This window comes from Lutra lutra, chromosome 10, assembly GCF_902655055.1.
Source record: "Lutra lutra chromosome 10, mLutLut1.2, whole genome shotgun sequence".
Taxonomy (NCBI): domain Eukaryota; kingdom Metazoa; phylum Chordata; class Mammalia; order Carnivora; family Mustelidae; genus Lutra; species Lutra lutra.
Window position 1 is genome coordinate 88,770,957 of NC_062287.1, and position 144,179 is coordinate 88,915,135.

At 41.6% G+C, this 144,179-nt stretch overlaps 3 protein-coding genes across 7 annotated transcripts; 2 read left to right on the top strand and 1 right to left on the bottom strand.

Moving 5' to 3' along the window:
* The first annotated feature begins 1,045 nt into the window (after positions 1-1,045).
* On the top strand, positions 1,046-4,177 carry RAG1 (recombination activating 1). The gene has a single exon (XM_047693236.1). It carries the CDS (start codon positions 1,046-1,048, stop codon positions 4,175-4,177), a length of 3,132 nt encoding a protein of 1,043 aa, XP_047549192.1.
* Positions 4,178-15,268: 11,091 nt separating this feature from the next.
* RAG2 (recombination activating 2) lies at positions 15,269-21,456 on the bottom strand. Its single transcript, XM_047693199.1, has 2 exons — positions 21,288-21,456; positions 15,269-16,923 (listed from the first exon to the last, which is right to left on the bottom strand). Exon 2 carries the CDS (start codon positions 16,892-16,894, stop codon positions 15,311-15,313), a length of 1,584 nt encoding a protein of 527 aa, XP_047549155.1. The 5' UTR covers positions 16,895-16,923; positions 21,288-21,456; the 3' UTR covers positions 15,269-15,310.
* Positions 17,221-85,871, top strand: IFTAP (intraflagellar transport associated protein). 5 transcript variants are annotated; one of them, XM_047693201.1, is made up of 8 exons: positions 17,225-17,371; positions 20,807-20,883; positions 37,222-37,377; positions 60,353-60,513; positions 62,391-62,462; positions 63,844-63,910; positions 76,448-76,587; positions 85,637-85,871. In XM_047693201.1, the coding sequence occupies exons 3-8, from the start codon at positions 37,245-37,247 to the stop codon at positions 85,778-85,780; spliced, it is 717 nt and encodes a 238-aa protein (XP_047549157.1). In that variant the 5' UTR covers positions 17,225-17,371; positions 20,807-20,883; positions 37,222-37,244; the 3' UTR covers positions 85,781-85,871. The 5 variants fall into 5 exon arrangements, with proteins under 5 accessions (XP_047549159.1, XP_047549158.1, XP_047549160.1 ...); XM_047693203.1 differs by lacking the exon at positions 20,807-20,883 and having other exon boundaries at positions 17,221-17,371; positions 85,611-85,871; XM_047693202.1 differs by lacking the exon at positions 20,807-20,883 and having other exon boundaries at positions 17,221-17,371; positions 63,844-63,904.
* The last annotated feature ends 58,308 nt before the right edge of the window (positions 85,872-144,179 follow it).

Sequence of the window (144,179 nt, forward strand, 5' to 3'; positions counted from 1 at the left end):
GTCTAGTAATGACTTCCAGGTTGGCCTGTGTGATTTTTTTCCTGACACTACTTGAATTTTTCATTTTAAAAGTCCTTGGGAATCTTTGTAGGTTCATACTATGGCAGCTATAGAGAGTTCTGTGGTATTTTGTTTCTAATGTAGACACAGCCTTATAATTTACAGCAGTATGGGGCGCCTGGGTGGCTCAGTGGGTTAAGCCTCTGCCTTCGGCTCAGGTCATGATCTCAGGGTCCTGGGATCGAGCCCCGCATCGGGCTCTCTGCTCAGCAGGGAGCCTGCTTCCTCCTCTCTCTCTGCCTGCCTCTCTGCCTGCTTGTGATCTCTCTCTGTCAAATAAATAAATAAAATCTTTAAAAAAAATTTACAGCAGTGTTCACTAATTAAAATTGTAAGCATAATTACTATCCATGATACTTATTATTAGTTAGCATTCATAATGCCTCAAAATTCACTTCATCCTTTCAAGTAGTGAGTAATTAGTTTCTTTGCGTTTGTAGCTTTATCATCCCTTTATGACCCGCTTGGAAGAAATAAACAAACAACCTCCTGGGAGACTGCTTTAAAAAGCTGGAAATATATTGTCCAGCTAGTGCAATGAGGCTAATACAATGCAGGAAATATGACTTTTCCATGGTTTTACTAGCCAGTTTTTCCTTGTATTTATTCCGCAAATAACTATTCAGCCCTAGTATGTACTAGGAATGTTGGAGAGATAGAGATGAATCACTCAGAGATTCTGTCCTCAAAGACCTTAAGGTTTTGGTGACAAGAAAATAAGATTGTACAAATATACATAAAATGAACCACAGTGGTGCATGTTGGTAAAGATAACCATGGATACGGTCAAAGCAGAGAATGAATGTTCTCTGCTGTATACTCAGCACCTAACAGAGTATATTAAAATAAGAGGTTTAATAAGTAACTTTTTGGATCAATGAATGAATGAATGTATTAATTTGTATTCCTTCTAAGATGCATCAGTGGGATATCGAATTTTTTCTTCATCTGACTTTTTTCATTGTTCTCAGGATTTTCAGCCAGCATGGCTGTCTCTTTGCCACCCACCCTGGGACTCGCTTCTGCCCCAGATGAAATTCAGCACCCGCATATTAAATTTTCAGAATGGAAATTTAAACTATTCAGGGTGCGATCTTTTGAAAAGGCACCTGAAGAGGCTCAAAAAGAAAAGAAAGTTTCCTCTGAGGGGAAACCCTCTCTGGAGCAATCTCCAGGAGTCCTGGACAAGGCTGATGGTCAGAAGCCAGCTCTGAGTCAACCAGCAGTAAACGTTCACCCTAAGTTTCTGAAGAAATCCCATGATGATGGGAAAGAAAGAGACAAAGCCATCCACCAAGCCAACCTTCGACATCTCTGCCGTATCTGTGGGAAATCTTTTAAAACCGATGAGCACAATAGAAGATATCCAGTCCATGGGCCCGTGGATGGTAAAACCCAAGTCCTTTTACGAAAGAAGGAAAGGAGAGCTACATCCTGGCCAGACCTCATTGCCAAGGTCTTCCGGATGGACGTGAAAGCAGATGTTGACTCCATCCACCCCACTGAGTTCTGCCATAACTGCTGGCGCATCATGTACAAGAAGTTTAGCAGCGTCCCATGTGAGGTTTCCTTCCCAAGGAATGCAACCATGGAGTGGCACCCCCACACGCCATCCTGTGACATCTGCCGTGCTGCCCGCCAGGGACTCAAGAGGAAGAGCCATCAGCCAAACATGCAGCTCAGCAAAAAACTCAAAACCGCGGTTCACCGAGCTAGAAGAGCCCGTCGGCACAAGAGAAGAGCCCAGGCAAGGATTAACAGCAAAGAAGTGATGCAGAAGATTTCCAACTGCAATCATATACATCTTAGTACCAAGCTTCTTGCTGTGGACTTCCCGGCACACTTTGTGAAATCCATCTCCTGCCAGATTTGTGAACACATCCTGGCTGATCCCGTGGAGACTACCTGTAAGCACGTGTTTTGCAGGATCTGCATTCTCAGATGCCTGAAAGTCATGGGCAGCTACTGTCCCTGTTGCCAATATCCCTGCTTCCCTACCGACCTGGAGAGCCCAGTGAAGTCCTTTTTGAGCATCTTGAATTCCCTGATGGTGAAATGTCCAGCCAAAGAGTGCAACAAGGAGATCAGCTTGGAAAAATACAATCACCACGTGTCAAGCCACAAGGAATCCAAAGAGACTTTTGTGCATATTAACAAGGGGGGTCGGCCCCGCCAGCATCTCCTGTCCTTGACCCGAAGGGCTCAGAAGCACCGCCTGAGGGAGCTCAAGCTCCAAGTCAAGGCTTTCGCGGACAAAGAAGAAGGTGGAGATGTGAAATCGGTGTGTCTGACCTTGTTCCTGCTGGCGCTGAGGGCCAGGAATGAGCACAGGCAGGCGGATGAGCTGGAGGCCATCATGCAGGGACGGGGCTCTGGCCTGCAGCCAGCTGTCTGCCTGGCCATCCGTGTCAACACCTTCCTCAGCTGCAGTCAGTACCACAAGATGTACAGGACTGTGAAAGCCATCACCGGGAGGCAGATTTTTCAGCCTTTGCATGCCCTTCGGAATGCTGAGAAGGTCCTCCTGCCGGGCTACCACCCCTTTGAGTGGCAGCCGCCTCTGAAGAACGTGTCCTCCAGCACAGACGTGGGCATTATTGACGGCCTGTCGGGTCTGTCCTCCTCTGTGGACGATTACCCCATGGACACCATTGCGAAGCGGTTCCGCTACGATTCGGCTTTGGTGTCTGCTCTGATGGACATGGAGGAAGACATCCTGGAAGGCATGAGAGCCCAAGACCTTGATGACTACCTCAACGGCCCCTTCACCGTTGTGGTAAAGGAGTCTTGCGATGGAATGGGAGACGTGAGCGAGAAGCATGGGAGTGGGCCCGTGGTTCCAGAAAAGGCCGTTCGGTTTTCGTTCACGGTCATGAAAATTACAATAGCATGTGGCTCCGAACATGTGAAGGTGTTTGAAGAAGTCAAACCCAACTCCGAACTGTGCTGTAAGCCCCTGTGTCTCATGCTGGCAGATGAGTCTGACCACGAGACCCTGACGGCCATCCTGAGCCCTCTCATTGCTGAAAGGGAGGCCATGAAGAGCAGCCAATTAATGCTCGAGATGGGAGGCATCCTTCGGAGTTTCAAGTTCATCTTCAGGGGCACCGGCTACGATGAGAAACTCGTCCGGGAAGTCGAAGGCCTCGAGGCTTCTGGCTCAGTCTACATTTGTACCCTTTGTGACGCCACCCGCCTAGAAGCGTCTCAAAATCTCATCTTCCACTCCATCACCAGAAGCCACTCCGAGAACCTGGAGCGCTATGAGGTCTGGCGTTCTAACCCGTACCACGAGTCGGTGGAAGAGCTGCGGGACCGGGTGAAAGGGGTCTCATCGAAACCTTTCATTGAGACGGTCCCTTCCATAGATGCGCTCCACTGTGACATTGGCAATGCAGCCGAGTTCTACAAGATTTTCCAGCTAGAGATAGGGGAGGTGTACAAGAATCCCAATGCCTCCAAAGAGGAAAGGAAGAGATGGCAGGCTACGTTGGACAAGCATCTCCGGAAGAAGATGAACCTGAAACCGATCATGAGGATGAACGGCAACTTTGCCAGGAAGCTCATGACCCAAGAGACCATTGAAGCAGTCTGTGAGTTAATTCCCTCTGAGGAGAGGCATGAAGCTCTGAGGGAGCTGATGGACCTTTACCTTAAGATGAAGCCGGTGTGGCGATCATCGTGTCCTGCCAAAGAGTGCCCAGAATCTCTCTGCCAGTATAGCTTCAATTCACAGCGTTTTGCTGAGCTCCTCTCTACCAAGTTCAAGTATAGATATGAGGGCAAAATCACCAATTATTTTCACAAAACCCTGGCACATGTCCCTGAAATTATTGAGAGAGATGGCTCCATTGGGGCATGGGCGAGTGAGGGAAATGAGTCTGGCAACAAACTGTTCAGGCGCTTCCGAAAAATGAATGCCAGACAGTCCAAGTGCTATGAGATGGAAGACGTCTTGAAACACCACTGGCTGTATACCTCCAAATACTTGCAGAAGTTTATGAATGCTCATAATGCATATAAAAACTCCGGGTTTACCTTAAGCTCGCAGGCAGGCGTAGGGGACCCCTTAGGCTTAGAGGACTCTCTGGAAACTCAAGATTCAATGGAATTTTAAGGAGGGTAGCTGCTTTTGAGTTGGTTTTGCAAATCAGTTTTCCTCTGGGTTGCACTGAGACCCCCTCCTCGCACGCTTCAGTCCTGTGTGTAGGGTTTCACCACCCAGGCAGTGGTAGACGGGAGAGGCCCGTGGTGCTACATGCATGTCAGAAATGGATAACTGATGAGCTGATTGCTGGAGCCGTTTAGGGAGTTCAGAAAAGCGACAGGAGAAATCAGTTATTTGAAAGCTCAGTAACTCAGAACAGGAGTAACTGCAGGGGACCAGAGATGAACAAAGATGTGCATGGTGTGTGACTGAGTGACATGGAAAATCATAGCCATGGTTGTCAAAGAACAGCCCAGGAAGCCAGGAAAGGAATTTGTTTTGTGGTTTTCATTCTCTACCCCTTCAATTTATTATACTTTGTATTGAGATATACATGGTTTTTTTTTATGCCATTTCTGGAGAATTCTTTATTTTGTAAATTTTGCAGATCTGGGCTTATGCCACAAGATTAAAAAATCTTTAAAAGCTTTTCAGATTTCTCTAGTAAGAACATCTTACAACACTTGTATGACCTGATGGCCTTTGCAGAGTGCCTCAGTGTGTTTTCTCACTTGGTACGTTTATGCAGAAATACCCTACATCCAGGAAAATTTTGGAAAGTCAGCCCTCTTTTGGGTTTCAATGATATCACCATGGAGTGACCTTAAGAGTTTAGGAGGTCATCTGTGACTATGAATTTTTTCAGTAATAAAGTTAGAAGAATAAAACTGTTATCTACAGTTATTTATTAAGTCTTCTGATAATTCATTTTTACTTAGCTGTCGGTAGCCAAGTTTGATTTTTATTTTTGCTTTTTAATTTCAATTAATTTAGCATCTCTGATGCTCGTATAGAATCTTAAAGCCACAGAGGCTTTTAAGATCTGGGTTGACTCACTGTGTAAAAACAGGTTTAATGTCTTACCGAAAATTTCTGCCAGATTTTTTTCCATGTGAAACCTGGGTCAGTTTTACTAAATCCAAATTTCATGGAGTCTTTCCCTCTGAAGTGTGTTACTCTTTCTATTAAGATCAGTTTACTTTCAGTGCATTCAGATTTTTGGAGCAGGATACTTTTGTACTTTTCTCACCTGCTAAATTTAGACGAAGCCTGTTCATAGCACAGAGGAAGAGTTAACATTTGTAGAGTGTTTTTTTTCCTCATTTTTAAATATTTCCACATTCATTTTGCTTTGTTTCTCCTCACAACAACTCTGTGAGGGTAGACATTGTTACTATTCCCACTTGAGGGAGGGTTAAATAATCTGTCCAAAGTTACAGTGATAATAAATGTCTAATCTGGAATTTGAACTCAGGCCCTTTGTCTCCAAATTCCATACTCTTTCTACTAAAAAAATTAACCACCATCTTTTTTTTTTTTTTTTTTAATAAGGCAGTGTCATAATTCGCTTAGGATTCCAAACTAATCACTGCAGTTTACAATTCTTGGGAGTGGGGATGGTGGGTTTGATAAGTCATTATTGTGCTTTGGGCCTTTTGATAGGAGAAAGTGATGGGAAAGCTCCTGAGAGCCCCCCAAAATCTAGGGTGTCTCCAGTTATTTGGAAACTATTGTCTTCATCCTTAGAAATTTGGGAATTGCCAATTGCTGGCAATTTAGAGCAAGCATAGGATTTTATATGCTAGTGAGTCATAATGACATGTTAGTGTTAATTAGTTTTTTTTTCTTTCTTTGATTTTATTGGCCATAATTGCCACTATTCATACACAGTATATCAAAGAGCTGTGTAATTTAGTTGTCAAACGTGTGTCAGAGGCGTTATCCTAAATGATATGCATTTGGTGCTTTTGCAGGGATTGAACCCCCCATTTTCCATTAAAAAATACAGCAGTTTTCCTTGCTTTTTATATACAACATATATAGAAATTACAAAGACATTTGTAATTTAGTTGTCAAAAATATATACACATTTTAATTGTATTTTTCTCAAAAATGTCAAGTTTTGTATTTGGCAAACTTATGGGCTTCTGGGCCACCCCTTCCTTTCCTCTCATTTAATCCTTACAGCATGTCTCTGCACTAATAAACAGCTAAATTCATGTGATCACTCATTTCCCAAAGCATGCTGGTGCTGGTTATTTGTAGACCACCACCGCACCCCCCCTGCCCCGTTTCCACTCTGTTGCTTGATTGGTAGCACTGTAAATACTTTCCGGTATTAAATTCTCCTTTTCTAGCATTGTAGGAACTATTTTGAATGCATATGGCCCACCGTATGATTTATAAAACAACCTTTGCAATAATCTCTTAAATGCCGTTTTGATAAGCCCCAGGAACATCTGGCCGCAGACATTTCAGGATGTCGAAATGCTGCCTAGGGTTGTGTTAGCCCTCCTTGTTGAGATTGCGATATCCAAAGCCTGGTTTTATTCTCAGGTTTTATTTTTGACAATGCCCATTGTAAATGTGGTCACATACTCCAGGGAAATTAACCACACAAGATAGAGCTTTTTTTTTTTTTTTTTTTTTTTTTTTGGAGCATAGACTGGGGCTTCAGAAAGACAATGCATTTTCCTCCCGTGAAACCTGATTCTACAAGTTTTCCTGCCAACCCATGGAGGCACACTGCAGGGACCAGTATAATGGTGGATGAAAACTGAGGAATGGTCCAGGGGAGGTCAGAAAGGGCTCTGGGATTCATAAACAAGCACTGAGATGCCAGAGCAGGAGAAAAGATACCTTTTTCCAGGTGAGCTGGAATTCAGTTTTGCCTCAATTTGTTTTCACACAATATACATGAAGATAAAGATTTTGTTGGTTGAGTATGCAGGTCTTGCATTATATCAAACAGAATTCAAATTCTGCAGGAGACGGCACCAGTGGTGTCTGGGAGGAGCAAATCACCAAGTGATGCAAGGGATTTCTGAGTGTGGACAATGTATGTCTCTTCAGTTTTTGTATGAGCGATGCTCCATTCTTGTACTGTTAAGACATTTTAAGTAAGGGTGGATATTTTGTTCTCTTTTATTATTATTATTTTTTTCTTTAACTATAGTAATCTACATAAATACACCTTGGAAATCATTTTTGGTAAGATTTTTGTACAGAACCGCCCTACGGTTTGTTTTCTTAACAAATAATCATAAAGTTTGTTTAATGGCTCCTGAGAGCCTTCTTTTTTGTGTTTTAGGGAAAGTTCAGGTGCCAGGATGCAATGGAATTTATTTGATGTTGGTGACCTGTGTTTCCATGTCAAATGTTTTGAAATTAAATAAAGTATGTGTTTCAGTACTTAAACTTTCATATTTTAATATTTTTTCTTCTTATTAATATTATGGTTATTGTTAACAATTTTATGCTTAAGTATTCGAAATAAAGGTTTAAAATTTGGAAATAAGTGTGTCTTGTGATTTATATTCAAATAATACTCTTGAGTGCAACGTTTGAAAAAATGAAGTAACGCATATTTCCTGAGGGAAATACAAAATAAATTTGGTGGCCTTTAGAATAAAGGGCAACAGAATAGTGATTAATAGATATCATTTACCCTAATATCAGCTGAGACCATTTGTTTCTGGATATTTGAAGTGAGTAGTAAGCTTTTCGAAAATGTAGAATTTAGGGGCTCCCGAGTGGCTCAGTCGTTAAGCATCTGCCTTTGGCTCAGGTCATGATCCCAGGGTCCTGGGATCGAGCCCCACATTGGGCTCCCTGCTTGGCAGGAAACCTGCTTCTCCCTCTCCACTTCCACTGTTTGTGTTCCTTCTCTCACTGTGTCTCTCTCTGTCAAATAAATAAAATCTTAAAAAAGAAAAAAAAGAAAAGAAAATGTAGAATTTGAAAATCAATAGTTGTTTTTTTTTTTTTTTAAAGATTTTATTTATTGGGGCACCTGGGTGGCTCAGATGGTTAAGTGTCTGCCTTTGGCTCAGACCCACATGGGGCTCCTTACTCAGCAGGGAGCCTACATCTCTCTCTGCCTGCCACTCCTCCTGCTTGTGCTCTCTCTCTCTCTCTCTGACAAATAAATAAAATCTTAAAAAAAGAAAAAAACATCCTAGGATCATGACTGAAGACAGACGCTTAACCTAATGAGCCACCCAGGTACCCTGAAAATCAGTAGTTTCTGACTCTTTTTGAGAATCTGATAAAAATATGGGCCTGTTGCCCAGAAAATTCACATTTTTCATATACTCAAAATTTTGATCAGAGTGGTTGACTTGTCCATGGTCACAGAGATAGTGGCAGTACAGAGTTGGATCCCAGGTTCTTTTGTCCAGTGGTGTTCCCGATGGCAATGATGACGGTGATACTACTACTACTAAAACAACAACATCTGCCCCTTAGCAAACAGGGTCAAAGGAATTGCCATTGGTTTTCTCATGGATCCTCCCTGTTGTGTGCGTGGTCACTGAAGCTCAGCTAAGCCTGCGTGGGGGCAGAGCCACTGCTCCAGTTTCCCCATCCAGTCCTGCCTGCCTTACCGTCACATGACTGGGTGGCCTCCTTGTCAACCATGAGTTTTCAAGCATCTCAGCACCACCTTTGCTGGAGAGCTCTCAGCTCTCTCCTGCTCAGAACAGCGATTCAACCTGGTGCTTCTGTGCCACCGTGCCAGTTTTTAAAATACTGAAATATGTTTGTACTTGTAGGCAAATAGCTTGTGTTCCGAAGGCCCCAGGACCTTTCCCATTCTGGCAGCCTGCCCCATCCTCTAGGAACTCAAGATCCAGCAAGTAACAGGTTAATCCCAGCACCTCAGGGAGCCTTCAGGACTGCTCCCGCACTGTTTTCTTGGCTTGGTTTCTCTTTTAACTGTTATCCTTGCCTTGTTTTATCTTTTTTTCCATTTCCATTGAGACATAATTGACAAACAGAATTGTATATCACATGTATGACATAATGATTTGATATGCATTGTAAAATATTTACCATAATCTAACTGATACATCCTCTCCCATCATTACCTTTTATTTGGGTGCGGCGAGGGTGTTTAAGATCTACTCTATTGAATGTCAAGTGCATAATACAGTATTATCAGCTGTAGTCATGACGCTGTTCTTTAGATCCTGAGAACTTTCTCATCTTATCATTGAAAGTTTGTGTCCTTTCACCAAGTATTTGAATGTTACCACCGCATTTGAGAAGGAGGCATCTCTTTGACCTTTAAGGCCCAGCTAAGTTCTATATTGTTCCTGGTACCCTTTCTAACTACTTCAGCCTTTATTTTATTTTTATTTTTTTAGAGAGAGAGAGTGTGTGTGTGAGTGGGGGGTAGGTCAGAGGGAGAGAGAATCTCAAGCAGACTCCACACCCAGTGCAGAGCCGACAAGGAGCTCCGTCTCACGACCCTGAGATCATGATCTGAGCTTAAATCAAGAGTCAGACACTTAACCAACAGAGCCACCCAGGCACCCTGGAGCCCCTCAGTCCATATTTTAAAGAAATATGTATAGGATGTCTTCTGTGACAGGCAGTGTGTGCTTGGCACTGGACATACAGTGGTGAACAACATAGTTTCTGCTCACAAAGAACTAGGTGGAAGTAGAAATTAAAACCACAGTAAGCCTAATAAATGCATCACAACACACTCTAGTAGGTGTTAGGAAGAAAAAGTACTGAGTACAATCTGAGTACAGTAGGACAATGGAATTTAAACTGGGGGATCAGAGAAAGTGTCTAGGAAGAAGGAACCTTGAAGGAGAGATGGGTAGAGGGAGTGAGGTGGGGGCAGATGAGGAGGGATCGACCTGGAGCCGACTTAGCCTGTGGGAAGGCTCTGAGCTGAAGAGCAATCAGTGGGGTCTAGGAACAGAAGAAAGTTCCCTCTGGCAGGGGCAGAAGGCGTGAAGGCAGGAAAGCAGTTGCGTGTCTGGAGAATCAGGCAGAGACCTCGTTATGCAGGACGGGACGGCTGGGAGAAGACTTTGAACCCTACCCAGTGCAAATGGAAATCTTTGAAGAGTTTTAAGCAGACAATGGATGTCATCCATGCCAAGTCAGGGATGGGACACGAGTGAAATGCTTTCAGAAGGTCTAACTGTGAGGGGATTTATCCAAGATTGAGGAGGGTCATGCATATATATTTAAATGACAAAGTAGTAATTTCAAACTTTTTTTTTTAATGTCAATTATACATGGCCTGCTAATTCACATATCTCACTCCCTCAGACAACTGTGGCCAGCCCTAGGCAGGAGAACAGGAAGGAAGGTTTGGCTGTACCATCATCTTTTCATGAATTTAGCATTTTTTCCCATGACAGTTTTTCTTCTTCTTTGTGGGAAGTTCCTTTTCTCCTTGGCTTCTATACAATCCTTTTCCCCCTCCTGATAGTGACAATGTATCTCTGCCCTTACAAAATACACACTGAGTTACTTGCAGGCCAAGTATGTGTATTTTTATCCTAAGGTCTGATCAAGGTCTAAATAAATACCTTGAGGTCTGTTACATATCTTTCCATTTTTGTCTTTGAGAAGTTCATTGATATGTTTTTACCCACAGTGATCAATTCTCCAATTCTCTAATACCAACTGGATGTCCCATAAGTCCATTCAATTACGACATTAACTATCCAAAGTTAGCCTAGACTCCCAGGTGAACGGCTCAGTCCCATAAGACTGCCCCCCACCTTGATACCAGCCATAAATGAGGTGCCCAGTCTACCATACTTCTGCCAGTCAGCTACAAATCTGGAGGACCCCATAACCCTTTTAAAAGGCCGATGAGGGAGACCCGAATGGCTCAGTTGGTTAAACGTCTGCCTTGGGCTTAGGTCATGATCCTGGAGGAAACAGGGGATCCACAGAGCCTGCATTTTCCTTTTTATTCTAAAAATTATATGTAAACCAATACATGTTTACGGGTTAATATCTAGAGACAGAATGAGCTGTTAGCTCTCTTAGTAATAAATGTGCTTTATTAGATGTTTCCTGACAGAAGTAGGTTTGGGGAAATGTGATATCATTTATGGTACATTCCAAGTCAAAAGGCAATGTTCTATACTAGAGTGGAATTTGGTGGCATATACATAATGTGGAATTCTTTTTTTTTTTTTAAGATTTTATTTATTTATTTGACAGAGAGAGATCACAAGTAGACGGAGAGGCAGACAGAGAGAGAGAGAGAGAGGGAAGCAGGCACCCTGCTAGGCAGGGAGCCCGATGCGGGACTCGATCCCAGGACACTGAGATCACGACCCGAGCCAAAGGCAGCGGCTTAATCCACTGAGCCACCCAGGTGCCCCCATAATGTGGAATTCTTGTCACTGTAGATTAGAATGGCTGCTTATTCAATCTAAATTTATCACGAAATGCTCAAGAGTGGTACAAAAACAGCTGAGTCCTAGGTGGCCTCACAGAGAGAACTGTGACCACGCTTGGAGAGGAAGGGGCAGAATGATCTCCTTATCATGTGAGCCCACTAGGGAGGGACCCAAAAGCAGCTAAGGGAGAACTAGATCTAATGATTTCCTGTGGTTAAGGCTGATATACAACTCAGGAGTCATCATTAAGCTGATATCCTCAGGCCCCGTGGGAGCATGGAGGTTGTAGTGGAAGCTAGTGAGAAGGATGATGACCTTAAGAACGAGATGCTTCACCCCCACTCACTCCTACTCCTGGCAACCAGGCATTATGTTTCTCCCTGGAACTCAGAAAAAAAGTTGGGTGAAGAGGGAGGACCCTAAATTTATCGAAATTTAATTTCCAACCCACAATAAAAAGGATGCATAATACAATGTAAGTTGCAGAAAAATACAGTTTTGTTTCTTGTACTTCTGAGTATATAAGCAGAGATTTGCTAGAGCCCTCAAGGAGGTGATGGGGTTCAAAGCAGTCTTCCCGGGGAGCAGGCATCTGAACTGAGATGTGGAGTGGGCAGGAATGGGCCAGCTGGACTAAATATTAGCCGGAGTGATTAAGCACAAGAGGAAAGGTATGCCTAGCAGAGAGGATGGGTTTGTCAAAAACCCCCGAGTACTGAGACAATAGGGGTTCTCACTAGAAATGTTATCAGTTTAGCATTTCTAGAGATTGAGCACAATGAAAGAAAGAAAGTAGTGAAAGAAGTAGTGAAACAGGAGGTACAGGGCACAGGGCAAATACTGTGAATGAAGTTGCATGTGACTTTGTTTTACTAAGGAAAACCACAGGGGGCTGGCCCTTGCTTCTCTCTTTAGGCTCAGGACATTCCATACTCCCCTTGTTTACTATGTTTTAGCCAGACTGACATTTCTGTTGCTCAAAGGTGATGACCTTCACCTCACCCCAGGGCCTTTAGCCTATTTCTTTTCCTTACACTTCCCTTCCTCCTGACACATTAAATTCACTTGTACTTGTAGACTAAAATGATCACCTTGGAAAGCCCTATACTTATTTATTGATACTATTCTGCGTAAACCATTTCCAGACTTATCTTTAGAACTTATTTATGTGCCCTATCAGAAAGCCCATCTTGTAGCTTGTACTCAGAATTTCTTTTTTTTTTTTTTATCTTAAGTGGTAATATAATACTGAGCATTAGACCCTACTAGGCTTTGGATGATGTTTGTCTGTTTCCAGAAACCAATTCCATCTCTAATGGTGGGAGAGGGGCAGTTGTTAAATTTCTTCAAAGAAATGAACCAAAGAAATTTCTTCAAAGAAAAGCATCTGGGTGGCTCAGTTGGCTAAGCATCTGCCTTCCGCTCAGGTCATGATCCCAGGGTCCTGGGATTGAGCCTCACCTTGAGCTCCCTGCTTAGTGGAGAGCCCGCTTCTCCGTCTCCCTCTGACTGCCACTCTGCCTACATGTGCTCTCTCTCTATCTCTCTGTCAAATAAAAAAATAAAACCTTAAAAAAAAGAGAGAGAGAGAGAAATGAACCATAGCCCTGAAGGTGAATGAAATGTGAGTCCTAGAAATGTTTTAACTATGGGGCGCCTGGATGGCTTAGTTGATTAAGCTCAACTTGCTTGACCTTGGTTGAACTCTTGGTTTCAGCTTAGGTCATGATCTCATGGCAGTCGTGGGACTGAACCCCACATTGGGCTCTGTGCTCCATGTGGAATCTCCTTCAGATTCTTTCTCTCTCCTCTTCTACTCCTCCCACTCACTCTCACATGCTCTCTCTCTCAAAGAAATAAATAAAATCTAAAAAAAATAGAGAAATGTTTTAAGCAAAAGCAGTACATCACTGAAGTGAGTACTCTTCTAATGTGATTCAGTTGAATGTTTGCATATGATTATTAGAACAGAAGTCTCATTATCTTTAATGTCACATCTGATGGACTCACTGGTGAGGTGACTTAAAAAGACCTATTTTTACTCAAATAGATGGTAAGCAAAACCAAAGTACTTGCTTTTGTAACATACATTTGTATACCACACACACACACACACACACACACACACACACACACACCACAGAAGAATCTATGCTGGTGGGATCTGAGTTTAACTACAGAACCCAGTGAGTTCAGAATTAAATCACTTGGTTATCATATCTTCATCTCACTGACTACAAAACAAATGTGGTAATAATTCTTTAAGCTCTTAGTCACTATAGACAAGTCAAGATAATAGAATGTATCTACCTCTTGAGGAAGTAACTCTTTTGTACTCTATGAAGGTTATTTCAGTTTTAACATCTACCACTTCCTATTAACAGAAAAAAAGAAATGAAATAGAGTGATCCTGAGAAAATGAAATAGTAAAATTTTGTCTCTAATTGGGAGAATTAATAACAGGAGGAAATCAATACCAATGGAAGACATTTTAATGTTCTATTAGTTTTACATAGGTGACAAAAACAACAAAAAATGAAACAGTGGTATAATAAATGGTTCAAAAGGAATATTCATTAAGCAACATTACTAAAATGAACTGAACGTGATTTAATTTATCCAAATTACTTTTAGTATCTAACACATGGAACTGGTGCAGATGAACTTGTGTTCCGGGGGTTTATCTCCTATATGGTCACGATTCCCCTAAATCTGGCCATAGTAATTCACACATACACTGTGGACTTTCAGTGAAGACTGATGAATAAGAAGCCACGGCTTCAGCTCTTAGGATAAGGTGAGAGGCTCTGCCAGAAAAATACTCCAAAAGGAACGACATTTCTCTAAGGTCATCTGATTATCAGTTGATGTCTTGGACCCTCAAAATGAAGTCTTTTTAATTTTCTTTCTAGAAAGTATCTAAATGAACCATTATAAGCTCATTGATTTTATAATTTTCATTGGCAGCAAACTCCACATATCAACTAGACGCATACACACACAATTTTGTTTTTCCCCATTTAAAATCATCTTTAGAAAATCCTTTGAACTTTTTTTATTTGGGGGAAATAATACTGTTGTTCTTTATGAGATTTAATTAGTGGTCCTTTCTTAGTGTGCTCTCACTTTTATTCTCTTTTCCCAGAATTCTAAGTAGCAGTGGACTTCAGTTTTCATTAAATCTCTCAAAAAGAATTTGTTCAAGTGACTGGCCTTGGTTCATCTTCCATGCACCAGATGGTGAGGGGATCCTCTGAAGAAAGTTCATGCAGGTAACTTGATAAAATGTAACAAACTTGCTGTAGATGCCTTTCTCTTCCTTCATGTCAATGGAGACTGTCTGTCTTATAGTTTACATAAGCTATAGGGACCTTCTTCTGTTCACAGGCATAACTAAGAGGTCAGTTTACAGTTAGAGGTGTACAAAGAGCACTAGCGTGGGATATAAGTGATTTTGGTTTTAATTTTTGGCCAACCACCAAATTGTTATATTGTGCAAAATAATTCATTCAATTCCTTTGGGTGTTAGTTTCTTGAACCGTTTAACTTCATCTTAAGTACCCTATAGCTTACTTGTAACCAAAAATCCTGTGTGGGATATAAGTATATCTTGATTATTATTACTGCTTCTGATTTAAGATTCCCTGGATGAAAAAATTCAGGTTAGAAATTCTCATTTAAGATATCTTTGAGTAAGTGAGTTTCAAGTATTTGGCATTGTATTATGAGCACTTTTCCTTGGCACTTAATTCATAAAACTGAAAAAAAAAAACAGACATTTTCAATTAAAAAAATAGAAATATAATTTTCATCATTGTTATGATTCTTTAAAATAGGTTTAAAATTTTGATGCATGTGAATTTGAAAGGCTTTTGTGAAACTAATCAAACAGCCTTCTAAGAAAAGATTTCTTGGCAGGAGTAATAATTTTCCCAGAACCTTTTTTGTGGAGAGATTTCAGTGGAGGCTTTTTTAAGGGTAGGACTCTTTTGGGGGTTTGCAGTGCTCTTGCTATCTTCACGTGCTCATTGCAGTAATATTTGTTGCTTCCTTCTGACAGTTGAATGAGCGTGCGTTCTGCCAGATCCATGCACTGGGCATGGACCCAGTGCCCATCTCCATGAGAGCAGTAGATCATGGCAGGTTTGTTGAGCTCAGTTGAATAAAATGGTACCCAAGTGTTGATATCCACATCGCAAGTAGGGCAGCATGTAATCCAGTAGCCTGTCTCAGACTCATCTTCCTCATCGTCTTCATTGTAGGTGTCAAACTCATCGTCACCATCAAAACTACATGCTTCTGCACTGAAACAAAATTCTTCTGAGTCTTCAAAGGGAGTGGAGTCCCCTGGGTCTTCTGTTGATGTCTGACTATTCGTGAGTGTTTTCTGATCTTCATTCACATCGTCTTCAGCACATTTCAACATATAGAAATAGAAAGCTTCTGAAGTAGCCTGTTTATTGTCTCCTGGTATGCAGAGGAATACAGTTCCATTTCCCATATTGCTCCCAAACCAGATCTTGCTGTGCTTAATATCTGGGGTCCAATCTGGGGTCTCCATCTCGCGAATGTCTATCTTATTGTCCTCCAAAGAGACGATGTTGCATATCATTCTCTTTTGATTTTCAAGCTGATAGCCACCAACAATAACAAATTCATCACTGTTTGTTTGAGTCAGGATTGCACTGGAGACAGAGATTCCTCCTGGCAAGACTGTGCAATTCACAGCTGGGCTACCCAGTGGGAGATCAACCTTTATTCTGTATAGGTTGGCAGGGCGGATGTTATTGGCAAGTGAATGTCCTCCTAAAATATAAATGGTATCATTTCTGGCAATGGAAACATGAAAAGACAGCCCATCCTGAAGTTCTGGAAGTAGGTATGATGTAGAGCACCCAAATTCAAAATCCACCAAGAAAACATGGGGCAGACAGTCAGCTACACTATTCCATTTTTCCGTGGTTCTTTGGGCAGACGGAATGTACGACCGTCCTCCAAAGAGAACACCCATACTTTTCCCTCGACTATACACCACATCAATCGAATGACCGTATCTGGCTTCAGGAACATCTCCCACCAAGTCTTTCTCTGTGCAGCGAAAAGTAACCTTTTTGTTGTTCTTGCCAACAATGGACATGACATAAATCTTATCTGAAAGCTCATTGTTTGGTGTTTTCCCTCCATGGATGATGTACTGCTGCTTTTCAGACTCTACGCCGCTTCTGAATATGCAAGTGGCCGGGTAACGAAGAGGAGGAAGGTAGCAGGAATCCTTAGAGAAAACGACAGGCTTCAGTTTGAGATGGTTATGCTTTACATCAAAGTGGAAAACTCCAGTGGGGCAGGACCTCTTTGGCCAGCCTTTTTGGCCAAAGAAGAAAACTTGCCCATCAAAATTGATTAGTGAGAAGCCTGGTTGAATTAAGGCCATGTTATTACTGACTGTTACCATCTGTAATGACATATTTTTCTGATCCTGTGGAGATCTTTTATCTGAAAGAATTAAAAAAAAAAGACATATATCTCGTCAAACAAATCACTATGTTTGGATCACCTCACATGTTAAGCTTGTTAAAAAAAAAATTTTTTTTTTCTTCCACAAGCTTATAGTGGGACTAGCAAAACCCAGGCAGCTAGAAGCACAGAGCCACAGAACCTCCCTTCCTAATAGGATCCAAGCAACTGGGACATGTTTTAGACATGGACTATTCTCCCTTAGAGTTCTGGGAATTGTAGTCCTTTCCCGCCCCCCCATCACAGATTCACCGCTTGTTGGCAGAAAGAACTACATTTCCCAGGAATCCGTTCTCCTTGGGCTACGTAGCTACGATTGTTTTTGTTGCTACAGGAGAGGAGGCTCCTAGGATGCCTCTCTGAATAAAGACGCTCAAAGTGCGAAGTGACTAGATGGGAGCCAAAGCGGAAAACTAGGGAATGGGAGGTGAGAGTGGCCGACGCACACCCAACATCCGGGTTCCCGGAAGGCCGCAACCCCAGGAGGGGCGTCAGGCAGCCCGCTGCCGGGTGTTGCCGGTTCCTCTCCGGGGCCTCTTAAGCTTCTGGCTCCAGTGGGGTTGCCTGGAAACCGCAACCTGAAGGGACGCCCCGGCCGAGGCGTCTTTCAGACTCCTCCCGCCGGGACGCTTTGGGGGACTGGACTCAGTTGCGCCTCTGAGTGTCCCTAGGTTGCTGGGACGGGGGGTGGGGGAGGACGAGGGGGACACGGAGGTCACAAAAGTTGTGACTGACTATTTTACGGAAGCCAGGTATCAGCCTGTGAATACCTGGAGTGCAGGGTAGAAATGACCAGATAATGGTTTAGTAATGGAAACACTGTAATTCAATTTTAGCAAGCGTCACGCCTTGCTAAGGCTCCTTGTTTTCCTCAGTCGCTCTTGCTCCGGTGTTTAGGATTCTTTTAGCGAAGCAGAGAAGATTCCTAAACACCTCCCTCCCTCCTCCATTCTCTCTCCTCTTCCCTCTCCACTCTCTCTCTTGGAAAAAAATAGTGGCTGTTATTTCAGATTTCTCTCTCCAGCCCAAGACATTTGAAATAATTCTTTTTTTTTTTTTTTTTTTTTTAATTTGACAGACAGAGATCACAAGTAAGCAGAGAGGTAGGCAGAGAGAGAGAGGAAGGGAAGCAGACTCCCTGCTGAGCAGAGAGCCCAATGCGGGATCATGACCTGAGCCAAAGGCAGAGGCTTTAACCCACTGAGCCACTCAGGTGCCCCTGAAATAATTCTTAAGTAACTCAGTACTAAGCAGGCGCCAAGCAGAGAGGTGCCAGAATTATTCAGGATTAATACTAGTATTATAGTACTTTTCAAAAGATATTTAGTAGATGAAGTAAACCTGATAAATTTTTATTTTATTACTGTTACTTACCTTTAGAGATTCCAGGAGCTTTAGTAATATGCTCCCTGTTTGCAAAAGTGAAGTCCTAGACACCACAGGTTAGAGGAAACAAAATAGTACAGATTCCTGACTGTTAAGAGTAAATTGTTAATATGCTTCAAAAACAGTTTGAAACAGTGTCTCTGAATATGGCTCTCAGTACTGCAGAGTCTGGACTCTGCAAGCTGATGGACTGGATTCAAATCCTGTCTCTCACGACTGACTAACGCTATGAACTTGTAATTTTATGTCCCACTGTCTCAATTTCCTCATCTGTAACATGAGGTAATTACCTATGTCCTTGGTCGGGGTTAGTTATGGTTAGTAAATTAATACATGTAAAGCACTTAGAACAGGGCTTTGCACACTGTCATAGTTTTTATAATTATGCTTTAACTTATCAAAAGTAAGGTTGTTAGTACACAATTACCTGCAGTCACGGCAGATGATATAACGTTGGAGATGGTTAGAATGGAGTTAGGATCTGGGATCTGGTCCGTGGGTTTGGACTGATTAATTTTTTTGACTAATGAGAATTGGATAAGCATATCAGTGGAGGAGCTAGTGGTGAGTTCAATTTAAATAACATGAGAATTGGATAAGCATATCAGTGGAGGAGCTAGTGGTGAGTTCAATTTAAATAACAGGAAATAATTCATTTATTCTTCTGTTACCCTTTCTCTAACCACTCATTAAATAGGCAGACTATGAAGTCGGAGTCCAAATCTGGGCTCTGAAACTTAGTTGCTGTGTAACCATCTTGGGTAAGTTATTTTTCCTCTGTTCTTTCTTTCCTGTAAAATGGGAATCGTATTAGTACATATTCATTGGATTGTTTTGAAGGATAAATGGGATAACACATGTAAGTCACAAAGTACAGTGCCTGGCATATAATGAGCATTTAATAAATGTTAGTTGACACTGTATTTTTATTCTCCCTGCAAAGATTCCTTGGACCATTTAGAATCTATGGTCAGTCTTAATGACATCTTGGGGGGGGGTGCTTTTGCCTTGAAGCACTTCTGTAGATCAGATGTAATTAATTGCTAAATGTTCTCTTCTACTTAGTTTACTTAGGAGATTCCTCAAGATGTGATATTTTAATAATCATCTTGTGGGGTTTGTTTTTTTTCATCTTGTGGGTTATTAAACCAAGTGAGGACATGGTGAGTGAGAAGCATTATTACTAAAGTAGCAAAAGCAAGCCTGTCTCTTCTTTAGACCACAGTGGTTTATAGGTTCAGCAACTTGGCCTACTTACAAAATAACATGGGTGTTTTCTTTATTTGGGGCCTATCCAAATATACATAAGAGAAGATTTCTGGGAACTAAGAAAATGCTCTCCATAGGAATTAAAAGGAAATATTGTTAACCCTCAATTCAAATTTCAAATGAAAACCATAAGTGATTACACTTAGCATGATATGTGATGATTGTCAGAGAGTTGTCCATTTGTCAGTGGAGTGAGCATTGAAGCCAAAGCCTGTTTATTTTAAACATCTCTGAAGGCTGTTACTGGGATGTAGAGCAAGCCATACAGGAGTAATGCATTCCAGATCCCAAGGGATGAACATACACCGAGAGCACTTGCTTTTAAACAGCGAGGGTTTTTTTTTTTTTTTTTTTTTTAAAGTGTTCATTGTGGCCTATTGGCTTCATTTTAAGGTTGTCATAGGGAATTTGGCTTCTCATAAGTGAAAACATGATTACTGTAGATTAACAGACACATTTTCTTAGGCAAGGCATAAAAAATACTACCCATTTTTTTTGTAGCTTAGTTTGGGTCCCTAAAGATTTCTGACCGTCCTTCTTTTGTTGCCCCACTCTTGGTACACCTCATGATTTAAGGGTCCTAAAAACAGTGGTGAGGCTTATTACTATTAGGATGAATTATTTCCTCTGGTGACACACTTTAAGTATTTGTGCATTTAATTTTTAGAATATCCATTTTAAACCATGACCAGATGACTTAGGTATTTAAAGAGTAAACAGAAATATTGAAACACTGAAAGTGTTTTCATATTATTTTGCCATATTTATTTAGTTTTTCAAATTTGCTTTATTAACTTAAATATGTTTTCACTGGAGTAGACTATTGTATATTTCCCATGGTCTTAATATGACTATATTAATCACATCTTGGTTTTTAAGAGTTTTTGAAAGGTTATACTAGAGCTAAAATAATCTACTTTCTTTAAATAGGCTAGATAAAAAAGGTAGATTTTGAAAAAGAAGATACTGTTCTTCAACTGAAGGAAGTTTCAAAGTCGACACATGAAAGATTCTTTTTAAAAGACAGAAATAGAGGACCAATAAATTTATACAATTTTCCCAACCCCATGCTAACATTCCTCAGCAGGGAGGTTTTCATTTATTCACTGTGAAGCTAGGGCATAGTTGAGAATCAAAAGAGAACTAATGGTGTGAGGTCTGGGTTTGTAGTTTCCTGTGTCTGAACTAACTCTTTTTCCTTCCAAAGAAAGGTACTGTACTCAGAGGCATTAAATCTTACTGATCAGTATTGCCCATGTTTTCCTGATCACTCCAAAATAGCAGGTAACCTCATGTAACTGTAGTCATTCCATCCATGAATTAACACTATCTTGCACAGCTAATCAGGTTCCAGGCATATATTATTTGACTTTTTTTTTTTTTTTTTTTTTTTTTTTTTGCTGGCACTGAAACCAGGATTAGGTCTTTTTTCTGACACTTATGCCAGAGAAACATTTATGTATTAAGATGAGCACATGGGCTCTGATGCCACAGGAATTAAATCCTTGCAGTAGCTTGACACCAGAAAGCCCCATAGTTTCCGAATTTTACAGCATCCCCTCCCGATCTGGACACCCAGTCCATCTGTGACTAACAGACTGCACAGGGAAGCATCACCTTTCCCTGAAAGTAGACAAACGTGGGTGCCCATCTTTTAGCTTTGGTAGAAATGAAGGTTTTGGACCTACCTGAAGGCCAGAGGGGCTGCTCACCCCTCTCTGAATCTTTGCCGCTAGACCAGGTATTAAATGTCAGCACTTGGAGAAGAGTCACTGACTGCCCACTCTGACTGTGGCAAGCAGGAGGCTCACAGTAAAGAGAGTGTGTAAATGCGCCTACAGATGTTCCAGTGAACACTGATCTAACGGGAGTAACTGACTGTGACCTTTTTTTTCTTGTCTTTAGATGGTTGAGGGAGATATCCACCAGGGTATACTCTAAAGATTTAACTATTTCCTTACTGAGCAACAATAGAAACACAATCCTCTATTTGTAAAGACCAAAAAAAAAAAAAAATCTGCCTGCAACCTGATTTATATTTTTAATTAAAAACATTTTAGAAAAAGATATAAAGGAATAAATATAATTGCTGTGACTTAAATAATACTATTAGGAATACAGTGGTAAATTATTTTTCCTAAAGTAGAGACCACTAATACCAATGCCAATCATTTTGTTTTGAACTGCTCTTCAGTAGTCTCGTTTTTTTTAAATTTTTTTTTTAAATTTATTTGACAGACAGAGATCACAAGTAGGCAGAGAGGCAGGCAGAGAGAGAAGGAAGGAAAGCAGGCTCCCTGCTGAGCAGAGGGCCCGATGCAGGGCTCCATCCCAGGACCCTGGGATCATGACCCCAGCCGAAAGCAGAGGCTTTAACCCACTGAGCCACCCAGGCGCTCCAGTCTCATTTTGTTTAATGCAAAGCTCAGAAGTCATTCCAATTATTGGAGGCCTCCTTTGTAAAATTTTATATAGGAGCTGCGGTGTAATATTGTACAGCAGAATGATTAAGAGAATGGGCTTTGGAATCAAAGTGATGTGGTTTTCTTTGCCAGCCTGCCATTTGCCTGTGGAGTCATCTTAATCTCAAAGCCTCTGTTTCTCTGTCTCTGAAATGGGATAATAGAAGTAGTCACCTCAAAAGATTGTTACAAAAAGATTAAGTCAGCTAATGTCTTTAAAGTGCTCAGTGCCCAGTAGCAATGAATGTGAGTTCCTGTTGCTGTACATCCTTGTCAGCATTTGGTGTTGCCAGTGTTCTAGATTCTGGTCATCCTAACAGCTGTGTAGTGGTATCTCGTTGTTTTAGTTTGTATTTCCCTGATGATGTACGATGTGGAACATCTGTTCATGTCCCTTTTTTGTCATCTGTATATCTTCTTTGGTCAGCTGTCTGTTAAACGTTAGCTCGTTTTTGTTTTGTTTTGTTTTGTTTTTTAAGATTTTTATTTATTTATTTGACAGAGGGGGAAAGAGAGATCACCAGCAGGCAGAGAGGCCCGTAGAGAGAGAGAGGCGGGGAAGCAGGCTCCCTGCTGAGCAGAGACCTGATGCCAGGCTGGATCTCAGGACCCTGAGATCATGACCTGAGCCAAAGGCAGAGGCTTAACCCAGGCTCCCCTTCAGCTCATTTTTAAATCAGATTGTTTGTTTTCTTGTTTTTGAATTTTAAGAGTTCTTTGCATATTTTAGATAATCAGAGGGGTTTCTGGCAAATATTTCTGACAAATATTTTCTCCCAGTCTATGGCTTTTCTTTTTATTCTCTTGTCAGTGTCTTTGGCAGAGCAGAAGTTTTTAATTTTAGTAAGGCCATCTTACCAATTATTTCTTTTATGAATTATACCTTTGGTGTTGTATCTAAAAAGTTGTTGCCATTCCCATGAACTATGAACTTTATGGTTTTGCATCTTTTGGTTTATGTCTGTGGTCCATTGCAGCTAATTCATTCTTGTGAAGGGTGTAGGTCTGTGGCTAGATTCATTTCTTACCTATGGAGATACAGTTGTTCCAGAATCTTTGTTGAAAAGACTGTCTATGTTGTACTGTATTGCCTTTGCTCTTTTTTTTTAAAGATCAGTTGATTGTATTTATGTGGGTCTATTTCAGTGTTCGCTATTCTGTTGTATTTATCAGTTTGTCAATTCTTTCACTAATACCACACTGTTTTGATTACTGTAGCTCCTTTAATCTTAAAACAATTCATTAAAAACAGTTACTTCAGGAAAAACCTATACCACTCATTAGCCCATCAACTAATCATAAAATTTCTTATTGATTTGTTCTTTATAATGTTTATCTAAATATATACACATTTTACCTGGTTATAATGAGAGTACATTTAATTTTATTTTATCTTTTTAATATAACATTTCATATACACTATAAAACATATATTTTATTTTCACCTTTATAATTTTCAATAACTTCCTAGAATTCCATTAAGTAAATGGAATTGATGGTCATTTAATCAGTTTCCATGTGGCTCAGATGACAGAATGCGTGATCAAAGGAAGACAGGTCTCACTTTGCGTCTCAGTTCTGCAACTTACTAGCTAAATCATCTTTTGGAGCTTCAGTTTCCTTATTTCTAAAACAGAGATGATACCTCCCTTATTGTAAGGATTAATGGATATAAAGTGTTTGGAGAGTGTACTCAGTAAATCTTGTCTGATGATGATACTATAAATACATTTGAACAAGTGACTATTTTAATTCTTTGCAAAATATTAGGATATAGTGTCAGGGTTGACTTTTTAAAAACTGATGAGTAGCTCAGTTGTTTGGCTGGTTTTCATCATTTGAAGTGTTGGTCCGTCCTTTAAAAAAGCCTCGTCATCTCTCCTAGTTAGTTCCATGATGATTTTTTTCTTTGTCTGCAAAAGAGTATTGGATTATTTCCCTAACCTGTTTATTGTGTTATATAATGATTGTAGTACTTGAAATTCCAGCATCAATGACAGCTCTCATAAAATTGACATATTGGATATCTCCATAGTAAATGCAAAATAAGAAATGTAACACAGAAACCATGGGTATGTTTACGCAAGTATTTTTCCTTTGTATTTTACTACTAACAGAAACAAAACAGGCAGTTTGTTGCTGAATGGGTTATTTGTTTCCTGAAACATCTGGAAATTAGCAACATGTTTGGAAATGGGTTTTAAAGCCCTCAGCCTTTGCCACACCATTAGGAGGGCATTGAACTTGCAGTGATCTTAGTCAAGATTCTAGTTTGCTTAAAGTGCTCAGCATAGAAACTAAATGTGAAATAATCAACAGTATTTACTGATCATCCACTATGTACAGAGGCATTGGAGAATTAGAAAAATTATCACAGATGCAGGGCTTGCCTTTAAGGAACATACATGGTAGTAGGATGAAGCAACTTTACATCCTTCTTACACTCACCCTTAACATTCTTAAAAGTTCACCAAGACATCATAATTATAGGTTGCTCGGCTCATTCTTAAACCTCAAGGCAGAATCAAATTTAAACTTCTACTGAAATATGTTGATTTGCCTACCTTACATCCAAAACCAGTGGGTAATTAAAGAATGCAAGTCAGTGCAATTACAGAATAAAATACTGTTTATTTAGCAGCAGGGAGATGAAAGTAACAGGCTGTACTGACACAGTAACTGAACAGTTAGGAAGCATAGTTGGAGGAAAACAGAATGCCAGTGATGGAAGACAGCTTCAAGTCCAGTCCCTCTAGTTTTGCATTCAAACAGTTTAAGGCCAGAGAAGTTAAACCATGCGACAAGAATAACACAGCTGCAGGGGTGTTAAACATAGTGGGTTGAGGGGAGGCAGGGGAGAAGCACTCTTGTGTGAACTCATGGCTGTTTTTGTGCAGAGTGCCTCTCAAGCATTTCCATCCCCGTTTTATAAATGGGGAAACAAATTACATGGTTGCTTAATGAATTAGTGTTAGTGACAACTTTTCATAGCATTCCGATGGGAATAGATAATTTTTACTTTTTAAACAAGTGGCTGATTTTTAAGGAAATAATATAAATAGCATAGGAAAAGAGATACTTGTAGCTCCCATTATGGGAGCTACAACTGAAACTGGCAAAGAGGAGAAAAGAGGAAGGAAGAGGAAATATATAGAAGGAAGCAATCTACAGTTAGTATGATGGATTGTCAAGAGAAGAACGTGACAAGTGACTTGTCACTTTTTACTTAGGGCAATTAATTAAATATGGCCACCTGATGAGAATGACTGGTATTTTCCTATGTTTCATTGTTCTGTGATTTAAGGTGCACTCTTTGCCATAAAATAAAATGGAGAAAAATTTCAGAGGTGATTTACAATGTTCTACTAGAAAAAAAATTCACTTCAAAAATTTTTATTTTTAGAGAAGGAGGGATTTTATGTTTCTTAGTTACTGTCTTTGAGTATAGAAGCCATGTTGGTGTATGTATGTTATGTTGTATATATTGAGGTAAAATTACAAATAAAATGGTGAGATTAATTGGAATCTGGGAAAGCACTGTACTACCTCTTAAAGCTCATTTATTATTCCAGTCATAGGAATTTAGAATAAAAAATAGTTGGGAAATGCATCTTTAAAATCCTGTTTCTTTTAAGAGAATGTCAAATGAAAAGGTCGATTTTATTAGCAAGATCTGGCATTTTGAAACACTTAGAACTTAATTTCTGCAAGCAGACTTGATTTAGTTGGGTTTGTCTACACCTGCTCCTGAGTAGCTGTGTGGATTTTGCTTTAAAGCAAGCTTTCTGGTGTTATAAAAGTGTTGTGCAGTGTGCAGGTGGTTGACAAGCTCAGGAAGCTGGCTAGAAGGGGATAACTTTAATTAAGAGCGTATGCCTTTGTGTTACAGTTGTTCTGCAGTAGAGAAGACATAAGCATTAATGGGATATTAATGCCCCACATTAATGGGGCATCCCATGTGAAGATGGGATTACAACTGAGCTAAAAAATCTCTTATGATTGAAATACTAATGAGTGTTTATAGAGCTCTGAAGTTGACCCAGAAACTCTACTGCATCTGGATTCACAGCTTTGTTAGGATCCTTGGGAAAAAAATGTTCAGTGAAAGACTTAACTGTTATCATTCGTAACTCACTGATGTAGTTGATTACATTTCTGAAGATAGGAGATCAGTTTTGAATGTGGTTGAAAGACGTGTATCGAACATTTTTCTTGATAAATGTGCTAGTCTAGAGTTAATGTACTTGTAGGAGGTTTATTAGGGGGTGAAGATAGGGTATTTACTTGTGATCATCCATAACTTGAACTTTTTCAACAAATGGAATAAACAGACGTGATAGTGAAAAAGAAGTCTGATTTCCAAAATAGTAGATTTTCTGAAATTTGTCTTATGGGTATATCCTTCAGATAGCATATCCACTGGCAATCTGCTTTTTATAAAACAATAGGGATTGAGTGGGAAGAGGAAGTTTGAATGCTTAATGGTTTGCATTTTTCTTTGTTTAATGGAATTAATAACTGTGTAATTGAAAACAGTCTAATACTCAGTTGACCTGCCTCAGTGAGTCAATGCAGACATTTGTGAATTGGCTTAAACAGCTTGAAGGAAGAGTATATTTTGGGGAAATAAAATTGATTTTATACAATCTGCTGATGAACAGCAAGGCTTAATGAATGATAGCCTCAAGAAATCTCATTACGGTAGCTTGGATGGATGAGCTGGAAAGGCAAGCAAATTTTTCAAGAGGAAAGCTCCTGCTTAAACATGTAATTTTATAGATTAGTGTTACTCCCATCCCCCCAGAGCTTTCTGCAGGGGGGAAGACAATCAACATGCATGAGTTCCAAAATTCTTGGTAAACTTTTAGTGATGATTTTCTTAAGTCTTTTTTGCCTTAATTGACTTAGCCTTCTTCTGCTGCTCCTCTTTACCCCCCGCCTCTGAACTTTTAACTTCAAAATAATTACAGATCACAGGATAGACTCACATTAAGTTGCAAAAAAAAAAAAAAAAAAAAAAAAAAAAAGAAAAAGAAAAAGAAAAGAAAAATGCATAGGGTCGTTTTATGCACCCTTGTTCCAGCCTTCTGCAGTGTTAACATCTTGTATATCTGTAGTACAGGATAAAAATCAGAAAACTGAGGGACACCTGGGTGGCTCAGTTGGTTGGACGACTGCATTCGGCTCAGGTCATGATCCTGGAGTCCCGGGATCGAGTCCCGCATCGGGCTCCCGGCTCCGTGGGGAGTCTGCTTCTCTCTCTGACCTTCTCCTCGCTCATGCTCTCTCTCACTGTCTCTCTCTCAAATAAATAAAATCTTTTTTTTTTTTTTAATTTTTTTTTTCAGTATAACAGTATTCATTATTTTTGCACCACACCCAGTGCTCCATGCAATCCGTGCCCTCTACAATACCCACCACCTGGTGCCCCCAACCTCCCACCCCCCACCCCTTCAAAATTCTCAGATCGTTTTTCAGAGTCCATAGTCTCTCATGGTTCACCTCCCCTTCCAATTTCCCTCAACTCCCTTCTCCTCTCCATCTCCCCTTGTCCTCCATGCTATTTGTTATGCTCCACAAATAAGTGAAACCATATGATAATTGACTCTCTCTGCTTGACTTATTTCACTCAGCATCATCTCTTCCAGTCCCGTCCATGTTGCTACAAAACTTGGGTATTCATCCTTTCTTTTTTCTTTTTTTTTTTTTTTTTTTTACAGCTTTATAAACATATATTTTTATCCCCAGGGGTACAGGTCTGCGATTCGCCAGGTTTACACACTTCACAGCACTCACCATAGCACATACCCTCCCCAATATCCATAACCCCACCCCCCTCTCCCAACCCCCTCCCCCCATCAACCCTCAGTTTGTTTTGTGAGATTAAGAGTCACTTATGGTTTGTCTCCCTCCCAATCCCATCTTGTTTCATTTACTCTTCTCCTACCCCCTCAACCCCCCATGTTGCATCTCCTCTCCCTCATATCAGGGAGATCATATGATAGTTGTCTTTCTCTGATTGACTTATTTCGCTAAGCATGATACCCTCTAGTTCCATCCACGTCGTCGCAAATGGCAAGATTTCATTTCTTTTGATGGCTGCGTAGTATTCCATTGTGTATATATACCACATCTTCTTTATCCTTCGTCTTTAGATGGACATCTAGGTTCTTTCCATAGTTTGGCTATTGTAGACATTGCTGCTATAAACATTCGGGTGCACGTGCCCCTTCGGATCACTACGTTTGTATCTTTAGGGTAAATACCCAGCAGTGCAATTGCTGGGTCATAGGGTAGTTCTATTTTCAACATTTTGAGGAACCTCCATGCTGTTTTCCAGAGTGGTTGCACCAGCTTGCATTCCCACCAACAGTGTAGGAGGGTTCCCCTTTCTCCGCATCCTCGCCAGCATCTGTCATTTCCTGACTTGTTAATTTTAGCCATTCTGACTGGTGTGAGGTGATATCTCATGGTGGTTTTGATTTGTATTTCCCTGATGCCGAGTGATATGGAGCACTTTTTCATGTGTCTGTTGGCCATCTGGATGTCTTCTTTGCAGAAATGTCTGTTCATGTCCTCTGCCCATTTCTTGATTGGATTATTTGTTCTTTGGGTGTTGAGTTTGCTAAGTTCTTTATAGATTTTGGACACTAGCCCTTTATCTGATATGTCATTTGCAAATATCTTCTCCCATTCTGTCAGTTGTCTTTTGGTTTTGTTCACTGTTTCCTTTGCTGTGCAAAAGCTTTTGATCTTGATAAAATCCCAAAAGTTCATTTTTGCCCTTGCTTCCCTTGCCTTTGGTGAGGTTCCTAGGAAGATGTTGCTGCGGCTGAGGTCGAAGAGGTTGTTGCCTGTGTTCTCCTCGAGGATTTTGATGGATTCCTTTCTCACATTGAGATCCTTCATCCATTTTGAGTCTATTTTCGTGTGTGGTGTAAGGAAATGATCCAATTTCATTTTTCTGCATGTGGCTGTCCAATTTTCCCAACACCATTTATTGAAGAGGCTGTCTTTTTTCCATTGGACATTCTTTCCTGCTTTGTCGAAGATGAGTTGACCATAGAGTTGAGGGTCCATTTCTGGGCTCTCTATTCTGTTCCATTGATCTATGTGTCTGTTTTTGTGCCAGTACCATGCTGTCTTGATGATGACAGCTTTGTAATAGAGCTTGAAGTCCGGAATTGTGATGCCACCAACTTTGGCTTTCTTTTTCAATATTCCTTTGGCTATTCGAGGTCTTTTCTGGTTCCATATAAATTTTAGGATTATTTGTTCCATTTCTTTGAAAAAAATGGATGGTACTTTGATAGGAATTGCATTAAATGTGTAGATTGCTTTAGGTAGCATAGACATTTTCACAATATTTATTCTTCCAATCCAGGAGCATGGAACATTTTTCCATTTCTTTGTGTCTTCCTCAATTTCTTTCATGAGTCCTTTATAGTTTTCTGAGTATAGATTCTTAGTCTCTTTGGTTAGGTTTATTCCTAGGTATCTTATAGTTTTGGGTGCAATTGTAAATGGGAGGGACTCCTTAATTTCTCTTTCTTCTGTCTTGTTGTTGGTGTAGAGAAATGCAACTGATTTCTGTGCATTGATTTTATATCCTGACACTTTACTGAATTCCTGTACAAGTTCTAGCAGTTTTGGAGTGGAGTCTTTTGGGTTTTCCACATATAGTATCATATCATCTGCGAAGAGTGAGAGTTTGACTTCTTCTTTGCCGATTTGGATGCCTTTAATTTCCTTTTGTTGTCTGATTGCTGAGGCTAGGACTTCTAGTACTATGTTGAATAGCAGTGGTGATAACGGACATCCCTGCCGTGTTCCTGACCTTAGCGGAAAAGCTTTCAGTTTTTCTCCATTGAGAATGATATTTGCGGTGGGTTTTTCATAGATGGCTTTGATAATATTGAGGTATGTGCCCTCTATACCTACACTTTGAAGAGTTTTGATCAGGAAGGGATGCTGTACTTTGTCCAATGCTTTTTCAGCATCTACTGAGAGTATCATATGGTTCTTGTTCTTTCTTTTATTAATGTGTTGTATCACATTGATTGATTTGCAGATGTTGAACCAACCTTGCAGCCCTGGAATAAATCCCACTTGGTCTCTCTCTCAAATAAATAAAATCTTAAAAAAAAAAAAAATAAAACTGATATTGGTACAAAGCACAAACATATTTAGACTTCACCAGTTATATATACACTAATGTGTGTGTGTGTGTCGTTAAACTATATCATTTGTGTAGCCTTGTATAACCACCACCACAGTCAAGATACTCAGCTGTATCACCACTACCCCCCTCATGTTACCCTATTTATATCTGTATCCATCCCCTCCCCCATCCCTAATCCAGCAACCATTAGTCTCTCTCCGTCTTGATAATTATGTTGTTTCATGAATGTAACATAAATGGAATCATACTGTATGTATGTAGCCTTTCAAGATTGACTTTTTTCACTAAGCACAATTTCTTTGAGGTTCATCCAAGTTGTTGTGAAAGTAATAGTTTGTTCTTTTTTATTGGTGAGTAGTATTCTTTGGTACGGATGCACCATGTTTGCTTGACTATTCACTGATTAAAGAACTTTCGGGTAGTTTTCTGGTTTTGCCTGTTATGAATAAAGCTGCTATGAACATTCATATACAAGTTCTTGCATGGGAATAAGTCTTTATTTCTGTGGGATAAATACCGAGGAGTGAAATTGTTAGTTTGTATGGTACGTCCATTTTTAGTTTTGAAAGGAACTGCCAAATTATTGTCCAGAGTGGCTGAATCCTCACAATTTTTCTGATGATTTTTCTCATCCATTTTTGAGGAGTGTGTAGTGGTAGCTCATTGTGGTTTTAACTTGTATTTCTTTAATGGCTAATGATATTATCTTTTCATGAGATTATTTGTCATTTATATATCTTCTTTGGTAAAATGTGGATGTCTCTAGTTTTTTTTAATTTGGATTTTTCTTGAATATTGGGTTTTGAGAGTTCTTTAAATGTTTTATGTGCTAGTCCTGTATTGTATTTGTAATTTATAAACATTTTCTTCTAGTCTGTGATTTTTTTTTCCTCTTCTTCACAAGATCTTAAAAAGATCTTAAAGAGGTCTTCTTAACAAGATCCTTCATAGAACAAAGTTTTGAATTTTGATGGAGCATAATCTATCACTTTTTTTCTTATAGAGCATGCTTTGAGTGTCAAGTCCAAGAACTCTTAGCCTAGTCCAATGTCCTAAAGATTGTCTATATTTTTTGGTGCTTCTTTTATAAAATCCACTATTTTACCTTGAGATGTTTTTATTATTCTTACTCCTATTACAGCCTTCATTGAAAAATACTTTCACTCCATTCCATATTGCTCTAATGTAAAAATAATCACGACACTGGTCATCAGAGTCATTCCTGTTCCAAAAATGGAGTCCTGTATAGGATGCATAGGTTATAATCCTCTTTAGGATAAGGAACAAAATCTGTTTCTATCAAGGCAGCTTTTGTGGGATCTGTGTTCATGGTAAGCATGTATTTAGTCCACATTTTTTTTTTAATTGGATGAAGTTTTTAGAATGGGTGTCTCCTTTTTCTCTTTTCCCCACGGTGAGATTTTGTCAAGGAAAAAAGTGTACCTGAAAATGCCTACTACTAAGACCTTTGCATGGATGGCAGTACTGCTTCTGCCTTCATAAGCTCTGTAGTCAATAGTAATCTCCAAGCTTTTCCCAACTCCAAGTGTTTCCTTTAAAATTCACTGCAGAATTGTACTTAGAGGAAGCATTTTTTATTTTTATTTTTTTTATTTTTTTTTTTTTCCAGAGAGGGAGGGAGGGAGAGAGAGGAGAGAGAGAGGAAGTGGCTAGGGACAGAGGGAGGAAAGGGAGAATCTTAAGCAGGGCTCAATCTTACAACCTTGGGATCATGACCTGAGCCAAAATCAAGAGTCGGACACTTAATGGACTGAGCCACCCAGGTGCCCTGGGGAAGTCTTTTTATAGAGGTCAAGGGGCGCCTGGGTGGCTAAGTTGCTTAAGTGTCTGCCTTTGGCTCAGGTAATGATTGCAGGGTCCTGGGATGATTCCCACATTGGGCTCTCTGCTCAGCGGGGAGCCTGCTTCTCCTCCTCCCTCTGCCTATCACTTCTCCTGGTGCTCTCTGTCTCTCTCTGTCAAATTAAAAAAAATAAAATAAAATCTATATAGAGGTCTAGATGCTTATGGCATCAACATTTTGGTGATAATGAAGAATTCTGTGCCTTTAGGTGTTAGGAAAGGGTCATTGGGAAAAGTTTATAACTTGAAGTGCAGCATATTCTTTGATGCTAGAATGGTACGTTTTTATCTCATGCTGATAAAACGCAGTAGAAGAGTTACTGTGTCCGTGCGTGCACGTGCGCGCGTGCGCGCACACACACACACACACACACACACTCTTTGCCTTTCTTTTCCTCAAGGTGTTTTGCATGTTATTGGGTACAGAGTGTTGTTGGAGGCCTGGGTATACCCATCTGGGTGAGATTGCTGCCTTTTCCTTAATTTCCTGCCAACTTTATGTATGCCTTGAAATTCATCATCAGAAGCATGCTATTACTACTTTTGATATGAGAACCACATTACTGTTTCTCATCAATAGTCATTACTTGACAAAAACCCTACCCAAAGTGTCTTTCTCAGATTTATTCTCTATCACTGGATTAGATGACCTTCAGGTTTCTCTCAGCCCTGAGAATCTGTGACAATTTCAGTCATTGGATTTCTTTCTCTCTTTTTAATACGATCTAAAAGACATGAAAAATATTAAAGGATGCAAAATCGGTGTTGTTCAGTCAAGGAAGAGGAAATCAGTTCATACTGGGTCTTTTCTGTCCCATAAATAAATCTGTACACTTGCCATGTAATTTGGTCTTTTTGAGATTTGCCCATTTTCCGAAATATAAAAGGAGACCCATCCTGTGAAGTACCAAGGTTGTTGGTTTCATTTCCGTAGGCAAGGTGAATTCTTTTGATAATATTTCATCTTACCGTTCAGCACACCAGGAGATTCTTATTGAGCAGAACTATGAAAATTTGAGAAAGTGGATTTTGACAGCCTCTGCACAACTCTTTAAAAATGTGTTATTTATTATTTTAGAATATCAGTAGTAAACCTTGCATTTAAAAAAGACAAGCCTATTTTTACCAACACACAGCTCTCTGTGCTGTTAAAAAACAGGTTAAAAAACACTTTGAGAGGAGACTAGTTCGTGGCGACTTGTTTCCAAAGATTTAACCACTCTTGCCTCTGAAAGTTGCATTTTCTTTAGGTAAGTTGCATTAAGCAGAGATCTGAAGATAAACATCAAAGATGCGTTAAATCAATGGTGAGAATTCCACATGCCATATTTTCATAATGATGTCCTTTCGGAGAGCACAGAACACAAACTAATTTGGGTGGTTAGTTTCTTTATTCAGTGGTAGGAACAGGACTCCAGGAAGATTAATGTGATTTTTCTCTCCATTTCTCAGTGACTGGAGAGGAAGAGAACCAAACCTGTGGTCTTCCTGTGAAATTTACTAGTCCAAGTGGAGCAAAACATCCTCCCTGTGTCTCCTCCTAATGGTTGTGATTGTGAAAGTGTTATGTGTGATTTGCTGGTCATTATTTCTACACATTTACTTATCTTCACAATATGTTCTGGGTCTTTCATGAAGAGCTCTAAGCCTTAAAATATAAAAATCAAACCAAAACAAAGAACCCTACTATGGGCAAGTGTCTCTCCTTTTTTTTTTCTTTAAGAAAGAATACTTCACAATAAAAACACAAACATGCACGAATGGCAACTGAAAAAGCATTGCTTCCTTCTACAAAACCACTGGGATTTGCATAAACCACTTGGCTGTCTGGTAAATGATTATCTGCTCTGTCAGTCCTTGGGGACTTTCAACATTAGGTTATATGTATTTTTATAGATAAGGAAAGCTATGAATTTGCAGGTGGGTATTTGTTAAACTCTTCAAATAATGACAGTTTAGGAAACTGGATTTTCCAAAAGTCTTTAAAAAGTCAACAAAAACATTTCTTCTCCTGTATTGCGATAACCACATGAATAAAATTAAAGGTCTTGAAGGAGTTTGAATGGGTGCTGTGCATAGCTTGTTAATTATTTCCCTTTTGGTAAAACTGAGATGTGTTAAGGCTAAAACCTCAAAATATACCACTTTGAGAATTGGAAAGGAAGTTTGAAAGAATTTCTATTATCGCTTTTAAAGCATCCACAAGGAGACATTTACAGCAATATAAAACACAACCTGGCTGCTTCTGTTTGGTATTTGCTCGCTGAAGTAGATTACCCAAGATGGTTTGAGGGAGAGATTGATGTCATTCAGAGTTGGAATTTTGCTGGGGTCCAGTTCTGGAAAAGCAGATTGACATTAACATTCCTGTAATTAAGTACATATCCTACTGACAGTGAAATAACAGTCACCTTCAAATTTATTTATTATTTTTTATCTAGCAACTGCAGCATAATTTATTAAACTTTGGCTTGCCAAAGCCTGGCAGTGTTACAGGTAAATTTGCATAAACCTCAAGTGATGCTTTTTCCTATATTTAATTTTCAGGTACAAATAGTTTGAGATAGTTTCTTTGGTTTTGAGTTCATCTACAGCTCTGTAGAAACTTTTTATTTTATTTTATTTTATTTTATTTTATTTATTTTTTAAAGATTTATGTATTTGGCAGACAGAGATCACAAGTAGGCAGAAAGGCAGGCAGAGAGAGAGGGGGAAGTAGACTCTCCGCTGAACAGAGAGCCCAATGCCGGCTCAATCCCAGGACTCTGGGGTCATGACCTGAGCGGAAGGCAGAGGCTTTAACCCACTGAGCCACCCAGGTGCCCCTATTATTTCCATCTTATTTTTGGGGTTCTGCAACACCACGTTTTTATCTAGAGGTGTAAACCATGAGTGCTTATCTTATTTATCTTTAGGTGACATCGGTGCCCTCAGAGGCAGAGGGTTCACAGTCAAAGCAGGTCAAGGACTGAGTATAATACTAAGTCTGATCTGTTACCATCATGATCATGGTGGCTGGCAGTTCTGAAGGGCCGTGTGTGCCCATTTGATCCTCAGAGTGATCCTGTGAGGAGGAGTGTGTGGAGTCATAGTTGCTTATTAAAAACCCTTATGGTCAGATGTGTTTCAGAATTCAGAATTTTTTGGAGTTTAGAAAGGTAATCAGGGATAATACCACATATGACACAAAATCTACAGTGGGGTCTGGGAAAGCACCTCAGAAACAAACCCGTTAATATTTCTTCAGGGAAATGTATGAGTAGTCACCCAGAGTCGAAGAAATAAAAGCCGTAAATACTTTCATGTTAATTCGAATCAGGTCTTGCCCCCAGATGAGGTTGGACATCATCTTATGAGAACACTTTTGTGTCTTTCTGAACTTTGGTAAATATCAAATAAAATGAGTAACAAATAACAAAGTTTTGCTCTTGTTTTAGAGAAACAGAAGAATCCCAGCCCTTTCTCCTCCTGCTGTACACTGTTGGAGAACCCCCTCCTTTTTATTATCCCCCACAAATTATACTGACTTTGTAGGCAGTAATGACTCTTCTGCTTTCTGTAGATAGTAAATTTCTCAAAGCTATGCAAGAATGATATTTCATACAGAATGAATGGAATTTAACAAGATGAAATATCACAAGGAAAAACTAAGTTCAAACTGCAAGGATGGAAGCATTGTGTCTCAGCTGACAGGCATTTAGTAGTGTGTTAAATGAACTGACAGTGCGAGGAGGCTATGGGCAATGTGGGTGCGCGTCGGCGACACAGTGCAGTGTTTGGAATGTGAGAGTTAGTCCGGTTTCACTGGATCCAGACCATGTCTGGGATCTTGGCTTCATTTTTGGATGGCATATTTTTTTTAAAAATATTTTATTTATTTATTTGAGAGAGAGTGAGAGAGAGCATGAGAAGGCGAGAAGGTCAGAGGGAGAGGCAGACTCCCTGTGGAGCTGGGAGTGCCATGCAGATCCTGGGACTCTGGGATCATGACCTGAGCCAAAGGCAGTTGCTTAACCAACTGAGTCACCCAGGTGCCCCAAGAATGGTATATTTTAAAGGGAGATGCAGACAGTATGAAATCTTTTCCAGGTAGATTGAGCAGGAGGGTGGAAACACTTGAAACTATGTCATGTTAGGCACAGGTGAAATAATTGGGTGACTTTAGTTGAAAGTTTTGCCAGCTTCTAGCAGTATTTGACTACTGTACCTCCTTAAATGAGTAATTTTAGCTTCATATTGATTGACTGCCAGCTGTATGCCCCATCCTAAGCTGTTAACATTTGGGGTACAAAAATGAAAAGACGGGGGCCCTGCCTTTCATGGGCTTTGTGTCTAATTGGACACAGAAATGTACACAGCTATTTCTAATACAATGTAAGTCGCAGTCCAGAAGCAGCACAGAGAAATTATGATCAGCTCTCTGTGGTGGTGGGAGATGGAAGGCTAAAGCCTTCAGAGAGAAACTGAATTCTGAGCTGGGTTTTGAAAAAGAAATTTAAGTGAGTGAAATAAAATTGAGGGACAGCATAGGCTTGTTCAAATATTTGGAAAGCTGTCCTGTAGAAGAAGGATTGAAATTATTCAGTATGATCTCAGGGGCTCAGGGACCAGTTGGGGAAATGTACAGGGAGAGAGATTTAAAAGAGGTCTTTAATAGAGCTGTCCAAAGGTTTCTTTGGAATGTTCAGAGTTCCTAGTCGCTGGGTGTGTTAAAGTACAGACAAGTCAATTGTTTGGCAGCAACAGTACAATAGTACATGGTGGGGGCAGAGTGTCATGTGACAGATAGAATGAAAAACATCGTGAAGTGCTAAGGCCATGCGTTCTAAGGATCCAGCTCTAGAACCCATTACTTCTACCTACTGGCTCTGTGACCTGAGCTCAGATTGTTACGAAGTTAACATTATCATGCTCAGAACAGCCCTTCATACATAGTAAGTGCTAAATAAGTAGCTTATGAATATAAGCTATTATTGTTGTCATTGGATGCGTGGTTGACATACCCTTTGAAATCCATGTCACCTTGAAAGACTGAATTTCTGCAGGTTTCTACAGCATTTTCAAGGAGACTGGTCCTGCACAATTCTCTAGCTCATGTTTTTCTTTGTCTTCTAGGTAAAGTGGCCTTGTGAGAAGGAATGCCTGCCCAAATATCAGATTTGGAGATCATGGATGAAGATCAATTAATTGAAGAAGTCTTGGATAAGTTTGTAAATTGCCATGAACAAACATACGAAGAATTCCTGAGCACTTTTACTCATCTTTCAAAAGGTAAAATGGGGAAGTAAACTTTCTACAGCAGTAGAGATAGATTTTATTATAATCTTAAGTCTTTGTTGCCTTTTCAAAAAGACTGTGCAGTAAGCATCCATTCCTTTCTTTCTTTTAATCAGGTGGTTGAGACAGATGGATATAAATACCAACGTTTTTATACAACCAAGAGTTGTATTATGGAGTCAGAGCCATTGCATTTGAAAATCAAAAGGGACCTGAGAAATAATTTTGTATAATTCCTTTATTTTTGAAGAAATGTAACTGCAAAGAGTGGAGATTTTTTAAAGTATATTTAAAACTTTTAAGACATATAGCATAGTATAGGCTATGGAGTTACACTATATCCATTTGGATCCTGGTGTTGCCACTTTCTGGGCATGTGACCTTGGGGGAGGGGTTTGAGTTGGGGTACGGGTAAAAGCAGTACCTTAAAGGATGAAGTTTGGGGCGCCTGGGTGGCTCAGTGGGTTAAAGCCTCTGCCTTCAGCTCAGGTCATGATCCCAGGGTCCTGGGATAGAGCCCCACATCGGGCTCTCTGCTCTGCAGGGAGCCTGCTTCCCTTCCTCTCTCTCTCTGCCTGCCTCTCTGCCTACTTGTGATCTCTGTCTGTCAAATAAATAAATAAAATCTTTAAAAAAAAAAAAAAGGATGAAGGTTAATTGAGGTAATTTCAAGTCAAACTCTGAGCCTAGTGGCAAGCAGGTAAATCCTTAATGAATGCTAGGTATTGTGTTGTTGTCATCGTTATGATGATGATGCTAGGGTTTCTAGAGAATGGAAACAATCTTTAAATCGGAAGTGATAAATTAAAGCCTAAACGCCATGCCCATGTTGCCTGTTTCATTATGCCTTGTGTTTCTTCTATTGAGCTAACATTTAAAAGTTGGGAAATTTTTTTTTTTTAAAGATTTTATTTATTTATTTGACAGAGAGAGAGATCACAAGTAGGCAGAGAGGCAGGCAGAGAGAGGGAAACAGGCTCCCCGTGGAGCAGAGAGCCCGATGCGGGACTCGATCCCAGGACCCTGAGATCATGACCTGAGCCGAAGGCAGCGGCTTAACCCCCTGAGCCACCCAGGCACCCTAAAAGTTGGGAAATTTTACATCAAAATACTGACTTGTTTTGTTTATTTCCAGTTAAGAGAGGAGACCTGTTACCTCTTATTTCCGTGATGGCAATAGCAGCTAGAGTTGGGGAGCCCTTGCTGTATGAGCTCCCTGTTGGTCACACCCTCTGGCTCTCACACGTGGTAAAAACGTGTGTGTGTGCCTTGCCTGCTTCATTCACCCAAGTGGTGCCTGTAGGCGTTGAGTTTGTCATCTTCGTTCTGGGTTTCGCTTCAGCCCGCCTGCTACTGACTTGCTATCAGTCTGGTCCTTTGAGGGTCATTGATTTACATCTGTGAGGCAGTAGGTTTCCCCCCCTTGCTGCGCTATGGACTCAGCGGAGGGTATTTTTTTTTTTTTTAAAGATTTTATTTATTTATTTGACAGAGATCACAAGTAGGCAGAGAGGCAGGCAGAGAGAGAGAGGAAGGGAAGCAGGTTCCCTGCAGAGCACAGAGCCCGATGTGGGGCTTGATCCCAGGACACTGGGAACATGACCTGAGCCGAAGGCAGAGGCTTTAACCCACTGAGCCACCCAGGTGCCCCTCAGCGGAGGGTATTGTAGAGCGCGGTGATTCTGGGGCCTCCTCTGATTCTTAACTGGGGCCCAGAAATCCCCACTTTGTAAAAATTCCCCCTGGGGATTCTAATGTGTACCTGACTGAGAACGGGGAGTTTCAGAATCTCCCGAGGTGGTGACATTTGTCAGGATACTTGACTTCATGATTTTAAACCATGACTCATGTGTCCTTGACAAATGTGTAAGAAAGGTATTTACAGTGAAGAAAAGGAAAAGTGGTTTTACCTTGCTTCCTTTTTTTTAAGATTTTATTTATTTATTTGTCAGAGAGAGAGAGCCCAAGCAGGGGGAGTGGCAGGCAGAGGCAGAGGGAGAAGCAGGCTCCCCACGGAGCAAGGAGCCTGATGCGGGACTCTATCCCAGGACCCTGGGGTCATCACCCGAGCGGAAGGCAGATGCTCAACCAACTGAGTCACCCAGGCGTACCTCTACCTTGCTTCTTTTGCAAGATAGTTGTGATGAAGTTTTAGAATGTAGGTGAGGTTCAGTGGGGTGAAGTCTGGAGCCGATAACCAAGAAAGAATTCTTCAGACATCTTTGGTGCAAAATGATGGTTTATTAAAGCCACAGGCAGAAAGAGCTGCTGCCCCGGGGTTGTGAGGCGTGACAGGTTATATATGATGGCGTTGGTGGCGGGGTAAGGAAAAAAAGGAGGTTTCAAAAGAACTTTCATATGCTAAAGAGGACCTACAGGATACTGGAGGCCTTGAGGCCTTGTCATTGTCAAGGTCCTTTTCCCCTTCTTAACAAGGTATTAACATTAACATAGTTGGGAGATTCCTAAAGAATGTCACACTTGTCCCACCCAGGAGTTGGGGGAGGAGTAGGGTGTCAGCTTTTGCTTTGCCCTCTGCCAGCCTTCTGTTCCCTCATCCACTGAAATATCTATATTTGTTTTGTTTACAGTTTTAAACTGCGGACTGTGTTTTTGTTTACACTTAATGGAAAAATTAGGTAATATCTAGTTTACTTTGGGGTTGTGAATGATCTCCTTTGACAGGATATGTGGATCCAACTACTCTTGATTAATGGCCAAATCATCTTTTGGTCTGTGACCTTGGGTTTGGGAAGATGTTTGCCTTCTCTGAGCCTAATGATTTTGTTCCATGCTCTCTGTACCTAACAGAGCAGCATGAATGGTTGGGGTAGGGTCCTGGAAACAAGTAACACTAGCAGGATTAATACATTCTGAATGCCAGTGGCATTTTGATAACCCAAATTATTTTTGGAAATTAGTTGTAAAGCTGATTTTATTTTCATACTCTGGAAAAGTAAGAACTTCTTGCAAGCACGTGGATATTTTAAAGAAGTTATAATGTTTTTGTTTTGCGGCTAAGGGGTATATTCTGTTCTCAGATTTCTGTTAGGTCATTGCATGCTGAGAAAGAAACTGTTGCAGATGTGGTGACTTCATTGCAAGTTCAGTTTTGGGCCCCAAACGGAGCTGAAATAAATGATGACGCAAGTCACATAAACTGCATCTCCAAGCGCACTTTTTTTTTTTTTCTCCTTTCAAAATATCCCTAGGCGCCAGTTCACATTATAAACTAATGACCTGAAAAAAATTCTTCTTAAAGCACAAAGAATTGTGAGTGCAAAAATGTGTCTTCAATCAGTAAGCATCCTTGTCCCCCCTGAAACATTTAAGTACCTTCTGAAAAACCAAGCAGCCCTTAGGGACAGCCAGGGCATCGAGTGACAGCCCGAAGAATTGATCGAAGTGATTGTGGTTCTGTTTTAAGGAAGACAGGAAAGCTGTTCCTTCAGACTTTGCCCCTTCTTTCTAGCCCTTCGTCTGTCTTCGTGTGCTCGGTTTTGCTAATGTGTAGAATCTTCTCCCTGTGAAAGTGGTTATCAATACACTCTCATGTACATTTCTTTAGAGTTTGGTTTCTCAAGTCTATTACGATTTCCCCTGACTGACTGTTCTACTTATTTTTATAATAGTTATATGCCAGAATGTTTATAGGATTCATTTTCTTTCCAAGAGTGTTAAAAGGGTCAGTAATCCTATTAAAAATATTTCCCTGGAAAAAATTTAACCATAGCCTGGTTGTAAGAAACTCACATCACTGCTTCAGACTGTTGGAAAATCACTGGAAACTGTAAATATTGTAGCAAAATCCTTGCTCCAGTATGTTGATGTTGATCACGTTTGGAAGGTTTTTTTTTTTTTTTTTTTTTTTCTTAAAGCAACTCTGTTATTTTTAGATCATGGTACATACTTGATAATAAATACAATGTTCTATCAAAATGTTTAAAGAGACATATTAATTATTTGTTTTAAACAAACAGTTATAATTGAATTCTCAGTAGTGTTATCAATTCAAGAGAGTAAGACCAAGTCGTAAGATTTGTATTAGAAAATCAGTGTGCAGAATTTGGTTTTATTCATTATTGGTGAAGATGTTGTTATGTTGTTGATATTATTGTGGGTAAAGATAAGAGACTAAGTTTCAATCTTTGGCATCTCAGTTTCTTTGTGAATGTGATTAATTTACAGGTTAAAAATTTTTTTTTTTAAATTTATTTATTTGTCAGAAAGAGAGAGAGAGCACAAGCGGGGAGAAGGGATAAAGGTAGAGGGAGAAGCAGGCTCCCCACTGAGCAGGGAGCCCGATGTGGGACTTGATCCCAGGACCTTGAGATCATGACCTGAGCTGAAGGCAGAGGCTTAACCAACTGAGCCACCCAGGCATCCCTAATTTACAGGTCTTTCTAAACTATCCATCTAAACGAAAAACACTCTTTTCCCTCCTTTGTCTGACATATTCCTGTCATTTGCCTAAGTTATAAAAACACAGATGTGAAAATGTATTTGATTTTCTGTTAATGCCTTTATTCACTTATTCATTAATCTGTGTCTTCTAATGGTCTATGTATTGTTTTAGGTGATGAGGATCCAAAAATAAGATATAGGTTATGTTTTCAAGCTCATAATCTAGGAGGGAAGATGAATAAGTAGACAAAAAGTTACATGAGTGTATGATAAATACCAGAATGGAGGAAAATACAGAGTTCTGTGAGAGCTCATAAGAGGGACATACAGCTCTGACTTGGGTGGGGAAGACAGTATAATCTACCCATTGAAGAGGATGCCCATAGTGAGTCTGCAGTAACTGCTGAACCAAAAATTGCCTTGGGTCCTAAGACATAAGTAAAATAGAATGCAGGAAGTTTTGGCATATAAGAGCAAAATTGAAAGATGTTAAAAATGCCTCCGTTGTTGATTGTCCTTTAGATCATGTTTCCATTTGTTTTAGTACTAATATATATATTCTTTAAATAATATATGGAGGAGGTGGAGATGGAGCCTTGTTTTAGTAAGGGTGAGAGTTATTTCTAACTTCCTTTCACACCAAGATTACCGCACAATCTGATTTGGGAGCCATCTGCTCCCAGTTTTTAGAGTGTTAGTTACTACTCATATTGTGGTCACACAGAAATTAAATATTTAAGAAGCCAGTGACTTAGAAATGGACATTCAATCTTTTTAAGTCCATTTGTCACAAATAGTAGAAACCTTGGGGGGAGGGTTATAGTAGTTACATCCAGATCTTAACGTCTCTCTCTCTCTCTCTGAGACACACACGCGCGCGCGCACACACACTGTCATTGTTCTGATTTTGTTCTTCAGGCTGCATGATTAATTTTCATTAAAGTTACCCACTTTGCCAACTGTTTAACTTAAAATAGTTTGGAAATTGAAATGAATCTACTGTGATTTTTATGATTAACTGTTAACTAATTCTTTGTTTTTCATTCTCTCCTTTTAATCTTAGAACACGTAGGACCCTTCCCCAGTGATTCTACCAGTTTCTATATTACCACATAACAGCTCTCTATGCACTGCTGTATTTATCTATTCTAACCTGTTTTCCTGTGTCTAGATCAAAGATTTTGTTTCTGATTTTGATGTGTGATTTCATTTCTAGTTCTCTTGATGCTCTTCTCATTTCACTTGCAATACTTTGTGATTTTAGTGTTTTATTATTCTTTCAATGTGTCTTTGAAAAAAAAGCCCATTGACTCAACCTCCCTCTTCCTTCATGCTTGTTAATATAAGAATTAAATTCCTCCTGAGGGTAGAACATTCAGGACACATGGCCAATGCCTGTGGCTTTATAAACTGGTGGTGGTCTGGCCTTTGATTGTTCCAAACTCTTAGGGTTTCAAAACCTCTAAATAGGTTTCAATTTTTCTTAGATTTTAGTAATCTTACGTAATCATAAGAGAGTATATTCCATATTTTTTACTTATTCACATTTAGTTCTATAAGGAGCTATGCCAATGCTCTGTCACCATTGCAAATTTCAGGAAGGTACAGTTACCATATGATGTGATCACTAGGTCCGCATTGTCTAGTACGGACCACTAGCCCATGTGGCAGGCAGTTGAGTACTTGAAGTGTGGCTAGTGCTGCTCACTGAGTTTTAAATTTCACTTAATTTTAATTAGTTTAAGCTTAAATAAAAATATTGCTACTCAGTTCAGTTATTGGAAAACTTTTAAATGTGTTTGGGACAACTTCGATGTGTGAATCAATTTTTTCAAATGTAAATTTTGTGAAATACATGGTAGTTCCTCCCCATCCCCCATCTGTGGTTTCACTTTGTATGGTTTTAGTTACCTGTGGTCAACCAGGCTTTGGAAGCAGATGGTCCTCCTTCTGAATTATCATTAGAAGGTCCTAGTAGCCCAACACTACATCACAATTGCTGTCTCGTTCATATCACTCCATCTCTTCCAATAGGCATTTTATCATCTCACATCACCACAAGAAAGAAAAGGGTAAATATGGTATAATAAGATATTTTAGAGAGACCACATTCACATAACTTCTATTATAGTATGTTGTTGTAATTATTCTACTTTATTGTTGTTAATCTCTTACTGTATCTAATTTCTAAATCAAACTTTATCATAGGTATATATGTACTGGAAAAAACCAGTATAGATAGGGTCTGGTACTATATGTAGTTTCAGGCGTCCACTGAAGGTCTTGGAGCAAATTCCTCATGAAAGAGGGGTTGACTACTACAAATACAGATCGAGTATTTCTGATGAGAAATTCACATCTGAATTGAGATACGCTATAAATGCAAAATATGCACAGGGGTTTGAAATCTTAGTATGAGAACAGAATGTAAAATACCTCAGTAACATTTTTATTTTAACTACATTTGAAATGACAATATTTTGGAAAATTGGCTTAAATAAAATACATTATGAATATTAACTTCACTTTCAAAACTTTTGAAAATGTGGTTGCTTGAAATTTTAAAACCACACCTGTGGCTTATGTTCTATTTCTACTGGGCAGCACTGCTAGAGACCAGTGGTTCTTAAAGTTGGCTGAGTATCAAAAAGACTTTTACAATGTCAAACTTGTATAAGACTAAAGATTTCCAAAAAAAAAAAAAAAAGAAAAAAAAAAACAAAAAGAAAGACTAAAGATTTCTAGACACTATCCTGGGCTTATTAAATGAGACGCTCTATAGTGAGGGGTCTAGGAATTTTTACATTCATAAGGCTCTTAACTAGTAATTTGGCTCCACTAGTTTTGAGACTACAGTTCTGGCAATGCAGTCCCCCACACAGAGAAGCAGACATTGCCAGTGATTTTGCAAAGGAGGGGAGAAACATGGGAGTTAGGGAGCCCTGCAAGGACCCTGAACCGAAATACATCTTTAGGGATATGGACCAGGAGAGGGGCACAAGGAAAGCAGGGAAGGCTAATGAGACCCTGAGGGCACTTGGCAACAAGTGAGTCACGGAGGACAAGGGAGAAGAAAAGAAAGAGTGAAAGAGCAGTCACAGGTGTCCTGCCTGGGAGAGGCCGAGCCCACAGAGGCAGAGGGACCTGTTCAAAGGTCCACGGTTCTCATTTTCAGGAGGCTTTTGTTTCTTTTTTTATTGGGCGTCACTTCTGTCAAGAGTTTAGGAATCCTGATCTGAGATTTGCTTCACTCCTCTGGACTGTTAAGTTTTGAGTTGTCAGTTCAGGCAAAGGAATATCACTCCGCGTACTTGACAACCTCTAGAAAATGTAATTAAAAATGAAAGTGGTGACAGGGCATAAAACAACACTCTTCCGAAGCTGACATATCATTTTGGTCCCCAAAGCTGTTTTGAATGGGAACGTTAGAAAAACACATCTTTAAACTTCCATAGGGGTACAGAGAGTCTTTTCCCCGTCTGAAGGATGCATTTAAGGTAGGCTGTAGAAAAATACCACAGAGAAAAAAATAGCCAAAGCAGCTGGCCCTCTTACCAATCTCAGAGCAGGAAAGAAATTTCAGTGGAGCATAAAAAACAGCTTTCTCTCACTCGTAAAAGAAAACACCACAACAAAAAAATAATCCTTGCTGTGTAGCCTTTTGCGGTTGTTTTCAGTCGGTATTAGACAGAGACCAGCGGGCTTAACATTGTTTTGATACCCTTGCAACTGGCATATCGCCAGCTAGAGAAAGCTGGAGCGAACGGCCCGGCTTTCTGCTTCCAGGTGGCACTCACGCCCCAGTTTCTGGGCGGTTGTTATCAGGCACTTTAATTCCCTACTGAATATTGAGTGGTGTTTTCAGTTCACAGGCCATTTGCAGTGTCTTTCTGTTTTTCCTTTTTTTTTTTTTTTTTTTTAAATTTTCCGTTAGTCACACCGAGGGAGAAAAAAAAAGGCTGCTTGGGAGGCACGTTTGGAAATGGGAGTTTAACAGCGAAGCCCACGGTGGAAACAGCCCAGCAAATAGCAGCCACCTTCCTTCCACTGAAGACCTAGGCCACTGGGATGTTAACCTCAAGGGAAAGTTGGAGGAGACATCCTAGGAGGACTTGCTAATGAAAGCAACCAGGTGATTAAAAAACCCCACTAATTAGTCTGGCATCCCAAGGGAGAGGATAAGGAAACCCCTTCGAAGCTTTCCATTGACCCTTTTTTTTTTTTTTGTATTGCTAAAAAGAGTGGGAAAAAAAAAAGAACATGGTTTTATATTGATATAAATCAAACTTATATAAGACTAAAGATTTCCAAAAAAAAAAGAAAAAAGAAAAGCCTAAAGATTTCTAGACACTATCCTGGGCTTATTAAATGAGAGGCTCTATAGTGAGGGGTCCAGGAAGTTTTACATTCATAAGGCTCTTAACTAGTAATTTGGCTCCACTAGTTTTGAGACTACAGTTCTGGTAATGCAGTCCCCCACAGAGAGAAGCAGACATTGCCAGTGATTTTGCAAAGGAGGGGAGAAACATGGGAGTTAGGGAGCCCTGCAAGGACCCTGAACAGAAATACGGTTTATATTGGTTTCATATCAGTAGCTATATGTAAGTGACTTCTTCATCAAAATACAGTACCAAATACCACCTAGAAGGCTGAAGGAGGAAAAAGTGTTGAACAAAGTGAAATCATTACTAGCAGAGCCAAGCCTGGTGGAAGAAACAGCCCCAGCAGCACTACCCTACTCTTTCTCTCTGGGGGAACATCTGTAAACTGTAATTAAGCAATTTTCATTTTTTTTCTCTATTCCTTTTGTCATCACTAAATTAGTACATTTTAGGGAACAAATTGACAAATTAGGGAACACAGAAAAGCACTGGTTCGTGACAGAAGGAAATTTCTCCCCTCAAATTACGGTGCATTTTGAGCTGATTAATCTATTTTGTTTTAGATATATGAGCGTAAATGTTCAGCTGTGGTTGTTAAGATTCATATTCTACCCATGAATATTTGGCCCATAGATAATCGTTTGTTTTCTGTGCCTGCTATAGTTCAGGTGTAATTGCATAAAGGAGAGAAAATGTGTTTAAGTATTTACAACATTTTGAATTATAAACATTGAATTTATTTTTGGCAGCATTTTTTAATGCATAGTATTTTGTTGCAATAAATTTGTTTCTCAGTGAAATAAAATATTATGAGCTTTTTAATTTGGTTGGCCTACAAATAAAGAATAATTTTCTTTGATTCTCTGTATATGTTTTCAACGTGTATATATTATATATATTTCGTGTGTGGATATAAATGAGAGAGGTAAATTTTCTTAGGCAAATGGAATCTTTTTTAAAAGATTTTATTTATTTATTTATTTGTTAGAGTGAGAGAGAGAGAGCACAGGCAGGTGGAGTGGCAGGCAGAGGCAGAGGGAGAAGCAGGCTCCCCACGGAGCAAGGAGCCTGATGCAGAATTTGATCCCAGGATCCTGGGATCATGACCTGAGCCGAAGGCAGCCACTTAACCGACTGAGCCACCCAGGTGGCCCAGGCAAATGGAATCTTGAACTTCTATAAAATACAAGCAGAAAACTGCTAGTGGCCAAAGAAACTTTAAAGATGGTCACAGTCACCCTTTAAGCGGCTGATGAAAACAATATTGAGTGAGTGCACAGTTGTTTTGTATGCATTGGTCTTTAACTTGAGACCTTATTTTTATTAGTCATTGTTAAATGTACTGTTACGCTTGAAAAGAAAGAGTAAATTATGTAGCTTGGAACTGAGGTGGTTTTAAGACTGTATCCTTTGATTCAGTTGAATAAGTCTGTATTCAAATGTGTGTGGCTTTCAAATCTGGAATCTCTCAGCCGTAGACCAATAATATTTTCTTTGAAATGGTCAGCTAAACCCAAAGGGATACAAACAGGAAACTTTATCGCAGCCAAACTCACATCTTCCTTGTATGACACTCAAACCACAGTCTGTCTAGTTTGAGATTGTTAGTGTCTTTTTTCTTCCCCGTCCTACTTGGATTCCCTCCAAATGAGATAGACTTAAGTGGCACCAGTTAACTCGTTCTCCTTGAAGCCCACTGCTTCTTTAACACAGAGAAGAATCATACCATTTTCATGTGTTTTTTGAACTTAGCCTGACTTTGCCTTAGGTTTTATAGTGTATGGATTGCTGATTAGAAAAAGGGGATTGTGGATCAAGTGCCACATTTTCCTCCTCTCCTCCATCAATTATGCTTTGTGTGACTTGTAGCCAGTCATCTAATTTCTGGGTATTAGGCTTAGTCCCCAATTAAAGTGTCACTGCAGTTCTTCTTGCAAATGTTGAAATCATTTCTGTATTGACTGTGTTCCTGCTGTATTTTAGGCATTGAGCTAAAATCTGGGAATATAAGATGAACGAGACAGAGTCCCTAGTCTAATACGTCATTCTTACTTATTTCTGTGTGCTCTGTGTTTCAAATGCTCTGGATGTGTGAAGGCACAATAGCAGTCAAGCACACTATAGTTAGAGGTCAGTTGGTAAGCTAGTACTAACCACTCTTTACATAGTGCTGATAAAACAATATGCAGAATATTGCCTTTGGTCTGGGGGACTCAGTTTTAGATTAGAATAAACCCTCTGTATGAGTTTAAAAAAGAGCAATCAATGATTAGAAGGGTAGATTTTTCAGACTGTTTTTCCTCCTTTTTTGACTTTGAGCTTTTTTTTTTTTTTTTTTTTTTAAATGAGGGACACCCTGAAGTGCACTGAAAAAAAAAATGAGGGAATGTGAGAGACATGTACAATTTAAGTATGTTCTTGCATTGCCCCAAGGCTTTATACCAATGAATTGGTCCTGCATTATTGCAAATTTGGGCAGTTTGAAAACTCCTAAAAAGCATTTATTTGTAAAAGGGTAGAAAAACCTTGCTCGCATTCCCTGACTTTCTCCAACCTGTGTGAATAAAAAAGGTTGTCTTACGTTGATGCATCACTGTGTGTAGGCAGGCAGATGGAGGGTATGATGTCAGGGTGAAGGAAGATTTTTTAGGTTGATGGGATTTGGTTTTATGAAGAGTTTAGTGTACTGCTCTTTTATTTCTCATTCTGTTGCGAGCAGGGCCACTGTTATGGAAAGGGTTCTCTTTGAGCTTAGGATTCAGAAGACCTGGTCCAGGCATTTATTAATTCTTTGACACTGCAGGCCTGCCACTTATTCTCTCTGAATCTGTAAATCAGGGATAATTCTGCCTGCTCATTATGTCTCATATGGTTGTGAGGTGAAGCCAATGAAATATACATGAAGGTACTTGGTAGGTTTTAAAAAGATGTACTCTGGTATGGTTTTATTTGTGGAGACTATTTATGATTTAAAAGAGAAACATCAAGGTTAAATAGTAAAAAAAAATCTTAAATCTACAGTATAAAGAAGTTAAAAGTATTGTTTACAGTGTTAGCTGTCCACACCCTTGGTGGAGTCAAAACGAACTCTGTATGGTATATATTGTGTAGTATCTATGTATAGAGTCTCTTGTATAGTGAAGACTGCACTGTTCAGGGAATAATCCTACACTGGCCTCTGGTGGATAGACTAAATAGTATGTCTACACAGAACCTTGAAGCAAAGGTATTTATATACTTTGACAAAGATATCAGATACTACATCTTTTTTTTTAATTGAAGTATAATTGACACACAATGTTACATAGTTTCGGTTGTACAACATAGTGATTCAGCAACTCTGTGCATTGTAATGTGCTCAGCACATGTGTAGCTACCATCTGTCACCATACAACACTATTAAAATTCCATTGGCTCTACTCCCCGTGCTGTCCCTTTCATCCCCGTGACTTCTTCATTCTATAATGAAAAGCCTGTACCTCCCTCTCTTTTTAATTCTCTATTTCTGCATTCTACTCCAAGGAACCTTTACTCGGGAGTCTTACCTCAAGTATCATTTAATAAGCTTATTAAAATGGGGATTCTTGGGGAATTGGTCCCCAAATTTTGGTTCAGCAGTGCTAGTGTATGGATGGACGAGGAGCCTTGACTTCTGGACCAACTTTCAGAAATATGCTCTGAATGAGATCAAGGAGAGGAAGGGGGAAATGTGTGTGTTCCATAAAATTCTCTGCTTTTGTATGTACTGCATTTTCCTAGGAATAAGGCCCACAGCTTTCATGAAGAAATCATCTACATGCCCTGCCCAGGGAGTAAGAACTATTATTTTACTTTCACCATAATTTTTTTTGTTTGTTTGTTTAATGTCACCATTTTGTATTATTTAAAAAGGAACTTCGACAGTAGACAAAGAATGATGGGTTATAGGAATAATTTTACTGTGATCTTGCCGATCTCTGATAGGGAGAACAGGGTATACTTGCTTACAGAACTTTAAGGTGAGCTTTGGATTAGCGTATATTCTGTCCCAAGTCTGAAGGATTGTAGAGCATGTGTGAACAGGCCAGAGTTATTCCATCACAGGGAAAATTGGGCTACTTGTGTTATTGCTGGAAAAACTACATTCTTTATGAGCATTTTGCCATTGGCAAGTGCACAGGCAACAGTGTTAGGAGACCACATGGGCATGGAGGTATGTTGTCGCCTGTACTTCTAGGAAATGTTCCTCCAGTAATTTCGGTGCCTTTGGTACCTTTTTTGCTGTGTATTTTATACATGAAGGTACTTTTAAAACTTACTGAGATGTAAAATTTTATGATTAGATAACTAGGATTTAAAAAAGGGACATCAAAGTTGAATGTTAAAAGAATCTTGTGTCTACAATATAAAGAAATGTAAATGTGAAATATTATGTATGTATATGTATTCTTTTCTTAGTATTTCTAAGAACAACTTTTTAAGAAGGAAGGAGATGCTTGTAGGTATTCTCCCTAGATTAAAGATTAGAAGAGACTTGGTTAGATAAAATGCTTTTCACCTCTACAGATAAGTTTATTTTTTGAAGAGACTTGGTTAGATAAAATGCTTTTCACCTCTACAGATAAGTTTATTTTTTGTTCATGGTAGGAAAGTCAGAAAATAAAGAGGCATGAACACACACACCCTCACACACAAACAAAAAATACACTTTTTCTATAGCAGTAACATTTTTAGCTGCTGCACCATCCCTCAGAATAAAGATGACATTCCCGAGTCTCCTTGCAGCTGGGTATAACTGTTTGCCTAAGTTTGTGCCAATAAGAAGAGAGGGGAACTGATATGTGTAACTTCTGGGGTGATATCTTCAAGAAACATGGCCTAGACTCCTTTAATCCTTTTCTTCCAGCCGGAAATAGGCAACTGTGGGAGTGATCCTTAGACACAGAGATGGAAGCCATATGCCAAGGATGGCACAGCATCCCACCAGCCTGTTTCCTTGGACCATCTCATGGAACACAGCCTGCCCGCTTGCCCTAAAGTATTACCTGAGAGAGAAATGAAATTCCTGTTTGAGCTGCTCTGTTTTGGTGCCTCCTTGATATAAATGGCTTAAACTATGCCTTTGCTAATGACAGAAGGGAACAGAGGTACACACTGTCTCCTCTTTATCCTCTTGCATAGAGCAAGAGTGTGTCATGCACCGTTGTGGACCATGTTGGAGAAGGGTGGTGCCCTAGGGATGGCAGAAAGGAAGAGGTAGCCCGGGTTCTAGAATAATTCTGGGAAGCAGAATAACCATGTTATTATGGATTCTGTGCATCTCTATATTAATGCATGAGAGAGAAATAAACTTCTATTCCATTTAAGCCATGCTTACTTGAGGTGTCTGTTTCATACAACTAAAGCGGTATCCAGTTAACTAATTAATAAAACTGTAATCCTGTATCTAAGAGATAAACCATGGGTGTATACTTCCTTGCTGAATTATTCTATTAGTTTGTGTATAGATGCATTTATTAGCTACAAACATGGGACTTAGAGACAACCAGGATTTGAATCTGAGCTCCGCTGTTTCCTAATGAGGTGGTCTTGAGAAAGTTTTTAGAATCTCTGAGTTTTAGTGTTATCATCTGTAAAATGGGTATAATAACCTCTACTTCATAGATGTGTTATTATGATTCAATAATCATATATACAAAAACCACAGATACATTTTTATATTTATTTATATTAACAGTACCTAAATTATAGTCTCAACCTAATATTTTCATTCATTTATATATTCAGCAAATTTATTATAATTATTTTATAGAAGTGATATCATACTATGCATACTTTTTGTACCTTGCTTTTTCACATAATGTATTATGAACTTCCCAATTAATAAATATAATTTGATAGAATTGTTAAAGACTGCATAGTATTCAATTGTGTGGATATGCTATAATTTATTTAGCCATTCTCTTTTTTGTTGGACATTTAGTTATTTCCAATTTTTGGCTATTACAGATGATGTTGCATTGTCTATCCTCATTCATTTAGTAAATGTTTATTGAACACCTACTGTGTGCCAAGTAATGCTCACATAAGTGACCAAAAGAGACAAAGGTCATTACCCTTCAGGGAATTTGAATCCTAGCAGGGGGAGAGAGCAACGAACAGTAAACATAATAAGTAAGAAAAATATTTGTGTTAGAAGATAGTAAGTATTCTGGTAAAGACAAAAAAATATACCGAGCAGGATCTGAGGGTCATGAGTGCTGGTGGGGAGGTATAGGGTTGCATTTTTATGTAGAATGATGCTGTTAGGCCTCCTTGGGAAGGTAAAATGTGAGTGAAGATTGGAAGGAGCTGATGGAAGAAAGCCCGTGGATTCTTGAAGGAAAGGCATTTGAGGCCAAGGGAACAACCAGTGTGGAGGCCTGGTGACAGCAGCACTGGGCCTGGTTGAGAAGCAGGGAAGAGGTCAGTGTGGCCTGAGTGGCAGGAACAAGGGTGAGAGGGGGAGCTGAGGTCAGAGGGTATGGAGGGCAGATGAGGCGTGGACATGGCTAGCCTCGTAGGTTCCTAGTAATGCTTTTGGCCTTATTTATTTATTTTTTTCAGTAGCTACATCTTTGTACGCTTTTTTTTTTCTTTGTACCCTTCTTATTTATGGCCTTGGATACATTTTTACACATGGAAATTCAAAGATATGCAAAAATTTGAGGCCTTGATTAAGTAAAAAATTTCAAGGGAAAATATTAGACATTTTTGGCTTTGCAGTGAAATCTTTGCCCACATACTTAATTATTTCTTTTGGATAAATTCTTAGACATGGAAATGCTGGCTGAAAGATATGCAAAATGTTGTGCCTTTGAGTGGAGTACAAGTTTTAAGAGAATAAATTATATGTTTCTCATAGACAAAGGCCATGTCTTATAACTTTCTTTCCTTTTTTTTTTTTTTTAAAGATTTTATTTATTTATTTGACAGAGAGAGATCACAAGCAGGCAGAGAGGCAGGCAGAGAGACAGGAGGAAGCAGGCTCCCTGCTGAGCAGAGAGCCTGATGCGGGACTCGATCCCAGGACTCTGAGATCATGACCTGAGCCGAAGGCAGCGGCTTAACCCACTGAGCCACCCAGGCGCCCTCCTTTTTTTTTTTTAAGATTTTATTTATTATTTGTTTTTTTTTTAAAGATTTTATTTATTTATTTGACAGAGAGAGAGATCACAAGTAGGCAGAGCAGCAGGCAGAAAGAGGGGGAAGCAATGCTCCCTGCTGAGCAGAGAGCCCAGTGCAAGGCTCTGAGATCATGACCTGAGCGGAGCTGACCATCTTATAACTTTCTTAACTCTTCCTTGAATTTTCCAGCTCAGCTCACACAGTGAACTCCCTGGTTGAAGGGTTGAGCATCACTCTATGTTCAGTCTTAAATGTTACATGCCCTTTGGAGTGGAGAATGAATATTTTCCTTTTCAGGAACTGTGAGTAATTTCATGACCAAGAGGTCCCTGCTTTCCTTAGGCTTAGGTTTCTAGGAAGAGGTAGACAATGAACAATAAGAAAGGTAGTTTCAGGTGATTTCAGATAAATTTGAAGAAAACAGGACCACGTAATAGAGTGGCCTCATTCTAAGGCTGTGACCATGTGAAGAGAGATGATGAGAGAGTTTTAGCTTCCCTGAGTATGTGCATTCTTCCCATTGTCTGGGTGTGGAGGGAGGCTGGAACTCTGTCCTTGTCTTTTGTTTTGGCTTCATCCTGTAGTGGCACAGCACAGAATTGGGTTAGCAGTAGCGGTCCTTGATTAAACTCAGTCTCAGAATCAAGGGGGTACAAGATGCGGAAACCCCCCAATTGTCCATTCACTGGTGAATGGAAAAAGCAGAATGGTATCTCTCCACACAGTAGATAAAAAGGAGTGAAGTACTGATATATGCTACCACGGGTGAAGCTCAGAGATGTGTGCTAGGTGAAAAAGTCAGACTCAAAGCCACATATTGTATGATTACATTTATATGGAAGGTCTAGAAAAGGCAGATCTATAGCTACAAAAAGTAGATTAGTGGTATGGTTTGCCTGCAGTTAGATGTAGGAACAGGGAGTGACTATAGATGTGCCCCAGAGACCTTTTTGGGGTGAAGGAAGTGACCTAAAGATTTAGTTGTGGTGATGGTTGCACAAGTCTGTGTTGACTAAAAATCATTGAATTGTACATTTAAAATAAGTGAATTTTGTAAATTATACGTCAGTAATGGAGAAGTAGAGCTACTCTTCATGGATACTTAGATGTTTATTGTAAGTTTTTCACTAGGTGAGTCTATGGCCTTGTGACTCTGGATTTGGCTCAAGAATGAGGAGAGACCTGTTTGTTTGTCCTCATATTTCCGACTAAGAAAATAAAGTGTGTGTGCATAGACTGGGAAGTTTTAAGTAGGTAAGGATTGTGATAGAAAAAGAAAGGAACTTCTTGGATGTAACAAGATCCTACCTTCTGTAGACAGTGTCAGCAGCAGCGGTCACCCTGTTAGGATTCTGGGAGCTAAGGAAAGCTCTGTTCAAATGTGCCATATCTGCTGCTTCCACGAGCCACCTCACTTCCGTGGTGGAATCCACTGGGAAGGTGAGCTTATCTTGTGGGGTGACATGTGTAGCCTCTTTTGCACCAAAGTGTAACCCATTTCACAGGTTGCAAGCGTGCTGTATTATCTACTTCCATCTTGACAGAGATTGTTTAAAAAAAAAAAAAAAGTTACTTAGCGTGTGCCAAATTAGAAGAATAGTACAGATTACAGTGGGAAGATAAGGTGAATATTCTGAGTTATCTACAGGGAGGAAATATAACCACTTGGAGATAATGTCTTCATTTCTGTCTCAGAGACGGAAAAAGAACTCACAAAGGGAGTTCTTCCTTAAATCCTTTGCTCAGGGTCCCTTTAATTCTTACCTGGATTACTACCTCGACTTTCTGTTGCTCACTCCAGCGTCGGGTCTACAATGCTCCATTCTACCCATTTCCTCTCCTTAGAGCATAGCTCTAACTGTGACTCTCCAAGGCCTAGATAAACTGCAGAGTTTTTGTCAGGCTCTCCAAATATCAGCCCTTCCATGTGTCACAGCACATGTGCTCCCATCTTCCTGGAATACTTTGTGACTCTTCCTCAGGGGCTTTGCTTTCCCATTTTGGGGGCTTCATTCATGCCATTTTCCCTCTGTGGGATAACCTCAGCAGTGGTTGCCTGTTGAAATTTGTTGTGGTCTCTCAAAGCCCAACTCAGACGCTCCATGCCTATGTGAAGCCTCTTGTGATTCTTCCAAACCTGTTGTGATTTTGCCATTCTCTTACTTTGGACTCCCTTCCATTGTCTTCCATGGTTGTATTCTCTTCTGGTGGTTGGCATACTTGGGTTAACTTCTTGGTGTGTAAACTCTGTAAGGGCAGGGACTGGGGCTCCCCATCTTTGTCACCTTGCATATAGTTGATGCCTGGAGTATAATTTTCCAGATTGAATGGATTGTATAACTCAACTGCCACTCGGATTTTCTTCCCATAAATCAGCTTTCAACCAATTTACACTCTCTTCACATTTTTCTCTCTATGAGTACCTAAAACTGGATGTTTCAACAATTTTAACTTACTGCTGTTGTGCCCCTCATCTTGGGCTTTGACACTTTTTTTTTTTTCTTCCGGGCCAGGGTTGTGCATTTGTGTCTTGGCAGCCTGAGAGCTATGACTGTGAATAATGAGTCAATTATCATCCAGCCTTGGGGAAAGCACAATTATTCCTGACTGGCCAGGCTGAGGTAATCCTCTCCTCCCTGTGCCCTTTCAAATGAAGAACATAAAACAGTTGGAATTCAGAACACTGCGAAGGGAATTTAGACAAAACATTTGTCTGCTGAATTTAGCTTCTTTGGATTTATTCTGATTTATGATTGATTGGTTTTTAAATTGCTTATTTAATCCTAACGACTATCGCTCCAGGGGAGGCCAGATACCAAGGAGCATGTGATCAAGAAGCAGTGGCGTGAAGTAGTTTGGCTGGACAAATCAAGAGCAAATATTATTGTCCAGAGAAACATTGCTCCAGGCTAGGAATATAATGTGAAAATCACCCCCTGACTTTCAAAGTACCCAACCTTGTTATAAGCATGATTGCTTAGCCCCTATTCTCTTTGCAGAAGGCTTTTTGTAAATATCCAGTGTTACATAGAATTGCCCCCCAAGAATTTTTCTTTCCTTCTAGCCACATGGTCAATATCTCTTCACGACTGAGAACATGCTCTTGATTCATATTACCACTGACCCTGGTGCAGAAGTAAAGACACTGGAGGTTGTTGTCGGGATTTGGTCATGAATTCTGATGCTGGTTGTGTTGATTTGTGAAAACTCTCCTGCCAGTGCAGTGATGGTTCTCCGCACCTGGGGTCTAGTCTAATCTGACTTTTGTATGGATGGATTTGAATTTTTAAAACTTTTTTTTTTTTTCTTTCAAAAAGGAGTTCTCTGAAAGCGGTCACGTTCATCCGGAAGCTATAGCAATCAATATGTGATCAGTGTTTAATTTATTGAGGCATCTGTGGTTTTGACCTTTTCAAGGAGTGAAATCTTTTCAAGGAGTGAAATTAGACACGGTGGGTCTAGTGGGTGGCCTTGAAAGGGAGAACGTTGGAAGCTGGTCTGTTTGGTATCAAAAGAAAATTGAAATTCCATTGCTTCAGAATAATGCAACCTTTAGGAGAGGAAAAAAACAGAACAAAACAAAACAAAACAACAAAAAGCCTTTGTTTCGTCTGTATTGAAGTTTTGACTCAGAAATACCCAAAGAAACTCTCTTTCAGGTCTCAGTAACCTACTTGTGCTCTGAAATATTGCTGCTAGATTTCTAAAGTGTATTATGTCTGACACTTATTTCAAAGCAAGGAACATTAGGGATAAGATGACAGGGGGAAAAGGGCTCAGTGGAACACAGAAACAGAAGGAGATGAGACGGACACTTGGGTGGTACGTTTGGAAGGCCACCAGGATAACTCCAGGAGGCAGCAGCTGGCTCTCTTATCAGGCCTTAGGCCACTTTGGATTCTGGGCTGTGCCAATATCTGCCATTTTGACATTATCATATTGAAAAAAAGAACTTTTTTTCCTATTTTATTTTGCCAAGAGATTTACATTTTGCTGCTTTTTCAGAAAAAATGATAAAAGCCTTTTTGAGAAGCACTTCTGGGTCTTTGGAGCGATCGAGTATATATTCTTGTGAAACAATTTTCAAGGCTCAGGAAGGAGGCCTCAACTATAGGTTCTGTCAGAGAGAGAACACATTCTTTTCTGAATCTTCTGGTATTTTTTAAATGAAAGCTTTATGTTTACAAAATAAAGTTTTAAAAGGATGAGCCAAATATTTTGTTAGATCTGAGACCCCAACAATAGTCCAACATCGGCATCAGAACCTGGGACTTTGTGATACATTGCTTTTTATTTTGAAGGAGTTTCATCGGGTTATCTGTCAAATAACCTACGTGTTTTATTGAAAATGGCAGAGGTGTACATTGAGTGATTATGAGAATAAGTAGAGCTTGTCCTTACAGAGCATCTGTTCTTCCCAGACATCGCTGTGCTTTTCAGGTTCTTGAGTCAATAGACTATTACAACAGTGTGCTGGGACATAGTGTTTTCTTAGTCAATACTAGATTGAGATTGTGCTAGACATAAAGGATAAGCAGGGAGAAGGGAAACTTCTACCTCCTATGAGAACAGTGCACTAAGGAAGAATGACAGGTAGTCACGGGAAGTCTTCTTGCCTCTAACTTTGACGGAGTTTGAGGAACTCCTCCTGTTTCTACGCTTATCTCCCTCTACCCTGCTACCATCGCTTATCTTAGCCCTAGGACTGATGTAGGACCCCTCTGTGGCTGTAAAAGAAGTCCAGGAGGAGAAGTCCCATGACCATCTCTACCTCACTTCTCTGGTCTTTTGTAGTACCTCAAGCATTCAGCCTGTGGATTTTGAAGAGCATTTTTTGTTGTCGATTACTCCAGCCGTATTCTCGGCAACCCTCCCATTACCTCACTCACTCTCCCCCTTCTTACCCCTCTATCCTCCCCTGCCCCCTGCCAAGACTAGTGCTTCACATTAGAGTTTCTACTGTGCCAGTGGAAAGCATTAGGAGTCACAGATGTTGGTGCCCGAGTCAGTAGGGAGAGCTGGCCTGAACTTGTGTTATTTCTTAATTCTTTTTAAAGAGAAAGTGGTGCAGTTAGTGTTTGCATTTTCCCTCGCTGGCTTATGGACTAGGTTACCTTACCTCTGTGCTCCAACAGTATCTCTGTGTTCATGTCCTATAGATACCCCCACACGTCTTAGCTCTGCCAGTGATGGGGTAGAAGGAAGTGAACAAAGGACTCTGGAGTTGCACCAGGCTGTGAACAAGAATCTCACTAACTCTGAAGCCGTGCAATTAACAGCTCAAGAGAAACAAGCACGACCACTGGGCTGGGTTAGGCTGTCTTGTAACCCCTTTAGTTAGATCCCTGCCTGCAAAGCTCACAGATCAGACAGTCCTTGTGACCCTGGAGCTTTTTCATGGTGGAGTACCATAAGGAGATGGAACAGGGTTCTCCAATCTGCCTGTTGCTTGATTTCTGCCACTTTACCTCTTTTGAATCTCTTTATCACTCTTCTGGTGATCACTACATGGATTCCCGCAGTTGCTCTGGTCATTTCCAACAAAGTCACTTCTGCTTTTGGAATGTACCATGCACCCTTGGTTCTTCGGGTGCTATTGTAAACTTTTCTTCTTTGTCTCTTTTCCAGGATTTTTTTCTTTGTCTTTTTTCTGCTTCATTCTTCTGTTTTCTAAGGACTCTTTGCCTTTATTTGCTATATTACTCTAGTTGGCATAACACTGTGGTTGGGAGTGTGGATTCTGAGTCTAAAGGCCTGACTTCACATCCCCACTGTGCTATTTGCTAGCCATGTAACTTTTTTTTTTTTTTAAGATTTTATTTATTTATTTGATAGAGATCACAGGTAGGCAGAGAGGCAGGCAGAGACAGAGGAAGGGAAGCAGGCTCCCCGCTGAGCAGAGAGCCCAATGTGGGGCTGGATCCCAGGACCCCGGGATCACGACCTGAGCCAAAGGCAGAAGCTTTAACCCATTGAGCCACCCAGGTGCCCCACTAGCCATGTAACTTTGAGTAAGTTACTCGACCTCTCTGTAGGCCTTGGTTTCCTCATCTGTAAAATGGGGATACTAATGGTAACTTTCTATAGGGTTGTTGTGGGCTTTAAATGAGATTTTTGAGTGCTCATAAAAGAGTATCTGACACTCAATAAATGTTAACCCTGATTATTAATTCTAATATAGGAAGCAGTTTTATGGCTTAAACCATTATCTCAGTGTGATTTTTAGCAGATATTTACGTATTGCTGTGATATCTCTCCCACATTTTAGCCTACATTTGCAGCTGCCTCTGGGACATTTCCCTCACAATTTCTACTGGCACTTCAAATGAACATGATAAAAGCTTAATTCATTATCTCTCATCCAAATTTATCCCCCACATTTCTGTTAATGGTATCATGTTATCATAATTTTCTCAATCTCTTAATTTAGGATTAATCTTAGACTTTCTTTATCCTAAGAACATAATCATGAATATGCATAGATTTAGTACAGAAGTATTAATTGTTTATAGTTTTAAATAGTCAAGGATAGTCAAACATTGCTTTTTAGAAGTATATGGATCCACAGATAAAATATGAGAAAAATAGCCATTGAAAAAAATTGTTATAGCTTTTCTGTTTTGTAGAATTATTTCTAATTTTAATTTTTTCTCTTAAAAACTTTATAAAATCACCCATACATTGCTTCCATATAAGGAAAACCTCCCTTCAAATTTAGGGAAAAAACGAGATAATTAATGCCTAAGAGTTTTTCAAATACTGTACTTCATTGACCTTTTAACAATGGCTGAGAACAGTGCTGGGTATAATAGTAAGCATTTAGTATTTGTTGAAAAGTGAATGAAATAGTGTTATCTTTCTATGCATTTTTAGAAAAAATTTTGTAAAGTTCAGAGTGCTTAGTATCTCAAGCATTCTGCTTGTAGATTTTGAAGAACATTTGTCGTTGTTATTGTTTGGAAGAAAGACTCAGGTAATGCAAAATAAGCAAGACTGGGTGTGGTGTATATTTTCTAATGTGTAACTTATCATTTCAGAGGATAATGTGACCAAACGAGGAGCATTTGGAACTGATTCTTCAGAAAACATATTTCCTTCAGTAAAATTTGCTCATGAAAATGAACCAAATGATCATCATCTTAGAAACAAAGCCGTCTTTCTTCATACTTCATCACAATGTTCAGAAGAAGACGAACAGGTAATGTCATAGCACATTTATAGAAATAGGAAAAAGAGCATTCTTTATGAATTAAAAAGAGAAAGAAACTGTAAAAACATAAGAAACATTGGACAGTTATTGGATCAGTAACTCAGATTCTTAATTCTGGAAGGCGTGCCATTGGGAAACTTTATTAAGAATCATTATTATATTCCTTTTTCCTTTTTAAAAAAGATTTATTTATTTATTTATTCGAGAGAGTGTGTAAGTGTGAGAGTTGGGGGAGGGGCAGAGGGAGAGACTCTCACGCAGGCTCCCTACAAAGTGCAGAGCTCAATGTGGAGCCCAGTCCCAGGACCCATGAGATCATGACCTGAGCTGAAACCAAGAGTTGGACACTTAACTGGCTGAGCCACACAGGCACCCCCCAAAATCATCATTACATTTTATGATTTCAGCAGCCAGTGTTTATGAGGGTAACTTGGTTAGCCCCAAGTTTTTAAGTTCCTTTAAGGAACTGCCATCTAAAAATTCTTGTAATTATTTACATATTTTAGCTTGTTCTCTCTTTGGGACAAAAGAATTCCTTTTTATAATTCTCTGTGTGAAATGGGAGTTTCTATTATCTGCTCTGGATTCATCTCTTAAAATAAAATCTGTTATCTTATTTTTTCCAAGATTTAGTTATTAAATATTGGATGCTCTCTTCCTAATCTTTAAGACTTAATAGACAATATTTATATTCTCCTTAGCTATGGTTTTTTTTAACTCTCAAGGAACCCTAGTGGAAGCTGTTGTACTTTTTACAACATTTGAGTTTCTACCTTCTTTTTTTTTTTTTTTTAAGATTTTATTTATATTTGATAGAAGACACAGCGAGAGAGGGAACACAAACAGGGAGAGTGGGAGAGAGGGAAGCAGGGTTCCTGCTGAGCAGGGAGCCCAATGTGGGGCTTGATCCCAGGACCCTGGGATCATGATCTGAGCTGAAGGCAGACGCTTAAGGACTGAGCCACCCAGGTGCCCCAGTTTCTGTTTTCTAGCTCATCATGTCTTCCTGTGTTATCATGGACAAAATTGTATGTGAGATGTGGTTTCATATGAGGGAACAAAAATCTCTGTGTTAGAAAAGTGTTTCTGTATGGCAGAGGCCTACAGTTTTTTAATTCCAGAACTTACATCCAATGAGATGATTATGGGACCAGAACTTTTTCTTTTTTTTAAAAGATTTTATTTATTTATTTGACAGAGAGAGAGAGCACAAGTAGGGGGAGCAGTAGAGAGAGAGGGAGAGCAGGCTCTCAGCTGAGCAGGGAGCCTGATGCAGGGCTCGATTCCAGGACCCCGGGACCATGACCTGAGCCGAAGGCAGATGTTTAACCAACTGAGCCACCCAGGTGTTGTCAGAACTTTTTTTTTTCCCCTAGAGGATTCACTTTATACGGGCTATCGCTGGCAGTTGGAATGGCATTTTCTGTTGAGTCTTTAACCAGCATGTGGAGAGGCAATGAATTGTTCAATGATATTGTTTCCTAATAACTTGAAAATGTTGTATTAGCATTCTCTGGTTTGTCCTTGAGAGGTTCATTGGGGTGGGATGGGAGCTGGGGTAATGAGGTGGGGAGTGTTCCTATTTTACACATGAGAAAACTGAGGTTAAGTAATTTACTCTAGGTTATTCTGTGGATGAGTCTAGAAGCACAAGTAGAAGTCAGACCTCCTGAAAACTATTCCCTGACCACTACTATGGTTTAGTGGATCTGGTCCATCATGCATAGCTAATTAACAAAAACCGGAACGGGAGTTTTATGGCCCGAAGGGCTACAAGATCAGCTCCTTTATTTTTGGTTGTTTCATTTTCTCATCAAGATGTCCTCACCGTGTTTTTTTTTTGTTTGTTTTTTTGTTTTTTTCAGACAGTGATAGATGAAGGCCAAAAAGTTGGCAGTTCCTTTCAGGGTGATCTGAATCGGGCTGGAAAGGTGAAGGTAAGGGATGATTCAGTTTTCTTCCATGGCAAAGAATACAAAAAATTGAAAACAAAACAAAAAATCCCAAAGGACCCATTTGCGGTCTCTCATACAAAATTGGAGAATTTAGTAGATTTTGTCTCTCTCTCTCTCATATATATATATGATTTTTAATTGGTGTTTAAATATCTTAAACTATGTTGGCTTGGCTGGGTTCCAGATCTTTCTTCCTCAAAGCTTAGCAAATGGAATGGGTTCTTTAGTACAGAAACATGACTCCAGTCACCCTGAACATACACCATCAAGAGAAATGACAATATAGCAGTTTTGGCACCAAAACCATCGTGGGGGAGATAACTTTTTGCTGTCACTTGGATGCCAGGAACGAACCGCAGTTACGTACGTGCAAGCAGTGGAAGCTGCCATTTGCAACTCATATGTAAGAGCCATGGTCTGGGGTGTAGACCTAGGGGAAGAAAGACCTAGGCTATGTTTTGAATTCCACTTAGGAGATCTAAATTTGTAATTTTATGGTATTTTGTTATGAACACGTTTTAGGTCATGAGCATAGAAGGCATTTCGACATTATGCCTTTACTCTGCTAGGTCTCCTTTGTGCCGGTGGTGTAATCATTTTCTTATTTACACTCTTTGATACTCACCTGAGATGAATTAGTTCGTGTCTGAAATGTTACCATTTTGTTAATATGAAATGTCTCATTGTCAGCTTGCTGTGGAAAGCAGTATTCCACGTGGAATAGTCTTTCATTGAAATGCTGCTATTGTGGCTGTAACGGTCATTTGCTCTGCTTTTTACCTTTGAAGTAATTTTCAGCTTTATTTGCTCGAAAGAGAGAACACTTGATTTTTGGCCCCGCTCACCTCTTTTGTGATTTACCTGGGGCAGGATGATTTTTGTTTCGAATGAACCTTTCTCTTTTGCTTTCTTTAGTTTCTTCTCTCTGACTCTGTAGAGTGAAAAGCCCATTATGGTAATAGCCAGACCCACCACCATCATTTGCTTGAGAAGCAAAAGCAATAAAACGAAAACAAAAAGCAGAGACTGTTTTGGACTGTCTCGGCGGTGGTATATATCCTGGGAGAGAATCTGGGAGCAAAGTCCCTTTTCAAAAACTCCTCAGACTGTTCTTTCCCTTTCAGAATAGAGATCGTACTATGGTGCCTACAGAATCCAGGCCAACTTCCAAATTTACTGCTTCTTTCTTCTGTCTCTGGGAAAACCCAGTGAACACAAAGACCTTTAGCTGGGACTCAGAAGTTAATGAGAAAAGTGGATTCAGTTGTATACTTTGAATGCTGTGGAAGTGGATTCATTGATTCTTAATTGCACTTTTTCATTAGGTCTAATATACATAACAATGATGTTAATCCTTTTCTAGGTAGACAATTTCCTAGATTTAGAAGATTCGGATGTGGATGATGAGACTCAGCCCCAAATGAGTAAGGGTATGCTTTCTGTTTCCTCTCTATACTGCTTGACCTCTTTCCAGAAACTACAAGTAAGACTTTTAGAAAGCTTTTTCTTTTTTTTCTTCTTTTATTTTTCTTTTTGGCAAGCCCTACTTGCGCCTTCCCTGACTTAGGGAAAACTACAGTCCTGCGATTTCTTTTTCAGTAACAAAGATTTCAGCCGAAAGGTCAAAGCCTGATGAAGGTTGTGAAGTCTTTGGTCTAAAATGAAATAAAGGTGCCCCCCCACACATGCCTCCACATGGTTGAATTTTGGATAATTTTCTCAACTAACGCCATTTGAGTCATACTCTTTATATCTTAGAAGCGCCATGTAAATTGAGTTATTTTTGAGAAATAACATCATATAGCAATTGATCATAAAAATAGCAGAATTCATCATAAAATAAAAAATAAAATCAAAATCTTGACTTTCATAAGTATTTATTAAATAGATAAGCCAAACACTAAAGACTAAAGACATGTTGTAAATGTTTCTTTGGGGGCGTTTTTTCCCATTGAGCTGGACTGGGAGAGGCTTAATGCCAGTCCAATGATGTTTATGCAGATGAGGCCTTTTTCCTTCCCTGCTTGACATTACTGTGTAAACACAGGTATCCTTTGTTGCTCAAAAGACCTTTGAAATATGTTCAAAATTAGAGTTGTTTGTTTTGAAAATTCTCATTCCTAATTTAATATGCAAGAATATCTCAAAGTTGATAGTGAATATTAGGGAAGGGGCTATTTTCCTTGGGGGTTTGGTTGCTGGTGTTGAATTGTTGGTTATAGGCTTTAGGTAATCATAAACATGGGTGCTCGTGTTGATGATTGGGGAAGGGGATTTGTTTATAATCACACAGAAGTGACAGTGCTCTGTGGTGGTGGTTTGTGGATGGCTCTGGCTTCTCTGGTTGCCCGTATTTGAGAGGCTTTCGAGATTGGAAGCAGTTCACATTTTTATTCGGCTTCCAAACATCACATTACTCCGTTGAATGTATTGTTTCTTCTGCCCTCTATTAACCACTAGACTTTGTGCGGAATTTTTCCTTACTTAACTTGGTTCAAGTGAGATCAGAGATCTAAAGGAATCACAAGCTCCAGGGAGAGGTTCTCTTAACTGTAAAATCCCAGGCAGCTCTGAATTTCTCTATGTGAGCAGCTTAGGGGGTCTGATTGGATCAGAAGGGATAGCTAAGGACTTATCAGGAAGCTGGGTTTGCAGAGCAAGCACACTTTTCGGGGGGAACAGGAGATGTTGAAAATGCAGATTCCTGGGTCCTGTTCCTAAGAGAGAGTCTAATTCCGAAGGTGTTTGGTGACAGCATTTTTTACCACTACCCAGGGGATTTTGATAGAGCTGTCTGTGTCCAAGGAAGACACTTGGAGACAATGGTTCCGGTCTGCATGTAGTACATTTGCAATATAAATTTAATTTTATAGAAGGCACCAAAGTGTACAGGTTGAGTATTTTTTCATGGTTTATACATTTCTTGCTTCTTGGCATTAATGAGAAAATCTGTATACTGGCATAAACCTACATAGGCAACAAATCTGATTATGGTTATATTAGTCTTTCAGATTAGCCTTTTTACCTTTTCTATTATTTCCACATTGTTGTTTTTTTTTTAATATTTTTCAAGCTGTGTGTTGTATTGTATTGTTTTGTTTTATTACCAGATCTATTCAGTAGCATAAAAACCGCTCACTACTACGATTTTCCCAGCAATCAGATAACAGGCAGTGTTGCAGTGGTGTTGTGTAAGAGGCTGCTGAGGCTGAACCAGGTCTCTGTAGAGAGAATGAGCTAGTCAAGCCCATCCCACGTGTAAAATAATGTGGACAGGCCGGGCTGAAAAGCAATCCAGGCTTCAATGATCTATTCCAATTACTGAAAAGACCACCAGGGCTTCACAATTTTTATAATGCAAGATCTAGGTCATTTGAAAGGGAAAAAAAAATTAGTATGTGCCAAGGTAGATTTTAGTTTGGGCCTAATTTGTATTACACTTTCGGAATGTGAGCAGACGGCAGGTATTTATATCAGATGGGGAAATGTGACATTTTAAATAGGCGAGTTGCTTGTATAATTTTGGCAACCGAGAGCTTTACTGATTAGATCCTGTTGTTATTGTTTAAGCAACAGATTTGCCCAGGGCAACGTGGAAGAGAGCTGGGTATTGTTTTTCTATCACTGAATTTATTTGTTCCCTGCATTTGCTTTCATAAATATTCCCCAAGATTCAGGAGCATGATTCTTTCCCAGGATGCGGCTTATCATTTGGGCAGCCCAGGCAGAGACGGTTTTTCAGAAGAGCCAAGGCAGTGCAACTGAACTGAGCAGTTGTTTGAAGGCAGCATTTACCAGGGAGTTTGGTGCCCTGTGTTTATTTGACATAGAGTTAGCCACATTTTCCTCCTTTGAATTCAAGGTCAGGTAGTTAACCTCATGGTTACTGTCATGCCCCAGACTGTTATCCAGAAAAATGATTATTTGGAATAGGTGTTGGTTATTATGCTGAGGCGTTAGAGCAGGAAGAATCTTCTGGACATCTTTATTTATTTTTTCCCCTTATTCGGCCGAGCCTGTGCCCTGGCTGAGTGCACAGTGGAGTGGAGATGGTCTTTTGAGGTCTTATTCTAGAATCATCTTGTCTTATATAGGTCTCTCTCTTTTTTTGTTTCCCAAGATTTTATTTATTTACTTAATAGAGAGAGAGAGAGAGAGAGATCACAAGTAGGCAGAGAGGTAGACAGAGAGAGGGGGAAACAGGCTTCTGCTTAGCAGAGAGCCTGATGTGGGGCTTGATCCCAGGACCCTGAGATCATGACCTGAGCTGAAGGCAGAGGCCTAACCCACTGAGCCATCCAGGCGCCCCTTATAGAGGTCTCTTGACTGGTGGTGGGTGTGCTTACACTATGGCCGATTGTGTTGGGTGAGAACAGACAACTCAGCCGTGTGCAAAGACTGGCAGCCTTATCTGATTTTCATTTTCAAGCTGTCTGGTGCAATTCTAATGAAGTCACCAGCCACCTCTTTTTAAAAAAATTCTTTCCTTATCTGCCACTTTGAGTAACTTTTGCTGCCAGTGAATGGCCTGGGACTGTTATTCGACAGACCTGGAACAACGATGACCGGAGCCTGGAATCTAATGAAGAATGAACAGATCTGGCTTCTGTCCTCATTGAATTCATTAACTAGACATTAACCAGATAATCACTAATACAGGATTCTAAATTGTTCTGGGTCTCATGAGAACCTATGGCAGGGGAACTTAAATCTGTCTGTAGGATCGGAGAATGCTGAGAGCCTGTGATCTAAAGGATGAGTCGCTGAAGGTCCTGAGCTCAGAAAGACATATTTCAGCCAACTTGTAATTTAGGTATTTTGTTTATTCTATACTTAGTACTGTTAAAAATCATCCTTTCAGGGATGCCTGGGTGGCTTAGTCTGTTAAGAATCCGACTCTTGATTTCATTTCAGGTCTTGATCTCAGGGTTTTGAGTTTTAAGCCCCATGTAGGATCCATGTTGGGTGTGAAGTCTATTAAAAAAAAAAAAAAAAAAAAGATCATTCTTTCATTGCCCAGAAAATCACTGAAAACATTGAGAGAGAAAAAAACCTTCCTTCCAAATTCTCCTTTATCTCTCTTCCTCCATTTTTTTTTCCTGTTCCTCCAATTTTTTTATGTGCTAATTTCTCTATGAAGGCCCAGCTTGAAAGTCACATCAACCACAAGAGCAAACCTGTTGCCTGAACCTCACAATTATACAAGGAAACTTTGACTCCATTCCTGAGAAGAGCACAGAACTGGGAAGATAATTCTGCCCTTTCCAAATCCTCTGCCTGTTTCTCCCCAAGGGAAGTGTAAGACTTTATCTATGCAGAGAAATTGAGAAAAGAAACTTTGTATTTATGGGTCAGCCCCTTTGGTTCTTCTTTTAGGTTCATGCTCTTTGGAAGATGTATGTCTTCTCCTCTGTGTCTGTGCCATCTTTCTTATAGTAGACACACCTCAGGTGGGCCCCATGCCTCCCTTATTCAGTGGTTTTCAACCTTAGAGACACAGTAGAATCACTTAAAAAAAAAAATTAGATACCTAAGTCCTGCCTTTGCAGATTCTTTTTCAGTAGTCTGATATCTAAAGCTTCTCAGGTCATTCTCCTATGCAGCTGAGGCTGGGAACCATCTCTAGGCAGATGGAGGCATTACTCTCTGAAGCCCCACTTGAAGAGCTCTAGTGAAGCTCTTCTTATACCTGGATGGATCCATGTCAGCTGTGTGGACTTCCTGTTAAATGGGATCCCAAGGTCTAGACTCGTAGGAAAGGTTGATACATAAGAAGTCCAAATGTGACTGCTGGACAAGCTTTGTTTTCAAATTCACTCTATTAGTTGTAAAGCTCATGTTTTAATCCTCATCTATCTGACTTCTGTGTTTATTCCTCTTTTGTTTCTATATTTGAAGATAGAGGGCTATGATTTATTGTCACTGTCCAATGCCAGTCCCACCCAGTGAAGTAAGTCTTCCTTCATCATCCCTATCTTCTCCTCCTTTTCACTTCCATTTTTTTTTTTTAAAGATTTTATTTATTTATTTGACAGAGAGAGTGAGCAGAGGCAGATAGAGTGGCAGGCAGAGGCAGAGGGAGAAGCAGGCTCCTTGCTGAGCAAGGAGCCCGATGTGGGACTCGATCCCAGGAGGCTGGGATCACGACCTGAGCCGAAGGCAGCTGCTCAACCAACTGAGCCACCCAGGCGTCCCTTCACTTCCATTTTTATTTATTGTGCATTTTTTTCTCAAAATAGGTGTTAATGTGTCCCTTGAAAGCAGTGTATGGTTTATATGTATGCATCTATACACACACATTCTAAAATTTTGTCTTTTATTGGGAGTATTTAGTTCATTCACACTTAATGTAGTTGCTGATACCTTTGGCTTTATACCTAGTATCTTATAATTTTGTTTTCTATTTGTCCTGCCAGTTTTATGCCTTTCCCTCCCCTCATTTCTTGCTTATTTTAGATTAATCAGCTATTATTGTATTATTTCATTGCCCACCATTTTTGCTCAGTTGGGAATTCTAGGTTTGTAATTGTTTTCTTTCAGTATTTTACAGATGATAATCTGTTCTTTTTGGTGTTAATTGTTGAAAACCAGATGTCAATCTGGTGGTTGTTCCTTTGATGATAATATATTTTTCCTCTCATTTCGCTGCTTTTATAAGTTTCTCTTTTGTTTTTCCAGTAATTTCACTGTGCCTTGGTGTTATTTAATTTGAATTTACTTTGTGTGGGGTTTCTAGAGATTCTTGTACATATTGGGAAATTCTCAGCACTTGTCTTTTCATATATTACTTGTGCCTTGATCTTTTCACCATATTCCATACATCTATCTTTTATGTTCTTTTCTGCATTTTCCATCCTTTTTAATTTCCTTTCTTGCTTCAGTTAAAATATTTTCTACCATCGGGATGCCTGGGTGGCTCAGTCAATTAACCATCTTACCTTCAGCTCAAGTCACGATCTCAGGGTCCTGAGATAGAAACCCCACATCAGGCCGCCTGGCCAGTTGGGAGTCTGCTTCTCTCTCACTCCCTCTGTCCCTCCCCCCAACTTGTATGGACTCTCTCTCAAGTAAATAAATAAAATCTTAAAAAAAAAAAAGTATTTCTACCATCCATATTCTAGTTTACTAATTCTTTTTTCAATTGTGTCTGTCTTTTGTTAACAGCCATGAATATTTCAGTTATTTTAGCTTTTTTTTTTTTTTTTGAGAGACAGACTAGGAGCAGGGAGGGATAGATGGAGAGGGAGAGAATCCTAAGCAGACTCCCTACTGAGTGCAGAGCCCAGTGTGGGGCTTGATCTCTTGATCCTGAGATTGTGACCTGAGCCAAAATCAGGAGTCCAACATCTAACCAACTGAGCCACCAAGATGCCCGTCAGTTATTTTAGCTTTTAAAAGAGATCTAGAATATCTGTTTTGAGAGATTTCAGTTCTGTGATGAAATTCTCCATTTGTAATGTATTTTGGGGGGAACATATTAGTCAGTTATTTAAAAATTCATGTCTTTTTTTTTTTTTTAAGATTTTATTTATTTATTTGCCTGAGAGAGAGCTAGAGAGAGAACAAGCATGAGGAACACCAGGCAGAGGGAGAAGCAGGCTCTCCACGATCCGGGAGCCCAATGCAGGACTTGATCCCAGGACCCTGGGATCATGACCTGAACGAAAGGCAGATGCTTAAATGTTGGAGCCACCCATGTGTCCCTAAAGTTCATGTCTTATAATGCTAATACCTGGGATCTCCTGTGGGTCTATTTATATTACTCATTTTCCTTTTGATTTCATGTCTTTGTATATGTGGTAATTTTTGTTTAAATGCTGAACATAGCATATAAAATATATAGGGACTGGATGATGTTATCTTTTTCTAGCATAGCTTTTGTTCAACATTTTGCTAGCAATTAGAGTAGTGAAAGGTCACCTTCATCCAGTCTGTGGTTGGGCTGATTTAAGACTGGGTTCAAGGCCTTGTGGGGGCTGCTCTACTTCTAGTTCTTGCTTACTTCTAGGGTGTGGCCCTTCAAGGTAAATTATAGCATCGCCTTCTTGGAGACCCTTAACTCTAATTTTTGTCTTCATAACACTGTGATTTCTGTTGGCAATTCTGCTAAGCTTCTGAGCTTCTTAGCTTCTCTCATCTTTATTTTGGCTTCTCAGATTCTCCTTGCAAATCAGTAAATGCTATGAGTTGAAAAGCATCTTAGACTCTTGGACTCACTTCTCGGTACTTTCCATCTCTCTGGGATCTTGGCCGTTCAGGTCCTAGGCTGCCCTGGTAGATCACCAATGACTTTATTTATTTATTTATTTATTTATTTATTTATTTTTAAAGATTTTATTTATTTATTTGACAGACAGAGATCACAAGTAGTCAAAGAAGCAGGCAGAGAGGGAGGAGGAAGCAGACCCCTACTGAGCAGACAGCCTGATGCTGGGCTCGATCCCAGGACCCTGGGATCATGACCTGAGTCGGAGGCAGAGCCCTTAACCCACTGAGCCACCCACGCGCCCCTCGCCAATGCCTTTAAATAGTTGATTTTTTGGTAACTTATCTAGCTTTATTATTGTTATTGATTGGAGGGTTAGATGGTATTAGGTAGACCAGCAGACCCCTGGGGATGTGGTCTAGGAACTCCTAGGGAAACTCCTAGGGAAAGCTTTGTGCTCAGCAGGGAGTATGTTTCTCCCTCTCCCTCTGCCCTACCCCTCACTGGTGCTCTCTCTCTCTCTCAAACAAATAAATAGAATCTTAAAAAAATAAAATAAAATGAGTGCTATTTTCCATTGAAAATGTTCTTGATGAATTGTTAAAAATTATTATTAATTTTATTAAATCTTGATTCTTGAATACACCTTTTTTACTGTTTTCTGTGCTGAAACCATAGGTATGCACAAAGCACTTCTGGGGCATTCTGACATACTTGGTTGTCTCATGGAAAAACACTTGTGTGATTGCATGGTATGCTGAACGAGTTCTTTTTTGCCCCTTACTTTCATGGAATAACATTTTTACTTAAAAGAATGACTGACAGACAAACTATAGTTCTCAGAATGAATGAAGCAAGCCTGTCTCTTCAAGAGAAACACTGGTAATGTTCGTTGCCAATGATAAAATTGGCAATGGATCAAGTGAAAATTCATTTTTGGAAAACTTGTATCTAGTACTGTGAGCTTGACAGCTTCCCGATATTTGATGACTGTTCTGATAAAATTGGTGATGTTAACTAATGTGATCCTTATACTGTATAATGAAATGTGTCAACATTTGGAAAATCTACATAAAACAGTGAACCAGTATTTTCCAAATGACCAATTTATGTACAAAATTATGCATAGGAGAAAGATCTATTCAGTGTGTAAGATAGACCAATGAATTTTAATGTAACAGTATGAAAAATTCACTGAAATAGTTTCAGATTGCACACTGAAACTATTTTTTAAAACTTTATCGTTTGTCAAGATCTGGTATAGCATCAAAGAAAAATATCCACAATTATATAAAAAGACTATCAAAGTACTCCTTTCTTTTCCAACTACATTTCTGTGAAGACTAGATTTTCTTCATTTACTTCAACTGAAACAGCATATTCCAAAATTGAATGCAGAAGCAAATATAAAACCTAGATTTTTTTTCTCCTAAGGCAGACATTTACAAAATTTTTAAAATGTAAAACAGTGTTTCTTCCTTACTATTTTCTTTGTTTTTGAGAAAGAGATTTTTCATAAAAATATGTATTTTAACATATAATGGTATTATTGTCAGTGATTCAATAAATAAATATTTGCAAATTTGTCAGTTTTAATTTCTAATATGATGAATATTGACTGATATAACCCACATAAACCAAAGCTCTTTGGGGTCCTCAAAAATTTTGAAGAAAAAGAACCAGTGAGATGGACTATCATAGCAAAAAACCATGTGCTGAAGAGGCCTTATTACTAATACAGTTCTTATCTATATTCTTTTTAGTTTTGGGGAGGGCCCAAAATTTCAGAAAATTTTGGCCATTTCTACATAGCAACAAAGGAACAGATTGGTTAATTTTTATAAATATGCCACGCAGATTAAATATTGTTATCCAAATTATGAGATATCAGGTAGATTGCTTACTTTTTTTTTAAAGAAGATTTTTTTTATTTATTTGACAGACAGAGATCACAAGTAGGCAGAGAGGCAGGCAGAGAGGGAGGGGGAGAAGCAGGCTCCCTGCTGAGCAGAGAGCCTGATGCCCGGCTCAATCCCAGGACCCTGGGATCATGACCTGAGCCTAAGGCAGAGGCTTTAACCCACTGAGTCACCCAGGCGTCCTGATTGCTTGCTTTTTAATGTTATATTAGATTATCTGATTATAGCTTTTGACTGTTGATTATTGACTTCATACAGAAATACAAATGGCATAAATGTATAGTTTGTAAATGTTGAAATTCTTATCATGTAGAGAGAAAGACGAGATGGGAGTGTTTTCAACCAGGCTTGCCATCGAACATGAACATTCGCTTCTGAGAGAGGGCTTGACTGTGCAGTGCACATCAACCAAAATAATGGTATTTAGTTAAGATGAAAACAAGGCCTTTGGTTGTTTCAGAAACAGCAGTTAATAAGATCAGGTTAAGGGGCACCTGGGTGGCTCAGTGGGTTAAAGCCTCTGGTTTTGGCTCAGATCATGATCCCACCCTGGGATCAAGCCCCGCGTCAGGCTCTCTGCTCAGCGGAGAGCCTGCTTCCTCCTCCCTCTCTGCCTACTTGTGATCTCTATCTGTCAAATAACTGAATAAAATCTTTTAAAAAAAATTAAAAAATAAAAAAAATAAGATCAGGTAAAGTTTAAAGTTTAATAAAGCATTTCAGTTTTGGAGAATTTTACAAAGGACTTCAGACATTCCATTTCCCCTTCCCCTACCAATGAATAGAATAATTTTTCTTTCTGAGACAATGTGAGTGTATAAACCTATGTGTGATTTTAAAATGGCGGAAAGATAAGGTAGCCTTCTTCATAAAATATGTCTTACCAGACTATCCCTGTACATATTAGTTTCACTCTTTTATAAATCCATCCTCTGTAGGGCTAATGCTGTTCAATTTTACTCTTGATTACTCTCGGATTAATTCTATGTGTGAAAATCTTACCCCTGTAACCGAATTTAGTGTTTGAGGGTAAGGACTCTATGTAGACATCTACAATGTCTTCCTGGTAGGTAACTCTTGGTACTCACTGTTCAGTTTAGAAGGGGAGATGCGGGAATTCATTTCCCGTCTCAAGTATCTGTTGAGAATTTGCTCTGTGTCAGGTGCTGTGTTAGGCGTCGGCGCATACGCATTTGTGCGTTTTGCTTTTACACTGAAGAAACAAACGGCAAGAATTTAAAGTGTAGGGGAAACCGAATCTTGTTGTTTTGAGGGAATTGTTTCCGTGGCAGTAAAATCTTTATGAAAGAAACCATTTTTGTTGAAAATCCTCCCTTCTCTGCAAACATATCAGGGAGGCAAAGAGTTTCAGCATAGGAATTAGAGAGTTGTCCTCCTTGCTGCATAATATTGTCAGTCAGATTTTAAATAGCTCTGAAAGCAGAATTGATTTTGATTCACGTCTGAACTGATGTTTTGCACTCTCAGCTGGTCGTCTCAGAGGTACCGGTTTTCCCATGAAGAGGTTTTCTCTTCTTGCCTTTGTTGTTGGCAGGTCCCTGACCACGCTTGTATCAGTCCTAGGCAGTTACACCAGGGGGCTCAATGAGGGAGGTGCATTGGAGCTCATGAATAGATATCTTAGAAAGCCAATCTCTCCATCAGCCTTACTGAGTTTAAAAACATTGCTTCTCTGGGTATAAAATGTTTATGTGTACTTAATACTGACTAACCGTGCTAATGTGCTATAGTAGTGACATTCCTTGGCTCTGAGTTTGGTTGTATAATCTGATAAATTTAAATAATTTATGTAATGAAATTGCTTAGTTAAAAGAAGTTCATGGGGCCGCACCTGGGTGGCTCAGTGGGTTAAAGCCTCTGCCTTCTGCTCAGGTCATGATCCCAGGGTCCTGGGATCCAGCCCCGCATCAGGCTCTCTGCTCAGCAGGGAGCCTGCTTCCTCCTCTCACTCTGCCTGCCTCTCTGCCTACTTGTGATCTCTGTCAAATAAATAAAATCTTTAAAAAAATAAATAAATAAAAATAAAAAGAAGTTCATGGGGACACCTGGGTGGCTCAGTTTACTTAAGCAACTGCTTTCGGCTCAGGTCCTGATCCTGGAGTTCTGGGATCCAGTCCCGCATAGGGCTCCCTGCTCAGTGGGGCATCTGCTTCTCCCTCTGACTTCTCCCCTCTCATGTACTCTCTCTTTTTCTCTCTCTCTCAAATAAGTAAATAAAAATAAAATCCTAAAAAAAAAAAAAGGAAGTTTGTCATGTGACGTGGTGGGCAGAGTACGGGCTCTGCTGGCAGACTTCCCAACTCTGACACTTCCTAGCTGTGGCCCCTTGAACGAGGTGACTCTCCTTGCTCAGAGCTCCTTGCCTATGAAATGGGAAGGAATAACGTCCTTGAGGGCATGAGCTCAACTGATGGTTGTAGAATGTCAGCTCCTATACGTGTTGACTGATGTTTTTATTTCTTCTAATTCGGTCATATTTTAAGGTTCCAATAATGAATCATAGTAGAAGTATCTTCTTCACGATCCCCCGACCCACCCGCAGCTTCAGTTTCTAGGCTGACGATGTTCTGTTGCTGGAGTCCTAAGAATTTTGTAATTAACATGTTTTTGTGCTGGTGTTATCTGCAGTTGTGAGAGACATATTTCAAGTAAGTTTCAGGTTTTGAGTATCCATACCTGCTTAATTATCTCCCTATATATGCTGCCATTGGCAACCGCCAAGGCACGCCTGTTGTTAATTAATCACTTCCACTGAGAACTTAATTAGTGTCTTCATGAGGATCATCATTGAGTAGCAGGCAGCATGGTCCTGAGCCAGCTGCATGTTCCTGGCCAGCTCCAGCAGCCCTTCTGGTTCTATGAAAGCTCGGATCGATGAGGAGGCCTATTGTGCTTTTTTTTTTTTTAAAGATTTTATTTATTTATTTGACAGACGGAGATCACAAGTAGGCAGAGAAGCAGGCAGAGAGAGAGAGGAAGGGAAGCAGGCTCCCTGCTAAGCAGAGAGCCCGATGTGGGGCTCGATCCCAGGACCCTGGGATCATGACCTGAGCCAAAGGCAGAGACTTTAACCCACTGAGCCACCCAGGAGCCCCCCTATTGTGCTTTTATTTGTTTTTATTTTTTGTCCCCCTTAAAGAAAGCTGTGGAAGATCTGATGGTGATGCCCCATGTTCTGTGACACGTGCAAAAATAAGGCAACAGATCCACTTACAACGCACAGATCAGAAAACCCAGATTGGTTATTGAATTCTTGTCATGATGCTAAACGAGCTGGAAACGAGTTGTTTGCGGGATCGAACATCAGACCGTGAATTCAGCCTATGACAGAGCACTTCATTTTTCTGCTGAAAGTTAAAGTCCTTTCCTTCTGGCATCACTGTTTTACATATATATATATATATATATATATATATTGCCACAGTGTTACAGGATGAATTCAGCACTTCATTTCCTTTCTTTCCATCCCTCGGGAAAATGTGGGAAAGGTAGCATCTTGCCTTATTTTCCTACAGAGGTAGAAATTGGGTTGGGGGTGAGAGGTGTGATCAAGTCAGTCCCTAAACAATCCGTCTCCCAAACCTTTGGATCAAATGTGACCTTGAGACAGTAAGGTAAAAATAAATGCGCAAATGGCTTCTATTTTATGGAAAAGGGAATCTCTTAGGTAAATCCCCAAATGAGGACAGGCATTGTCTCAAATGAACCTACTTTATTTGAGCATTTTTACTTCATTCTTTTGACTATTGTGGGCTTTTAGGTGATTTAGGTCAATTGTGAACTTGATGAAAGCATCAAGTGAAATATTTTGTATCCAACAGATTTGCTGCTGCTTCCAGGAGAAGTGGAGGAGGACGTCTGCCCGCGTGTCCCTTCTTACATTCCTTCTGTGGCCCAGCCCTTCATCCCTGGGGTAAAGCCAGGGCCTGCTGGGAGAGGAGCTGACAAGCAAACAGAAGAGGTACTCCATAGGGAGTTCAATCAGTTTTGAAATTGCCTTGATTTTATAACTTGTCCTTTCAGTGAAATGCTGCCATATCTTTGTGCTTTTTTATTTTTCTTAGATTTGGAAAAATTTAGAATTCATGTTGCTTAATCTAGTCCCTCTATAACTGCCATCTATCTCTAATGTGCAGATTTCTTTTCTTTTCTTTTCTTTAAGATTTTATTTATTTATTTGACAGAGAGAGAGATCACAAGCAGGCCAAGAGGCAGGCAGAGAGAGAGAGTGGGGGAAGCAGGCTCCCCGCCGAGCAGAGAGCCCAATGCGGGGCTCGCTCCCAGGACCCTGAGATCATGACCTGAGCCGAAGGCAGAGGCTTAACCCACTGAGCCACCCAGGCACCCCTGCAGATTTCTTTTAAACATGGAGAGCAGTTATGTCTTCTTTACGTGGAAACTATTTTTGTTTCATGATGTAGGCCATGCTGCAGGACAGTGTTATCTGGGGACGATGCAATAGATTCTCTCTCTCTCTCTTTTTTTTTTTTTTTTTTTTTAAGATTTTGTTTATTTATTTGACAGAGAGAGATCACAAGCAGGCAGAGAGGCAGGCAGAGAGAGAGGAGGAAGCAGGCTCCCTGCTGAGCAGAGAGCCCGATGCGGGGCTCGATCCCAGGACCCTGAGATCATGACCCGAGCCGAAGGCAGTGGCTTTAACCCACTGAGCCACCCAGGCACCCCAGATTTTCTCTTTTTGTCTGGACTGGCCGTTTGCTTTTACTCTTGTTTCCAAGGTCCTATAAACATCTTTTATTGGTTAAGGTAAGGCCAAGCTGTTGCTGTAGAGAATCCCAACAGTAAGTCAGTGGCCAAAAGGAGATAGAACTTTATTTCCCTCATATAACAGTCTATGGAAAACTTCTTTTTTTTTTTTAATTTTATTTATTTATTTGAGAGAGAGAGAGCGCACATAAGCAGGGAGTGGGGGAGGGGCAGAGGGAGAGGGAGAAGCAGACTCCCCACTGAGTGGGAGCCCAACATGGGGCTCAATCCTGGGACCCTGAGATCATGACTTGAGCCAAAATCAGATTCTTAACTGACTGAACCATCCACACACCCTATGGAAAGCCTTTAAAGTGAGTGTTTTCTCTGTTCCCTGGGGTCACCAGGGGCCCAGATTCCTTCTCTCTGGATCTCCGCTGTGCCTCAGGACATTGTCCTCCTATGAATGTTCCAGCTCAGGTCACTGTCCTACCATAGGGGCAGCAGGGAAGTGTGTGGGAGCTGCACGTTTCCCCAAGGCTTAGGACTCAGGACTTCATTTCTGCTCACATTCCACTTGCAACCACTTCGTCATGTATTCCTGTCCAGCCACTGGGGGCACTGTCATCTAGCCAAGCGCTTCACAGTCAGGGGGCACGGAATCTCTGCCATGCTTTTCCTGTCCCACTGGCACACCTAGAAAGTCATCATTTGTCATTGTTTGCAGCTCTTTCGCATATACTTTTAGAAACACGCACTAACCAAGGCTGCTGGTGGTGTTGGGTGTGACCTTGATCACCATGTTTACTTCCAACAGAAGAATGTATCAGGCACAAGAAGTTGTGAAGGGCTCTTTATTATTGCTTCCTAATAAAACTCCTAGGGATTGCCTATTTGATCATTCAGGTACTACAGATCTTATCACTTAAAGATATTCTGTTACTGGGGGAGGGGGGTGGGGGGTGGGGGTGGCTCGGTCATTAAGCGTCTGCCTTCTGCTCAGGTCATGATCCTAGTGTCCTGGAGTGGAGCCCCATATCAGTGGGGAGCCTGCTTTTCCCTCTCCAGGTCCCCAGTGCTTGTGTGCTTGTGTTTCCTCTCTCCCTATTTCTCTCTGTCATAAATAAATAAAATCTTTAAAAGAAAAAAAAAAGACATTCTGTTATGGAAGCAGTCGTTCAGTCAAAGGTAATCCATATGCTCCCATTTTAAATTGCCTCTTTGTCATAGAATTTTTGTTTACAGACATCACAGAAGTGTGTCTAGGAGGCTTGCAGGCTTGTATTAAACCCCTGAATTGGTTACCAGATAAACTGGTAGGGGGGACAGCCACTCTTCAATGTGCTTTTTGAATTACAGATTGATTGCTTTCTCCAAGTAGTAAGAAACTAAAATTGCAGTGTTATTTCTAGGAGGAATCAGTTTCTTTTAAAGACTTGTTCATGCTCTTGACTTCAGTTGTGACCATACAAATTGCTGGGCCAGCCAGTGGTCATGGCACCTAGTGCCATTATAGGAATTGTTATAAAATCGTTTCCATTGATGGGTTAAAAAAAAACCAAATGATTCCTAGAATCCATCAAGTAGCCAGTAAAAAATGCAGGTTAAAACCTTGGATATGATTGTATCTTGAAAAGGAATATCAATTTCTTCCCAGAAAATGTGAACATTTTTTAAATGTTGGAATCAAAATGTTATGAACAAATTTTGTGTTGGCAAACTTAGAAAACATAGATGGAGAACTTTTGCTGTTTTTCTTTTTTTTTTTTTTTTTAAGATTTTTTTTTTTTATTTATTTATTTGACAGAGAGAGATCACAAGTAGGCAGAGAGGCAGGCAGAGAGAGAGAGGAAGGGAAGCAGGCTCCCTCCTGAGCAGAGAGCCCGACGCGGGACTCGATCCCAGGACCCCGAGATCATGACCTGAGCCGAAGGCAGCGGCTTAACCCACTGAGCCACCCAGGCGCCCTGCTGTTTTTCAAATACCTAGAATATCTTGGCTGGGATTTTTATTTCTGACCACGATTTGTTAGAGAAAGTTTTCAGAACTGCCTAGAATCCTAATACTTTACCAACTATGCCTTGGTTAATCTTATTTTAAAGCACTCACTGCCAGTAAAACATCCTAATAATCAATTTCTAGCAAATATATCCTGTAAGGACCAACCAAGGGGCAATTTGGGGCTAAATATGGTAACTTCTTTCTGTGATATCAGTCTCAAAGATGAAAATGAATCCTGGATGTCTTGACCTCCTCTAAGAAGAGGCTGTGACTTCCTGATACAGATTAGACCAATTTAATTTTTTTCCTAATTTTGTCACTGGGGTTTTATATATGTGCATCTCCCCCTTAGAGTCAGACATTTGCCAAGGACCTTCCGTCTCTCTGTTTGTGAATAACTTGTTGCCTTAGTAATTCTGTCTCAATGAATTTAGTAACAGCTTTATAGAGCAAATAGAAACATTGGGAAGGTGAAAAATTGTGTGTTCCTCCTCCACCCTTTTCCCCCAACCCCAAATCACAGAAGAAACTTTTGTGGCATTTCGATGGGCGATCTCCTATTTTTCCAGTTCGTAATGGGACTCTAAATTTTTTCACCTGTAAAGATGGTTTATTCACTATATTACTTTGTAAGATAGCCTACAGCTAAATGCTGCTCTTATTGATTTGAGCATTAGTTCTGTTTTCTCTAATTTGCCTGTGTGATACTATGAATGAAAATGATTTCTCTGGTAACAGGGTCTCTCTTTGAATGAGTCACATGAGCAATTTTAAGGAAACTAGCCGTTTTCTAACGGTGTGCAAATTCTATTCCCTGAGAGGCTACGAAAAGATTTCAATTAGATTTGAAATGAGACCCCTCAAATCCACATATTTCTCTCAGCTCCTTAGGCAAAAATAACAAGTTAATAACTTAATTCACAGTCGTTTTCCTTTTAGTAGCAGGGGATTTGGTTTTCCATTGCATAAATTCTCCTCTTTGAAATAAATGAGAATTTCAGTTTGTAATCCCAAAGCCTTGGAGTCGTACAGCTCAGAACCCTGAAGCGAACCTAACCCAAAGGAAGAGAATTCCCAGCGTGGGCCGTAGTAGTCAAGAGCCGAAATACATAAGTAGAATTGCAACTCGACTGCATTTTAAAAGCTGCCATTTCGAAGACCACAGTGATGTCTTCTGAATTGCAGTGTACATCTGCTTTGGATTACATATGTGGCCCTTGTTTTGGAGGACTCTGAATTCACTGATGTGTGTCTTCATAAGCTTAATTAAAAAGCAAAAAAAGTAGGACGTAGTGCCGAGTTCAGTGCTACTTGCATATGGTAGACATGCAATAAATATTGAATGAACAAATAAATAAAAGAAAAACCTCATTACCCACTGAGAGTGTTTTTCTGATAGAACAACACGGTCAGGGCCATTCTCTCTCTCCTTCTCTATTGCTTCATTCTTCTCAACATGTAAACATGTTCAAGTCTCTCCCATCCTTAATGAAATGAAGCAAAACAAAAGGAAAGGGAAAATAGCCTTCTCTCTACCTCAGGCCCTTTTGGACTACTGTCTGTTCTTCTCCCTCTGTTCTCGTCTAGACTTCAGTAACTATGAGACTTGACCCTACTAGTTGACTCTGCTTCTTCCCCCCTCATTCCTCATTCAGTGTCCTGCAGAATGTCCTTGGCTCTAGTCACCTGCCTGGATGTATTCAGAATAAAGGTACCACTTACTCTGTAACTGCCAGATCTCAGTGGACATTTTCCAGTCCTTTTTTTTTTTTTTTTTAAATAAAGAGAGAGAGTGAAGTGGGGGGCAGAGGGAGAGGGAAAAAATAGGGCTCCATGCTCAGCACAGAGCCCTATATGGGGCTCAATCTTACACCCCTAAGATCATGACCTGAGCTGAAATCAAGAGTCGGTTGCTTAGCTGACTGAGCCACCTAGGCACCCATCCAGCCTTTATTTTAATGGATTGCTCTACTGTGCTTGACCCTCGTGGTCCTCTGGTTCTCACTTTACTGCTCTCCCCAGATTCTTTGTACATTTCTCTCTTTGTTCTTTCCCTGCCTCCTTTGGGGGCTTCCCTCCATCCATCCCTGAGTTGGTACTGCTCAGGGTTCCGTGGTAAACCTCTTTCCGTTTAACATACTTGGATCCATTTTCATCTCTAGGTTTTACCTTTCCTGCTTCTGTCCCCAAATCTGCATCTCTAGCTTCAGACCTTTCTCGGAGCTTCAGGTTCTGGTTTTCAGTGGCCCGTTGTTATCTCTATCTAGATTCCTTTGGGTGCCTTCAAATCAACATGTCCAAAGCCAAGCTTGTCTTTCTTTGCCTGCTTCACTTCATGCATTCTTGCCTTTCCAAATCCAGATCAGTCCTCAAGTGGTGCCAGTTTTGCTTTCTTATATTTTCATATCTCTGCTGTCAGCTTCCTGTACTCGTTATCTCTTGCCTGGACTGCTCTATCAGACTCCTAACTAGTCTCCCTGACTTCAAATCTACCTTCTTTTTACTCTTCAAAGTAACCCATCTGGATGTAATCTCCATGAAGGTAGGGCGTCTTTCTGGTTTTCACAAAGCGGTCCGTCCAGCGCTTGCTTCATTGTAGGTGCTCGGTTAAAATTTGAAGGAATGAAGCAATTTACCTGAAATGCCTAGATGACCAACTATCTACCTTCCTTTCAAGAAATCCTTTAATGACTTCATCATCTCTAGGATAAATAGCATCTAAGACTGTCATGATCTGGCACCAATCTGTCTCCTGCTTCTCTCTCCCTTAACACTTACCTACTTGCAGATCCTTACATGTGAAACTTGGCATCTTATTTCCTTATCCTGCTCACTAGAACTCCCTTTATCTGCAAAGTTCTTCCCTCCACCTTGTTAACTAATATCCTTAAGATTCTGCTTGGATATCAACTCTCCCAGGAAGCCGTCTCTGATTCCTTCCCAGTACCTTACAGTCCTAGTGGGTTTAGGTGTCTCTTCTCTGTTCCCATCACCCCCAACATACTGTTTGTACTTACTCCGTTTTACTCTACTGACTTGTTAAATGTCTATCTCCTTTCTCTCCGATGTCATACAAGACTTCATCTTTGTATCCTCAGTGCCTATCGCAGTGCCTAGAATTTCATAGGAGCATAGAGTTTGTGGAAAGAATGGAAAGTCACTGACTGACTGCAGGAGGGTGCCCCTCTGACACTGTGAATCAGGGACGTACTGGCCACATTACAGGGCTACCCCCAAATGGTTTGAAATGTCAAGAGTATCATCACATTTGGCATTGCAAATATGAAATTACTGCTATTTTTGGTTTCTTGCTTTTGTAGTTCAGCACTGAACTGATTGCCTAGGGAGTTAATTTATTAATAGCTGCCATTATAACTCCGTTTCCAAGTGAAGAAATTTATATTTTTAGGTGTATTTTTCTAACTCTAAATGTATTATAAATGAGTAACTCTCGTGTTGCCATCAGATTTATTGACCAGCTAAAAACTTTATTCCTTGCTATTGTTTTGGTTAATACCGAATGACCAATGAAGGGAATCATACTCCTTAACAGAAAAAATTTGAGTGTATTTAAAAAAAAAAACTTAAAGGAAAATAAGATTTTTCTACTTAAGGATAAACTTCTACATCTCTAGTACCACAGTGTTGGATATTGTAGCTGCACGTTATGTTGGAACCTCAGACAAGGCAGAGGAATAAGGGTGTGATGGATTGGGCCATTTGTAGAGCTAAGTTGGCCATGGGAGTGAGCCCTTAGCAGAGAGTCTAGAAGTACGGCACACAAGCTGTTCTCTCTCTGGGTTGCTAATACGAGGTGGGTCATGAGTGGGGTGTTGAGTGAGGAGGCAAGTAGGATTTTCTGGAGAGTAGCAATGCTCAGCTAAGGGTAAGGTAAGCCGCGGCACTTCCCCTGTGTGCTTTTGCAACCCCTTTTTGCATTTCTCTGTTGGAGAGCATGGCACACGATGTAGAAATTGTTCATTTACTCTGTCTTCTCCCTGAAGGGAGGATACCTGGTGGACACAGATTTTGCTATTTTCATCCTGTGTTCCCTGTATCTAACACATCTTAAACACTCAATACATGTTTATGGAGTGAACAAGTAAAGGGGAGGGAGGTGGGAATGTGAGGGTTGTTTGTGTTGTATAGAGAGCATGTGAGGAGGATGGTCTGGTATCACCGGGATTTTAGCACAGCAAAGAGATTTGTCTCCTATTAAATGCATTCCAGCCTCAGAGGGAGGTGGGTGAAAGCAAAGTGGCTGCATCTAGAGAGTGGCTGGTATGGGGTAGGTAAGGTTTTAGAGGCTGGGGGTGGGGTGATGATTCAAATTCCTAGTGCGATGGACCCACGTGGGTACTTGCAGCCTGAAACTTGGCCGATAAGTGGGTGCCAGGCCTCGAACCAGCCATAAAAGGGCAGCAAGAATCCCATCAGGCTGGATGCACTGGTAGAGAGGGGACTCTTTCTGGTCTTCTCCCAGGATCTGTTAGAATTGGCTCAGGGTGGGGTGTGGCCAGGCCTGCCAGCCACAGTGCTCCCTACTGAGTAGAGATGGAGGCGACAAGGATGCTTACGTTCAGGAAATGAACATATTGTGTCACTGTTTATGTTTCCTCATTTGAGCTGTTCTTAGCCGTATTACCACTCTGTCACTTCCACTGTGGAGATAATTGTAATCTTAGAGAGTGACCAAAATGGACAGATCGGTCACTCTGCAGACGGATTGGCTACCTGTGCACACACGCTCTTTTCAAGACAGTCATGGTGTTACATGGAGCCTTGGATATGGATTTTATGATAAACTGTGGGAATGACTTAGCTTATTTGGAAAAGGTCTTTTCTCCGCAAGAGCTGTCTATGACTTGGCTTAGTGAGAAGTTCAAGGTTGATTTTTGCTGGTGCTTTTGTTGAGAGGGTAAACTTCACCTGAAACTGATTGCCCTGGGTTCCAGTCTTGCTTCTTTCCGTTACTAACGATACAGCCTCAGGCCAGTCACTTAACCTTTCAGAGCTTCAGAAGAGGGGTTGTTTGAAGATGACTGCTGATACCCACCCCCTTCCTTGTACTGGGGTGGACATGAGGTGGGAACTCACTCAGTGGCAGATCCCATCATTGCCTTTGTCAGGAAAGCATGCAGACAGTTTCAAATACAGAGGAAATGAACAAGTCTCTGAAGTCTGTTCTCTTGCTGGTTTTACTTAGAAAGGGTGGTAGATGGCTACATATTTGCTATTAGCACTGCACACCTTACTACGAGATGCAACTTGCCAAACAGATAGGAGATACCGACTTTTCATGTCCCCCCCCACCTTTAATAACAGCACATAGTTTCTCAGCTACATGGTCTATTTTTAAGAACGTTGCAAAATCCACTCAATGAGATAATCTTGAATGCAAGAATATTTAAAGCTCATTATAGCTTCAGGGCATTTTTTTTTTCATTCTTCCATAAACCATTGTTTTCAATTATTTTAGCATCGCCATACATATCATAGAGTTACATAGAACTGCCAGATAATTTCATTGTATTGCAAAGCATTTGCTTTCAGAGCGGCTCTTTAAGAGGTGAATACAATGTGATTTAAGGTATTCTCTTTTTGTTTATTGGAAAATATCTGCCTTCCTTTAGGAAGTCTTTAAACTCACAGATTATGAATAAATAGGTACAGAATTATTGTGCCGCTTTGCAGCTACTCTGACTTGTAGATAAATTCTGTAATATTTTTCTAAATTCTTGAGAGAAGAAAGAGATCCTGGAATTTTTGAGGTGATGCTGTGTGTTTTAATTCCCACTGTTATTGGCCTCAGAGTTATAAGTATTATCTGAAGAAGTAAGTACGGTAAGTGTAGAGTATTTTTATCTTTGAAAATTGTTGTATTGATACAAGTCTTTTTTAGTAAATGGTGAAGGTGTGTTGAAGGTTGATCCAAATCTCAAGGTATATTTTCTCACATTTTAATGTAACTCTTAGTTTTTCCATATGCCTTGAGCCCTAACACTACAAGTGGTAAAAATGTAATGAATGTGTGCAAGAGAAGCTCTCTGATTCTTGCCGTGGGTGGAATTAGTTAATGATACTCATTCTGATGCAGGATGGTACAAATGGGGCATATTAAGAGACTTAAATTAGGTCAAATTGAATAATTGAATTTATTCCTTTACTTAAAAACAGCTTAATCAGCGGAGAGTGCTGAAGTTCTAAAAAAAAAGTTGAAATTAAATATTAACAGGGAGTTTATGTTTTCATCTTTTTCCTCATTTACAGCGATCGTAGGATTTTTCTCCTTCTACCTTTTACAGGTACTCGGAGATGAAGTCCAGCCCTTCTCACTTGATGAAGAATTTGATTATGACGCTGTGATGCTAACCCCCAAGTTCACTCCTGCAGAGATAGATGCGATCACAGAGCTGTCCAAGCAAGAGAGATCACCGACACAGACTTAGAGGAACCCCATGGCTGATTCACGGAGACATCTTTGTGTTCGTGTTTATTTTGTTGTTATACAAGCAACATTAGAATAAAAGGTAAACCTACTATGATTCCCTTTGTCGAAATTTTCTTGTGCATGAATTGATCAGTTTTTGTCAAGAGGGAGCTACGACTAATAAGACCAAGGAGATCTGTACACTTACAGGATTTTCCTCTGTCATGTGTTGCTTAATCCCATGGCAGGCGAGGGGAGATAGAGGTGGCCAATAGGGACAGGAAGCCATACCCACAGAAGGGTCCATTTTTTTAAATTAATTTTTTTTTATTTGCATGTAGTTGACACAGAATGTTACATTAATTTCAGGTGTACAGCATAGTGATTCAACAAGTTTATACCTCATGCTACGCTCTCCACAAGTGTACCAGAACTGTCACATATGACGCTATTACGCTATCATTGACTATATTCCCTAGGTGGTGCCTTTTATTCCCCTGACTGGAAGCCTGTATCTCCCACTCTCCCTCACCTGTTTTTGCCTGTCCGCTCAGCCTCCTCTGCTCTGCCACCCCACTTTAGTTTCAGCTGTCCCGCCAGGACCTCCTCTGCTTGAAGAGCCCAGGGACCTGCTGTCCCACACGCTGCCTCAGCTCCAGCCCCCCTGCCAGGGCACCCCTTGCACAGAGCGTCCTGGGACTCCCTGGCCTGTGCCTGCTTCAGCGTCACCCGTCCTGCCAGGGTACCTATGGTGCACAGAACAGAAGGGTCCATTCTGATGATAGCACAGCAGCTAGGTAATGTGGGCTATTGCAACAAAGATGGGAAACATCATCCCACATCCTTGGGGGTGAAACACTGTAGCACATAGAGACAAACTGACACAGTGGGGAGGTCACTGGTCCCAGCTCTCCGGAGACTGGGGTGTGAATGTGCATGCTGAGAGGTTGGGCTCCTAGGATCGATAGGGAAAGGCTTCACTGAAAAGAAGGCATCTGAGAATTGATTATATGTCATATATTAAATTCTTGTACTTTGGCATTGCCATTAAGCCTTGTGTGATGATAGTTACAAAGTACAAGGAATGATGTCTGTATCCAGAAGCTTAGAATAATTTAAGAAGGCAAGACAGGTCGAGAAAGTAATTGGAGGATGTGGAAGCATATTATGAAGTGCTCATTGGGAAGGATACCCATGAATGTGTTCACGGAAGGAGAAAAGAACAGGGAAGGCGCAGGAAAAGGGGGAATCGTATGTATGAGGTAATTTTCATTATTAAAGGAATCGGTAACAAGTCCAATGTGCGTGGGCTTGATGAGTTTTCATGCAGCCCTGTGCTTGTGGGTGCCACTGATATTCCTTACAAAGGACATTCTTGTTTTAATAGAGTCAAAGTGATTTCCACATCTATTTTTCTTTATCTAGTCAACAAACTTTCATAAAACACTATTTTCGTGTCAGATGTTAAACCAGGCAATGGGGAAGAGGCAGTAAATTAGACGTGGTCTGATTTAGTTCGGAAGATAGATGCGTTTACACTAATTACAGCAGAGCTGCGCTGTCCGATGGAATAGCCACGAGCTATTGACGCTGCGTGAGGCTGCGTGAGGCTGCGTGAGGCTGCTGAGCACAGGAAATGTAGCTAGGATGACCGTGGGACGGATTTTTAAATGTTAATTTCACTCTGATGTGAAATAAAAAGGTAATGTTCAGCATGGGGCATATAGTCAGAAACATTCTATTAACTTTGTGAGGTGACAAGTGGTAGGTGATTAGACTTATTGTGGTAACCGTTCTGCAGTGTGTACGAATGTCAAATCCCCATTTTATACACATGAAACTAATACACTGTATGCCAATGATAAAGAAAGACAGGTCACCAGTCTTTTTTTTTTTAAAGTCGATATTTGATAGTTATTATAAAACTTTGAGGTATACATTTGAAACAATGTAGGTATGGGAATCTGTTTTTTTCATCTTTAAATTTTATGACAGGTAAATACAGATCAGTTATTTTTGATGACAACTTTAGTACCTAATTTTAAATATGCTATAAATGTGAAATGCATATTGGATTTTTGAAGAATTAATATGAAAAATTGTAGACTTTCTTCTTGTTTTTTTTGTGTGGATGACATGTTAAAATCATATGGGTCAGTGATATGGATCTCTCTGGTTAAATAAAATATTTAATTCACTGATTTCTCTTTCCCTTTTTAGTGAGGCTCCTAGAACATTTAACATGCCACACACATTGTGCATATTTCTATTTGCCAGCCCTGCTGTAGGGGGCAGCCTGTGTTGGAAGAGTGGTGCGCACCGAAAGCTACTGGGGCAAAGTGAGTGGAGTTATTTAATCAAGAACGGAGAGCTGGGGAATCTTCATCAAGGGGTGACATCTGAGTTTGCTTGGGAGCAATCAGGAGGAGTTTTTGGTTGGATGCTGTTGGAATAGTTTGCGTAGGAGATAAGAGCTCAAATTAAGGCGCTGGAGGTAGAGGTGGAAGGCATGGATGTGATTAGAGGTTTGGAAGTAGAACAAGCAAGGATTATTGATTGATACGATGTGGAAATGAGAGAGCGTCTGCGAGGTTAAGACAAGATTTTAACACACGATCTGTATACACACTGCCTTGAAGACAACACATCGTGATCTAATTGTTCACAAGACCGGACTCCGTTGTCTCAGCATATATGCAGCATTTTAGTGTCATGAATAAAGAAAAGACTTCACCATTTTTAAAAAAAATACTTATTTACTTGATAGGGAGAAGGACAGTGAGAGAAGGAACACGAGCAGGAGGAGTGGGGGAGGGGGAAGCAGGTTCTCCGCTGAGTAGGGAGCCTGATGTGGGGCTCAATCCCAGGACCCTAGGATCATGACCTGAGCTGAGGGCAGATGGTTAATGACTGAGCCACCTAGGTGCCCCAAGATTTCACCATTTTTTGAAAAGATTTTTATTTATTTATTTGACAGAGAGAGACACAGCGAGAGAGAGAACACAAGCAGGGGGAGTGGGAGAGGGAGAAGCAGGCTTCCCACTGAGCAGGCAGCCCAGTGCAGGGATCCATCCCAGGACCCTGGGATCACGACCCGAGCCGACGGCAGAGACTTTAACCCACTGAGCCACCCAGGCGCCCCTGGATCCTTTCATTCTTCAGGTCTCAGGTGGACTGTGTCTCCCCAGAGTCTATCCCTGACCACCCTATCTAAAGTAATTCCTGTCTCACAACCTCCACACTGTCACTGTGCATCCCCTCACCTTGCCTTGTTTATTATCAGATGCTCCCACAAGGACACAGCTGCAAGCAGGTATAAACTTACTCTTTTTATTGATGGAAAGGGCCTGGAGTTAAGTGGGTGTCCAATAAACATTTATTGAATGAATCAAGCCTGAGAGGATAAGTTTATTAGTTTGAATAACCTGGAGGTCCATTTCATCAAATCAGTTTGGTTAGACATATGTTGAGCAATTTTTATATACACCTTTTCAATTTATATATGGGAATATATAAATATACTTCCTAGACTCATGGTAATGTGATGGCCAAGGCCAATCTGGGACTCCTTGCTTGACCAAACAGAACTGTTCCATGTTCCATGTGCCTTCTTTTTTTCCTCACCATAACCTTGTGGAGAGTTGAGAGAACCCTGGTTCACATGGGAACTTCACCCACTTCTCAACTGCTCTTTGGAAATTTTGTTACGATTTCTTCCATGAAAGATCCCATTCAGGAGCAATTCATGTGGGAACTGATACTGCCAACCATCTGCAGTGAGGAGTATGGACTGTTGACTAGAGCCAAACTGGGGCGGGAAAGGAAAACAAGCCTGGAAGAGAGAGGTAGAAAGAGGAAAATTTCCATTTTGGTAGCTGTCTATCAAGCAGAATCCTTTAGCCCCTCATTCAAACATGTTGGTACTCCTAAGAATCATCAAACATTAAACGTGTCTTAAAGTCCAATTCCCCCGTTTTCTTTATATTTTCATTTATTCCAAGTGCAGTGCAATCCACAGAAGGGTTTAAGCAGAGGAGGGACATGGTCTGACTTAGGTTTGAGGGGAGATGGGTGGAAAGGGCGGGGTGGGCTGTATTATCCTGGGGAGGGGTAGGCATGGAGGGAGGAGGATGCAGGGCTGGGCTATGAAGGGCCTGTTCATGGTTTTCTCTCTGGAAGTGTATGTAATCTCGTTATCCCCAGTTTTCTGAAAATGTAGGCTGTTTATTGACACAGGTCTATTTTCATGCTTTGATACTAGGCACTCAGGAGGCTTTTAGTTTAGAAAACTACATCCAGGAGGCGCCTGGGTGGCTCAAGTGGGTTAAAGCCTCTGCCTTCAGCTAGGTCATGATCCCAGGGTCCTGGGATCGAGCCCCACATCCAGCTCTCTGCTCAGCAGGGAGCCTGCCCCCCACCTCCCCCACTGCCTCTCTGCCTACTTATGATCTCTGTCTGTCAAATAAATAAAATCTTAAAAAAAAAAAAAGAAGAGAAAAGAAAACTACATCCATAGTTCTGAGAAATTGTCTTGAGTAAATTTTTTGATTATTCTCTTCCTTCAATTCTCTTCCTCTTTTCTTTCTTCCTAGAATGTCCACATTTCAGATGTTGAACTTGTTAGATTGCTCCTCTAGTGCACTCCCTCTTTTCCTATCTTACACTCCCTTCTCTCCCATTTTCCTCTTTTTGTTCTCTTTTCTGAGATCCTTTTCAACTTTATCATCCACATCTTTTATCGCATTATTATCGATATATCGGTATATTATCAGTATATTATATATATCGGTATATTATCTTCTTTTTGCATTTTATACTATTTTTAAATCCATAAAACAGTAAAACCATTTCCATGAGCAACAAAACAAAAGACAAACACCAAGAAAACACATCCTGTTCTGCCAGGAGTTGCATCGGGACAAGACCATCAGAACCGTGAAGGTGAAGGTGGTGTGTGTTACCCTCGATCGTGTTGGGTGAAGGCGGTGTGTGTTACCCTTGATCGTGTTGGGTGAAGGCGGTGTGTGTTACCTCCATCGTGTTGAGAAGAGTGCTTCTTGAGGGGAAGCACTTGCGCTTACCATGTTGAATGAACGAGCAACAGGAAGTGGGGTGAGATGTCAAGAGGGTCATGGATATTCCTGTCGTGTGTAGAAAGCGCCAGGCATGAACATGTGGTGGCTAGGATCCCTGTTCTAGGATCCTTGATCTGAAGGAGGGGAGAGAAGACAGCCCAGGGTGATGGATCTCTGGCTGCTGGCCTTAAACATGTACAAGGCATTCATTCGTGTGTTACCCCCTAAAGCAGCTCCTTTTCCCCATTCTGATGTTCTTGTTCCTGTTTATGGCACCACATTGGTTGCCAAAGTTTGTTGCTTTGGCCTCTGCGCTACCTTTTCACTCCATTCCCTCCCGTGTATCCTGCTTGCTGTTATCCAGATCTTCGTTTTATACTTCCCTTCTCCTGGAAGCCTTCTTCCTTCCCAGTTAGACTCTACTTTCCCCTGTTCTCGCCACTCCGGCTTGTTTTACATATTGCTTTCATATCCATCTTCATGGCGCTTACCTTGTTTCAAAACTACGTGTAGCAGCTCATTGTCTAATTATTTAAAAACTCCCCAAATTAGCATTCCAGCCCTGTGTCTGTGTATGCCCATGAAGCAGATGGAACAGACCACACGCAGCTGCCACCTTCACGCTTTCCTTCCTACTGGTCTTTCTTTCTGGATGGTCACCCTTCATTTCTGGCGACTTCATTTCTGCTCAGCCTTGAAGATGGATCCCAGAGTTCACCTCCTTCATGGAGACTTCATTCTCTCACCCAGATATAATTTCGTCTCTTCTGATCCCTGATATCATCTGTCACACCGTTAGCACTTGCCTCATTCTGCCTTGAGTTAGTTGTGTGCGCGCATCCCTCCCATTCCCGACAGCAAGCGCCAGATCCCACCATTCTTGCAGCTTTAGGAAGCACTGTTTCTTGAACATCTTGGTTCTCACCGTGGGCGTCATTGACTTACAAAATCCAGGTTGAGTGCCCTAAACATGGATCAATGAAGATTTATTCATTCAACTAATATTTTTCTAGTGTCTGCTTCCTTTGCTGCAGTTTGCGATAGAAACAAATAACTAACGTCATGATTCATTAGTCCATTGAATTTATGGTAAAGAAATGAATGCAAAATGTCTGTACAAGCAAGGCCAGAATGTTGAGGTATCGAGAGAACAATTAGAAAAAGTAATTCCATCCAGTACGAAAGTTGGGGGGATAAAACCCACAACGATATAATTCTAATGTAAGTAAATTTTTCCTGAACAAGTCTAAGAGGACGGTTTAGTATCAAAATAATGGCAAGTCAGTACTAATGGCTATGGCACATGATACGTAATTATAATACTTTTCATGTCTATAAAAATGGCCAGTCTTTCCAGAGTTTTGTTGTTGTTGGTTCTACTTCAGATGCTAGTGGATTATCTTCATTTTGTGCACTTAGAATATTGACATCCCTGTTAAGATTAAAAAAGTAAATCCAGTAACTCTCCAAATTGTGTTAATATCGGCTATATTCTCAGAAGAAATTAGCATCAATTTTAGTTTAGATTGAAAATTCTTTTCAGAGGACGGCTTATGCGCAAGTGGTGGTAATGATGCTTGAAGTAATTAGGGTGTTTAACAACCAAGCAGAAAAAAAATCACTAATTATTCTCTTCTTCCCCCTCCATTCCTGCCCCCACAAGGATGGGCAAAACCTGGGAAGGATTTGAATCCTACACAGACTGGGGCATTTTTTATTTGAAACCCTGGTCTCAGATGCCTTTGCAAAAATGATTTCCTAAATCCTTGGGTTTAAGAAGGTCAGTGTCTTGGAAAATAAAGGTCAGCTGATTCCTGAAGAGGCTTGTTTATGCCTCTCTTTAAAACAGTTGGATAAAGTGTCGTCCTGTAATTGATGCAAATTTGCATATATTTTCTATGTCTGTGTATATATGTTATTTTGCAGTGAATCTGACTTACGTTCACATGTCAACAAATTTCACAGGTTAGTCTGTGTTGCTGAAATGGAGTTTGTTAACCTTTTTCAGGAAAAAAAAAAACCCATGCAGCATTGTTTTTACTCGACTCTCTTCCTTTCTATTGTTCTGGGCTGTGGCTTTGCCTGTAGCATCTGTGTCTGCTTATCCCAGTCCACCGAGTGTAACGTAGAGAGGCACATGTTGCTTGTTGTGTTGTGCTGTGTTTAAGTGACTGAACACCTGGCTGCCCTTGTGCAGGTGCACAGAGCTCTGGAGAAGGCGGTGCAGTTTAAGAAAACAGAAGAATGTATGCAAGTTGCAGAGGAGGTCTGGGGTGCTGGCCTTGAGATGCTGCTGTGTGCAGAAACACTAAGGACATGTGAGCTGCTTACATGTCAGGGCCTGCGTAAAGTGCTGGTCATAGTACTTCTGGAACGTGTCTTCGCTTACATAATGGCTTCCGTATTTGTCACCCTGAACAAGTCTATTGTATCCTATTTAGTCCTTGTCTTGAATTTGCAAGGATCACAGAGGGTTTTACCCAGATGGCACCTGAAGGGGTCCCTTCTCATCATCCTGAAATTAAACTCTAATATGCTACGTAACAGAAAAATACCCAGTCTAATGCCGTCACAATAGTTCAGACTGAGAAATGAAATACCTTTTGCAGAAAGTGTGCTCCCATGTTCATGTCCCCAAAATATGACAGTTACTGCATTTTAAACAATGATTGACCAAAATAGAAAGTATGAAGAAAATACAAAGTATCACTTGAGTGTCTACTGCATGTCCAGCGTCATCTCAGGTGAGATGTCGGAGAAGAAAAAACAAAAAACAAAAAACAAATATGTACTTTATGACATTACAGAGTGGCCCATTTTGACAGGAAAGAGAAGTCAATGCAGTATCCCAGGAAATCCAGGGGTGACCAAGTGCTATGCTAACTAGACCCATTGCTTCGAATCCTGTTTTTTTGCAGCAAAGGGCAGAAGTGAAACAACTTGCTTTATAACTTTCTACAAGTTGAGCTCGATGTTCTTTTGGGGAAAGATGGCTCATCTCGATTATGTATCATGAATGGCAAATAGCATTTGTGTTCTGCCTTCTGCCTGTGTTTGTTATGGTTATATTTTCTTAGCCTGTCCTGGTTCCCTGTTGGACACTTTGTCCCTGATGGACACTTTGCTAGACCATAGATGGCACGTGTTCATCATGTGGTAGTGAAGGGTTGACCTCAAAGGCAAAGAAACCCTTGAAATCCGTCCCTCTCAGCCCACAAGAACAGCTTCTTTCTGCCACAGCGATGAAAGCCCAAGATAACAGGGGCATTCCCACCGCTGCACCCTCTCTTGTGGGCAGCTGGCAGTTAACACAGGTGGGCGTGAGGTGCTGCCCATCTTTTGAAGGTTGTCTGTTGAGGGGAATGCCACCCCTTTGGGACCAGTGCCCTGCTTTGGCACATGGAGCTGCTTCTGAGAAGTCACCAGGTGGTGAATACCTGCCCGACTTTTCAGAAAAGCACAGGTGGCTGTCAGGAGACCCATGATCGTTCAAAGGCTGGCAGGCAAGGTGGTGAGTCTTTGACGAGTGGCCGTTTGGGGGGCCACCTTGATTCTTGCATTTTTCAGGGGTCGGATTAGATTGCTGAGCAGCTGGCTTGTCTACCTCCTCCCATAAGTAGATGGGAGGGAGGCTGGGTCTGTTCAACTTGGGGAGTGCATGGCTGATGTGCAGAAAGAAGGAAGCAAATGTTAAATGAGTCTGCCATTCACCAAGCAAACATCGTTTCGTTTAAATTACACTCTGCTATTTTATCTTGACCCACAACCAAATGGAACTCATTGTAATACATTATCACATACAAGAGAGTGGCTCATTAATAAAGCCCCAGGATGGAGACAGGGGTAAACACTGGAAACTCCCACACGTTAGCGCCATAATGTACTACAATATTTTTCCTTCTTTTCATCAAAATCCTCCGTGTAATTAAATCTCAAGGAAGTCAGCAAACAAATCCCTCAGTTTCTTTTACTGCACTTTTTTTTTAAAGTGAATTCATTGTTCTTTATACTAAGTAGCAACTCAGATAATAAATATTTATTGAGTGCTTATTATAGGCAAGGCACTGGCATTCTGCAGCAAAAGCGGGGAAAAAGACATAATGCCTATTACTGACAAATGCTAGGAGGAGCATCTGTTCGGGTGAAGTGGCGGAGAGCATTTGGGTGGGAAGGGCATGCCTCATGAAGGAGGTTTCAGGGGAGCTGGGAGTGGAACAGTAGGATGGAGCCAGTTTGCAGGGACCTGGAGAAAGCGTCTTCCTGGTTGACCCAGGCTTCAAGCTAAAACCCTCAAGGGGGAACAGACTCCGTGGTCAGCGGAGCAAGAGGAAAGCCCATGTGGCTGGGGTGGAAAGAGGGGACACAGAGGTTGTTGGAGGTGAGATCGGACAGGTCGGGGGGATCCAGAGACTGTGGGTCATGATGGAGGCTTGGATTTCCATCTCAGTGCTATGGGAAGCCACTGGGTTGCTTGTTAAACCTTTGAGGTGATTTCTAGCTTAAGAGATCCATTCTGCCTGATGGGGTTTTCATGGGTTTGGGAGAAGAAGCAGGGAAACCAGCCAAGTGGCCGGCATTGCTGTAATCCGGGTGAGAGGTGATGGTGGTGGGTGGAGGGATTCAGGACCTGCTCTGGAGGCAGAGTGGATGGGGACACCATGAGGGCTTAGCTATAGGCAGGGTGAGTGGACGAGAGGGCCTGAGGCCAAATCTTAAATTTTTACTGTACAGCTTTCTCTTTTAACTGCCCAGGGCTAAAGCCAGGATAAAGAGAAACATGTTGATAGCAGTTTGGGCTTTGTCTAGAACTGCCAAACACAGCACGGCACGATATTATAGGAGGTTTTGTTCTCTCCTAAACATCATCTTCTGACTTGGTTGTGATATTTCTCAAGCCACATGCAATCTTCCTTCTTTTCGAGTTAAAACCTATGGATTATTTAATAACACTCTCACTTTGAATTGGCCCAGCCTCATTCGGATTCATCTCAGCATCTGGAAGAGGTTTTAAGGCAGTCATCTAAATATCATTGGTGCCCACACCACCTAGCACAGACATCGGAATGGCCTAATAAATGTCTGGAATTGAATTGAAAAGGGATTTAGGGCAGTACCGCTCTGTGTGGGCTGCCGTCCTGTGTGGTTCTGTGAACTGTTTGTTCTGAGCCGTTTGCTGGAGGACTGCGGCAAGCCAAATTGGGAAATGAAGAGTCAACATTTAGAAACTTTGATTGCAATTTGAAATTGCCATGACACCCAGGCACCACTTCGTTCCCCTCCCCCAGTAATTCGCTTTTATTCTATTTTATAAACGATCTATCTGAGATAGATGGGAAATCAAACAGACAAACAAAACTGTCCCCCGTCCCCCCAGATAGTTTAAGAAGCACTGGTCAAGGCCAATAGACAATGTCATTGTGCTTCCAGGTGTGGAAGTACAGGGAGCAACATGACATGACGAGACAGGTGGAAGGCGTTGCAGGGAAATAGAGCCGGGCTTGTTCTTTCCTCCTTCGGCTTGTCCCCCATCACAAGTGGGTTATGGGGAGTCCAGGGCTCTTGTCTTGTGTGTAACATTTGTGGGTCCCAAAAAAGCAAAAATGACTGGGAATTCTAGGAGTCCCCATTACAGGGAAGCAGGAAACTGAGCTTGAACAGATAATGGAAAAACCCATGTGTGGAGAGGACCGATTCTATCTACATCTCCTTCCAAGAAATGTTCCATAAGCTGCTCCCCGTGGGCCATTTAAAACTGTTTTTGCCATTTCAGAGAGACATAAAAGTTGGAGTTGGAAGGCACTTGGAGACTGTTTAGTTCCATTTTCTCATTTTACAGATGAAGTAACTGATATCCTAAGGACATCTTTTGAGAGGAAAAAGGCCTGTAGGGTCTCGAAGCCCAGGATAAAGGACCCTCGATGATCTTTTTCACCCCAAACTGGGCTGAGGCTCTGTGCGTGGTTTTCCACAGTCCCCATTTTCCAGTGTTGTGATTTGATGAGCTTTCTTTACAAATCCACGTCTCTGTGAAATTGGAGTTTGTGCACCCACTTTTAGCCTCTTGTTTTGACATAAACCAAAGTCCCACTTAGTGGTAAATTTGGCTGGAAAAATACAATTGTGTGTTACAGCAACCTTCCTCGGTTTGCACATCTGTCGTTGGAAATATTTGCCAAGAAAACTTCATGAGGTGCCTTTGACGAGGAAAGCAAACAACACGCCTGATTTTTCCGTGCTCCCTCTTTAATCCACTTCCAGTAGCGTTCTCCGAGCATTTCACTGTTTGATCAAGGGTCTTCAGGACTTAGTGGGGCAAGAGGAGGAGTTGTGGGATCAGGAGGAGCAGAGTTTGACTTCGGCACGTTATTAGGGGATTGTGCGAAGAATGTACCCTTTTTGCGCTTACTTAACTGTTCTTCGAATGGGGGTAATACTACTTCGTGGTGCTGTTAGGCTTGTAAGAGGTACTTGTAAGCACTTAGCAGGGCGCCTGGTACAGAATAATTACTCAGTAGTGGGATGTTGTACAGATGTTGCTTGTGATGGGGGGAGGGGTAATGAACGCAGAGGATCAGGTGACAAGATAAGCTGTCCAGTCAAGTCCAGTGTGAGGACCGCCTGTTTCTCCACTATGACAAGAGATGCCAAATCTCCAGAGTTTACTCGGTACTGAGTGAGGTGAGGGGACACCTCAGATGGGAGCTGTTCATCCACCAATACCTTCATCTGCTGGGTGGGCATCCTCTCCAGCCGGATGTGCTGACATAATCCACCTGGGAAATCTGAGAGCGAGCCTGAGCTCCCAGGCGGTGGGTCTCCCTCCCAGGGGCTCATTTGTGGGAAGGAGGGAGATGGGTGAGCCTGTAAAAGGTTGAGGGAGATGTGGGTTAAAAATCCAGACAGAGGCCAGGCCATTTGTCAGCAGAGGAGAAGTTGGGGCTTCAAGGAGAGCAGATGTCTATAGCCGGGATTTGAGTCTGGTAGGGGGCTCTTGGTTTTCACCTCTGTGCCACGGAACATAAGGTTCCATCAAATGGAGCTGGATTAGCTTCGCTAATATGCGTGGATCTGAGCAATTTTCCCAGTGTCTCCATGCTTTATTTTTCCTATGGTGTAAATTGATTAATTCCTGCCTTGCAGGGTTGCTGTGATGACGAGAAAAAAAAAAATACGTATCAGTCTCTATCACAGTGTTTTCTAGGTGCTTGATTAAAAATGGTACCTGTTATTTTTATTATTAGTGTCTCTTCTGATTCCTAAGGGGTGCAAAGTACCTAGGAGTTGAGTGGTCCAGGAAGAGGACATGGCAGTCCTTTCCATGCTCAGGTAAGTAGAATGGTTTACTTAGACCAGCATGTCCAAAGGTGAGTTCCTCTAGTACTTGACATACTCTACAGTGAAAAGCTTCTATGGTCAAATGTTTAAAACACATTCATTGGAATGTCAAATCACACATTAGAACCTTAAAGGCTCTGAGAAGTCCTGCAGTAAAGAAAACTTTTTTTGTTTAATCTTGTGTGGGGCATCTCCCAAACCCTGAGGTCTCATTTTCTTTTCCTTCCTCCTTTCTTTCTTCCTCCCTCTATCCCTACCTTTCCTTTTTCTCTCTCTCTCTTTTCCTACTTCTCTCTCCTTCTTTCTTTTATTTTCTCCTTCCTCCCTTCTTTCCTTTTTTTTTTTTTTTTTTTTAAGATTTTATTTATTTGTCAGAGAGAGAGAGGGAGAGAGAGCAAGCACAGGCAGACAGACTGGCAGGCAGAGGCAGAGGGAGAAGCAGGCTCCCTGATGAGCAAGGAGCCCGATGTGGGACTCGATCCCAGGACGCTGGGATCATGACCTGAGCGGAAGGCAGCTGCTTAACCAACTGAGCCACCCAGGCGTCCCTCCCTTCTTTCCTTTTTACCCTTCTTTCCTTCCTTGCCTCTCTCTCCTTCTCTCTTCCCTCTCAGTTTCCCAGGACGCCCCTACAATCTGGGGTGGAGGGGAGCTTTGACTAAGCCCTACTCTGAATGTCTGAATAACCCAACACAGGGACTCATCTCATGAAATGCCCACAGTTCTCCATCACATTTAAATGAAAGAAAAATCGCCTGGAGAATAAGGTTCAATCTTATTCTTTGTCAATGTCTGAAAAATAGCTTTCTCTTTGGTGGATGAGTATGAATCTGATTAGATTTTTTTGAGCAATGTTTCTCAAACTCTCTTGTGCATGCAAGTCCTCTAGAGAAACTGTGACAATATGGATGCTGAGCCAACAGATCTGGGGTGGAACTTGAGATTATCCTAACAAGCTCTCCGGTGATGCTTGTTAGGAAAACAGACTCTCAGGCCTCGCCCTAAATCTCTGGAGTCAAAATATATACTTTAATGAGATCTCCAGGTAATTTGTATGTACAGAAACGTTTGAGAAGCATTGGTTCAAATCAGGGTTTCTCAAATCTTAGCTCTATTGACATTTTGGGGCTGTCTGATGCATTGTATGTCAGATGTTTAGCAGCATCTCTGGCTTTTATCCATAGATGCCAGGAGCGCTCCCCTTCCAATTATGACAGGCACCATTCCTCTGAAAACTGACAAGAGTGCCCTGGCTGGGCGAGGTAGGGTGGGCAAAGTTGATCTCAGTTTAGAACTGCAGGTCTAGATCCATCAAACTGTCTCATATTTCTGTTTCTGGCCATTGGGAGATATTTTTTTTTTCCTTCTTCCTGTTAAATGGCTTGTTTCTTCAAATTTTTTTTAATTGAGGTAAAATGGACATATATCATTAGTTTCAGGTATATAAAGTAATGATTTGATATTTGTATATATTGTGAAATGACCACCTCAGTAAGTCTAATTAATATCCATCACCATACAGAGTTACAATGTTTTTCTTGGGGTAAGATCTACTGTCTCAGCAAATTTCAAATAGGCAACACAGTATTATTTGCTATAGTCACTATGCTGTACGTTACATTCCCATGACTTACTTATCTTACAACTGGAAGTTTGTAACTTTTGACCTGTTTAGAGATATTTTATTTTTTAAAAGATTTTTAAAATCTATTTATTTGACAGAGAGAGAGAGAGAGAGAAAGTGAGCACAAGCAGGGGGAATGGGAGAGGAAGAAGCAGGCTCCCTGCTGAGCAGGGAGCCTGGATGTGGGGCTCACTTCCAGGACCCCGAGATCATGGCCTGAGCCAAAGGCAACCACTTAAATGGACTCAGTGACCCAGCCATCCCCCATTTGGAGATACTGGAGATATCATTTGGAAATAACCAAATGATACTTTCATTTAAAATAATAATAAAGTCGCCAATCTGTAGTTCCCAAAGCTGTTCCACATCAGAATCACTCAGAGGAGAATGGCAGATTCAGATTCACTAGAACTGGGGTGAAACCTAGGAATTTGTTTTTTTTTTTTTTTTTTTTTAAATAAATGTAATAGTTTAGACTTAGGTAACACAGTCTGTGTCAGGCACTGTTCTAGGAGCTTTACATACATTAAGTTGTTTAATCCTTATAAAATCCTATAAAGTAGGTGCAGGTATTATCTCTAATTTAAAAATGAGGAAATCATGCCACAGAGTGGCTTCTTAAGAATAAAAAGCCGGGGGGCAGGGGGAGATCATATAGCCAGTATTGGAAACTGATGGAAGCAGGGGGTGTCTGTCTACAGAGTCTGTTCCCAAGTGCTCGTGGCTCTAAGGATGGCTGGCGTGGGGATTGCACAGCCCAGCTGTCTCATTCTCTGGATACTTATCCATATCAGCGCTTAGAAAGATCAGGCCACTGTCATTTTCAGAGATCTTTCTTTATGCCAAGATTACTAGATACTTCATTTTCTCTGGGCATAGTAACATAGTTTACCAGTTAGGACATTTTGACCTATTTCCCCCAGAAATCTGATGGAACCAATGGACTTTTCCTGCCCTTCTATTACTGCTCTCTCTTCCAACTGCATGTCTTCTATCAGACAAAAGGTCATATCTTGAGTTTCCAAATAAAACGGGGGAAGAGAAATAATGGGTACATCCTAGTAACACTTATTGAATGAAGAAATAGTCATTTTTAAAAGATCTAGATCAGTGTTACTGAAACAGTTGCTGCAGATAACTTATATTTATTTTCATCTCACCTGGGGCAGAGAGATGGTGTTAATGGTATGATTAATTACATTGGTGAGAGTCATGTGAAAACAAGATGAATTACTTATTTTTTTAAAGTGTTTAAAAGATTTATTTGTTTATTTGAGAGAGAGAGAGCAAGTCTACATGCTCGAGCAGTGGGGGCCGAGGAAGAGGGAGAGAGACACTCAAGCAGAGTCCACGCTAAGTGCTGAGCCTGTCACAGGATTTGATCTCACAGCCTTGATCTCACAACCTTAATCTCAGGACACTGAGATCACAACCCTGAACTGACATCAAGAGTCTGACACCTAACCGACTGTGCCATCCAGGTACCCCAAGGTGAATTTTTAAAAGGCCTCTGTGTAAAGTCCTTCACTGAGGTCCAAATATCCAGGAATACAAGTTTCTAGGAGTATTTCCTGGAGATATTTCGAGAAATAAGTTTGTTAAAAAAAACTTAGAGCTAGCATAAATTAGCATTTACTACATTTCAGTGTTCTAAGTGCTTCATATTAACACATTTAGTCTAACAACCCTATTGGTTGGTACTGTTATTACTAGCAGCTTACAGATGAGAAAATTGAGGCACAGGGAGGCTGCGTTACTTTCCCAAAGTCACACAGTTGGCAAGTGACAGAACTGGGATTCTGGAGTTTGGTCTCTGAACCGCTCTTCCTGGATTTTGGTTGGGATTACATCAAATCACTGTAGTGATGTTGGTAGCTCTGTACTGACCATAGCTTACACTGCCATTTTCTTTGTCCTGTATTAGTTTAAAAACATAGGGAACAGAGGATTGTTAATAAATGCTATTAGTTTGATTGGCAAGCTCCTTCAGTACATGGACTCCACAGACGTGTGTAGAAGCTATAATAAAAGGGATCCTTAATTGTCAAGATACCGGGCAAACGTGCATGATGACTGTTCATGGTCCTGTCGTGTTGCCCTCCCACAATATTTGGGTCAGAGAGGGCTTCCCTAGAGTGACTCAGAAGTAAATTTAAGGGGTTATGGAAATGCTAGCTAGAGATTTGGGACCAGGGAAACCTTTTCAAATCCCCATTGTCATGACAGTTGTGTCTGCTGTCTAAATAAAGCTCTTATTTGGCTCTCGGCAGAAGGTACCAATCCTCCTGATAATTGCAGGTGAACAGTTTTGTTTTTCTGCCCCAGAAAATCAGAGATGAGCAAACACGGCTAGCATCTTTCATCCCTGGTTCTTCTCCCATTCTAAGAGCTGCTAAGGGTCTCGTCCCCACCTGGACGGTTCAGATGCGTTGCTCCAAGCTTTCCTGAGAGGATATGTTTTCATTGTTCTTCCTGCCCCTTTCGGCATGTTCAGAAGGAATTCTGACCAAGAGTTCCAGGAACCCTGAATGTAGCAGCAGGTCTTCAACAAATGCACTAAGTGCCCCAGTGTCCTCCACAGCCTCGGAGCTCTTTTTGGCAAAAAGTGTGATCTCCTTTGGAGAAGTATTTCAAAACTCCGCTGAGTTGAGACATTTTAGAAAACCCAGTCTTTCAGAATCCTTAGTGGAAACATTAAAAAAATATGAAAATCAATTAACTTCATACATGAAAAAATTCCTCATATGGTTAATCTTGCTTTACATAATTTCTTGATTATGTTTGGAAGTAAATTGCCTTGATTATACCTTGGATGGAAAGAAATGTCTTTTAATTAATTTGAAACATGCTATCGTGATGCTGATTTGTCCCACAGAATGATGAATTGGGTGAAAGTAGTAAGCCTCTCTTATAGGAGTGAGCTGCTGTTGAGTTTTTATTTTATTTTTGGCTGCGTGGTGGATCCTGAATTCTGATTTCTCTCTTCTTCTTCTTTTTTTTTTTAAGATTAATTTTTTTATTTGAGAGAGAGACAGGGAGAGAACATAAGCAGGGAGGAGTGGAAGAACGAGAGGGAAAAGGAGCCCTGCCCCATACGGGGCTCAATCCAAGGATCCCAGAATCATGACCTGAGCAGAAGGCGTCAGCTTAACCGACTGAGCCACCCAGGTGCCCCAGAATTCTCATTTCTTAAAGGGACAAACCAAAAGGTCTGTTTCTTATCTGGAAGCCAGGATGAGTTTTATTGGCTTTTGGTTGTACGATCATTTGTGAGGGCACTTTGGCAACTTCTGTTTTGTTGCTTTAAAAAGGCAAATTACGAAGGTCATGAACAGAGACACTGACGACTGCGTAGCTAAGGACTCTGATCCCTTTGAATGACAGAGCTGGATGGGGCAGTTATGTAACAGTACGAGACGCTACTCCTCACTGACAGTAGTAGCTTCTCTGATATTAACTCACTTTCACCTGAGGAACCTCTGCAGCGAGGTTAAATAACCTGACCAAATTCCCACTTTAATGGCTTATCCCAGTTTTTTTTTTCTAAAAAGATTATTTATTTATTTGATAGAGAGAGAGAGAGAGAGAGGTCACAGTAGGCAGAGAGGGGGAAGCAGGCTCCCCGCCAAGCGGAGAGCCTGATGCAGGGCTCGATCCCAGGACCTTGAGACCATGACCTGAGCTGAAGGCAGAGGCTTAAACCACTGAGTCACCCAGGTGCCCCCGGCTTATCCCGGTTTTAAAACCAAATCTCTTTGCTTCCAAATCTATCGTCTTTTTATTTATTTTATTATTATATTTTATTTTATTTTATTTTTGAAAGAAAAAAAGCTTTACAGATAGGAAGGCCTATCTATAGTTGGTGTGTGATTAAGCCCGATGTTTACTGTACTTTGGAACATACTGAGAAGATGTTTAAACATCTTCTGAATCCTGTAATTGATTAACATACGTTGCATAATCCTCCTTGTTCTCATGGAGAAACCAAGGTCTATAATAATCAGTTGTGTTGAAGATTATCAGAATATTCCAGAATTACCCATCCTTCCTGATTTAATTCCTATTTGTTTAATCCAGAACAACTAAATAGCATTCAGTTGTGTTTAATTTTTACATTGATTCCATGGCATAATATTAAAATATTTTAAAGAGCAAAAACATGGTAAGTATTCAAGACAGAGAGTTTGGAACATTAAAGAAAAAAGAAAGAAAGAAAGAAAGAAAGAAAGAAAGAAAGAAAGAAAGAAAGAAAGAAAGAAAGAGAAAGAAAGAGAAAGAAAGAAAGAAAGAAAGAAAGAAAGAAAGAAAAACAAAGCCTCCTGGCAATCCAGTAACATCTCCACGAAGATAAAAGACAAAACAATTTTTTTTTAATTGAGTAAGTATTAAACTAGAATGTGATGTGCATCACAGGCAATCTGCTAAGAAATTACAAAGACAGAAAGAAAACTCACGCTTTTAAATTTTTTTGAAAGATTTTTTATTTATTTGCGAGAGAGAGAGCAGAGTGTGTGAGAGAGAGAACACAAGTGGGGGGAGGGGCAAGGAGAGAGGGAGAAGAAGCAATGTGGGACTCGATCTCAGGACACTGGGATCATGACCTGAGTTGAAAGCAGCCGCTTAACTGACTGAGCCACCCAGGTGCCCTGAGAACTCACCCTTTAATATAGCCAAGCAGATACAACCCATTACATACATGTTCTCAAGATAAATGATAACTAGTCCTCAAGTAAGAGGATGTGACAGCACTTTTTGCCACACATAGTTCATCCCAAATCCACCTGATAATTGGAATGACCATTTGTGTTTGCTAGGTGCCTTTATTCAAAGGAAAAGTAAATTTCTAATATCTTTATGACAGAAGGTGGATTTGTAATACAGATCCATGAAGTTAGGCTCTTACCCTTCAAGGAAAGTGAGATGGGGCCCTATCTTTCTTGATGATTACGTTTCAAAGAAATGACTCCTTGGTCCTTGAGGAAACATTTCTGGGTTGTAAAATTGGCAAGAACCATGCTTAGCTTTTAAAAATATTTACATGTATTTCAAAGAGGCATAGAAAGAGCCTACAATGACTACTTTTTAAAGGTAGACTCAAAGAACAAGGGAGTGGGGGAAGGTCTTTTTCCATTTTCCTTACCTCAAGGAGAATCTTTTTTTTTTTAAGATTTTATTTATTTATTTGACAGAAAGAGACACAGTGAGAGAGGGAACACAAGTAGGGGGAGTGGGAGAGAGAGAAGCAGGCTTCCCTCTGAGCAAGGAGCCTGATGCGGGGCTCGATCCCAGGATCCTGGAATCATGACCTGAGCCAAAGGCAGACGTTCAACTGACTGAACCACCCAGGTGCCCTGAAAATTAATTTTTTTTTTAAATTTCAAATTCATATTTACCCTTACAACAAGAACATCAGCATCACTTAGGAACTTGAGTTGGAGATGCAAATTCTCAGATCCCAACCCAGACCTCCTGAGCCAGCAACTCTGGGGATGGACCCAGCAATCTGTTTTCGTGACCTCCTGAGGTTCCTTGAAGCCTGAGGATCTTTGCAGAGAACTGTGGACAGCAGGTCATGTGAAAAGGATGTGGGGATGGTGAAGGATTTTATCTTACATGAATTATAATTTGAGTAAAATATATTTCAAGTAAAATTCAGCTGCACTTTGCATTAGACAGTCACCTGTTCTGCTAGCATGTTACCCTCCATTACTTGGCAAGAAATTAAGACATCTGATGCAAAGATGCTAGACGAACTTGAACCAAGAGAGTCAAATATTAACAACTTGCAAAGTAGAGGGGGAACAAAAGCAAAAACATTATGAAAAAACACCAACAACCAACATTTATGTTCTTTTGTCTGTAGCATGCATTCTCTAATTTAATATATGAAGAGTTGCCTGATTTTCTGGCAAATCACAAAATCCTTAAATGAAGCCATAAAAGCTGAGCTCAAGAGAAATGAGATGACTATGTACGTTTTTTATATACACCCCCTCTTCAATTCACCTGCCTCTCTCCTGGGGACCAAATCTATTCTTCATCGGTCTTTGCAATTTTGGATGCAAACTGGAATCTCCTGAAGATATATTTAAAGCCAAAATAGCAGCGGAGGCTAGAAGAGCAGCCAGGGATGTGGGAAGTGAATTTTTCTGGCTCCTGAATTCCCAGGAGCAGTCCGGGCAGTGAGCCGGGGTCCCCCCTTCTCAGCAAGGGCCAACGCCTCCGTGGACCTCAAAGAGAAGACCTTCAGAGACTTTGTTGATATTCTAGGCATAGGACTCAGGAGGACTATTTGGAGCAGTTTGGAACTTTCTCATTTAAAGAGTCTGCCCTGAGCAAATATTTTTGTTTGTTTGTTTTTCCCGAGCAAATAGTTTTTATGCCTCAAAGTTAACCCATTCCTGAAAGACAGTCCTAATAAATGGGCTCCTGTGGCCCCTGAGACAAAATCGGGTTGCAAACCAGCCTCCCACTGGAAATGAAGCTGATGGAGCTTGATTTCGTAGGAGTCGAAATTGCTCATGTGGTGGACCTTCCCCTGGGTGCCCTGAGGCCTGGGTCCAGCTCTGCCTGGTGACCCCCATGCAAGGAGGTGCTTCTGAACAGCCAGAGGCCGTAGATGCTCTGGGGAAAGCCCTGCGAAGGGAGAACTTGGAATGGAAAAGCAAGTATGAACAGCATTGGGAGAGATGCCTGGTGATGGGAAAAGATCGCGGATGGGTTTACAGGGATCCTAACCATGTGATGGAGGAGACACCAGGACAGGAGGAGCTTGACAAAGTCAAAATTCTTTGAAAGAAAAAGGTCCCCCTACTGCAGATGGGAGCTCCATGGATAAAAGTCTTTGATTTTTCAAAGGAAACAGAAGGAGGTGATCAAAGGCTATCCCATGAGTGCAGAATCGCTAGAACAGTGTGTAGAGGATTACCTCCTCCAAGGGCACCGACTCCACTCAGGAGGACCCCGCCCTCCTCCAATTCTAATCACCTCCCAAATGTCCCACTTCCCAATAGCATGACACTGTGGGGTAGGGACCCGGACATTGAGACCATTGCAGGATCAGTTTGCTGGAGAAGGTCATTGAGCAAAACGATAAAGAAAACCAGGGGAGCCCGTGATGACCAGAGTTTGGGGATAGAAAAGCTTCTTTGGAAGTCCCTGATCAGTGACCTTCCCTTCTTCCTGTCTGTCATCTGTCCTTGGGACCCTGTCAGCCTATCTCCTGTTCTTCTCGTGTTGTTGTTTTCCTTTTGGTGGAAATCCAAGTGATCCTCAAAACAACTGTGGAAAATTCAGTAAAGATATTTTGGCTTCCGAATGTGACTTTCCATGCTCTTTTTGGCTTATTACGTGTTGCGGCTAATCCTAAACAAGGCACAAAGGAAAATACACACACACACACACACACACACACACGAGCCAAGGTAACTCCTGGAAACATTTGGTTCTGTCCTTTTAAGTCTTCGGTCTACCGAAGTTGACTTTAAAAAAAATCGACCTCTACCATTCTCTGAAGGGGTCTTGTTGAAATTAAAGCAGACAGGTCAAAATCCTCGATGTAAGACTTTTCTTTTTGTGGACTCTATGTCGCATATAGAAGACTGCACGGGAAGGAGACATTTTGCATAATATTTAATTAGTGGCTGTTTGCTTGGTAAAGCCTTATGTGACCCGTGAAGTCATCAAAATAATTATAGGCACAAATTGCATACGCAGACCTGATACAGGGCAGGGTGGGGGGTAGGTGTCCTTAGCCACTCCAGGGAATTGCTCTTCCGGACAATAGGGTTGTCTGCAGACATGCACGAGCAGTGGCTGGCTTTCTCTTTGCTTCAGTGCTTTGCTTTCAAGCAGCGGAGAGATTAAAAACATAAAGAACCTCACAATAGCAGAAATGGAAGGGAAATCGGGACCCGGGAGAGTGCCTTTTGAACTGCCAGTTAGAGCTTTTATTGACTTTACCCCTCATTCAGGCAAGTCAGCTCTTACCTTTTATAACTATTCAAGAGGGTTTCTTACTATTAGATTGAAGTTTCCTTGAGGTTGGCACTGTGCCTTCTGTTTCTTCTGTACTTCCTGTAGCACTTCTTCTAATCATCAGGAAGGTAGCAGGTACTGGGGAAAGATCTGGAGAATTTAACCGAAGAGCTGGGGGAATATTACAGGGTGATGTTTTGAAATTTGTTTTAACTTAATTTTGCATGTCTCTATGCATCCTCTTCTCCCTAGATGACTGAGGCATCCTCTTAACTTCTTAGAGGGGTTACCAGAGGCCTGCAAAGGGAAAAAGTTAATATTCTGGATTTGGTATTTAAAGTAGTATTTTTTGATTCTGCAGCTAGATAAGACCTCTGTCGAGCAAGGAGGTTTCCTGAGCCCCTCACCTCCCCATCAAGAGGAGGCCTCAGTGGATTAAAGCACAGAGATTTCCACACCCAGAGGCTCTTCCTTCTGCCTTGGACAGGTAGGGCAGACTTGATGTCCTGGAAGATAATAATTTGCAGGGAAAGTGGAAAATCCACAGTCTACCCCTCAGGCATGGGGTAGAAACACACGGTTTTGAATTTCTCTTTTCTGGACCTGAGACCTGGAGACCTGGGGAAAGAGAGAGAAAGAGAGAGAGAGAGAGAATAACACTTGCAGTGGGTTTGGGATTCTGGGTCTCTCTGGGCCATCCTGGGTTTGCAGGATCCTGTGGGTATGGTCACTAGAGGGCACTGGTCAGCACATCCCGGTTAGGTCCAGGAGAGCCTGGCTCTTCTAAACCAGCTGGAATTCTCAAGTGGCCTGAGGGGACCCAAGAATTCCTCATGTCCCCAAAGCGAGCCACTCAGTTGGCCCTGGATTACAGGGCCTGACTCAGGAGCTTGGTAGAAAGGGGTTGCTTCAGTGGGCAGGGTAGCCGGTGTTGCTGAGGACAGCAGGTCAGGGCTCTCCGGCCAGGCCTCAGGGGTATGTGTGCCACGCCAGCAAGAACTGAATGTAGATGGTCAGGCCAGCCATAGACTTCAGAGGCATCAGCAGAATGTCCAGGGAATGGGGTCAGGCCTCAGTGGTCTCCATCCAGGGGTCAGCCCAGCCTGAGCCCGCGGCGGCAGAGGTCAACCCACATCTTAAGGACCCCAGCCACCTGCCCTCTGTCCCTGGAGGTCACAGAAGTCCCATGGATCTTCCCATCCTCAAAGGAGCCATCCTAGGAGGAAACGGGGATCAGACTCTGAAACACTGAGCACGTTATTCAAGTCATCCGAGCGGAGATGTGCTACCCACAAAAACGAGATTCCTAGGCTGGACAAACATTTCATTTTTTCCCCCTCCTCCTGCTGTCAACTGGGTGCAGGCCTGTGAAGGAAGCCAGATCAATTACAGAGGAATAAAAAGGCTATTTGTTTTTGTACATGTGAGTATAGTGTAAGTGAATATTGATCGTGCTACAGTGTGTGTTTTGTGTTTCTTAGAATTCTGTAGGAATGAATATCTCCCAGCTTTCTCTGTAACCTCCAGAACTGAAACCTCTGTTTACAAAAGTGTCAGCAGGAGGCAGTGCCTCCCAAGGTGGAGGGAATGTGGGAGAAAAGCCTCCCAGCTGCTTCAGAGCGTCTGGAAGCCTGAAACAACTGGCAGGAGGTTTGGCTAGAGCTGTTAGCAAACAAACAAAACACGCTTATTCCCATAGAACAGTCCCCTACCCTGCCTTCTCCTGGTCAGCCCAAATGTCTCAATTTACATTCAATGCCAACTCATCTCCAGGCATGAGGGTAAAAGCCACTTTGAATTTAACTTTAAAAAAAAAAAATAAGAAACACTAAAGCTGTCAGACACAGTGTGGGAGTGAAAGAGATTCTCCAACTCCCATTGCAAATAGTGCACCTTCCCAGACACTAGGAGTGTGTGTGTGTGTGTGTGTGTGTGTGTGTGTGTGTGTATTTAGCTTTGAAAGCAAGTATTTTGAGAATTAGAAAGAGCCAATTTTGAGAATGAGAAATAGCATGGGCAAGGAGGACCTAGCCAGGTCCTGACAGGGAATAGGGTTACTAATAATATGGGGGTGGGTAACTGTAGAAATATGGGATGACCAGATTTTTCTTGGATATTCAGTTAGCCTTCAGTCTTTACATCCACACCAGCTGCAAGGTCAAATTGCATGAGAGGGTGCTATGAAGGGACCCTTGTTATTAGAAGTGTGCTGGTTGAAGTGGGGGAGGGGGCTACCATTCATCATCCTGTGCCAAGAACTTGTGCATGCTTTCATGAAATATCACCATTAATCCTCTTACTATCCCCCACGAAGTAGAGATTTATGAACTGATTCCATTGCTAGGAAAACTGAGCCTTCCAGAATTGAAGCGACCTGCCCAGGTCCCCAGCTTGATGGGTGGGAAGGTTTGAACTCAAATCTAGATCTGATTTAAAAGCCGTGCTCTTCTGGCGATCCTGTACTGCCTCCTCTTGGGAGAGATGGGAAAATCCCCTAGGGGGAGCTAACCATTGTATTTTGTACTTCTCCTTTGTCGAACAGATCTCATCTACCATCTTAAATTAGGGGCATCTGGGTGGCTCAGTTGGTTAAGCGTCTGCCTTCAGCTCAGGTCATGATCCCAGTGTCCTGGAATCGAGTCCGCATCAGGCTCCCAGCTCAGTGGGGTGTCCGCTCCTCCCTCTGCCTGCCACTCCTCCTGCTTGTGCTCGCCCTCCCTTTCTCCCCCCTCTGTAAAATAAATAAACAAAATCTTTAAAAAAATTAAAATAAATTAAATATGTGTCTTCCCTTCTGAACGGGGAGCAACGTGAGAGCTGGCGCCGTGTCTGTTTTGGTTATTACCTATAAAACATACGTGGCACATGGTTCATGCTCAAGGTTTTCACTGGCTGATTATAAGTCATCATGTGATTTTGGAACCCTAATGCAAGTCTTGGGAATTCTTCTTTGAAGATAAATAAGCTTACCCATATAGGTCTTTGATTCATCTGGAAAAATAATTCTTTTTCTCCTAAACTTATAGGTGGCTCGTGAGATTCTTTGATATTTATACTAACTCAAAACTCCCACATGATTCATAAAAAGGTAAGAAATGTCAAAGAACAGGCAGGTTAACTGCTGGAGGGATCACTGTTAAAGTTTTCCACTTTTTCCTCCTCCTCCTCCTCCTCCTTTCTCTCCTACAGACCAGGGTGATATTTGGTTCCTGATCCCTGGGCACAGACTTTGTGCAGCCTGGAGGATCAGAATGGTTGTGGGGCCCATGATTTGAGCTGGGTGTATGTGTGTGTGTGGCGGGGGGTTCTATAGGGGACAGGGCACTAAATAACAGCAGCTGAGATTCAGGAATGGCAATGAGTCCGGTTCAGCGGGAGTCCTATAATAGCTACTAAAGAGAAACGAACAGGGAAGGGAAAGAACAGAATATATTGAACAAGAGGTGAAAATGGGAGTTCCTAAGGGTAAGCTGATTACCCAGTACTATTGCACTGACTAATGCCTTGTGTCCATCTGGAAATAAGTCTCGTCTCTCCTCATCCAGCTGATTGCTGAGCTGCAAACACAAGGATTAAGCACGTAGGGAGTGGATCTTCTTTCTGCCGCTGCCATTTTTAGCCCGGGACCACATGGTGGCGATGTTGTATCGTTCCTTGCAAAACCTTCCCCCGCAGCTGGGCTCCAGGTAAATTCAATTGCTAAGCAATAAATTGGGAGACACAGGACCGTGTTGGTTTAACCAGCGAACATTATACTTGTATTTGGTACCACTGATTGTGTTTTCCATGATAAAATATAGCATACTCCAAGAAAAGTAATACATTTTCACCCCTTGTTAGAACACTCTTGTAATTCAAGCAAATAACAAATGCAGACAAGAGTCTGAATTCCAGCATATAGGCTCAGTTTTCCCCAAGATCGAACTAATTAGCTTTATTCCATCCAGCCAACACCTGTTTGAGAAGAACATTTAGTGTCATAAAACAAACCACCCACCAAGAAATAAGGAAACTGTGAAAGGCCCACGTACCAACATCATGTTGCCAAGCTCAGCTCCGAAGCAGAGTCTTACAACCTACCTGCTGGTTTTCTTGGAGGAAACTCTGTTTCCTAATATAAGCTCCTCCATAAAAAAAATAAAAATAAAAATAAAATTTGGAGTTGTGAAATGTTTCTAAGCAAATGATATTGTTGGGTATCTTTTCCCTCTTGAGTAGGAAGAGATCTCTGAGGACAATTTCGGGGTTGAGTTCTTTGAACCATTCTTGAGCCCTGTGAGTTCTGCCTGTGCCTGGGGGAAAGGGACCAAATGAATTATGAGGCACAATCAAATGCTGTGGGGTTTGGATTCCTGCCAAGTCTGAGGGACTTGGAGGACATACTGAATGCCTTGCCACGATTCCTAAGCTGAGGTTTCAGGTGTTAGAATTGTTCTAGAAAGGGTTCAAGTGTAAATGAGTTTCTTTTATGCAGGGCATGAAAGGAAAGTATGCCACTGGCTAAGTGGGTCTTAAACCGCCTGGACAATTTGGTCGAACAGCGTTGGGTGCCCATACCACGGAGTTTCTGATTCCTAGGTCAGGGGTGGGCCCAGGAGCTGCCGTTCTAACAAACTCCCGGGTGTGATGAATGCGGTTGGTCTCTGAGAGTCCCTACTCAAGACCCGTGTTTCTCAAAGAATGGGCAACCGGGTGATTCTCATTTTCGTGCCCTGCTTACCGTGTTGAGACACATGGACCCCGTGGAATTAACAGCTTGCTGTAGGGCGTAAACACGCGAGTTTTTCAGGCTCCAAAATTCAGGAGCTGCATGAACGAGGGCAGCAACTTCACCTTCTAGAATCTAAATCTGTCATCTATAAAATAGGGTTTTACTCAGATATCAGGATTTGAATCCTGATAATTACTCTGTGGCTTTGTACATTACTTAACTACTCTGAGTCTGATTCTTCATGGGTTAAAAAAAGAGGTGTTTGTTTCAGAGTTGTTTTAGAAGTAAAGCATTTACTATTAAGGATTTGCTGCTCCTTTCCTCCCTTTTATTTTTCCTTCTTCAGTTGATTTCTGTACCCAAAAGCACTTTATGAAATATAAAATCTCAAAGACACATTAGTTAATGTTTTACAGAGGAATGGCTTGAGGGGAAGCCTCCCTAGGTCTCTTAGATGGTCGGTTCTCATGACCAGCCTGGTTAGTTCAGGAAAATTGTCTATTTTCTTTCCATAATCTCACATCTGTTTGACTGAAATCACTGTGCAAACCAAAAGTTTGCATCATGTGTAGCTCAGGTTGCTGCTAGAGGAAGCTCTGGTAATTCCTGGGTCCCTCTCCAGATTGGTTTGGCCACCTCTGCTTCCCTCCTTCAGCGGCCCTTTTAAAATATATGAATGAAGACTCAGGAATTGCATAACTCCTTGGGGGTTGGCTGGGTGAGGAGATCTTTCCAGGGCCCAGGATAGGCTGGTGCACGAGCAGAATGGACTGACTTTTTTCTGTGGACGACTGTGTCTACTGGATGTCAACAAGCCTCATTATAAAGTGAAAAAATATTCGGTCCTGTGCATGTTGATGGGAAGAAATTAAAGACCTCATTCTGTATCTGCCTGTAATGAGTCGTGTAATCCTTGAGTTAGTCATTTCCTTTTACTGAGCCTCAGTTTCCCCATCTACAAAATGAAGGGTTTGCATGAGATCAGGCTTCTTAAGTAGCAGTCTATAGATGGGATCGGTGGGCCACCCCCAAACTCCAAATCTTGTGATTGTGCATTTCAGTGGAGAGAAGGCCTGGAGCTTTTTCTCAGATTCTTAAAGGAGTCCGTGGCACTAGAAAAGCTTAAGATTTGGTGTTTCTAAAAATCATGAAGTCTGGTCTTGCATCTCGGCACTGCTACGTAACCATTTCGAATAGGTTTTTAATCGCACAATTAAAAGGGATCAACTAGCTCTTTCAGTACTGGATAGATACTGTATATGTGTCCTACCATTGAAGGAAATTAGCCTTTCAAACAACAGTGGGAAAATGGAAAAAGATCAGTGGGAAAGGAAAGGATAGAGACACAGAAAGTCTCCGTGGTAAAATGCAGCAGCCACTTTCACTGTCCATGGACTGCAAGGACTGGGCTTTATGAGTATACTTAGAATTGATCGGATTTAAAGCAGTGAATACTCACCTGTCAATTCACATGAGATTTGCAGATAAACTCGGATGCCAACGTGATTGTTTACAAGAGAAAACTCCTGCATGTGCTTGGGTGGCCCCTGTTCTGGGTGTCCAGCGATATTATTAATCAGTAGATAGCTGAGTGCAGATTCAAAGCAAAAGGAGGCAGATTCCTTTTGAGGAGTATTTGCTTGGGGTCCAGGTGAGGTCCCAATGTGCCAACATCATTGATTATGTTTCTGGAAAGGCCTGGTAGACTTTTTCCTTTCTCCTATTCAGTGATCCTTTTCTTTGGTTTGTCTGTTAGTGGGCACCCTTGTTTCCAAGTTCTTTGTTCACTCCTGGTACTGCTTTGAGCCCATCATTTTTGTTAGTGAAAATATTCTTAAGGATCATCATGTGCAAACCAAGTTATGTTGTTGAGATATAAGGTGTGCTTTTCTATTCACAACAATCTTTACCTTGTTGACCTGTGTTGGAAGAATCTTGAGTGTCTAACCTTATGTAACACAATGGTAGACATCGTGATTCTTGAGTTTCCATTAACTATTTCAATGAAACAGGCTTTTGTTCAAATACCTTTTTATCCGTTGTTCTTATGATAAGAGCCTGTAGCTCTAAGGAGTCTCTTACCCAGCTCCTGGCATCCTCTGGGTTTCCCAAGAGAAGAGTCTGTTTGCTTGTTTCTCTTACCAACTTGTCAGGTAAGCAAATCTCTTAGCGGTTTGGGGATGATCATATTTATTCTGTGCATTCCACACAGGCAGATTGAGATCACCAGGACTCTCCTGCAGAACCTTGCCCACCTGAGCAGGCATTTTGTAAATTAAATCAGAAGTTGCCATAGGGTTCTAAATATTCTGCCTTCCAGAGGGAAAGGCAGCATACACTGTGAGTGTACCTCTTAGCAAGCAAGCCTGATGTAAAAAAGCATGCACTTATACAAAATAGACAAGACATATTCACTGTTCAAGATGATCTCACAAATTCTCTCCTGGAGTACCTATATTGTGATTTGACTTCTGAAAAGTTATTGACCCAGAGCTTGTCAGAAACAAATATACCGTAAACAGTGAAACACAAGCTGCATTCACGCTGCCTCCTTCTTTAGATACCAGTGATGCAAAATTAGAGGCAGCAGATCTCAGGAACTCAGTCCTACAGAATAGGATTTGAGCTGCAGTCAAACCCCTCAACCTCTTATGGCCATACAATTGTCTACGTACACTTCTATCAACGCCAAGCAGGAAGTACACGTGGGAACCGAGTAAGGATTGCTCTCAGACCCTCATTCCTCTTTATCCTTGTTTTCAATACAGGATGATAGGCCTGCCCCAGTTACTCAAGTCACTGCTTCCCCATATTCCCTGTCTATCCTCTGTAACCACCAATGCCCTAGAAAAGTGGCTAAATTTATTTAGATTTATCTTAGGCATAAATGATTGACCATGGTTTGATATGTGATCTACCTATATGGTCATTGCATTTTAACAGAAAAACAAACAAACAAACCCCAGAGGAATACATTTCTGGTTCCAGAATTTCAGACCATAGCAAAATGGTAAGTTGAGTTTTGGGGAGTAGTATTGGGGTGGGGGCAGGCAGCACATCCCATTAACTCAGACTTTGTGCCATATTTCTGGGCCTGAATTCTCTCTATACTTGATTCTAGCTGTGAAATTGATATTAATAACATAATGGTTACTGCCGCTCCTTTGAGATCAAGCATGCATTAACCTATGGGGTTGTTTTATAGTAATTAAGTGATAAAACCTTTCTGAGGTTGGTGTGTGTATCGAAGGCTTTTGTAGTTGATTAGCAAGGGAGTGAAGATGAAGAGTTTATTCAACCACCAGAGTTGTTATGTTCACGTTTATACCAGCATCTTTGCTATTCTTTATGAAAAGAAGGAAGCAGAAAGGTAGGCAGGCAGGGAGGAAGGGGGTCTTCCATCCACTGAGATGGAGCACACATGCTTTTTCAGTTTTATGCAGGTTGGAGAAGATCTGTCCTTCCATTTCTCAACCCCACTGTCAGACTATGCTGTGAGCTAACTTTGAGCAAGGACCTGGGTTCAGCTGGCGAGTGGGTGACACTGATAGAGACCGAGATTAGATTTTTCCTCAAGGGTAGAGCCTAGTTTTGTCCCTAGTCCTTTGTGCCTAGTTGAAGGCTCTCACACAGCCATTCTGTCATCATTGGGCCTACAGTACCAAGGATGAGGGAATAGGGACCTATCCATATAATCCATGCCAATGTTGGGAAACGGGGACAATGGTGAAGTCTGTTGGTAGGGTTGTGGTGATGTCATCTTTATATATAAAGAATAGCACCTTCCTCCTCCCTCATTCATTCATTCATCACATCTTTCTAACAGCTCCTACTCTCCTCTGGGCTTGATGCTGAGGGAGGTACCAAGATTGATAGAACATGATTCCTGACTTCAAAGAACTTATGGTAATGTGGGGAGGAAGCTTGATACTGTTTCCGTAATGGCTGTACCAGTTTACATTTCCACCAACACAGTACCTGGATTCCTCTTTCTCCATATCCTCGCCAACACTTGTTATCTTTCTTTCTTTTTTTTTTTTTTAAGATTTTATTTATTTATTTGACAGACAGAGATCACAGGTAGGCAGAGAGGCAAGCAGAGAGAGAGGAGGAAGCAGGCTCCCAGCCGAGCAGAGAGTCAGATGCAGGGCTCGATCCCAGGACCTTAAAATCATGACCTGAGCCGAAGGCAGAGGCTTTAACCCACTGAGCCACCCAGGCACCCCTCTTTTGTTGTTTTTAATGATAGGCATCCTAACAGGTGTGAGGTGATAGCTCATTTTGGTTTTGAGCTGCATTTTCCTGATGGTTAGTGATGTTGAGCATCTTTTCGAATGCCTGTTGGCCACTCTCATGTCTTCTTTGAAGAAATGTCTATTCAGGTCCTTTGTCTGTCTTTTAGATGGGCTCTTTGTTTTTTGCTACTGAGTTGTAGGAATTCTTTATACTTTTTGTATGTCAGTCATATTTCAATAGAGTAGGTTTTTTTTTTTTTTTAATGTGGGAGAGAGTCTAGAAAACTAATATTAGGCCACTTTGTCATATATACTATATGAAGTGAATAGAGAGGAGGGCATTATTGATTATTTCTGGGGAGATACATAGACGGTTTTTAGAGGAGATGTTTGCTGAGTGGCAGCTTGAAAAATAAAGTAAGAGTTAGCTAGGTGGAGGAGTAGAAGGCTGGAATATTCCTGCTGGAAGAAACATACGATTTACACAAAATGGCTTCTGATTTTCACTGGCTAGTGATGTAGGGTGATGGGGAAGTGGGATGGTAGGAGACTAGACCGAAAATGTATGTTGGGACTAGAAGCAGGCTTCTGGGCCATGCCAAGAATTTTTGGAACATACCTCTTAAGTAATAGGGATCTTTAAATGTTTTTTAATCTGGAAATATTTACTTTGTGATTAAATGTTTAGGAAGAGCCTATGCTAGGACTATCGTTGCAGGATTTCTTGGTCATTCCACTTGGAAGAATGAAGAGGTTGACCAGACGAGTGGTGGACACCACCAGAGTGGTGGGCAGCAAAGCAAACTTTATGGAGCAAGAGTGTAAAGTTATCAGAGAGGGAGGGGACCCAAGAGGGTTGCCCTTGGAGTTTCTAAGTTTAGTGGTTTTTAGGAGCTCTTTTGCCGAACTATCTTAAGCAACCAGGGTGTGCTGAGTTGTGCCCATCAGGGCTTTGGTCACACATCTGTGTACCTATTAGGTTAATGTCTATGTGCTGATGGTCTTTTTTGCTGACATCTGGGGACTTATGTCTTAACTGCCCCTTGCCTGTGATGGTGACAAATGCTTTGTGGTTAATGGTCTTATTTTAGGATGTTTTGCAGAAGTCATTTCTGCAAAGGCTGCAAAGCAGAATGCTAGTGTGGTCCTGTCTAAGCTGCAAAACAGGATGTCAGTGGTGTTTTATCTTAACTGTCCTGACCCCATATTTTCTTGTTGAAGACCCTGGCCCTGACTGCCTAACTGTCCTGCTCACTCCTAACGCTATGGGCAGTGGATTGGCTAAAGTATTGATAGTGTGACCAAGTAGGAAGGCTGATGTCATGGTCCAGTGAGAGAGGAGGGGCTCCAAACTCAGCTGCAGTGAGTATGGGGGGCGCAGAGACAGCTTGAGACATCGGCATCTTACTACTCCTTTGTACAATTGGCATAACTCCGTTGGCTATAGATGCATGCATGCTATGGGAGAAAAAGTAGAAAAAAAAAATCTAAAAAAAGGAAACAAGGTAGTGAAGAGAAAATGGAACTGCCTCTTAGACAGTGCTCTCAGAGAGGGCTGCTATTTTGGGAGTGAGTTCCGGGTGGGTATTGATGGGGAAGGTTTCAGGAGGCTCCCAGATGCTCAGGTGCTGGGGAGGATGAAAAAAAAAAAAAAAAGGAGGCAGGAGAGCAGAGTGCCATGAATGGGGAATGGAGAGGGACTGCTGCTGTGTCTTTTCAGAGACCAACCCTCCTTAGCCCGTCAGGCCAGATTTGGTATTATAATAGTAGTAACAGCAATAAATTGCATAACTCTAAACACCTCAGGTACAGTAGCTTGTTTAATAATCCCAACACCTCTGTGAGGAAAGCAAAGCTCCGAGAGGTTAATAACTTGTCTAAGGTAGAGCTAGTAAGTGGTGGAGCGCGGCCTTGAACCTCGGCAACCTCGCCCCGGGTTCCAAGTGCTCCTCACGGAGCTGTCTCTCAAACTATTGGTAAGAGGAAGAGCTGAGCTCCTAAAACCCCACATTATGTCTGTTTCTTTATCTCAACAATTCCAAAAGTGAGTCTATATTTAGTTTAGAAGAGAGAAATAGAGGGAAGGGTATTGTTCTGTGAGTTCCAGGTGAGAGGCAATTAATGAAGAGGGAGATCATCCCAGGTTCTGGGATGCCTAGCAGGCTGGATGGTCCTGTGGGGGATGAACTGGCCACATTTGGAGGAATGGTGTCTTTTTGGATCCAAGGGTGGTGTCATTAAACCTGGGTCGTTGCCCATCAGCCTGCTTCTGGAAATGGTGGGCAGCTGAAGCCAAGATAACAAAAAAGATTAGAGGCAACGGAGACCTAGCCAAGTCACAGACCTGGAAGATGAAAAGGTGAGTCTTGTTTGAAATTGCATCTCCTGGGTCTACTTCAATGCCCAAGCTTTCAGACAGAATTGTGGCACACACACTTTTCTTTATTTTTAAAAGGTAAAACACTGATTGTTCTGGAGACAAGAAACTCACCTTAGCTGTGAACTAGTGCCCTGGTCGAATGTAGGGATCAGTTTCTCCATGGCTTTCCAACCCCTGGGCAATGTTTTATAGCAATTACCTGTACATCCAGTTGCTATAGTTACCTCTTGTCTACACGTCAAGAGGAGAAATATCTAGGTAGGCTCGTGAGCAGGGGAGCAATAGCTTGGGGTCTGAAAAAAGAGTGGGACATGCAAACATTCTTACCCATACAGCAACAAGTGTTAGAGCATCTGCCCTATTCACAGGTCCATGATCATGTATCTCTACCTCCCCCATCTCCCTCCTTTCCTATAGAGATCACTCCAGTTCACAGGGAAGCCCAGAACAGCCACGTTGGAAACAGATGAATGACTACATCGCCCCGTTATAATGGGACCATGGTGAACACCTGACCCAAGCTGGGACAGTCAGAGTCTCGTCCCTGGAAATCAGGGCTGGTTTTTCTAGCTGGTTCATCTGGATAAATAGTAAAATTTGTCCCGTGTAGGCTTGGAAGCCTACAGACCATATTCCATCCTGTGAAATGGGGAGAAGGAAAAGGAGTTAGGTGGACAGGGAAGAAACCTATTAGCAGAAGGAGTGGAGGGGGAGAAGTTCTGAGAGTTTTTCGGTTTTTGGTTCCTGTCCCTTCTTGGGTCATGATTACATTCCTGCCTTAGAGTTTTTTCTTTCTTTCTGTTGCTGTTGCCGCTGCTTCGCACTTACCAGCAGGGATTAGTTTCTATTGCTTGTTACTAAACACACACTCTGCTCTAATGTACATTATCCTCAGGGTCACCATTATGGGTTAAATTGTGTGCCCCCCAGCCCCTGGCTGCCAAATTCACATGTGGAAGTTCTGATTCTCAGCACATCACAATGTGACAGTATTTGGAAACAGGGTCTTTAAAGACATAATTCGGTTGAAATGAAATCGTTTGGGTGGGCCGCACTCCACTACATCGGGTGTCCTTGTGAGTAGAAGGGATTAGGACAGACGTACACAGAGGGGAGACAGCGTGAAGACACAGGGAGACGGCAGCCATCTACAAGCCAAAGAGAAAGACCCTTAGAAGAAACTGGATCTCCTGATATTTTGATCTTGAACCTCCAGCCTCTAGAACGGTGAGAAAATAAACTTCTGTTGTGTAAGCCATCTGGGATGCTTTGTTATGGTGGCCCCAGCGAACTAATGCCAGTGCAATCCAACGTCTAATTCCTGCTCCCTCTTCCCCTGACAAAGAAAACTCAATAATGCGGTAACTGCTGCTGCTTTTCTTAATGGTGATCCTTAAAGACAGCAGCAAAAAGATCTTTTACTCAGGCTAAAAAGTAAGCCAATAACTGGCATTCAAGGACCCTGAAGGACTACAGCTCTAGAGAAATACATCTTCTTAATGTGCTTGTTTGGCTTAAATTAAAAGTGTTCAGCTTCATGTCTTCCCAAAGAGAGGTGCCTGCTAAGCTTTAATTTTGCATGAGAAAATGATTATTTTTTTAACTAATTGGAACGAATGGGAACTCTTTCTTCTATTTATTGAAACGCAGGTGAAAACAAAGCAAGTGGCTTTGCAGGAAGTAAAAGGCCTTGCAGAATCTTCTCACTGCGCTTGAGTTCTGAGGTCAGTGTATGAAAAGGCTTTTTCCATCAGTTATCATCACATTAGAGAATCAGAGAAAACTGTCCAGTTCTTGCTTTTAATCAAGCAAAGTGAGGTGTTTAGGGAAACGCTGTAGAGATTAAAAAAAAAAAAAGTTTCGAGGAGAGGTGAAGGCCAGGAGTGAATAGAAAAAGAAAAAGTTGTTGACTTAGCTGAGCTACAGTGGCATTTAAAAGGCCATGCATAGAGATGGGCTGCAGAAGAAATGGGAATACATTGTTTGTAGGCTAAGGAAACACGATATGCACTAATAGAAACAGGCACCAAAGAGTTTTGGCATTTGTGTGTGCATGCCCCAAGGCAATTTCTCCTGAAGGGAGAGGAAGAATTGAGGGCATTTTGTATCGTCTTCACGTTTTTGTGGAGCAACATTGGTTACCACCAGAAAATACAGGGCAGATAAATTTCAACTCCCATAGCTCTGAATACTGTAGAACAGCATCTCCCTTGGAGGGTTGTGTTGAGATGGATTCTGAGGGTGCATTCAAACTCAGTGGGAAAGGCTATCAGTTAGGGAGGATTAACACAGGGATACATGAGTTATATGCAGGTGCAACCCCTGAGATAAAGTCACAAACTAGTGGCCCATGGGGTAAGTGTGGACTGTGAGAGATTTTGTTTGGCCCAGATGGTCTTCTAAAAAAAAAGAAATATGAACAAAACATTTAGGGATTTACTTTAAGGGGTGCCTGGGTAGCTCAGTCGGTTAAGTGTCTGCCTTCAGCTAAGGTCATGATCCCAGCATCTAGGGATCGAGCCCTTCATTGGGCTCCCTGCTTAGCAGGGAGTCTGCTTCTCCCTCACCCTCTGACCCTCCACCAGCTTATGTGTTTTCTCTCAAAGAAATAAAATCTTAAAAAAAAAATAAAGCCCTCACATTTTCAGCTTCTCTTAAAAACTTTCAATTTCAGCAATACTAATTATTCCTATGTAACAACAGGATGGAGCTGGGTAGTGGTCCAGTTCACACCTGACCCCTGTGGAATCTGAAAATGTGGCTTCTGGGCATCATCTTTTTTTTTTTTTTTTAAAGGTTTTATTTATTTATTTGACAGACAGAGATCACAAGTAGGCAGAGATAGGAGGAAGCAGGCTCCCTACTGAGCAGAGAGCCTGATGCTGGGCTCGATCCCAGGACCCTGGGATCATGATCTGAGCCGAAGGCAGAGGCCTTAACACACTGAGCCACCCAGGTGCCCCTGGGCATCATCTTTTATGAGCTGAAAAATTAGACATCTCATCAAACTACCAGCTTATCTTAAAAAAAAAAAAAAAGGAATAGAGGTATGGACTAAACTGTTCCTTTGTTCTCTAAGGTCCCATGTCCAACTGTCTACTTGCCATCCTAATTGTGTTAAAGATACTGCAAAGACAAGTGTCCGAAATGAAACTTATGTCCTCCCTCAAATCCAGTCCTTTCCAACATCTACCTCGGGGAAGAGCCTCTCCCTCCATTCAGCTGTAAAAACCAGGAACCTCTTGCTCATTACCTGCTTCCTTTCTACCCCGTGTCAGTCATTATGAAGCCCTGGTAATTTTGCTCCTAATTCCCTGTTGATCATGCCCCTTTCTCTTAGGCTCTGCCGCCCGTAGTCCTCAGCTCTATCACTTATTTGTTTTTTTATTACTTTATTTAATTTCCATCTCTTTTTGCCATAACAATGACAAAGACCTCCTAACTGGTCTCTCACGCTGTGTTGCCCCAATCCAAACTCTCTTACACACATCAGCCACCCGCCGCCATCTTTACAGAACCCAGTGTGGATCATGTCTCCTCCTGCTCCACGCAGTCCAATGGCTTCCTGTTGTTCTCAATATCCATACCCCACATTCCTTTGCACACACTTGGCTTCTCACAAAGCCTTGGCATTTGCTCTTTTCCTGCCTTGTGTAGTTTGTCACTTTCCTCTCTTCCTTAGCAAATTGATCTTCATAGGAAGGCAAGTCACTGCAGTTCCCAGGCTGATGCGTGGCTGGGGATACGTTTCTGTGAGGGAAAAAGAATAGAGACAAATTAGTTGGCTTTTCTTTGGCTGATACTTGATTTTTAATTTCTTCTTTCAGGACTTGCTGTGATTGCTAGCAGTCCATTCTGGGTTTTTCCTGCCACTGAAATGTTCATCTTTCTGTAAAACTGATAGAATAATTGTTTTACGTGCTTGTACTGAATAATGATAAGGTGGCACGGTGCCAGTTTGAGAGTCAGGCCTTCTAGTTCTTCTGAAAGCAAATTTTAGAAATACTTGGTTTTGGGCTATAGCTCTATATGTTATCATGTCTTCAGAGGACCGGCTTCCTCCAAGTTGACTTTTTTTGGTCTTATGAGGTCAGATCCTTAATTTTGAGTAGCCCATACCACACTGATTAGTAGAAGTGGATAATAGTGTGCAGTTGCTCTGTCCAATATGGTAGGCACTCCCTATATTGCCTATTTAAATTTATTAAAAGTAAATTAAATTAAAAATCTCTTTCTTTAGTTGCAGTAGGCATATTTCAAAAGCCCAGTATGTACATGTGGCTAGTGGCTGTCATTAGACAATGAAGATAATGACCTTGCTGAAAGTTCTATTGGACAGCATGTCACAGAACTTTCCAGAAAGGGAGATCTTCACTTGACATATATGATATGCTTATAGCAACAAGGTTTCTTCTAATTAATCTGCTATGGGGATAATTGTTGTTAATTGGCTTTCAGTAAAACCATGAGGAAGGGAAGTGAATCCATGTGGTCTCAAAGGGAGAAAATTGGTCAAATAGTAAAACACAGAAGACAGCTGAATTTGAAGAGGGAGCCCAATTTAGGGGTTCTACGGGGATGGAGTGAGGAAGGCTGGATTTGGGAAGGGTTCCCTGTATCATGCTGGTTCCTGTGTGGACACAGACAAGATTATCATGTGAATTGTTTCCACAGGAAAATACAGTGTAGGGCTCTATTCACTTTTTCATAGGATTGGGCTGGTTGTCAAGGAGGAAAATGAGCTGTCCCCATACTGGGAACAGGACAATTAAATGCCAGCATTGTGGCACCCTTCCAAAAATTCCTGCCTCTGACACAGCACCTCCATTCATTTCTAAAGTACCTTTGACGTGTAAGTTGCTTTCATACATATACTCTTATTTTGTTGCTACTTCTAATCCCCTCTTTGTTTTCCTACTGAGGCTGTAAGAGAAGTGGATAATTCTATTTTGGTGCTTGGTGTAGGCAGGTGATTAGATTACATTAGAGTTTCTTTGAAGGATTGCTATTGTCCTCCCAGCTAATAAGAATAGGAACAGCCAATGTTTATTAAAGATTTACTGTGTGCCAGTATTTTACTGAGGGCTGCATATACTTGATCTCTTTTAGTACTTAGGGTAAAATCTCTGAGGTGGTTTCCATGGTGGGTAAGAATACTGGTCTCCCTCCTGGCCTTACCATTTACTAGCTGTGCCTCAGTTCCCCAATTAAAGGCAGTTCATGGTATTTATTTCACTTCTTATGCAATTAGATGAATTATGTGGAAATCATTTAGAATAGTGTTTGCCTATAAGAAACATAATGAGATATCACCTCATGCTTCTTAGAGTGCCTATTATCAAAAGGGAAGTGTTGGTGAGGGTGTAGAGAAAAGGAACCCCTTAAACACTGTTGCGGGAATGTAGATTGGTTCAGTCATTATGGAAAACAGAATGGAAGCTCCTCAAAAGATTTAAAACAGAATTACCATATGATCCAACAATCCCATGTCCAAAGGAAGTATTCATCCCAAGGAAATAATATCAGGGTGTTGAAAAGATACTTCACTCCCATGTTCATTGCAGCATTATTCACAGTAACAAAGATGTGGGAACAATCTAAGTGTCCATTGATGGATAAATGGACAAAGAAAATGTGGTATATATTCAATGGAATATTATCCAGCCTTAAAAAAGAAGGAAAGCCACCTTTTGGGACAACATGGATGAAGCTGGGGGACATTATGCAAAGTGAAATAAGTCAGGCACAGACAAACATTGCCTGAGCTCACTTCCACGTCTAATCTAAAAGTCACGAAAACCTGAAACTAGTGTAACAATCTTTTGACCAAAAAGGTTAAACTCCTAGAAGCAGAGAGTAGAATGATGATTGTTTGGGGTTGGGGATAGGGAGAAATGGGGACATGTCAGCCAAAAGGTACAAAGTTTCAGTTATATAAAATGAGTAAGTTCTGGAGATCTGATGTGCAGCATGTTGACTGTGACAACACTGTGTCATATACTTGAACTTTGCTAAGTGGTTAGATGTTAAGGATTCTCACCAAACACACACACACACACACACACACACACACACACACACACACATACACACACACACAAATGGTAACCATGTGAAGTAATGGAATGGTAATTAGCTTGATTATGGTGATTATTTCACAATGTACATGTATATCCAAACATCAAGTTGTATACCTTAAATATATGCAATTTTGTAAAAAAAAAACAAAACACCAAAAAACAAAAAAACAACAAAAGAAACTTCCTTGAAAAAAACACCAATTACTTTTACTGTCAGTATCTTTATTTTTGCTGGCAAAGAAACAGTTTTGAGGAGGCTTAAGGAGATTGAGTAATGTTTCCAAGGCCAAGTATTTTAGTAGGAGGAGGAGCTGGGGCTAGATTTTGTCGTTTTGTTGCCAGAGTCCAAATGATGACTTGCTAATGAATTTGACCATTACCTGGCCATGTCAATATGTTATCAAGTAAGATAATGTATATAGAAGTGATTTGGAAATTATTTACTGAGATGAGATTATAATAATCATCTTTAGCAAAAAGGACTACCTATGTGCTATCTCAGGTTTATCACACCAGCTATTTTTTGTCAAATAAGTAAATCCACTTTCTTCAGCTACTTAAAAAGGAATGTTATCATGTCTGTGATTTTGAGCAGAGGTCCTGAAGGGTTTCCAGTATGTAGTGAAATAATACATTTGGGGAGCCATCCTGAAAAGCAGGAATGCAGCCTTTATAGAAGTGAAGATATCAATTAGGATTTCAGAATACTGAAGACTCCCAGATACTGGTTGGCAATTACTCTTCACAAAGATTTGTTGATGCCGATGGTGTCAGAAACCATATTAGGCACCAGGAGCACAATAATAAATTAGACCTGGTCCCTACCTTTGAGAGGCACAAACTTTTGTGGAGGAACAGCTTCTCTAGGTGTTGATGGATGAGTAGGAGCTTTCTGAGGAGAGTAGAAAAGGCATTTTGAATGGAAAAGGAGAAAGAACAAATCCAGAGCCCTAAAGGAGTATTTCTTGATTAAATAATGAGTTGTTTGGAATAGCTCGAGCTTAGGATACATGGTAGGCAAGTCTCTGTAAATGAACTTGGGCAGGGAAGCTGTGTTGAAAATTATGCTTAGAAAATTGGATCTTATATCAGTTGCTAGGGAACTACTGAAAGTATTAGACAAAAGGATAATTAGATTAGACTTGTGTTGGAGAATGGTAACTTGGCATCTGTGGGAGGGCAGGTAGAAGAGGGGGTGAGCCCGGACTCGGAGAGAATAATCAAGTGAAGATTCTGGATAGTTCAAGTGAGAGTGACAGGGGTGTAGATATTGGGGGAGAGGACAGAATCAGGAGACATTTTTGGTGACCAAAAATAAAGAGCTAGGGAAGAGGAAGAACTAAAATTCATTTACGTGGTGTGGACTCTGTGTGAGCATCACGTAAGCACTAGAGATCCAAAAACAAGTAAGGGTTCCTGTGTTTAAGTAGCTGGAAGGAGAAGCGAGTAATAATAAATACACACAATGCAATGCCACGTGCACTGAAATTGTACATAAGAACCTGCCAAGAATGATTCTAAGTTGGGTTTTTTTTTTTTTTTTTTTAGCTCCAGTGACTTGGTGAATGTTGATGTGTTCTTGAAGAGGAGAGGGAAAATGGAAGAGGAGTAGGCTTCTGGAGGTCTTTAATGCATTGGTTTCGATGTTCACTGGGTGGTTAGAACTTAAGATTTTCCAGCAATAGTCAGTCACAGTCTAGCTCATTCTGGACGTGCAAGAGTTACAGAAAAAGAAAAAGAAATAGTAGTTGTTTTTAAAAAACCCTGCTGGCATAATGCTTTTCCTTTTAAATGTTTTGTTATGAATATAAAGAGAGAGAGAGGGAGAGAGCGAGAGACAGACTATTAATTGCCTCTTTACCTCCCACAGTCCTGGCTTGGGTGTAAAACATTCTTCCTGCATTAATTAAGGGTTCTGTCTGCTCACCCTGAAAACTTCTGGTTCAATTATTTAAAAAAAAATAGAAATGGCACTGAAGACTAAATTTGTTTTCATTTTGCAGGCAAAAGGATGATATCCTCAGGGCCTCATAATCAGTGTCACCTTCTAAAGGTCAGATGATCTATATCTTTACAGTGATCTTACCCAATATGGATTCAACAGCAATTTATGGGTAGGCGGAGGTTTATGCAAAACATTCCATAATTTGCAAAGATTAATGAAAGAGCCAAGTGTAAGTACGTTAACTTAACCAGTTGGAAAGCAAGTTTAACAAAAGGTAGAAATGAGTACAGGGCGCCTGGGTGGCTCAGTGGGTTAAGCCGCTGCCTTCGGCTCAGGTCATGATCCCGGGGTCCTGGGATCGAGTCCCACATCGGGCTCTCTGCTCGGCAGGGAGCCTGCTTCCCTCTCTCTCTCTCTGCCTGCCTGCCTCTCTGTCTACTTGTGATCTCTCTCTGTCAAATAAATAAATGGAACCTTTAAAAAAAAAAAAAAGAAATGAGTACAAAACTAACTTTGAGACTGTTCTAAACTAAACTCTGTATTCTTCTTTTTTAAATAGAAAATTTCTTCTAGGGAGCTCAGCGAATTTGGCCAATGCTATTCCAGTTTCAACACTCATCTGGAATCTCTAATATACTTGTTTGCTAAAGAACAATTACAACCCTGATGTTAGAAATCAAGGATGAGGTACGACTATAGATTTTCCATACCATAGTGGGAGAGAAGTTTTATGCATCACTGCGTTCAGGAGGAAAGAAAGTCACACTTGGAAATAAACCTAAACAGATCCTCTCTGTGAGCATAAAGAAGGCAACGGAAAGCAGGTGTTATCCCGGGAGGGTCGTTCTCGAACTTTTGGGTTTCACTGACTTACTGAGCGCTGGGGCTTGGGGGACGAGTAACCTCTTATTTTGCCGGCATGAAAACCTATCCTCTACTAAGCACCCTAACGCATGAAAGGGTTTCACACGAAGTATAGGAAGGACCTTGCGGCAGGGCTGCTGCGCAGGCCACAAAAGCTGGACTACATTTCCCAGCTGCCTTGCAGGTGACCTCTGGGCGAGGCGGAAGTGAAGGTCTGCGCTTGCTCTCCTGGTCCGGAAATCCCCCCCACCTTCCTTTGCACGTGTTCAGCAGATGCCCAGCCTCCCGCTGAGGTCCCGAAGCACTAGTCGGGGCTCTTTCGCGGGAGGCAGGAACCTGTGTGCCCGAACGGCCACTGCCGACCCAGAACATCTTCACTCGATTGGACTCCACGTGAGCCAGCGCAGAGCTGAACCTCAGGCTGTAAGGAGGGAACACTGGCCGGTGAAGCGGCGTCCTCATCTCTGGGAGCCTGATGAGGCTCATTCTGGCAAAGCGGGGGGAAAAAACCTGGAAACTGGAGCCAGCTACTTCCAGAATCAGCTGCATCCTCCAGGTAAGGAACTGGCGCTCAGGTAGCATCAGTAGCTGTAGCAAAACAGAGCAACCCACAGAAACACAGACGAAGAAACAAAAACAGCCCAAGAGAGGGCATGTCCCTTATCCCTCCTCCCGTCTTTCAGTCTCCTTGCTGCACTCCCTCCTGTCAAAACCTCCAGGAAACAGCCGGAAAATGGAGAATGTGGTTTGCTGAGTTCCAGCCATAGCACCCTATAGCTGAGTATGGAAAGGTGGGTTTTGAGAAGAAAGACAATAGCTTAATCGTCAGCACAGTAAGACATATACTTTTATTGTTTTACACAGCTAAGATATTTGGTGGTGGTTACAATAGCTAATCAAAACAGATCCCCAAACTAAATTTAAGTGGAAGAAATTTAATTTCACGAAAACCCATTCTACTATTATTATTATTATTTTTTTAAATTTCACTAAGGATTTAGTGAAAATTCAACTCTTGGCAGGGCTCATGGGAGGCGTGTGAGAACCATTGGTGTAGATAGGTCCATCTTTTCTTCTAAGTATTGGTATTTCTCCAACATTTGCAGACTCATGCGTGTGGCTGTGGGAAAGAAAGGGGGAATTTCGGTTGGGGGCAGGAACAAAAGAGGGCATGGAAAATGAAGTGATGGTTTAGTACCAGTTTCCTTTGGATTCCTTGGAATTTAAATTCCTTGGGTTTGAATTTCTCTGGGTAGTGGAGTAGGAATGAAAACTGACTTGTTGGTGTGAGAATCTGGTGGAGGGACTGTGGTCAATAGATGGCAGAACTATCCAAGAGAAACTTTGGATCCAAGAAGAGCTGCTTTGGGGCCCAAAATGTGGAACAGAAATGGGGTAGAATTTATATCCTGTGTGCTTTTTCATGGGCTGTAGCAATGCTCTGATGGCCCAAGAATTGAGGGTTTTGAGCATATCCCAAGAAGCCACATGGGTTGGCCTCTTTGGCGTCAGCTCTGCACCTTCTCCCCACCCTCTCTCATGGTCTCCTGTTTCTGAGACAGGCTGCTGCTACCTCAGGACCTTTGCCCTTGCTATTCTTTTTCCTGAGGTGGTCTGACCTCAGATTCGACCAGTCTGTTCCTCAGTTCTTTTAGGTCTCTGCTCAAATGTCATTTTACTAGCAAATTCTTCTCTCTGTAACCTGCTCACCCATACTTATCTGGTACTCCAGTTACTATCTGACACATTTTATTTTTCTTTATTTATGCATTGTATCTCCATACTAGAATAAGGTGCTATGAGAGCAGGGTGGGTTTTTTTTTTTGTTGTTGTTGTTTGTTTGTTTTGCTTTGTTTTTTTCTGTTTTGTTCACTTCTATATCCCTGGTACCTAGAAAAGTTCCTGGCCTATAATAAGTTCTTAATAAAATTAGTTGAATTACTACTGTTGCTGTTGCTGATGGCATCCCTGACATGGACATGCTGCTTATTCCCATGACCTTTCTAAAATATACTTCCTGTTTTGTTAGTCCTTTGTTTAAAAATCCTCAGATGGCTTCTCTGTACTTTCAAAATAAATTTCAGATTTCTTTACATGGTCAGGAAGGCTTTCTCAACCTATCCCTGCTAATATCTTCAGTCCCACTTTTGGCCATTCCAAATCTTTCTACTCTCCTCTTCAGCCATATTGAGGTACTTGTAGAGCCTAGTGAAACCATGGTCACTCTCATCCTCTCAGTTTTGCACATGCAGGGCCACTTCTGCTTTGAAGATACTTGCCATCCCTCTCATCCTTTAGGATTCATCTTTTAGACATCATTTCTTCTAGAGAGATTTCCTACCCTCAAGGCTGGGTTAGTCCAACATTGCATAGTATTGATTTGCTATCATACAGATAGCACCCATCATGGTATATTTTGTTAACATAATTTATTACAATTTAGAACTAGACTGTCTTAGCTTGGGCTACCATAACAAAATATCATGACTGGGTGGCTTAAACCACAGAAATTTATTTTGCACAGTTCTGCAGGCTGTAGGTCTGAGATCAGGGTACCAATGTGGTTGAGTTCTGGTGAGAGCTGTCTTTCTGGCTTGCAGTTGGCTGCCTTCTCGGTGCACTTACATGGTCTTTCCTTGGGGCCTTTGCCTGGAGGGACAGGGAGAGAGAGACACGACTTCTCCTAAAAAGGCCACCAATCTTATTGGATTAGGATCCCACCATATGACCTTATTTAACCGTAGGAATTTTAACCTTAAACCTCCTGAAAGCCTTATCTCCAAATAGAGTCACATTTGGAGTTGAGCATATGCACTTTGTTTGGGTGTGGGCACAATTCTGTTCATACCGAAGACCCTACTTTGAATTCTGTTAGTTAGAATGTCAAACATCCACTGAATAGGGGCTAATATATTTCCAACAAAGGCATATGAGAATGAAATGGGAGAGAAAGATGAAGCTGAGTGAACCTGGTGGGAAAGAGGAGATTCTGGCTAAATGTGCCTGCTGGAGCGCCAGAGTCTCATGCGATTGTCCACCTGAGAGCGGGTGAGGCTCAGGATGTGATGGCTGTAGCCATCTTTGACATGTTTCAGACAGTGTTTGATCCTGAGAGGACCCGTCTAGATCAATAATATTCCAGGGTGCCATCACATAGAAAAGGGAACAAATGAACAAGACCATCCCTGGAGGTCTACAAGGAAGGGTAAGATCCAGCTGTCAGAGGGTGGAACCAGGTTAGTCAGGACTGCCTAACCAACTGTATACTAAGGTATCTGGCAGGGAAACGGAATCTGGGTCTTTTGTACCAAATATTTTGTTCCAAAGGTACTTGGTCAGATAATAGGAAATAGGAGAAGCTCAGCTGGAAGGGCCTAGGGAGTGCTGTGTGTCATAGGTTCCGAGGACACTCCTGGGAATTTGGCAGTGTGGGAGTCTCCAGTAGCTCCAAAGGAGCGTGGCAGCTATGACTGGATCCCGGGTCCCAGGATTGGAAACCTTAGTTAACTTAACCTCATGATTATTATAGCCCCAAGAGCCTTCTCACAGCCATGGCCAACTATGGTTTCCAGAGTAACCTCAAATACAAAGAAAAAGCCATTTCATAACTGGCAATTTTTATTATCAGAATGTCAAGAGCCTCCCGGGGAGAGGGCAGTATAATGTCTCGAGCTTTGGACCCAGGTTTGTAGCAATCACAAAAGTATCTCTCCACCGGAGAAACCTTTTTTCCCTAATAGGAGGGAAGAGTTTTGATATGAAACTTAGATAACCTAGGCAAATAGTTCCTCTAGATTCCTACTGCCTCAGGCCTTCCACAGTCAAGGCCCACATCAGGTTTCTGAATATCTAAATTGTCTTTTACATACTGTAGGGGAACATGGAGGATTGTCAGGGTGTCTTAACAGAGCTCTCTCTCTCCTAACAGAAGGAATCAAGCATTTATCTGCAGATTAGTAGGGCATTGGAATAATTCTGGGTTCTAACTACCAAAGCCCAAGTGGTGGAAGAGCTATGGGTGATTTCAAGATTGTTCCAAAATCACGTTACGGTTTTAAATTGTTCCTCCTCACTTTATGGTTTCTGCCAGTCTGATTTAGTCTTCAGCCCTCACACCCAAGATGCCTGTAAATCGTGACCAGCTTACATTATTCTGTAGGATGCTGGAAGGCTCAGAGTTCAGGAGTCTTGGGTTATTGACATTGGGGCTTAAGCTTATTAAGCTTGAGCTCAACTTTCTTGCCTGGAGAATGACTTCAATAAGAGTCTGTCTTCCTAAAGTGTTGTTAATGAAACAGTGCTTGTAAATGGTCACACGGTAAGCATCCAATAAATGTGAGCTTTATCACATTTACATTTCCTATACTGGAATGCACACTCCATGAGGACAAGAGAGGCTCTTAATTATCTCCACGTCTTCATACAGTCTGTAGCACATGACAAGAGGCCAGTGAAGGTTCCGTGAATAAGGAAATAGACTATTGAATGTATCTGGACCCCTGTCTGCACCTGTCCCTTAGCTCCCTACGAAAATGTGGACATGCAGGGGCCTCCCATCAATGGCAATAATATGCTTATAAAATACAGGTCGTGAAAGTGCAACCTAAAATTGTAGTACTACGTAGTATTTCTTCACAGATGCTGCTGGTAGGGGTACACTGCACTACTGTTCTCAGCGAACATTTTAATCTGAGTGATAATGTTATTGTTCTCACTTGCAGGTGCCCAATGGCCACCTGGCGTCCTTCTTACAGTGCAGAATCCTGGGCCCTGTTACTGAGATTTTGAGTCTTAGGTCTAAAGGCGAGCCCAGGAATTTGAATTTTTTTTTATAAGATTTATTTATTTATTTGACTGAGGTGGGGGCGGGAAGTGCAAGCAGGGGGAGGGGTAGAGGGAGAGGGAGAATCTCAAACAGACTCCACACTGAGTGTGGAGCCTGACTTGGGATTCAGTTTCACAACCCTGAGATCACGGCCTGAGCCGTAATCAAGAGTCAGATAGATGCTTACCCGACTTTGCCACCCAGGTGCAACAGGAATTTTTATTTTTTTTTTATTTTTATTTATTTTTTTTTTAAAGATTTTATTTATTTATTTGTCATAGAGAGAGAAGCGAGAGCGAGCACAGGCAGACAGAGTGGCAGGCAGAGGCAGAGGGACAAGCAGGCTCCCTGCCAAGCAAGGAGCCCGATGTGGGACTCGATCCCAGGACTCTGGGATCATGACCTGAGCCGAAGGCAGCTGCTTAACCAACTGAGCCACCCAGGCGTCCCAGGAATTTTTATTTTTAAAAAGCTCTTCAGGTAGGGGCACCTGTTGGTGTGGTTGGTTAAGCATCTGACTCTTGGTTTTGGCTCAGGTTGTGATCTCAGAGTTGTGAGATCCAGCCCTGTGTCAGTTCCACGCTCGGCACGGAGTCTGCTTGAGTTTCTCTTTTCATCTCCCTCTGCCCCTCTCCACTGTGCTCTCTTTCTTTCTACCACTTTCTCTAAAATAAGTAAATAAGTTAAAAAAAAATAGCTCTTGGGGAGCTTGGGTGGCTCAGTTGGTTAAGCGTTTGCCTTCTGCTTGGATCGTGACCAGGAGGTCTTGGGATTGAGCCCTGCGTTGGGCTCCCAGCTCAGTACGGAGCCTGCTTCTCTCTCTCGGCCTGCATGCCACTCCCCCTGCTTGTGCTCTCTCTCTTTCTCTTCTTCTCTCTGTCAAGTGGATGAATAAAATCTTAAAAAAAAAAATAGGTCTCCAGGTATTTCTGGTTGTAGGAGGGTCTTAGACTAAATTTTGAGAAATACTACTTGGTTCATTAACTGAAGCTGAGTTGTGCTTGGGAAAAGCCATCTCTTGTGTATCAGTTGGGCCACTAGAAGTATTGTGGGAACAAGGGGTTGACCACAGCAGTTGGAGTTGACACAGCATGGGAGGAGCTGAGGAAGTGAAAGTGTGGAAGGGTTGGGGGCCGTCGGAGAACCAGAGAAGCAGTCACGGAACCTGATGGAGACAGGTGAGCAGGTCACACACAGCTTGCAGGACATCACAGAGCCTGTGAGTGCTGGCTGCTGAAGTGAACCCGCAAAGGAGGCCAGGAGAGAAATCTGGGGCAGCTGCTGCCTCCAGATGTTGGCTAGAGGCTACCCTTGTGGGGGGGAGCAATGTGAGAAGAGGGGCCGGAAGCTGGGAGTTTGCCAGTTACCTCTGCCTGCATCTGTCTGTCACCAAGTCTGTCCACTGTGTCCTGAGAATGACTTCTTCTTTTCTCTGGCAAGTTCCTCTTTTGAACAGCTCTCAGCCAGATCCATACGGAGAGGAAATTACATGAGGATATAGTTGCTAGCTTTGGTAAAATGGACGTAGCACCCTCTGACACATCTTGATGTCCTAAAAATCACACCTATGTTATTCTCTTCATCCTGCTGCTTCAGGCCTCGGAGTGCCAGGCTGACCTTCACTCTTCTTGACTTTCTGTGTGTTTCAGGAGTAGCCTGCAGAGGATTCAAACATGAGAAGCTGCAGCTCTTTGCAAACCTTTATTAGAAGTTGCGTAGCTGCGCATGTTTGGTATACACAGTGAACTGCGTCCTAGAGCCTGCCTGCTAGAGATAAATAAAAGGTGGAAGATGTAACGTGAGTGAAAGATGTTTAGAATCCTATCATTAGGAAAATTAGCATTTTGGTGTTCCACCAAACATCTATGCAGACAGAGAAACGTGTCAAGAAAAGCATCCCAACCAGCCTCAAAAATGGCTTTTCCAGAGTTGGTGGAATGCTGTTTGCTAGGCAGAGGTGAAGGATGCCTATAGTAGGCTGAGTAATGGCTCCCAAAAATATCAGGTTTCTACCTGGAACCTGTAAATGTTGTCTTATGGTTACACATTTTTTATATCCGTAAAATACATTACAGATGGAAAGAGGGTTTTTGCTGGTGTATAAAGTTAAGAACTTTGAGATGGGGAGATTATCCTGGATTACTGGTTGGGTCCTAGATGCCATCATAAGTGTCCTGGTAAGGGAGAGGCAGGGAGAGATTTGACCTAGAGACAGAAGGGGAGGAGGCAGTGTGACCGAGAGGCAGAGATTGGAGTGATGCAGCCATAAATCAAAGAATGCCAATAGCCACCACTAGCCGAAGAGTCAAGGGACGGATTCTCTGAAGGCTCCAGAGGTCCTACATGTTGATTTCATCCCAGGGATCTATGGACTTTTGGCCTCCAGCCCAGTGAGAGAATACATTTCTGTATTTCAGCCACCAAATTTGTTGTAATTTGTTACAGCAGCCACAGGAACCTGATTCAGTATTCCTTTTCCACTGTCAGCTTCCTCTTCACCCCCACTTTGGTGTGGAACCACCTGCCTGTTGTGGTCAGTCATGGGGCCAGTGGTGCCTGGGGGAGCTCAAGCGTCCCTGAGCCTATCATATCAAGGCCATGTTGGCTTTCTGGAACTTTACACTCCATGGTGGAACCATGAAGTTATTTCTTTTGTAGAAGCAAGTTTTATTGGCAGGATTCCCCACTATATGGGAAAAAAAACCCCTTTTGTTCCATATTTTGCCAATGTCCTCATGCCCTCCAATCCTTGGCTCGTAGGCCTTGGTGCCCTCTGACGCTTTGGAAGTGGTTTCTTGTCTCCCTCTGCTCTGACAGCTTAGATGGCTCACTGAGGTTCTTTTTACTGTCCAGCATCTCCTTCTGCAGGCCACGGTCTTCTCTTCTGCTTCACACCCACAACCCTCCCTTCATTCCCTAGGCATTTGGCAGAGAAAGCGGTGAGGTCTTCTCCTGCTTAATGTAAGTATTACTGCCCTTAGCCTCGGGGACCTTGGAGTAGTTTGGTGGGGCTGCCATCATGAAATGCCACAGACTGGGTGGTCTCTCTGCTGGATGTTTATTTCCTCACAGGTGCCTGAGCTCAAGATGTTGGCAGCGTTGGTTTCTTCCAAGGTCTCTCCTGTGGCTTGTAGACGGACGTCTTCACACGTCTTCTCTCTGTCTGTGCCATACTTGCCTTTTCACCAGTTATATCGGAGGGGGGCTCACGTAATGACCTCATCTTAACTCGGTTGCTTCTCTAAGAACCCATCTTAGAACCCATAGGGTCACATTCTGGGGTAGTGGGGTTTAGGACTTCAACATACGACTTTGGGGGCAGGGAGTGCTGGTCAGTCCATAACAGAGCTCAGCCTCCTGTGCTGAGGTGATTCTTGTGAAGGGCTTAGCGTAATGTTGGGCACACGGCAAGCACTGTATGAATAATGAGTTATTCAATTACAGGACAATTATTTTTGTTTTCTCATGTAGCTACAAAACCACCATATTTATCTGTACAAAAATGTGTCTATTATACAAGTATAAATGTAAATATACATTTCTTTGGCACCTTCCTGAGTAAAACGTTAGTGATTTCATTCAAGTAATATTTCTGGGTAGTTTGTTTTCTGTTCCTCAGACTCCTTGGGATATTTAAAATATAAGGCAGGCCCTCTTAATTGTCACCCACCCATTCATTCATTCAGCAGGACTTTTTTGATGGTGTTGTGCTGGCCTCTGGGGTTATAGTGCTAAGATTGGCAGTTACAATTCAGTTTACAGGTCATGGTGTGGCAAGTGCACGTACCAGTGGAGTCTGGAGGGAGGGCCTTGTGATGGAGTTAGTGTGTCCACAAATTCTTTGACTCTCTTGTCCATTAAGAGGAAACATCTCTGTCCCCTCCCCTTACACCTGGCTCGATTCCGAGAATGCGTAGACCATGCAATATGGCAGACGTGATGCCTCAGTCAGGCTTTAAAGAAGTAGCAGTGTCTCTTTTGGAATGTTTGCTCTGAGGGGAGCCAGCTGCCATGTCAGAGGTCTGAGTGCTCTGAGACTGCCACGCTGTGAGGAAGTCCAGGCCCTGAGAGGCTCTGGGGAGAGAGCTGCCCAGTGAGCTCCGACTATTCAGCCTTTCCGCCAAGTGCCAGTATCTGAGTGAAGAAGCTGTCTTCGGTGTTTTAATCTCAGCTTGTACAGTGTAGGAGAGAACCTAGGAATTCGCCTGGAATCCAGAACCCTGGCCTCAGACATGCGGCCCCAGGTGAATCGTCCTGCTGTCTCCGGTGATTCAAGCTACCCCTAAGCCGTTCCAGCTCTGGGGTGCACAAAGTCCTAACTTGCGAAACTCTGAGCTTCATAAAATGGTGGCTCTTTTACTACTTAGCTTTGGGGTGGTGGGTTTTGTAGCAATAGGTAGCTGGAATAGGACCCTAAACTAGACTTGGGAGATTATTAATATAGGTCACAAATCCAACATTAAAGCACAGAACATGGTAGACACCAAAGTCTCAGACCGTCCCTGTCTGCGAAATCCATCGTCTTTTTTCACCTGTGAGGGCTGGAGGTGAGCTCCTCTTTAGGCCTTAGGTCTTAGCACTCCTTGCTCTGTTGATGAACTCCGTGGAAAGTGCTGATTTTGAACGTTACATAAAACGGCTACCTGTGTGGGGCCCGCTGGCCTCCCGGGAGCTGGTACTACAGTTTGCTACAGTGGCCAGCCTCCAAAGGCTCTACGGGTCATTACCACAGGCCGCTTACTCAGCCTTTCCTCAGCCCATGCTTCCATGCCAGGGAATGCTCCCCAATTCTGCCACCTAACCTGCTTTGCCAGGGGTCCTGCCCTCTCTCTCCTCGTTAATTAGATTTCTCTTTCCTCTGCTACTTCTTTGCATTATTGGGTCCAAAGATCCCTTAAACCTTTATTCGTCCAGTTGTTGTTACTGTTACATTGCGGAAAAGCAGCATAATAGAGAGATTCTGGGTGCAGACCCTGAGGTTAGACTGCCTGACTTTGAAGTCTGCCTCTGCCTCTTACAGTCTGACCTTGTAGTCTCTGTGCTTGCACGTCCTCAGCTACAAAGTGAGGGAAATGGCAGTGCTTGCTTCATGGGGTCAGCAGGAGGATAAAAGAGATCATTCGGGTAAAAGGCATACCACCATGCCTGGCACGTAGCCAGTGTTCAGCAAGTGTCGCTGACCTTCATTCAGAGCGTGTGTCTTGCAGTATGGTAATAGCTACCTGTTTATGGGTCTGCTTGTCACATTCCGAATTCCTTGAGGACAGAGTGTCTTAAGCGCTATCACCTGCCTAATGCCCTGCACAGTGTGTGACACGTGCTAGACACTCAGCTTCTTCCTGAATGAGGGAATGCCACAAAAACAAAGGAAACACTGTTCTGTCAATGGAAGGTCAATCATGTCTTCCTAAGAGAAAGGCAATGAAAGCCAGATAGTAGACTCTCCATCATTCCAAGAATCAAAGGGACAGGAAGATGGTTGGGAGAATAAGTGTACACACCTGCACTTTTTTTTTTTTTTAACACATCTGGATTCTTATGTGTGCTTCTCATGTCTGGTTTATTCCTGGGGGCTTAAGGTGCTTGAGAACGTAAAGCAATAATGACCAGATTCCCAAAGAAGTTGAAGTGTAGGGATCCTGAACCTGAAACACCTTGATTATTTGTCAAGAAGCAGCATAAATGACTGGAGAACTATTTTTTATGCATAAGACTCACCTTGTTTAAGAACGTGGTGCAGAGAATCATATAACGATCGAATAAGACAGAGTGACGTGAGGGAACGGAGTCCTCTAAGTGGAAGATAGGTTAACAAGTAAGATGAAGCTGGGAGTGAGGTTTGTTCCTGAAAGCTTGCTGTGCAGTCCTATACATTTTTCAGAGGTGAAGCTGGACTTCCTATTGGTTTTTATGTGAAAACCATAAAACAACCAATTACATGAGTCACACTTTGGAATAATAATGCTAACAGCGAGCATTTATCAAGTGCTTACTGGGTGCCAGCTATGGCTCTCAGTGCTTTGCATGTATTAACTTCCAATCCTCGTGTTGATTCTAGGAGGTAGGTACAAGGCCAAGGTCATGCAATACAGTTTTGAAGCTAGGCATGTTGGCTTCGTGCTTTTATTTATTTAAAAAAAGATTTTTTTAAAAAAATTAATATATAATGTCTTATTCGCCCCAGGGGTATGGTCTGTGAATTGTCAGGCTTATACACTTCACAGCACTCACCTTAGCACATACCCTCCCCAATGTCCATAACTCAGCCACCCTCTCCCTTCCCTCGGCTTCAGGCTTTTCAAACATACCATTTGTTTGGGGGCACCTGGGTGGCTCAGTGGGTTAAGCCTCTGCGTTCGGCTCAGGTCATGATCCCAGGGTCCTGAGATCAAGTCCCACATCGGGCTCTCTGCTCAGCAGGGAGCCTGCTTCCCCCCCCCCTCTCTACCTGCCTCTCTGCCTACTTGTGATCTCTCTCTCTGTCAAATAAATAAATAAAATCTTAAAAACAGTTGTTTAAAACAAGAACCACTAGATCTCATATTAAGAAATATGGAGGAGGCATGCCTGGGTGACTCAGCTGGTTGCGCATCTGCCTTTGGCACAAATCATGATTCCAGGACCCTGGGATCAAGTCCCATGTAGGGTTCCCTGCTCAGCAGGGGGTCTGCTTCTCTCCCCAACCCCTGCCCCCTGCCACTAATGCTCTCTCTCCCTATCTCTTTCTCTCTTTCAAATAAATAAATAAAATCTTAAAAAAAAAATATGGAGGAAACATGGATGAAATTTTTCTTTCGGTTCTTGAATTTTCCTGGCAATCTCAGGAGTCTCTGAGAAGAATAGGAGACCTTCTAAGCAGAAAAGGCAATTGAGTGTATGCTCACTCGGTTCTCAAAGGTGACTCCACGTTAGTAGCTTCAGCCTCACGTGGGCACTAGTTAGAAATGCCAGTTCTTGGTTCTTTTCCCGGGTGGACCGCATCAGGCTCTAGAGGTGAGGATCAACAGTCTGCATTTTAACAAGCCTTCCAGGAGCTTCTGATGCATGTTCAGATTTGAGAACTGCTGCTCTAAATGGAAAGGGGCTTCTCGTGACCGTGGTGGGGAGCTTTAGGAGGTTCATGAAATCATGGTGCCAGCTTCAGGGACCAGAGGGACTGGGCTCTTATAGTCCCTACCCTACAACACTAGGAGATATGATGAAAACCAGTGACTGTGTTTCTGATGAATCCACTAGGGTCTTAAGGGAAGAATGGAATAATAATAGTCCTGCCTCTTCACATGAGTTTGCAACACAGAGTTTGACTGAGTGCTTTCTTTGTATTTTTTCATGAGCTTCTTACACTAGTGTGAATTAGAGATTTTTATACTGTGAAGGTTTTACAGGTGAAGAATTAGAAGTGCAGGGAGTTTGATATGCTTAAGGTGATATAACTGATACATCTCAGAGCCTGAAGTTGCGTCTCTTCTCTTCTACCTCTGTTTCTCAACACTCCCCTCCTCTTTTCATCTCCAGCCGTGGCCACTGTCTTTTACCTGGATAATTGCATGGCTTCCCTACTGTCTCCCTTTATCTACTCTTATCCTTTCCAGTCTATTCTTATTAAGGCATTCACTTAATGTTTGTTTTTTGAACACCTTCTATATGTACTATTCTCAGGACTGTACCGGAGCAGTGATCAAAGGCATGGAGCTGGTACCCACGAGCCAGCCTAACAGCAGCAGGGATCCTCTGAAAAATTTAACGTAGATTGTGTTGCCTTTGTGTTTAGAATGGTTTAAGGCGTTCCCTTTCTACGTAGAACACAACTCAGACACCTTGCTGTGGCTGACGAGGCCTTCCCCGTCTGTCCCTGTCCTCTTGCCAATCTAATCTTCAGCTCTCGACTTTCCTCCCTATGTTCTGCCCCACAGGTTGGATATCAGCTGCCTGAGCACCTCAAGAACTGCCCCAACTCTGGATCTCAAATATCTCTTTCCGCTGCCTGGAGTGCTCTTTCCCTCGATTCTTGTATGTCAGAATCTTTCTCATCCCTCAGATCTCAGACGAAATGCCACATCCTCAGAGAGGCCCTTTCCATCTGTTTCAGGCCATTTGGGATGCTGTAACAAAATACCACAGACTGATCAACTTATAAACAAATTCATTTCTCACCGCTCCCGAGGCTGGAAGTCTAAGATCAGGGTGCCAGCAAGGTCCAGAGAAGCTCTTCTGCCTGGTTCATAGCTGATTCCTTCTTGCTGTGTTCTGACTTGGTGGAAAGGGCTAGGGAGATTTGTGAGGTGTTTTTTATTTTTTTTAAAGATTTTATTTATTTATTTGACAGAGAGAGATCACAAGAAGTAGGCAGAGAGGCAGGCAGAGAGAGAGGAAGGGAAGCAGGCTCCCTGCTGAGCAGAGAGCCCAATGTGGGACTCGATCCCAGGACCCTGAGATCATGACCTGAGCCGAAGGCAGCGGCTTAACCCACTGAGCCACCCAGGCGCCCCTGTGAGGTATTTTTTATAAGAATGCTAATTTCATGCATGAGGGCTCCACTCTTATAACCTAAACACCTCCCAAACGTCCACCTCCTAATACCATCACTTTGGGCATTAGGATTTTAAGTTATGGATTTTAGGTGAGATAAACATTCAGGCCAAATTACCATTCAACATGAAATATCCAAGATGGCTTCTTCACTTAAGTGTTGTCACCTGGCTGGAATGGCTGAAGAACCAGAGTTCACTGGGCCTCTCTCTCCCCACGGCCCCTTCACATAGCTAGTTTGGGCTTCCTCACAGCAGTCTGAGGCCCGTCAGGCCCATCACATGGCAGCTGCCTTCCCCTAGAGCAAGCATCATAAGGGAGGATACCACCATTTCTTTAAAGCCTAGAGGAAGCTTCCCTTCTGCCACATTCTCCTGGTCGGCACAATCCCAGAACCAGGCCAGACTCAAGGGGAGGGAACATAGGCATTTTCTTTCACCGATGCGGGTTGCAATCTCAAGAAATGTGTGGACAAACTTATTCTATCACGGGGCCCTTTCTACAACCCCTCCTGGCAGAGTGTGTTTATCTCACTGTGACGGTCAAGCTGAATTCTCACTGCCCAATTCTAGGTAGCATTGTAACCCCAGAGACCAGCACCGCCCCCTCAGTGAATCTTGGCTGAATGAACAAATGAAAATGAAGAACGTACAGGAAGGATCTGTGTTTTAGGTATCTCTGTGGGTCTGGGAAATGGGATGAGACACAAAGCTTCATGAGGGACTATGGTCTGTCTGGTTTACTGTTGCTTCCTCCGCAGGAAGCACAGTTTACGTACTAAATAGCTATTTGTTGAATGACTGCGTGAATGCATACATGCTTGTGTGGCCCTGGTTCCACTGCTCTTTCAGTGGCCCAGAGCCCAGGCACTGAAAGGGCCTCCAGAGCCACCCCCATCTCTACCCTTCCTGGTCTCCTCACACCTATAGCCTCAGGGCACTCGACACAGACTCGTATCCCCCAGCACTTTAGACCCTACTTCATGCACACATGCTCAGATTCTTGAAGCAGGAGTAAGAGTGGAACATGGTGAGTTTTAAAATTCACTCAGCTTAGAGAAAAAAAAAAATGCCTTCAAAGCTAAGAAGTCTCTTAGCTGTAACGTGTAGACTCCTGGAGCTCATTCGGCTTTTTCTTATAGAGGCACATTGGAAAATAGGCAAGTGGAAAGGGCCTTGGAAAAGGACGTGGAGGAGCCTGAGTGCATGAAACTCTTTTCTCTGTGTCTGGAGGAAATGCAAAGGAGGACAATGTGAACATTTGTGGGAGTTACTGAGAGGCTCAGAACTGGAGTCAATTGTAATGGTAGTTTGCTTTTCAAAACTCAGTAAGATGATTTCTTATTTGGGCTTTTTACTCTGGTGAGTTTCTTTTGAGTACTTTGGATTCAGGGTTTGCTTATAAGCAACCAGGACAATTGCTTGCAAGGTAGAAGATTCCTCTGAATCTTTATCTTTGGTTTAAACTTCCTCTTTGAGTTGGAGACCTTTATATTAGACTGCTTACTGGATCTCACCTGGATATCCGACAGCTGTTTCAAACGGCACTTGCCCCAAACGGGATTTATTCTCTGTTCCCAGGAATGAGTTTTTCCTTCTGTAGATCCTATCGGGATCAGAGGCACCATGCTCCAAGCAGTCAGCCACCTGAGCAGAAGTGTGGACATCATTCTCCAAGCTTCCTCAACATGCGTGGCGATGGATACCATTTATTGATAGCTTCCTCTTGCTGGGTACTGTGCTCGATCTTTTGCATGTACTAATGTCCTCAGTTCATGTAGCTGCTGTAGTTAATGCTCAGTTAATGTTACCTACTGTAGCCGCTGACCGGGATGATGTTATGTCCATTTTACAGATGAGCAAACTTGATGCCTCTTTGCCTGCGGTCCCTCCCCGCCACATGGCAGCTTGACTTGTGTTCTAACTCTGCAGCTGTGATTGTGTCATTCTCTTCCTTCGCAAACTTTACTTCACAAGCTCTCTTTTGTCCTCAGAATACAGCGCTAACCGTTAGTCAGGAGTTCAGGAAACCTCTTGACCTGGTCACTGAGCACCTAGCCCTTTCTAGCTGCTCCTGCCTGCCACTTTCCCCACTGGTATACTGGTCACGCTGGGTACTTGCAACCTCTTGAAATGTGCATATTTTCCCTCAGTTCACTCAATTATTTATTCATTCCACAAATTCTTCTGGGGAGCCTGCCTTGTGCTAGGGACCTCCAGGAGCTGGTGATATAACTTGTGAACAAAAGAGATCAAGCTCCTACTCTCATGGTGCTTACATCCTGAGAGGGAAGGCAGATAGTACACAGGAAAATAGCCAAATGTGTGATCTAATGTCATAGTCCTGAGTGCTATGTGGAGAAATAAAGCAGGGCAAGGGGCCTGAATGATGGGAGAGTTCTGTTCTATGTAGGATTGCCAAAGAAGGCCGTTAGTGAAGGTTCTGAAATGAGAGCTTGCCTGGAATGTTTGAAAATCATCAAGGAGGCCAGTGTGGCCTAAATGGTGAGCCCGGAGGCATGGAAGGAAGGGGGTGGTCTCTAATATAGCAAGGACCCATCAGGTAAGGTCCTTCGTCTGTGGCAAGGACTTTGAATTTTATTCCAGGTGTGTAAGGAAGCTGTTGAAACTTTGAGATCAGGGAGCGATGGAATCTGATGGACTTTTTACAAGGATCATGCCTACAGCTGTGTGACCGGTGACCAGACCATGGTGGGGCTAGAGTGGAAGCAGGGAGACCACGCAGGAGACTTTGTCTCTTGTAACCACTGAAGGGATGTTCACCCTCCACTCCCCTCTTCCCTTCTGTCTAGAGACAGCTCTCCACATTTCTACATCT

Coding starts and splice junctions, on each gene's coding strand:
- RAG1 (XM_047693236.1), top strand. CDS start 1,046: ATGGCTGTCTCTTTGCCACCCACCCTGGGACTCGCTTCTGCCCCAGAT.
- RAG2 (XM_047693199.1), bottom strand. CDS start 16,894: ATGTCATTACAGATGGTAACAGTCAGTAATAACATGGCCTTAATTCAA.
- IFTAP (XM_047693200.1), top strand. CDS start 37,245: ATGCCTGCCCAAATATCAGATTTGGAGATCATGGATGAAGATCAATTA. Junction 63,911..76,447: donor TCAGCCCCAAATGAGTAAGG/GTATGCTTTCTG, acceptor TGTATCCAACAG/ATTTGCTGCTGCTTCCAGGA. Junction 76,588..85,636: donor CTGACAAGCAAACAGAAGAG/GTACTCCATAGG, acceptor TACCTTTTACAG/GTACTCGGAGATGAAGTCCA.